Raw genomic sequence first — 144179 nt, 5'->3', positions numbered from 1 at the left:
TTTTATACTGTCTCCTTACTGTTCTTCCTCATTCCATGATTGCTACTCTTTAGAATATTCTTCACACAGCTATCAGAACAATCCTGTTACAACGAAAAAAGCACGTCTTTCCTCTCATCAGAAACCTCCAATGTTTGATGTCTTTACAAAAGCCTTCCATCCAGGTGCCTCAGAGACCTGATATCCTCCCACTCGTACCTTTGCTCACTCCCTCAGTCAATTTGTGTCCCGGGTAGCTTGTTGAATGTGACTGTTAAGCACTCGCCTCAAGATCTTTGGACTTTCTATCCCTTGTGCCTGGAATAGTTTTCCCCAAGCTATGTATACAGTTTACTTGCTGTAGTTATTTATTTATATATCACCTCCTCAGCAAAGCCTTTCTTGGAAACTTACTTGAATCTCACCTCCTCCTCTTCCCCCAAACATAATGCCTCAATATTTCCCTTCCTTATTTTGGTTTTCCTTAACACTTATCTCCATTTGTAATATATACACATATACACACACACATATATATACACACAAATATATTCCTACATGTATACATGAGATTTAACCTCTAACATATAATTAATATGTAATATAGTATATGTATATACTATATCTATAATTTGTTTATCATTTTTATTCATAGTCTACCCACATCAAATCTAAGTTACATGAGAGCAGACAGATTTTTGTCAGTGTTATTCACAGCCATATTCTTTTTTTTTTTTTTTTTTTGGTGAGGAAGAGCAGCCCTGAGCCAACATCTGTTGCCAATATTCCTCTTTTTGCTTGAGGAAGGTTGTCACTGAGATAACATCTGTGCCAGTCTTCCTCTATCTTGTATATGGGACGCTGCCACAGCATGGCTTGATGAGCAGTGTGTAGGTCTGTACCCAGGATCTGTACCTGCAAACCCCAGGCTACTGAAGCGGAGTGTGTGAAGTTAACCACTACACCACCAGGCTGGCCCCCACAGCCACACTCTTATCATACAGAACAGTGCCTGATACAAGATATATTTTCAATAAATATTTGTTGAATGAATGGAAGGATTTCCAATTAGACCAAATCCCCCACTAGATAACTTTATTTTGTAAACTACTTGATTAAAAACTATTGAGCAATATGGGCCCAGCACTATGGCCAAGTGGTTAAAATTCTGCACACTCTGCTTTGGCGGCCTGGGTTTGCAGGTTCAGATCCCAGGTGTACTCCACTCATCAGCCATGCTGTGGAGGTGACCCACATACAAAATAGAGGAGGATTGGCACAGATGTTAGCTCAGGGCTGGTCTTCCTGAAGCAAAAAGAAAAGAGGAGTATTGGCAATGAATGTTAGCTCACAGTGAATCTTCCTTAGCAAAAGAAACCCCCAAAAAACTACTGAGCAATAAAGAGGTTGTTTTTGAAAATTTTCCTTCACTAATCTGTGATTTCAGCCATTTTACCCTTTTCTTTGAAACGCTGTCCTTATGTTGGAAATAGTCTTTTTGTTAGCCCTTTTATGTCTGTGGGAGTGATTCATAGAAACTGTGCTCTGTCCCAGGCAGTGCTAAAAATGCGTCCTATTACTTTCTCCAAAATAGCTCTTTTCATATTCAAAATTCCATATTATGCCAAAGATTCTTATAAGACAAAAACAGTTTTTGCTAATTTTGATGAAAACCTTTAATTTTTGAACAAATTTCTTTAAATAAATATTAAGTTTAAAATTAATATAGTTATTGTAAATATCACTGTATGAAGGATTATTTTTCCCAGAATGTTATGTGAAATTAATAAATAGCTTAGAATCAAACATATTTTGATTAAAACTCTATCTTAGCTACTTAATCACTGTGTATTTTAGATATTTAAACTGAGTACTAGGTAATTTTATCTATTATGTGTATAGTTCACACGTACAGAAAACTGTTTATTTTATAACTTCACCATTCAAGATGTAGTGCATTACCATTATTCCAGGGGACTCCTGTCTCCCCTTTCAATATCTGCCCCATCAATTCTCAATGGTATCTGATATCCTTAAATCTACACCATAGATTGATTTTGCCTATATTTGAATTTTATAAAAGTTGAATCCTATGAAAAATACTGTAGATATTTTTTGGTCTGGATTCTTTTGCTCGGTATTATATTTGTGAGATTTATATATGTATTACTGTCTAGTTGCAGGTTGTTCACTGAATTGCTATACATAGCTTTCCATTGCGAGACTAGGTTACAATTTATTTAATCACTTTATTGTTGATAGCCATTTGGGTTATTTTCATTTTGGGTCTACTATAATAATTGTTGTCAGCACAGTTTTGTACATGACTCACAGGTGTATGCATTTCTCTTGGGTATATAACTAAGACTTATAGTGGGTTTTAGAATATGCGTGTATAGAGCTAAATATTAGAATACCAGTTGTTTTATCTACCCTTTTAACACTTGGCATTTTCAGACTTTTAGATTTTTCACCATTCTGTCATAAGTCTACTAGTATTAACTTGCATCTCCTTGATTAATAATGAGATATTTTCATATGGTATTGCTGTTTTGTGAAATGCCTGTCAGGTGGTTTGCCCATTTAAAATATTGAATTGTTGGTGTTCGTACTAATTTATAGGAGGTATTTATACACTTAGGATACCAATTCTTTGCTTGATAAATGCATTTCAAATATCTTCTTACACTCAGTGGCTTGTGTTTTCATAATCTTAACGTTGCCTTTTGATGAATGAACATTGTAAATTTCAATACAATTCAAAATTATTTTCTTTTATGATTAGCATTTTGTGTCCCCTTTACGAAATCTTTGTTAACTTTGAGATCACGAAGATTTGCTACTGTGATTTACTCTGGGAACTTCCATTTTGATTTTACTTATTTATTTATTTTTCTTTTTTACATTCAAATCAAAATGCACCTGGAGCTATTGTTTTATCTATGATGCGATGTACAATCAGGTGTGGTTTGTTCCACATAAGTGTTCAGTATGCTTAGAACAAATTATTGTGAAGATCTGAGTGTTACTGTTTCCATAAATCAGATGTCTATATAAGTGTGAGTCTGTTTTAGAACTCTCTCTTCTGTTCCACTGACCTGTCTATTTTTTTAACCAATGCCATGCTCTCTTAACAGCTATAACTTTAAAATAAATCAATATATCAGGAAGAATTTGTCCTCTTAATTATGTGTTGTTCTTCAGGAGTGTTTTGACCATTCCTGGCTATATCCATTTCCACATACATTTACACACTTTTTTCCTTTGAGTTTCAGGTGGCTGTAGGACATCCATGTACCGTGGTAAGTAGGGAGTAGTCTATTTCTCAGGATATAAACCTAGCCTTGTTTAGAGTAGGGGACATGAGCATATAGATACCAGTTGAAACCGTGAGACTGGAAGAATGAGATGTGTGGAGAGGGAAGAGAAGCAGGAGCGTATGAGAAGCTCTTGATTACTAACATTTAAGAGGCAGGAAGAAAATCCTCAATGTGCATCCAGAGAGGTGTGAGGAAAAGCAGGAGCCAGAATTGTCATACAAAGGAAGACAGAGAGCATTTGAAGGAGAGAATTGCCACAGTCTCATGTGATAAATATCATGTTCGATAAATATTGAAAGTGTAATTGGTGTCCTTAACAAGAGCAACGCCCACAGCTCCTGGATTCCAATGGGTTTGGCAGTAAGCGAGAGAGGATGGCCTGGAGTCAGTGACTGTGAACAAATGTAACCAAATATGGGAGCAGTTGGATTAGACACTCTGTGCTGAATAGACAGTGGTATTTGAAACATATATTTTTAGGATGTGTGAAAGGCGTAACCTTCGAAACATTTCTTTTTATAGCTTTTTAAAAAAAAATCTCTTAAATTTTATAGAGTAGCAGCCCCATCCAAAAATTCTTGAAGTTCAGTAAAATCTCCATTATCTGATGTTACTGCAACAGTAGCTAGCCAGTTATGAAAAGGTCAACTAAAACAGTAAAACACAAAAATGATACATATGTACATTAAACAATTTGTTTTAATTTGAAACATGTAAATATATATTGATTTGTCAATCTTTTGATATGAGGCTAGTCTTCTTTCAGTGTGGTTCTACTTATTCTCATTTCTGAGCTGTTGCTCTTGCATATACTACCAATGATTTACTAACTATGAGTATTAGTATCAGTTCCTTTAAAATGGAACAAGAATTTAGACACATATAAAGCAATCAGATGCAGAAAAATTTTAGTACTTTATGATATTCTCAGTCTTTTATTGGGATTTTTGTCCACATCTAATATGGTAGTAATGATTTTTGAGTTACTAACTCTGTTGAATTATTTCAAACCATTAAATTTAAGTTTTAAATATCCAACTCTAATTTCATATTAATGCAGTATCAGTATCATTAAACATTCAATTAAATTATGTAATTAGATAACCTGTAATACTGCCATAAGAAAGATAAAAAAAAAATACAACCCACTTTTAGTAAGCGTTCGGTAAGGGTGCCCAGACAAACAAGAAAATAGCCAACATTTGTGAACATGAAGGATGCCAAGAACATGAGGCAGTGTGTACAGAGAGCAGAGAACGCCCAATGATCCAGTAAGTCTATTACAAAGAGGTTTAGTAGAAAGATCATTTATTTAAAGTAATTAACATGCCCATCTTTATTATTTGACAGTACATTTTTTTTATTCTATTTATTAGAAAAAAAAGAGAACTTCAGTGTAGCAGACCGTAGGTGAGTTTAAAGAAACAAGGAAGAGAAAAAGAGTATTTCAGAGTTATGGGCACTAACTGCACAGTGTTTGGTGACTGAGTGTTAGGACCAACCCTAGAACAGAGTTAAGAAATAACCATTGATGTGCCAATGACACGCAAGTCTTTATTTTTTAGTTCTAACCTGTCTAGAACGCCCAATACATACATTCAACTATGTTTTTCACATTCTCTCTGCCTGAGCTCTAACAGGTATATCAAAACTAAAGAGATGAAACAGAACTGATTTCTCTTCTATCCCAAATATACTGTCTCATAGGGAGACCTATTGATTCATTTCTTTCCATACTTTTCCTATATCCGTTCCTTCACAAACCTCAATAACTCCATCTTCAAAATGTAAACCTATTCACTTCTCCTTATTTCCATTATTACCACGCTAGTTTAACCCACATCCTCTATAACCTAAATTACTGAAATTGGCTTCTAGTTAATCTTCTCATCTTCCACAATCTATTCTCCTGAGTAATAATCTAAAAATGTAAATGAGATCATATTATGTCCTTAAGTTGTCTAATGGATTCTTATCACAATAAAACCCAATTCCTTTCTAGACTTAAAGAACCTACATGAGCTGGCTCTTGGCTCTCTAACCACTTCTTTTCCTCCCTCCACTGGCCATTGTGCTTCAGCCACTTGGACTACATTATATGGATATTTTATTTATTGGATGAACAAGGCATTCATTTTCTACTGGTTAACTAGCAAGCCAAGTCGCTATCAAACCAATCATTAAATTCCTATTTATTATATAAGAGAAACTGGAACTGAGTGGGCACGATATTAGGATTGCCACAGTCTAAATTGTTCTCTTAGTCTCGATTTCAAAGGGAATATAGCTCTATAAGAGTCCATATTTTGTGAGCCATGGAAATAAAATAGTTTCTTCGACATAGAAGTCTAATGAGAGATATAAAATAAGAACCTACTGGGAGATATAAAATAGGAGATGTTCAAAGTCATACACAGGCAAAGGAAACCATCTATCATGGTCATCTTAACAAGGATACTTAGGATTGAAAGGAAGAACAATTAATAATCACACTGGTATAAACTAAGACTGTTACAGGCAGACTTGTGCTAGTTTGCAACCTAGAAGAGAGATGAATATTCCTCCATTGTTAGCAGCAGAAATAGTCCAAGTTGTAACTGCGTTATTCGTGCTATTTATTTGCTTTGTATTTTGCCTTTTATAAAATCTGTGTTTAGCCAGCTCATTGGAAGAATAAGGTGTGAATCCATATGACTTAGTCTCTGGTGGCCACAATAATCCAAACAAGAAAACCCCAAGGGGAATCTGAATTTCCAAAGAAACAGAGCAAAAGCTAATGGGGCAACTGACCTTACCCCCATAAGGACACTGTCTTTCCAGTGTTAAATATTTGAAAGTGAATTTATTTTTATAAATAAGAGTGATAACTCCTTCACAGGTTAATTGGGAATACTTGATGGGAACAAATCCACTATCAAAACTTAAATATCTGGAAATTAAATGCTAAGCCTTATGTTTTAGTGCAATTTCCATAACACCAAACAGTACCTGGAAAAAATCACTGTACAATTAGAAGGGAGTATTACATTATTTCTATACAAGTATGCAAATCAATGTATATGTAAACATAATCTGTGTCATCTACATGGGCAGAACACAAATTAAATTATATACCGATTTACCCTTTGAGGTCATTGTCTTAAGACTCAATGTACTACCGATGCTAGATGTACACAAGAAGAAAAGCTAGGAAAGGAGAAAAAGTCATTGGGATCTCAGGTATAAAGAGCAGTGCCTATATGATATTATAAGCTTGACAGTGCGTCTTCCTATCTATTTTAGTGTTTCTCAAAGTGCGGTTCAAATGGCATCCATTATAATCACACATGTACTCTTTAAAAATGCAGGTTCTCTGGTCCCATTCAGTTCTACTGTAACAGAATCTTCAGGGAGTAGATCTAGACATTCGCATTTTTAACAAGGTACCAAGATGATTTCTATGTAAAGGAAGTTCAACAATTTTGACCCAATCAGCCAGGTCCAGGGACCCGACACACTTTTATAATGCACAACACATTTTGGAAAAAAAGCATAGAAAGAGGTGGTTTTCTCAGTTAATGCAACTAGGAATGAAGAATATCTTCTCTCAATTATTTTTAATCTCTTCATTCTGTGATAAGCTAGCAAGACTCTTCATCCAACATGAGAAAGATATGACTTAACAGAGGCTTGCATGGAAGGACAGTAAGGGAAATTCACCCACTGAAAAGAATTTAAGCATTTAAAAAATAATGAAGTGTGATGGAGTGGAAAGATTTTAACTAAATATGCTAATGTATAAGTGAAATTATTTTGATGAACGAAACAATAGAGATATGATTTTAATTACAGTATACTGTTTTAGAGAACATCATAAAAATTAGAAAAATAAGAAAAAACAAATATTAGCACATTAAAATTTTTCTATTTACATCTTAGTTTTTGGCTTATACATTTTTTCTAACATGTATTTGAAGGAAACCAACTATTTGGGCTACAAAATTAAAAAAGGTAAAGAAGAAATTGTCATGAAAATAGGACAGAAGACTAATAATAGTAGGCCATGACGATTCTTGGAGAAGAGATTTTAAAGTTTTGGGAATGAACTAAAAAAAGCCAAGAAAAAGAATGTATCAACCAAATGTGAGAATTAATTTATATACACATGAGGCTTTATAGGGAAAAAAAGAATAGTAAAGAGACATATATTCATGTAAAAAATGTGGAAATTTTATAGTTTGCATTGTTTTAGTTTCTAAGGATACTATTCAGTATTAAGTTCCTAACTTATTGCCTTGAACTCTTCTAATACTAAAGAATAAAAACATACATTAGAGATTTTTACATCTCCATATCAAACTCCCAAAGTATTTGTTTAAGAAATATTTTTTAAAAGCACTGAAGTGACGAAAATGAACTCCATATGGTATGCATACATATGCTAAAAGCAAACTTTATTTTTCTAATCTAAGGGAACATCTGTACTTTATAACACATTTTTGGGTGTGTGTGATAGTCTGTTTTTCATACAAAATGGTTAGACCACCAATATGCTCTTTTTTCTTCAATGGCAGGAGTGCCTTCCCAACTATTTTGTTTTAATTAGTCTAAAATTGATAGCTTTGTTTTTTGTTCTTTTCGTGTTTATGCCTAATTTTTTTCCAATAATACCTGAACATCAGCATGCATTAATAGCTGCAGGGAAAAAGGAGGCTAGAGGAAATTAGCTGTCACCCACAGTTGAGGATTCCATGTTCTTATAAGCAAAAAGGGCCAAGCGTTCTTTTATGTTGATCATGCATGCAGATCATGCCATTTCTATTAAAAATTAGGCATGTTATGTATATTTTTCTGTGTTGATAAAGAAACCCAAATTAACATGCTTTTTAGCACTACACAAAACTTCCATTTTGTGCTATTTAAATGAGCAAATTATGATGAATTGTGAGGGAATCAAAGCACTGTCTTAACTAATTAGGAATTTTTTACCTAATTTTATTTTAGATAATTAGTCTTCCATTTTGGTAAATCTTTTCTAATTAGAAATATCATACATTGTGTTGTGCTAATGAGTATAGTGAGGCTCACAAATTTGGTCTAGTGTGTTACAAAAAAATTACCTGTGTTCCACCAAACAGAGTAGAACAGACTGATGCAAGGTGACTTCAAGCTTCTCTTGTCTTTTGTAGATATGATTGCTTTGCTTTTGCTTTTTGCTCCCACAGAGTTGTCTCTAGAAAGCATCTGATTACACGGCCACTGGTTGGTTCCTTAGAAAACGTATTGCTCACATTTTAATTTGGCTTTGTATATGCCCGTTTCAAAAAGAAACTGTGCTTCTAGGCATTTAAGCTTTCATCCATTGATCCAAAACTTGTAAAGACTGAAAACAGAACCAAATAGAATATGGAGATTGTGTGTGTGTGCACACGTATATGTGATATAAAGTTCATTGCTGCCAATATCTGTCTCTCTCTGTCACACACACACACACACACACACACTCACTTAAATCTCACAGATTTTGCTAGAGGATGGGAGCCAAGATGGCCAGGTATAATAAATGATTAAGTCTTTCCACTCATGTAGCAGGCCTCAATCACGTTATTACATTCTACCTGGAGGTTGTGGCACCCACTTCAGGTGTGATGAAAATATGCATTTATATTTAGCTAATTTTTGCAAGAGGAGAGGAAAGCACATTTTACATTTTTAAAAAAAGGCTATTTCCATGATACATTCATTCCTAAGTTATGAGTCACGGCAGTGCATTTAATTGTTTTCTTGACTTTGACGATAGAATACTGCAACCTTTTTCTTTTCCTGCTTATCACTTTAGTAGATTGCTAGATTGCTTTCCACTGATTAAAAATGGCTATTTCTTACACAACTTGCTTCTTATAGTGTCAGTTGATATTTAAAAGCAATAGGCAATCCATCTCCCTTTCGTAGTTTACATAATGCTTGAAAATTTTGCATTTTTTTAGGCAAAAATGCTCTTTCTTCACCATACCTTCTCGTTTCCAGCCTTCAATGTAGTACTCATCAGCTTTAAGAGAATAATGTGAGTTCTGCGGTAGCTCTTCCATCATCCATTCACCAGAGAAACTACTACCTGTACCGACACTTTTCTCCTTACTGTTTTTTTTTCCCCTCAGGTTTTAAGGTGACTTAATTGGATTCATGACCATGGCTAAGAAAGAACAATGATGCTACCCAGGACTATGGTCCTAGCAAATTTAGCATTAAAGACATCCCATATCAGTATTCCTTATTCCTCTGGTAAAAATAGATATATATGTTTTTCACTAAAGCCTTGATGTCAAAAGTACAACTGACATATAAAATACTATATGAATAATTATAATTTCAAAGCATGAGCATGACAAAACAATGAAAACTGATAATTATATTTGAAGAAGAAAATATGTGCATTTTTGAGAATTTTACTCCAAAAGGTACACATTTGCCAAGTCAATATTAAATATGATGGTCACCTTTTCCTATAAAACACATTTTGGGGATTTTGATGACAATAGTTACATGTGGATTCATGCAGTAAACACCAAGACACAAGCAAGAAATTCAAGGCTCCAAGACGGTGCAGGTTCAGAGAAGATGTATGTAAGTCTCAAAGAATCATTATTTATTAAATCACAATTCTTTGTGAAATCACTACATAAAAATTAATTAGCTTGAAAAGACACCAGTGTTAAGGAAAATCTGCAAACACATACCAAGTATGCATAGTTATGTGTGTGAATGCAGCACGATTAAGGGTAAAGTAAAAGAACTGTGCTTAGGATGAAACAGTGTGATATTTAGCATCTGAGAGCAAGGGCTCACAGAGGGAATCTCCAGAGCAAGATAAAAAGATATTGAGTATGGAACATATATGATTAGGGAACCTCTTTGGAATAAAAAAATATAGCCTAGGAATGTATCAAAACTGATTGAGACTTTTGCCACAGTGACTTAATTTGGGAGACTTTGCGAATGGGATCCATGAGTTTCCATTCGGTCCTCCAGGAAAGTCCCGAGGACATGTTTCCTAAGTGGTCATTTACGTGATCTTTATGGATGAGGTATCAACAGAGATGAACAATTCCCCCCAAATCCAGTAAAACCTTTCCATAATGGTCCCGTTGAGCAAACTAAGTGGTTCAGAAAAAGTTGGGTGATCCAAGAAAATTTTCTTAGACAGAGAAATTCCTACAAACATTAAAATCTTATAGAATGACTTATTTGCTTTTGATGAGATCACTGATTTTCTTGATGTTTAAGAGAATCATTAGAATGAAATTATTGTTATCATTACTGCTACTTGTGCATATTGCCGTGTACCTTACTACGAGTGTAAATAATATGCTAAGCACTGATATTTATTATTTTAGTTAATTCTCACAATAATCCTATAATTAATTGGAGTTATGAATTAGTGTTGATAGGAAAGATGAGAGGCCCAGTGAGGCATTCTGAGCAGAGTATAAGCAACAAAGCAACAGAGAAAACAGAGAGTAAGTAACAGCTTGAAACATTCAGAAAATTCTGAGAAATTCCGAATTGCTGGATCATAAAATAACAGGAGAGTGAGAGCAGGAAGGGGTGGTAAAAGCTAAGGGCAATGCTTTGGTCCCAGGGTTAAACCAAGAACATTGTAGCCACTATCTATTAACATAGCAGTTAATCACTATCCTCTACATAACATAAACTTCCTGAATAATTCTGAGTAAAACAGAAGCATGTTCATATTTACCTTTTATAGTGGTAAATACAATTGTAACACTCAAATGGTGTATAAGGAGAAATGGAAAGGTGGGAATAGAAGTAGACAGAACAACTAAAATATTATTAAAATATTGAGCTGACCCAATCCTGAATTAAGTTAGTGTTTATGGAGATGATAGAAGAGAAAAAAGAAGCATATCTTAAAAAATGGATTCTACAGGATTTGGCACATGATTAGATGTAACAAGACAGAGAAAAGATGAGGTCTAGGATGACTTCTAGATGTGAAGTAATTTGCAAAGACCAAAACCTGGTAAATATTATTAGAGCTAAATCGGAAACATCTAGAGAGACTTCTGAGTTTTATATAATATAAACTCCTATAATTAAAAAAAATTAGCCTGATTTTTCTCAGTGAGATGTACACCAAGTACAGGGAAAATGTTGGATAATCCTGAAACTCAAGTGTTTTCTCAGAATCCAAGGGTGTTTGCTTCTATTCTGTCTGCTGTGTTTCTGCTCTAGTGAGAGGGGCAGCCCTTAGCATTAATATGCTAAAGAATACCATTTGTAAATTATGCCAAATTAGAAGCAGTGAAAAAGATCATACCTTGGAAGACAACCAATGCAGCTTCCACCACAGCCAGTTTCCTCCTACATGTCATCACTTTGGTTTAGTAATTCCCTACTGGAGAGTGGAGAGTTGGAGAAGGAGTTGAAGAGACTCTTACCTTGGACTAGAAATCTGCTTTTATAATACTGGACACAGACACAGCTAGAATCATAGAACTGAGCCACTTTCTTGGAGCTAGCATCTCCTAGGAACAATTTACCTCTTCCAAGGAGAATGGAGCTAGAATGTTCCATTACGGGAGTCCTGCTTGCACACTAGACAATGCCTTTGGAATGGATGACTACAGGAGAAGTGTGTGCGTATGCTTATTAAGGACAAAAATTGAGTGTGTGTATACTGTCCTCCCTGGTATCTGCAAGGGATTGGTTCCAGGATTCCCCACTGATACCAAAATCCGAGGATGTTCAAGTCTCTTAGTCGGCCTTCCATACCTGTGGATGTGGGACCACAGGTACTGAGGGCCGACTGTATGTGTGTTCTGTGTTTTGCGTATGTGAATAAGAGGATTGTTCGAATTATTATAACAGCCTGTGTCAGACTGGAAATATAGTATTATCCACAGTCTTTTAAATGTTATTCCTATCTTAGAGGGTCACCTTTCAGTTTAACAATAAGCCAGGTTGTTCAATATTTAAATTATGACATAGCTAAATCAGTTTTTAAAATAAACTACTGGTGTTTTCTCTTGAAAATAGATTCTAAAAACCAGGAACATCTAAGGTTAAAATGCATAAATCTGGAACAATTTTCCACATCAATTATATTATTTTGGCCTGGCTTATAAATTATAAGGAGGTATAAAGATAAGAATGCAAATTCGTTAGTAGAATTGAAATAAGTCTAAAGTTGGAAGACTGGCCTTATGTGTATACTACCCTTAAATGTGCACGTATTAGAAAGGTTTTGCTGAAGCATAGGTCTGAACTGAATTAGATCTCAACTATAGCTTTTGGAATATGAGTATCAGTGATGGTACTATATATTTTACTGAAAGGTTGGAAGAATTCAACAAATCTGGGAATGATTAAGCTTGCTTCTAGAGCTCACATTTTAAGTTTTTGTTAGCTGAGAGAAAGCAAGCCTTTTAAGGGCAGGAACTGTCTTACACATATTTAACTCTCCAAATCTGGAGGTCTGGAGGCTGAAATGAAAAAATAGATGAATTAATGATTAAATGAGGAATATACATATCTGATTATAGAAGAAGAACACTCATTTATTGAGCTCCTATTGTGTTCGACGCATCATGCTAGACATTTTCATGTAATTACCAAATACTATGCATAGAATGTGTCCATCACTGTGTTGGGTGCTATAGGAGATATAGGTGTATTTTACAAGAGAAAACAAAGATATTATTTTTGATATCTTGTAGCTTACAAATATGTTGAACAAATGAAATGCACAATGATGGAGAAGCTAGGGGACAAAAATGTTTGTTAGAAAGCATTGACAGAAGAGAAGTAAATTATATATGGCAAAGACAGCTAATTGTCCACCACAATTAATATTTCCCTCTCCACTGAATTCAATTGTCATTGATGAACAGCTACACAGACTTGGAACTATACTTAATAGCAACTAATTTTTTCAATCCAATATGAACAGACGTGAATGCATGTCCATTCTGGGCCAAAAGGTTTAAATGTGAAAATGTCTTATTGACTCTCTTTTCCCCATATGGCTGGTTGGAATGCAGATGATCATCAGAGCCTAATTGTAAGGCCCAAGGTGAAGATATTAGACCTTCCAACAGCAAGGGTCCCTAATTGATTCTTTGGATAAGAACTGACCTGCAAACCTGGGCATTTATTCAATATAGTTACATGAATAGGGTGTAAACCTCTATTGAGTGTGATAAACTATACGATGTTGGGGCTATTTGTTGCAGCAGATAGACTGCCTTAACCAACATTTGACATTTGCCCAATAATTAGATCGATGGTGATAGTAGACAGAGGTGGGTGAACTCATAAAGAAATCCTTCTGAGACGAAGTGATGTTAGACAGTAAAGTATAGGAGGACATAGTCCATTAGGAAAAACAAGACAGCATGGTATTGAAATGGTAATAAGATTGGTGTGCGTGTGTGTGTGTGTGTGTGTGTGTGTGTAACTTTAGTTGGTGGAGGAAGGAGTTGCGCAGGTCCTTTCCATTGTGGTTCACTAGGAAAGGATTATGGAAGAATTTGAACATCACACTGGATGTTACATGTGCTAAAAAATAGAAAGCCATCATAGGCATTTGAGCAAAAGAATGAAGAAAACAATATTTTAGAAGGATTAATTTATTGATTTTATGAAAGAAGACTTAAAATGTGGCAAAGATAATTAAATGAAGAGACTAAACTTCCAACCATAAAGTAAACATCAACAAAATCACCTTTAAATCCAAGAGTAGCTGTGGCAAATTCTTTTAGTGCCCAGGCAGCTAATGCAATTGTATAGAATAGGGCAACAGTAGCTGAATAAAGAATAGTGGGAATTATCATTAACTGGGAGAATATTTGTTCTACCTAAAAATGATCTAATAAAATTAAGAAGAACCTGTCTGAAGGACCCGTAATCCACCAGTTTATACGTATTTATGAAAAGGACAGAGAGAGGGGAATCTACGTGTGCCAAGACCTAAAGAAAATGAAAGCATAAAAGAGATTAGACACATATATTATATGGTATATAAATGTACAATATGTATAATTATCTATTTTAAGCTCAATTTTCAGTGACAAAACTGAATATTTGAAAGACGAAAAGGCTTTCCTAAAGTTCAACAGTAAGTAAAGAGTAGATTTAGAAGTGAAATGAACAGCTCCTTTTTGAAGTCTACTACCTTTTGCATGATATCATGATGATGTTATGATTCATGCCAAACATATCATTGGCCATAGTGAGACGTGACTGAGCTTAACGTCAACAGACAGAGTAGCCTGCACTGGTGATGAGTTCATAGTACAGGTGGATGTAGGCAGGGGTGAACGGTTGAACCCAATTATGCAATCTACCACTGCATTTATTTAAAATTATTATTTATACTGTCAGTAATATTTTGTAGAAAATGTTTTTGAGAAAATTGATAGGAAAATTAATTTGTTTCTTGTAGACAGTTATAATACATATGTATTTAAACATTTGGAGATAAATCCTTTTATATTTTAATTTATGAAAAAGCTATGTCAAAGAGAAAAATATTCTCACTTCAATCCATTATCCTTCCTTCATTTCTTTTCTTCTTTCCACCCTCCATCCTTCTTTTCCTCTCTCCCCTCCCATAAAATTTTTGAACTCTTATTCCACGGTTAGTGGTTAAGAGTTTAGGCTATGGGATCAGATTACCCAGGTGAAAATTGTGCTGGACTACCCAGTTAAAAATTTTACCCAGTTAAGAATTGATGTAGAGCACATCATTTATTTTCTGTAAGCCGTGTTTCCCTCAGCTGTATAATAGGGATAAAAGACACCTCACAAAGTTGTTGCAAGGAATAAATGAGATAAAGAATGTAAATCATTTAGCAAAGTACCTAGCAGATAGTAGCACATTGCTCAACAAATGTTAATGATTATTGATCACAGAAAGAAAGGTTTTCAAAAATAAATGTAGTAAAAGTAGGCTCAGATTGCTTTTCCAGAAACAACATTTCCTTTGGTAAGAATCAAGTAATTGTCTATTTCTTAAGAGGGTTTTTGCTTTTTCCTCTTGTGATGTGAAAATGCATCTAGGCCAAAAAAGTCTCTATTTTTTCTACATAGTCAACTAAAATTGTTTTACATTTGTCATGAAAACTAATGCTGCTGCAATTATTACACAGGAAGGATTATTGTGCATAATTCTTTTTTCTGTTCGAAGATCAATTTTGCTATCACTTGAAATGATCTTCCATTTAAATGAGTCTGAGTATGACACACATAGTGCTTGAAATACTTTAGTTTGACTATTTATGACCTACTTGTATATACTTGAGGTTAAAAACATAACAGCACTTTTTAATCAAAACATCTTTAAGATTATGTTCTACAGTCATCTGTTTAAGAGCTATGCAAAGTCACAAAGATTCTATTGTCTATGTATAATATTTTATAAGGGGATGGGCTAAAAGCCTGAGAAATATGGGCTAGAAAGCAAAGTTCACAAATGTCCTTATTTTGTATTAAAAAACCATCTGTAACTAACTTTATTTTTCAGGTTCTTATTTAGAAAAGATAAAAACCAGTATTTCAGCAAGTTATTGCAAAGAGAAGATTTGGTAACATCAGAGATAACCCCAGAGAGAAAATAGGAAGACCTGTTGTACTGACCTATTTAACCATTTCCTCTAATAGTAAATTGACTACTAAAAGGATGTTAAAAATACTGAATTGGAGGGGTGTAATAAATATGTAACTGATGTTGATCAATTAAGTCACATAATTTAAAGTAAAAACTAGCACTTTCTCAAAGCCATATGAAAATGGCAACTGTGTAATAAGCAGCTAAGGAAAGGATAACATTCTTCTTAGAAAAGCATTACATTTTATTAAACTTAGGGAATTTTTATTTTCCCAACAGGGAGAATAGAGAATGAAAGACTAAATTCGTTATATAAAAAATGTTGTACAAGTGTGTAAGCAACAAAACTTTATATGGTGCCTCTAAAAATGTATGCATTACAAAGAGACGCTGATGGTGGCCACTCAATATTACATCTCAAGCAAAGTTCACTGAGCAAGCTCAGCTGTTACGTACTCAGAGTATCCTAACACTGTTCCCCACCACTCTTACCAGTCTCTTCCTGGCCATAAATACCTTTCTGCTTCTTGACCTTGTATTCCTCATTCTCCTTCTCCTCCTTCCTTTCTCCAAGGTTAGAATGTACAGACACAGACCCTCAGGTGGAGAAATAAATCACTGAGTTGTTGTCAAGATCCTACTCTATTGAGGACTGTGTTAAATGATGACAATTCAGAGACAACTAAAATTCAGTTTTCAATCTAACAGGGAGGATGACACTCTCAAGACAAAGAGATAAATGTCCATTCAGAGCTGAAAGGAAGGATCTTGGGGGTCAGGGAGGAAGCATAAGAGATGTGGCACATTATTTGGCCCTTGAAGAATGAATACTTGTTTACTAAGCAGACAAAGTGTCAAAAGGGTCTCCCAGGAAGGAAGAACTTTGTATGTAAACACACGACAGCTTTGTAACCATGAAAGCTTGAGGTGTATAATACTCAAGCCAGAGAGTAGAAGACAGACAGCCCAGGAACCTCTGGGGTCAATTCTCTCTTCAGATTTGCCCAGTATCAGGGGTCACTATATTTTAAATAGGTCCAACTTTTGTCATGATGATGGCTTATTCTGTTCCCCTTTGCAATTTGCTACTGAAACCCCACAACATTTGAGACACACTGGTCTTGAGGCCTGAGCCAAATGAGCCTGCTGAAAATTCCTGTCCCCACTGCACCATCGCAGGTCCCGGTTTTAGTATATCTGCTGCATATATAAGTACATGCATACTCTTTACTATCCAGAACGGTAATTCGTCTGAAATAAGTGGCTATGCCTGTGTGCATGTTGAGACTAAGGCAACATGAAAATGCAAATATTTGCCAAATTACTCCTAGCTGGAGGTAAAAGTGGAAGAGGTTTTTAGAAGGAGTGAAAGTAAAGCTTTAATATCTTTACCAAATGTCTACATCATACACACACATACAAAAAGGAGAAATATTTTATTTTTAAAGTTGCTCTGAGGGGCTGGCCCAGTGGTGCAGCAGTGAAGTTTGCACGTTCCGCTTTGGTGGCCCAGGGTTCCCCAGTTTGGATCCTGAGTGTGAACCTACACACTGCTCGTCAAGCCATGCTGCGGCAGGTGTCCCACATATAAAGTAGAGGAAGTTGGGCATGGATGCTAGCTCAGTGCCAGTCTTCCTCAGTAAAAAGAGGAAGATTGGCAGCAGACGTTAGCCCAGGGCTGATCTTCTTAAAAAATAATTAAATAAAATAAATTTAAAGTTGCTCTCATCCTGTCATTTTGTTTTATCCTTTTTTCTTAGGGTCCCTTGTTTTAAATATACCCCAGCCACTGGTCTGTACTAACACCATTCAGCCTTTTGCCACCTTGATAAATATCAACAGTCTATATAATACTTAAAATAAATTATTAAGTAATAATTAGTCAATCTCTGGTCTCACATTTCTTATCTTCTGAATTAATATGACATTTATAACTTTAGCAACACGTATCTTCACATCAGAACAGGTGCAATGAACAAGAAAAATGCCTTTACAAAATTCTAGTCTCTATCCTTAGAATCGTTCATAAATCAAAGAAATAAAACTTGAAGGGGTAGAGGAATTTTATTGGAGTTGTTTATGGGACCCAGAGTTCTCCTCAGGGTTTCTGGATTCTTCGGCTCTGCATTCCTAATTGCGCCAGGGGCAGAAGATGGAGCGCTCGAGGAGCCACAGAATGGCATTACCAGGAGAAGCGTGAGGAGACTGGGAGCAAAGAAAATAGGAGCTTACGTAGGGTAAGGGAGGGAAAGAACACACGCAACTCTGGAGGGCTGTGTTTAATATGGGGCTTGAACAATGAACAGTGTGTTGCCTAGTGCTCAGGGGTAGGAAAGGATGTCTAGAAGTCGGGAACAATATGAGTAAAGGGTCCAAGGCAGTGGTGTGCGGGTATGCTGAGAGAAGTCGTTTTTATTTGACTCCAATTTTTGCAGATATGTGCATTAAAATGCCGGCTTGAAAGAAATAAGTATCCTAGTGGAATCTTCTCTTCCCACTTCCTCTGCTCACTAGTCTTGCCTTCATATCTTTGCTTGTGCAACATGGGTGCCCTTTTATTTATTTATTTTTCTCTTGGTAAACTTTACCTTTTTAAATAATTTGGTCTGTGCCAAGAATAGAAATGACTGGCACAGCTATAATAATTGGTAATCGTCTCTTGAAAGTGCTGTGACATAAAAATTCAGTTCTCTTGTTTTATTGAGTTGAAACCAAGTGATAATGATTTTCTCATTTTATGAGTCAGCATTATTTTGGAACACACTAACCCACAAATTGCATGAATTTCTTGAAATTTTTTGTACTAGCCAATCAACGTTTGACCAATGTGTTAAGCTAAAAAGAACCTTGCCATATATTACTGCCAAGGCTTTTTCCTAAAGCAAAATTCAGTATAGCAAAATAAAAGCTGGAGTGAGGAACAAAAAACAGAAATAATTAGGGTAAAGTTTCTCATATAATCAGAAAAAGGAGATAAGCCTTCACTCCAAAACTTTTTCCAAAGTCAGAAGGGGGAGATTATAACATCATTGTATCATTTTATAATTGTATACTTCAGGAGCATTTACTATATAAATAATCCATTGTATCCAAATTCACTAACTATGGGGATGTCTGAGCTTTCTGTACCTTTAAAATTGTATGAATTATTAGAAATCAAATATTGAAATTTTATTTTAAAACTAAATTAAAAAAATCTTTGTCTCTACAGCGCTGTTTCTCTCTGCCACATTATTCTCTACAAAAGAGAGAATGGTTTGTTATTGCAACACATTGGACTGCATGGTACAGGATAAGTTTTATGTTCTATACACACTTAGGCTTTGCAGAACTATACTTTCCAATTTATAACAGGAAATCCAATTCTATAAAAATCTAATTATTTCATATGGTGGACTCAGCATGACTCTCCTCCACTCCTCCCCCCTTTATTTGGCTGGGTGATGAGTGTATTTCCTCTAGGGTTTATATTTTTTCAACCCAGCTACATTTTGAGAACACACACACAAAAAGGGATTTGGCACACGTCTTTTCCCATCTCCTTTCAGTAATTATAGTTAATGAAACTACGTGTTTTTTCACTTGTGTGGTCTTCTGGAAAATAAGAGTTTATTTTATCCCAAAAAATGTCATTTCAGTATTTTGGTTGGTTCAATATTATTATCTTTTTCAAGGGTAACAAGCAGATTCGTTCCAAAAATGTGTTAATAATTATGGTATTAACCAAGGAAGAAATTGTTACACTTCAAAATTAAAATTCATCTTCTGCTGCTCTGTTCTGTAATAACTAGGTCATCAGTTTGGGTGCGCCTGCTTAACATGCATTTACTATCCATATGTATTCCCTCACCTAGAGGCCTGATATTTTTAATGAGATTATATCAAAGGATGGGAAGGCTGGAGCGTAGTAACATCATTTTACTGGGTAATTCCCAGAACTCTGATCCATTTCAGTGAGGCAATTAAGACTGCTAACTACAATAAATGATACTAAGAGATTAGAGAGGTTTTTCCTGCATGAGTGCATAGTTTAAAAAATAATTTAGGTTTACTTAACATAAAAAACACTTCCGGGGGGAAAAACAGTGGGGTTTTTTTCCCTTTCATTTTTCAATTTAGCTGAATGCAAAGAAGCGATTTTCTCTTACTGTGCCTGCGTGGCACTTATGTATACTCCGGTGATAAATGATTTCTTTGAGGTGTACTGCTGAAAGAAGTAGATTTTAATTGTACGCTCTTCCTGCCTCTAACTAATACCTGTAATGTTCATTAGCACGAGATCCACTGTGTTGTTACCTGGGGAAGACTAACAAGCCTAAATATTATTTTCATAAAAAAGCTGCGTGCATTTAACCTCTTTCTACCACTTCAGCTTGTTATTGTCTTTGCCTACAAAGACAATAGGAGAGTTCCTAAAAACAAACACCGGGAAATCAAAGTTTGTTGTCTTGAAGAGTTAATTCCGACAGAGAGGTGACCTTTATCCCTACATACTCGCTCTTTTCTTATTTTATTTTATTTTTTTATCAAGCCTCTCCAAAGGGACTCATCATATGCAGGGCTCTATGAAGAGAAAAAGAAGAGCATTGTCCTTATCACCTCCTTCCAGAAAGGGGCAGAGTAATAGGACTTTGTAAGGCGAAATGAAGCCCAGTCTGATGGCTGCTGATTAAAAATTGACTCTGCCACATCAAAGAGGAGTTGAAGGTGAAAATGATGATCACTTCCCGCTCCCAGGGACCCTGCACCATTTCTTTTATTCAACCTTGAAAGGTTCTTTCTGAATAAGATAATATCCCTCGAGTCCATTCTGCCTTGGCAGCATGGAAAAATGTAGATCAGTATGCCTATTCTTTATGGAAAAAAACGGGATTTTGTTAATGACTTGGCACTTTAAAGTGATGGCTTGTATGTGGTAAATGCTGAGAAATTAATTATAAAATGCTTCTTAGACTGCAGATCAAATTAATTGCTGGTCCGCAGCTACTAAAAAGACCACTGTAAACCTGGACAGCCTTTACTGCTTTTTCCTGATTATTTGCACCCTTCGATTTAATATAGCTGCCTGTGCTCCCTTTTATTTTCACCGCATTCTAGAAACACTGAATTCTCAGAAAGGTTGTCATCTGTAATATAATATCCTTGTGCATAAAAGGAAAAGTATCTGGTTTTTTTGTCAACATGAATTGCAAGTCAGTCTTTCCTGAATGTTCTATGCTCCCCATTTGGAGACACCATCCCCAGAGGATCTAAATAGAACTATAGACACACACACAGATACAGGCTAACCAGACAAACACATGCATATAGACAGAGTTAAAATATCTGTAAAGGAAGATTTTATAAAACATTCATGTATTTATAAACAAATACAGAATATGAATCTACACAAAATCATCAAAGGCAGATGAAGAAAACATTTTATCCCACTTGGAAAAAACAAACAGTCTTACGGATAGAATTCATAAAGACTCGATGCTTAGGAAATGTTCTCAGACATTCACTTTAGATTTTCCTATTAACCCTCACTTGTCATTAGGGCAAACACAACATTCCCAAGTGGGCCATCCCTAGCTTCCTCAATTTTGCTGTAATGGTATAATTAGGAAATTTCTCATGGAATAGCATAGAAATCTAAAACATAGAGTAAACATTGAAGAGTAAAGTTTTTCACAATGCCATAAAATTCTTAATATACAAATTTAAACAAATAAAATGGAAGCCACATGTTTGGTTAAATGAAATATTTTGAAATATTAATTTCTGAATAATTTTCCTTGTGAAAAGATGGATCATCACTTACGTAACAGACCATATAGTTTATAGATCTCATACATCCATGGCTATGCATTGCACAATGTTTATGCACAGGAGATATTTTTAAATTTCAAAATGAATTCAGATATATAAAATGAACTCTGCATACGTAATCAAAAATCTATTATAATATTTCTGATATTATTTTCTTGTAACATTTAATTGAAAGTTTCAGTCTTACTAAAATAACTAGTGGGAAAAACCATCTTTTCCACATAGAAAAATTGAGATATATAATTATAATTATATCAAGAAACAGCAAGTAAACTATTGATGACATTAAAATTTAAGAAGAAAATCATTATTCTCATTGCTTCAATGCCAAGTTTAATGGGCTTATAATTGGAGGTGTGTTATTTGAATCAACTTTTACCTAGAATATTTGCTTATTTGTTGCTTTTTAATAAGTAGTTTCCAAAACTACTTAGGTTTAATTTTAATGCAAATCTCTGAAGACAATCCCTCCAAATTATAAAGTACACTATGAGAAAATGACCTTCAGAGAAAAATAGTGTTTAATATCATTTATCTCTGGTTTTCATTACACAGTAATATACTTCATATTAAAATGCGATAATAAATGCAGTCAAGATATTTAAAGTTTAACCCATTCTTATTTCAAAGCTTTATTATATTAACCATATTATGTTTCATGGAAGTTATAGGATTATTAATATAAAAATACGGACTTCTAAAAGTGTTCCTACTTTCCTAAAAAATAGTCTCAATCAAACAAAAATGAATTTTCTGTCTGATACTTATAGCTACAATCTAGTTTCACCTAAGGCAGGCATTCTTGTTTCAACAAAACATGAAATTAAAAGTGAAAGGTAAATTAATCTTGTTTTTTGTCGTTTGCTTTATTCAAATAATCCTTATTTTTCAGTTCCATTGGTCTCTAAGCTTTTTGAAAGCAAGGACTATTTTCTGATTTGTTTTTGTTTACCTAAAGTCTTGCTTAGCTAGTGCCTAGTACATAAACAATTTTCAAAAATAGTTTCCAATAAATATTTCTAATAAATACAAACAAAAAAATATAGATTCACAATTAAGTGAATTGAGAATTAAGTGAAAACATGTCAAAATAGACAAATTTGTGTGTTGTTAGTGGTTCTTTGGTGCTATCATAAACCTAGCTGAATTAAATTAATTTATCAAGGATCTTTGTTAGCATCTGCAAAAAAAGAGATACGATGATTTATATTGGTTACTAAAGTTCAGATATAACATATGAACAATTTTGTTCTAATTATATCTTCTATTTTGAGATGACAACTGAATCATTCCCCAAAACACCTAACTCATATTAGTGCCCTGAACTCACATTGCTGGTGGATCACTCTTCCGCATCTGGGTAAAAGTTCACATCCTGTTGCTTTAATCCAGAATTTCTCCACCTTGGTACAATTAACATTTGAGTCGTATCATTCTTTGTTGTGGGTGGCTGTCCTGCTCATTGTAGGAGAGTTAGCAGCATCCGGGGCCTCTACCTAGTTGATATGAGTAGCACTCCTCCCCTAACCTCAGGCCAGTTGTGAGAACTCTGAATATTTCCAGACATTACCAAATATCCCCTACGGGACACAGTTCCACCCATCCTGCCCCCATATTCGGCCACTGAGCACCACTTCATCCTACTGATCAAGAAGGATCTGGGACTGCTGTTTGAGAAGACCAAAAAGAAATTCTAGGATGATTCTGTGGCTTGAATTTGATAGGTTTCTGGAGTTTTTAATTAGGCTTCGTGTATGACAACTATGGAAAATCTGGTGGTATATCCTGTTCACATTCCTTATGATTCTGCCAACTAATTTCCAGTAGTATCTTCTAAATTATATGTAATTGTTTTCTCACCTGTTAACTAAATTGCGAGCATTATAACATAGACAGTGTCAATTTTCTATGCCACTTTAATCTCTACTTTCAACTATATTGGATCCCGTTTTTCCTCTGGGTGTGGATGTGATTACAAAGTTTTCACAATTGTTAAGCGACTAATATAATCGATTCCATTAATTGAAATTAATTCTAGTTTGTCAATGTTTCAGCATCAAACTCAATTAAAACTGTCCTTTGAACAACTATTGCTTGAATTGGATGAGGGTGGTATGTTGTGACTCTAAGAACCCCCCTCCCCACCCTTATTTTTTCACATGCATTCTCTTCAGGGATTAGGGATATGAAAGAAGAATAAATCAAGCATGGGTCTCCTTGTTTGAACGCCCTCTTGTCATTGGTAGGGTGGATTATTGACCTTGTTCGGGTTCAGTCTATTTTTCTTTTCCTGATGCTGTGAGCCTCTGCTAATTTGGTGGTTCCAAGTAAATAGTGAGTATGTGTTTGCAAAACTGTAGTCAGCACTCTTCAGCCTGTATATAATGAATCCTTCTAAAATGTACCATCTCTTGCCTTGACCCTGCCAGGAGTAGATGATCCCAATCCTTTTTGTAGGTTTTCTGTGCTCCTTACTTGATTTAGCAACCATTTGCAGAGCACCGTTAGTCCTGCCTCTTTTCTAGCCTACACATTGGTTCTTGTGGAACCATTAAAACCAGTGAGGTCTTCTTCTGCCTACTTATGGGCTGCAAAGTGGTGGACTAAAATGGTAGTTCCAGAGATCATGCTCCCAGATATATTACAACACAGTCTCTTCAGGCCTGCTGGGATGGGCTACCCTGCAGATTCCTCATCTTCAGCTCCCCGAAGACCAGAAGAAGGCTCGGTTCTATATTTAGAAGTGTCTTCAAATCTCAGAGAAAAATTTTAAATGGGCCTTTCTTCTTCATCATATTTGAGGAGTAGAAGTAAAAATAAATGCATGTTAATGATTTAGACTCCCAGAACAATCTTCAGAAAACTCTCTTCTCACATACTCTTGTGCCGGAAGTTCAGAGGGGGGTCAAGAGCACCACCCTGAGACGCAAGTGTCTACTTACAAATACCGCTAATCTTTAAGACTAACTCTCTCAGGGAACTCAACTGACTTGGATTCGAGGAGAGAACAATTCTGTCTTTAAAGACTCTACAATGGACTGACTACTTTCTCTTGCCAGTCTTCTTATTTGTGTACCGCTTTTAGACTCACAGCTCCCGGCAAGCCCTGTGGGAACTGGTTTGCCCCATCTGATGATTGCCTTCTTTGATGCCTATTATCCCCAGCTTAGGGCCTTGACCACATGTTTAGGACAAAGAGAAAAAACTCCTACTTGATATCTTGTTTTGTGTGCATCGCTGTTAAATGTTTGTTTTTCTCCTTTAGGTTATCTATTAGGGAGGAGTGACTTGTTCTTTAATTTGATGGTGGCAAGGAAGAAAAATTTGAATATTTGATCCTGTATTTTGGCTTCTATTTACATAATTGTGATGGTTATTTTTATACGTCAACTAGGAGGGTGTTTTGGGATGAGATTAACATTTAAATTGGTGAACTTTGGGTAAAGTGGCCTGCCCTCAATAATAGGAAGAGTCCTCATTTAGTCAGTGGAAGGACTGAAGAAAACAAAAAGACCAGCCTTCCTGAGGGGAGGAAGTTCTCCGGCAGCCTGCCTTCAGAATTCAGCTGTACAGTCAGGGTCTCCTGGGTCTCCGCCAACAGGCATTGAACTGGAACTGCACCATGAGCTCTCCTGGCCTCCACCACAGACACCAAGACTAACAGTCCATACCGCAGAGCTTGTACTTCCCAGCCTCCGCAATGATGTGAGCCAACTCCTTGCAATAAATCTCTTTATATATAAGTATATACATGTATCCTTTTGGTTCCGTTTCTCTGGAGAGTCCTGACTATTACAATAATTAAGAAAAAAAGGGCTCAACTATATTGCATCTTATATTCATTAAAATATACAAAGGGTCTAAATTAATTTTTCAGGTTAAAATTACTTTCCATTTCCGAACTATTCTATAATAGAGTGCTGAAATTCTAATTAGTGCTTCTCTTTAATTGGCAAGAGTGTCAGGGTGTAAGTTCAGTTTCTACGTCTGCCTTTGACACATGGTAACCTTGGACGGCAAATGTATCAAATGTTTTGTAAGGAGGGTATTCTAGCCCTCTTTGTGGAATATATGTAAATACATATATAAATTTATATGTATATATCACATATATAAATGTTTATAAATATCTCTATATAAATATACTTTATAAACATGTTCTTTAAAAAAATATATACACATATATATTCTAACCTCAAGATTAATTTCATATTAGCTCCATTCCAGCAAAAACCCTTCATAAAGACGTGCCTGTGCTTGGTTCTGTCTTTTGAAAATTCCATTTTCCTGTTGCAAGAATGAATGTATTAAATAGTTATCAGCGGTGAAAGTGTCATCTATGGGTTATGCTAAAAACTAGAGAAGTCTCATCACTATAGGAGCATCGTAATTGAGTTTACGTCTATATATTTCTCAATGTTCTTGTTGTTATTGCTATTATTTTTCAATTTTCTTTCCTTTCCAAATTGTTCCAGTAAACACCTTCACTGAAACTAGTATAGAATGCATTTAAATATAGTAATAGCCTAGTCTAAGACTTCCACTCTGAGTTGAGAGGTGAATTAATAATAAAGATTTCAACATTTATGATTTGCTATAGTGCTCAATAACTCTCAAGAAACAAATTTTTGACAATAAATATAATAACAGGGTGATATATTATTTTTCAGGATTTTATGTTTGGTGTTAGAGTAGGAATGAAGGGTGATCCCTCGCTGCTTATTGGTGATATATTCTAGATGAATATTTATTACAGTATAAAAAGTTAGGTAACTTTCTCTAAAGAAGGCATACAGGTGATTTTTAATTGGAATATAAATGGTTTTTAACTAAATTCCTAGTACTGAAGGTTTTGTGCTCAGGCTTAAGAAGATAAACCTGAATTGGAATGCGTTGAATTATGTCAATCAAAAATATATGTTCAAGTCCTAACCCCTGGTGCCTGTGAATGTGACCTCGTTTTGAAACAGGGTCTTTGCAGATACAGTTAAATTAAGACACGGTCATGTTGGATTAGGGTGGGCTATACTGATGTCCTTATCAGAAGAGGGAAATTTGGACACGGACATAGAGAGGAGAATGCCATGTTAAGACACATAAAGACACAGACACAGAGAGGAAAACCATGTGATGATGAAGACAGAGATTCGAGTGGTGCATCAGTGGGCCAGGAAACACGAAATAGTGCCAACAACCACCAAAATCTAAGAAGAGGCAAATAAAGACCCTCCCCTAGAAAGATCAGAGCCATACCAACACCTTGATTTTGGACTTCTAACCTCCAGAATTTTGAGAAGATCAATTTCTATTCTATTAAACCACGCAATTTATGATTATTTGTTATTGCAGTCCTAGGAAACACATACAGCATGTATTTAAGAAAAAAATGACCAAGATTTTTATGTATGGACCAGATGAACACAATGGGAATGTTTAGTCTGAAGAGAAGTAACTAAAGAGAGACATGGCACCTCTTCATTTCAAATTTACAAAAAAAGGTTAAGCATGTTCTAATGCATCCAATAAGTGGAACAAGGATCAATGAACTATAGCTATATGAAAAAAGATTATTGTTCAGTATCAGAATTTATGAATATTTAGGATTATCAAATCTGGAACGACTCTTCCTAGTGGAGATAAATTTCTAATCACGTGAACTTAGTAAGATTACTAAGTAAGAATTCTTAGTAAAGTGATAGGAGCCTGCCTGATGTTTCAAGTTCTTTCCATCCTTGCAATATTATAACTCAGAAAAGTGGAGTAACAAATGCATTATCTTAAATATGTAAGCAATCCTTTCATAATCTTGCTTTATCCTAAATTTTAATCATCCAGTTAGTAAACGTTTATTAAATGCCTACATTCAGTGTGCCTTTAGGTAAAGATGTGGGAAAGAAAAATAAATAGTTATGGAGCCTACTCACATGGAGCTTATAGTTAAGATGAAAAGACAGACATTTAAATAAACAATTACCATGCATCTTGATAAGTTTCATACTAGAGAAATATTTGTATAATCTTGGAAGCCCAAAGTGAAGAGAACTATTCTGTTTGTGGAACAAATCATCAAAAAAAGAGTTAGATTACATAACTAACTAGATGTGCATTAAGGCAATAAGAAGAAAAGAATACTCTAGGTCAAGAAAACAAAATTAAATAATATATAGAGTAAAGAAAGAATGTGATATAGTAAAAAGCCTGTATTACAGCATTTGGGAAGGTAATAGAAAAGGAAGTTGGAAAAAAAGATCATGAGTAGTCTGATTGGTGCTGTAAAGGGTATCTCAAAAAGAATAGCAAATATCAGTGGAATATGTGACACAACCCATTCCTTTCCAAGCCTCCCAGAAGAGAAATGTGCTGAGCATTATGGAAGCTCCACTGCAGTCAAGTGTGGCCAAGAAGATGAGGCTCGCTTTCTTATCAGCTCTCAGTCAAGGACTGGGGCATCTCAGTGGAAGAAGCAGGCCATCAGTATTTTTCATCTCCTCTCCTCCAGGTACTTTTTGCTGTGGCTAAACTTCAGGTTGGTGTAGCTGGGAGATTGGGAGTATACTCCTTCCACCCAACACCACTCCTAGATCAGAGGCTCTACCCTCAGCATGATGGGCTGAGAATTTTGGAGGAGTGATTGTCTTTGCCACAACTTGCTATAGGCTGGAGGCTCTATGCTTGGAGATGCAAGTAGAAGAGACCAGGTGCTACTGTGCACACCCAGAACCCTACTCATAAAGCATTGGTGCCAAACCAAGAGTGATGGGCACTATTACCACCCCTAGTTCTGGAGCATTAACTCAGAGATATATTTTCACGGTATATGAAGGCTATAAGAACAGAGATCTCTGAAGCTCTCCCTAAAGGAAATGACCTTATTTGAAACACAGGGTACAGAAATTCAAGTAGAAGAACACTTTCAAATGTAATGGAAATTTTGGTGCTAAACAATTAAGAGTAGATGGTAGCTCCATAAAAGCGATAAGTTAAACTGTAGGCCAGCTAGTTTACCAGAGAAAACTGGGAAACAGATATCTAACAAGAATTCTCCTGGAGTTAGAAGAAACCACAAAGACTCTCCTCAAAGAACTTTCCCCTAAATGGGCCAAAACGTAATTAGATCAGACTGTGGGTCAGTTAACGTTCCAGGTTAAAGTAGTTAAAGTACTACACTGGAAAATATTCACTGTGTAAGAGAAAGCAGTAAAGAATGGGTAGAGGAAGAGAGAAAACAAAAAAGTAAAATGACCTAAATCTAATGATATCAATAACATAAAATGTTAATGAATTAAACAAACAACTCAGAAGACTGAGATTGACAAATAGAATTTAAACAACAACAACAAAAGAAACAAGATACAACTGTATGCTGTCAATGGAAGACACACTGTAGAATCAAATACACAAATAATTCAAAAGCAAAAAGTTAGAAAAATATATATCATGCAAACAGCAACCATAAGAAAATTGCAGTGGCTGTACTAACATCAGACAAAACCGACATTGTCAAACATTGTAACTAGAGAAAAAGAAGCACATTTTTAATGATAAAAGTGTTGATTCATGAGGAAGACATAAAATAAAAGAACATGCATGTAACAACAGAGCCCCAAAATATATGAGGCAAAAACTGACAGAATTGAAAGAAGTAGACAATTCAATGATAGTTTTGGGAAATGTCAATGATCACTTTCATTAATGTATAAAAACAACTATGTAGAAGATCAACAGGCAATTAGAGGACTTGAACAACACTAAAAATTAACTAGAACTTACTGACATCTATAGAACTCTATACCCAACAACAGCAGAATACACCTTCTCTCAAATGTACGTGGAACATTGTCAAGGATAAAGAACGTCAGGCCACAAAACAAGTCTCAAATTTAAAAGGACTGGTATTATACCAAGTAGTTTCTCTGACCTCAGCGGAATGAAATTTGAAATAATTAGCAGAAAGAAATTTCAGAAACATGCAAATATGTGGACATTGAAAAACATACTTCTAAATAACCAGTGGGTCGAATAAAAAATCACAAGGGAAATTATAAAAGACTTTGGAATGAATGACAGTGAATAGAAAATATATCAAGATTTATGAGGTATAGCTAAATCAATGCTTAGAGGAAAAATGATAGTGATAAAACTCTACATTGAAAAAAGACAAGAGATCTCAAAACATGACCTACCTTGTACCTTAAGGCCTTGGAGAGAGAAACTACAACTTAAGAAAGCAAAAGGAAGAAAATAGTAAATATTAGAGTGGAAATTAATGAAATAGAGAACACAAAATAGAGAAAATCAAGAGAACCAAAAATCTGGTGTATGAAAAGATGAATAAAATTGACAAATTTAAACTAGAGTGACCAAAAAAATTAGAGAGGGCACTCAAAGTACTAAAATCAAGAATGAAAGATGGGATATTACTACCAAACTTATGGGGGAAAAAAGGATTATAAGGAGATACTCTGAGTAAAATGATACCAACAAATTAGATAACTTAGATCAAATGGACAAAAGCATAGAAAGATACAAAATAAAAAAGCTGATTCAATAAAGAATATACAGTGTGAGTGGATCCATAACAAGAAACACAATTGAATTAGTAATTTAAAAACTTTACACTAGTAAGTCTCAGGCCCAGTTGGAGTCGTAAATCTACCAAACATTTCACTAAGAATCAATATCAGTTCTTCACAAACACTTCCAAAAAAATAGAAAAGGAGGGAAGACTACACAACTCTTTCTGTGGGGCCTGTATTAACCTGAGAAGACAAAAAACAAACTATAGACCAATATATCATGAAAATAGATGCAAAAATCTTTAATAAAATACTAGCAAATGGAATCCAAAAACATATGAAAGGGATTATACACTATGATTAAATGAAATTTGTCCCAGGAATGCAAGATTGGACTTATATTAGAAAATCAATTAATGAAATGTACCTTATCAATAAACAAAGGACAAAACTGTATGATGATCTCAACAGACACAAAGTAAACATTTGACAAAATTCAATACACTTCATGAAAAAAGCACTAAACAAATTAGGAATACAGGGAAGTATCATTGACCTGTTAAAATGCATCAGAATATCCAGAGATAACATTATATTTAATAGCAAGGGATTGAGAGGTTTTCCCCTAAGATCAGGAACAAGACAAGTATTTCAAGTGTCTACATTTCTAGTCAATGTTGTACTAAAGGTTCTAGTCAGGGCAATTAGGGGGAAAAAAAGGAAAAATAAATGAATGTATTCAAATTGGAAAGAAAGAAAGAAAACTATCTATTCACAGATAGCCTCACGTTGTACGTAGAAAGTCCTAAAGATTCCATGAGAAATTACCAAAGCTAGTAAATAAGTTCAACTAGTTTGCAGGATACAAGATAAATACAAAAAACTAATTATATTTTTCATATAAAATACAAAAGAAAAACGTTATAAATAATATTCAAAAGCACAATTTCTGTAATTGCAATGCACAATCTGAAAACGTAAATTAAGAAGAAAATTTCATCTTTAGTAGCTTGAAAAAGAATAATATATTTAGTAAAAGAAATACAAAACATTCTTTGAAAACTACAAAATTTTGTAAGAAATTAGAGAAGACAAATAAATGCAAATATATCCATTTTATGAATTAGGGAATTTAATATTATTAAGATGGCAATGATATCCAAGTTTATTTACAAATTTGATGCTATCTTTATCAAAATGCAAGATTGCTTCTTTACAAAAGTTGACAAGCAGATCCTAAAATCCACGTGAAAATTAAGGAGCCAAAATATTCAAAAATCTTGAAAAAGAAGAACACAATTGGAAGGCTCACCCTTCCAACTTCAAAATCTACTAAAACACTACAGTGACCAAGAGAGTGTGTTACTGGCATAATGGTAGACAAGATCAATAGAATAGAATTGAAAGTCTAGAAATAAAGCATTCATATTCATTGTCAACTGATCTTTGAAAAGAGTGCCACGTCTATCAAATAAGGAAAGAATAGCCTCTTTAACAAACAGTGCTGGAACAACTAGATATTCACATGTAAAGGAATGTAGCTACCTCACATGATTTACAAAAATTAAAATAAAATTTGTAAAAATTAAATTTAATAGCAAAAATTTATAGAAGAAAACTAGGAATAAAGATTCGTGATCTTGGCTTAGGCAAGGATTTCCTAAATATGACAACAAATCACAAACAATAAAAGAAAAAATAGATATAATGGACTTCATAAAAATTTCAAAAGTTTCTTCTTCAAAAGACACCATCAAGAAAGTGAAGAGAAACCACAAAGTGGGAGAGTGTGTGTGCATATATTTTTTTTCTTACAACTCAATAATAAAATGTCAAATAACCTAATTTAGAAATAACCTGAATACACATTTCTCCAAAGATGATATGCAAGTATCCAATAGCACACAAAGATGTTCAACATCATCAGACATCAGGGTAACTGAAATCAATGAGATCTGCTTCTCGCACCCTAGGATGACTAAAAGTCAAATACAAACAACAAGTGTTGGTGAGGATGTGGGGAAATTGGGACCTTAATGCTTTGCCAGTAGAACAGAAAATGGTACAGCCAGTTTGGAAACAATTTGACAATTCCTCAAACATCTAAAAATAGTTATCCTATGACCCAGCAAGTTCACTCCTGGGAATGTACCCCTAAGAAATGAAACCTACGTTCACACAACAACTTGTATAAAAGAGTTAGAGCACAATCATTCATAATCGTCACAAAATGGAAATATTCCAAATGCTCACCAATGGATGAATGGATGCATTCAATACATTTATATTTAATATTTATTTAATATATTTAATAAGTATATCACATATAAATGTGGTAAATCCATACCATTGAATATTATTCAGCGCTAAAATAGAATGAAGTATTGTCATGCGCTACAATATGTATCTACTTGGAAAATTTTACGCCAAAATAAAAGACACCAATAACAAAAGACCACTTTTCGAATGATTGCATTTATAGGAGAGGTACAGAATAAGCATATTTATGGATACATATAGTAGATCCATGTTTGCCTAGGGGTGGGGTGAGGGGCAGTTGGAAGGAAATGGAGAGTGATTGCTACCAAGTATAGATTTCTTTGCTGTGGAGAAAATGTTCTGCAATTGATTATGGTGATGGTTGCATAGATTTGCAAATACAAGAAAAATCATTGAATTGTAAATTTTAAATGTCTGAATTGTATGCTTTGTAAATTATACATGAATAAAGCCGTAATATAAAAGAATGAAAGGTGTTTTTCATAAATATTTTCAGTGTAGAACCTAAAGGAACGTATTCTCAATTAAACTGAAGACTGTGGGTATAGAAAAAGTCTAGCATAGCTTCTGGTATAGAGTCATTCTCATAAACTGGAATAGAAACTTCAGAATAATAAATTGGGAGGAAGTTTACTATAAGATTCACCTGGGACATATTGAATGGAGGGAGTGTGAGAGGGTTTAACAAAAAGAGAGAGAGAGAGAATGCAACATCACCCGGAAGAAAGAAATAAGAAAGATCCAGAAACTTAAAGAAGTATAGCACAGCCAGGGTGTAGACATTAGATGATGGGAAATATGAAAATAAAGTGGTGATATGGTGTCTTGGAGATGGTGTTAAAGGCACTGATGAATTTTAAGAATGGGATTGATGTGGGAATTACATTTAGGAAGATCATTCTGGCTGCAAGTGAAGGATGGATGAGGTCATGAACAACGGAAGGTAGATCAATTAGCAGGTTGCTGCAACAACACACAAGAGATTATTGTGGCTTGAGTTAAAATACTCATGTGGAGCTGGAAAGAATAATAAATAGTAAAGAAATGTTTGTCAAGTTGAATCAAACCCTTGTGAAATCTGGCTGAAACACATAGGTTTCAGCCTTGTCACCAAGTGAATAGTGGACAAAATAAACTTGACAAAGAACACCTAAGAGGAGCAAATTTAGGGTTTGAGGTTAAAGGTTTCATTTGAATTTCTACCCTTTGAGTTTAAAATACCTGTCAGAAATTTAAGCAGAGATTACCTAGGACCTTGGATCAAAGCGTAATCCCACAGAATCAGGATCACCTGGGGGCTTGTTAGAAATACAGAATCTCAGCCCAAATTCCAGAACTACTGGGTCAGAATCTGCATTTTTGGAGAAAGCACCAGTGCTTTGTACACACGTTAAAGTTTGAGAGGTATTGCTCTAGTAGACTGTTGGATATTTAGGTCCAGAGTTCAGTAGGAAAGTTTGAGTTGGAGATAAGGGCGTGGAAATCAATATCATTATCATAAATTAAACAATAAGTAATGATGAAATTGTGTGTATCTTCAAAGAATGAAAAGTTGACCATCCATTCCATTATGGCCATAGATTGCATTTGATACTGAACATTTTCATTTTTGATATTTATAACTCCTAATTACCAACTAAAAACTGTAAAGTTATAAAAAGTCAATTTCATCAAAAGTAACTATAATTCCATTTTTCGATTATCGTATTTCTGCCCCCTACAATATATAAAACACTATCTAAGCATGCTTCACTACTGTAACTAAAAAATGGCAGCTCTATAGTATTATTTATCAGAAATGAAAAAAATGTATAGATACAGATATATTTTCTAGCTTCATCATCAAACAACTTAAACGAGCCAGTGTACTTATAAACTCTCTTTTCCTACAAATCCGATTTAGAGCAAATTTATGCCTGGCAGATAATTCACACGGAAAGTCAGGTTTGTAAAATTTGTGAACTTTAAAAGCATAACTTTTCTACAGCATAAATTATTCTCTTCTATAAATAATTTACTCCTGTGTGGTTTCACCCTTATACAGCCAATTTGTCAACCAAGACCCCATACTAGGCAGACAGTCAAAAAGCTGTGCCTAAACTTGTCTGCATTGTGCTTTTCAGCTTAGTTGGAACATTTCAACCCAGGATGCTCACTCTGCCCTGAACAGTGTGAGTGCATTTAATTATAATCTGACATGTGTATTCGGGAGAAACAAAAGGCTGTGAACTGAGGGTGATGATTAACAGCTCTGCTGGATAATTGCTTAAACTACTACTTATGTTATACTGCATTATCTCTCTTGAACAAAGTGATTATTGGCCTTTTGTGTGGCGATTATACAATGTAAGTGCAATCTTGCTGTTTTAACTCTTGTCAGAGTTTATGTTTAATGTGCTTTCATTAGAGTGAGGGGGTGCAACTTTAGGTATTCTGTCTTCAGTTGAGAAGCCACCTGGAATCAATCTCTTATGGTTTGATTTCCCTGCTTGGAATATGCAACATCTCCTGGTCTTCTAGGAGAAGGGAATTAAAAACATAATGATGCGGTATTCAGGAGGACGATAAGATGTACTCATACCTTTGTATGCATAGCCGTGAATGGCAAACACCTCCAATATTAGACACAAATCAGCAAGCTGGTGGGTTCCGAAAGACTGAGGACAAAACTGATGTTCAAAAAAAAATAAGTAGTGTACTTTTTACATAGACAGTACTTATAAGTCACAGACTTTATTCGCTTTTGTAAATATAGGAAAAGTATTCACAAGTAGTTATCTTGATGAATCCATATTTTTGTTATTAGAAAGAATTCAAAATCCCATTCTTTCAAAGCTTTAATCTACGGTTAGGTAATTTTCTGCCTCACAGAACGTTCCTCCTCTCCAAAATCGTCTCATCTTTCAAGATCATGTTTTCTCAGGAGAAAACTTTCATGATCCCATTGCATTTGGTTGATTTCAGTCTGCTCGAAGATTTGGCATAATTGTCATGAGAACTGCCTCTGATGAGATCAGAACACATTATTTTAATGTGTTCCTTGAGGTGTAGGCAACGTACGATAAACTGAACATATATAAAATGTAAAATTTTAAATAAGTGTACATCCCCGAAACACCACCACAATTAAGACGAACATATCCCTTATCTCCCGAGTTTCCATGTGTCTCAGTAATCTCTCCTTTTTGTTCTTCTCTGAAACCCTCCACTCCATTCCCACACAACCACTGCTCTGCTTTCTGACACAATAGATTAGATTGCATTTTGTATACAGTTAAATATAATGCAAAGGAAAAATGTGTACTCCATCTGGCTTCTTCCACTCAACAAAATTATTTGAGATTATACATGTGTACATCAATGGTTCCTTCCTTTTAGTGCTCATTAGTGTTCCATTGTATGGTTATAACACATTTGTGTCTACGTTACCTGTTGGAGGGGCATTTCTGTTGTTTCCAGTTTTATCTATTACAAATAAAGCTGCTATGAACATTTCTTCACAAGTTTCTATTGACACGTGATTCCTTTCCTCTTAGGTAAATACCTAAGACATAGATGGTTGGATCATATGGTAGATGTATAAGATTTTTTTTAATGAGGTGATAATAGTTTCTAACATTATGAAATTTCAGTTGTACATTATTATTTGTCAGTCACTACATATGTGCCCCTTTACCCCTTATGCCCACTCCCCGACCCCTTCCCCTCTGGTAACCACTAATCTGTTCTCTTTATCCATGCGTTTGTTTATCTTCCACATATGATCGAAATCATACAGTGTTTGTCTTTCTTGGTCTGGCTTACTTTACTTAACATAGTACCCTCAAGGTCCATCCATGTTATTGCAAATGGGACACCTTGGTCTTTTGTAAGTCTGAATAGTATTCCATTGTAGGTATATACCACATCTTCCTTATCCATTCATCAGTCAAATGGGCACTTGGCTTGCTTCCTCTTCTTGGCTATTGCAATAATGTTGCAAAGAACATTGGGCTGCATAAGTCTCTTTGAATTTTTGACTTCAAGTTCTTTGGTTAAATACGCAGTAGTGGGATAGCTGTGTTGCATGGTATTTCTATTTTAAATTTTTTGAGAAATCTCCATATTGTTTTCCATAGTGGCTGCACCAGTTTGCATTCCCACCGCCAGTGTATGAGGGTACCCTTTTCTTCACATAGTCTCCAACATTTGTTGTTTTTTGTCTTGGTTATTATAGCCATTTTAACAGGTGTAAGGCGATATCTCATTGTAGTTTTGATTTGCATTTTCCCAATTATTAGTGATGTTGAACGTCTTTTCATGTCCCTGTTGGCCATCCGTACATCTTCTTTGGAAAACTGTTCATCTCCTCTGCCCATTTTTTGATCTGGTTGAGTTTTGTTGTTCAGTTGCATGAGTTGTATATATATTTGGCAATTAAGCCCTTGTCAAATATATGGTTTGCAAGTATTTTCTCCCAGTTTGTGGCTTGACTTTTTGTTTTGTTCTTGATTTCCTTTGCCTTGCGGAGGCACTGTATGCTTCTATGTTTATTCTTCTATGTTTATACTTCCAGTCTGATGAGTTCCTATTTATTTTTTCCTTTTGTTTCCCTTGCCTGAGTAGACATGGTATTTGAAAATATCCCTCTAAGACCAATTTCAAAGAGTTTATTGCCTACATTTTCTTGTAGTTTATGTTTTCAGGTCTTACCTTCATGTCTTTAAACCATTTGAGTTAATTTTTTTGTATGGTCAAAGATAAAGGTCTACTTTCATTCTTTGGCATGTGGATGTCCAGTTTTGCCAATGCTATTTATTGAAGAGACTTTCATTTCTCCATTGTATGTTCCAGCTCCTTTGTTGAAGATTATGTGTCAGTAGGTGTGTGGTTTTATTTCCGGGATTTCAGTTCTGTTCCATTGATCTGTGTGTCTGTTTTTGTACCATTACCATGCAGTTTTGATTACTATAGCTTTGTAGTATATTTTGAAATGAGCAATTGTTACGCCTCCAGCTTTGTTCTTTTTCTCAAGTTTGATTTAGCTGTTTGGGGCATTTTGTTGCCCCATTTGAATTTCAGGATTTTTTTCTTCTATTTCCATGAAGAATGTCATTGGGATTCTGATTGGGATTGCATTGAATCTGTAGGTTGCTTTAGGTAGTATGGACATTTTATCTATATTTATTCTTCCAATCCATGTGCGTGGAATACCTTTCCATTTCTTTATGATATCATTGATTTCTTTCAATAATGTCTTATCATTTTCTTTATATAGGTCTTTCACCTCCTTGGTTAAATTTATTCCTAGATATTTTATTCTTTTTGTTGTGATTGTAAATGGGATTGTATTCCTGAGTTCTCTTTCTGTTAGTTCATTATTAGAGAATAGAAATGCAACTGATCTTTGCAAGTTGATTTTGTACCCTGCAACTTTGTTATAGCTTTTAATTATTTCTAATAGTTTTCTGAAGGATTCTTTAGGGTTTTCTATCTATATAATCATGCCATCTGCAAACAGCGAGAGTTTCACTTCTTCACTGACAATTTGCATACCTTTTATTTCTTTTGCTTGTCTAATTGCTCTGGCCCAAACCTCCAGTACTGTGTTGAATAAGAGTGGCAAGAGTGGATACCCTTGTCTTGTTCTTGTTCTCAGAGAGATGGCTTTCAGTTTTTCCCTGTGGAGTATGGTGTTGACTGTGGGTTTGTCAATATGGCCTTTATTATGTTGAGGTGCTTTCCTTCCATATCCATTTTATTGAGAGTTTTGATCATAAACAGGTGTTGGGTCTTGTGAAGAACATGTGATATTTATGCTTCATTTTGTTAACGTGGTGTATCACATTGATTGATTTCCAGATGTTGAACCATCCCCGTATCCCTAGTATAAATCACAATTGATCATAGTGTATGATCCTTTTAAGGTATTGCTGTAGTCAGTTTACCAATGTTTTGTTGAGGATTTTTGCATCTACGTTCATTAATGATATTGGCCTGTAATTTTCCTCTTTTGTGCTGTCCTTGTCTGGCTTTGGGATCAGGGTGACATTGGCCTCATAGAATGTGCTAGGATGTGTTTATCTTCTTAAACTTTTTGTAACAGTTTCAGAATGGTAGGTGTTAAATCTTCTTTGAATTTGTGGTAGAATTCTCCAGAGAAGCCATTTGATCTTGCACTTTTATTTTGTGCAAGGTTTTTGCTTACTGTTTCAATCTCTTGGACTATTTAGATTCTCTATTTCTTCTTGATTCAGTTTTGGGAGGATGTATGAGTCTAAGAATTTATCCATTTCTTCTAGATTGTCCAATATGTTGGCATATAGTTTTTCATAGTATTCTCTTGTACTCTTTTATATTTCTGGGCTATCCATTGTGATTTCACTTATTTTATTTATTTGGGACTTCTATGTCTTTTGCTTAGGGAGTCTGGCTAAGTGTTTGTCAATTTTGTTTATCTTCTCAGAGAACCAGCTCTTAGTTTCATTGATCCTTTCTACTGTTTTTTGGTTTCTATTTCATTTATTTCTACTCTATTTTTATTATTTCCCACCTTCTACTGTCTGTGGACTTTGTTCTTCTTTTCTAGTTCTGTTAGGTAAAGCTTAAGACTGCTTATTTGAGATGTTTCATGTTTGTTAGGGTGGGCCTGTATTGCTATGAATTTCCCTCTTACAGCTTCTTTTGCTGAATACCATATGAATTGGCATGATGTATTTTCATTTTCATTGGTCTTCAGATTTTTTTTTATTTCTCCTTTAATTTCTTTAGTGATCCATTGGTTGTTCAGTAGCATGTTGTTTAGTCTCCACATATTTGTGAATCTCCCAGCTTTTTTTCTTGTAGTTGATTTCTAGTGTCATAGCCTTACGGTCAGAAAAGATGCTTGATTATTTCAGTCTTCTTAAATTTATTAAAACTTGCCTTGTTTCCAACATATGGCCTATCTTTGAGAATGTCCCATGCCCACTTGCGAAAAATGTGTATTCTGCTGATTATGGATAGATTGTTCTATATATGTCTATTAAGTTCATTTCATCTAGTTTTTCCTTTAATTTCACTATTTCCTTGTTGACTTTCTGTCTAGATGATCTATCTATCGATGTCAGGTTCCCTAGTATTATTGTGTTGTTGTTAATATCTCCTTTAAGTTTGTTAATAGTTGCTTTATGTACTTTGGTCATCCTGCGTCAGTTGCATAGATATTTATAAGTGTTATGTTGTCTTGATGGAGTGTCCCTTTTATCATCATATACTGCCCCTCTTTGTTTCTCACTGTCTTTTTTATCTGTAAGTCTACGTTGTCTAATATAAGTATGGCAACATCTGCTTTATTTTGTTTGCCATTAGCATGGAGTATCATCTTCTGTCACATCACTCTGAGCTTGTGTTTGTCTTTCCTGGGGGAAATGTGTTTCCTGGGGGAAGCATATTTTTGTGTCTTTTTTGTTTGTTTGTTTTTTTGAGGAAGATTAGCCCTGAGCTAACTGCTGACCGTCCTCCTCTTTTTGCTGAGGAAGACTGGCCCTGAGCTAACATTCATGCGCAACTTCCTCCACTTTACATGTGGGACACCTACCATACCATGCCCTCACACGGGATCCGAACTGGTGAACCCCAGGCTGCTGAAGCTGAACATGCACACTTAACTGCTGTGCCACCAGGCCAGTCCCAGGGAAAGTTTTTATTTCTCCATCATTTCTGGAGGATAATTTTGCTGGATGGAGTATTCTTGGCTGAAAGTTTTTGTCTTTCAGAATTTTGAATATATCATTCTGCTTTCTCCTAACCTGTAAGGTTTCTGCTGAGAAATCTGCTGAAAGCCTGATAGGGATTCATTTGTAGGTTGTTTTCTTCTGCCTTGCTGCCCTTAATATTTTTCTTTTTCATCAACTTTAGCAAGTTTTACTATTATGTGCCTTGGAGAAGGTCCTTTACATTGATGTCATAAGGAGTTCTATCAACTTCATTTACTTGTAATTCTAGCTCCTTACCCAGAATCAGGAAATCCTCAGCTATTATTTCTTTGAACAAGCTCTCTGCTCTTTTCTCCCTCCTCTCTCCCTCCGGAATACCTATAATCTTTATGTTGCATTTTCTATTTGAGTCAAATATGTCTTGGAGAATTTCTTCATTTCTTTTTTAGTCTTAGTTCTCTCTCCTCCTCAATCTGAAGCATTTCTATATTTCCATCTTCTAAATTGCTAATTCTGTCATCCATTATATCAGCTCTGTTATTTAAAGACTCCAGATTTTTCTTTACCCCATTCGTTGTGTTCTTCATCTCAAAAGTTTCAGATTTTTTAATAGTTTCAATCTCTTTTGTGAAGAATTCCCTCTGTGCATTAATTTCATTCCCGATTTCATTGAACTGTCTTTCTGAGTTTTCTTGTAACTCGTTGAGTTTTTTTTACGATAGCTGTTTTGAATTCTCTGTCATCTAGATTGTAAATTTCTGTGACTTCAGGATTGATTTCTGGGTACTTGTCATTTTCCTTCTGGCATAGAGTGTTAATATACCTCTTGATGCTATTTGATGGCATGAATTTTGCCATCACATAGTGGTAATGTCTTGCCACAGATTCCACTGGCCTCCACTGAGGTGGGGAGGATCTGTGTATTCTGTACTTGCCATGATCCCTGACAGCTGAACCTGTCCTTTGGTTCCTTTGCTAGTGAATCTAACAGTTTATCAATTGCTAGTGAAGAGATTATCAACATTTCTGTGGATTGGCTAATTTACCCAATAATGTGCAAAGTAAATTTTTGTAAAAAAGTTTCTGGATTCAGCCCATAAGTTTTTTTTGAAAGACTAAACACAGAAAATTTCATTCTAAAATTAAAGCAATAATTTATTTTCCAAATCAATGGAAGGTCTTCACAATTATAGTGTTTTTTTGCCATTGTGATGTGAAGAAAATTGGGTAGGATTACATAAGAATTTTTGTTTGCTAATCTCTGTTTTTCTTCCCAATTACTACACTTTCCCTAAGACATTGCAAATACCTGATTCGATTTTAGATATTTCTAATTACATTTCAGCTGAATCGCAAAATTGCATGAAGACAAAATGGTTGGCCAAGAACTAGGAGACTTAGGTTCTAGTCTCAACTCTCACTATGGAGTGTATGACAGATCTTTACCATTTAACCCCTCCAGGGTTCAATAATTTAATCTTCAACATTATGATTAGTACAAATTATATTCAAGATTCTTTACGACTCCAAAATTACTAGACAATAAGAGTTTAAACAAAATTTTCAGTATTCTAATGGGTGTGAGACTGTGTTTATATCATTTCCTTGCCTTTTCCATATTTGGAGACCAATTCCCATTATAGTTTACTACTTCACTGGGTCATAAAAATACCCACCAATTATTTTTCCACACTATATTTTGTACTGAAGAAACTTTACAATTTATCATCTTCTATATTGCTGAGAAATTATTTTCAAATCAAGTAGTACCTCAAACAGTATTTTTTCTGACTTTTATTCTGTTGCTGTGAACTTCATTATTATAATGCTTTCTTAATCAGTAAATATTGGGCTTCAACTCAGCCATAGAAAATGTGCAAGCAGAATCTGATTTGCCTATTTCATATCCTGTCTTCTGGTTGAGGCCTAAAACTGCATTTTTGAAAAGTTTTAGTGAAACTTAACTTTTTAAAAATTATTTCTTTTATATTTTCTAGGCAAATTAAAATTGTTTCCATAAGTCTTTGTGCTTATATCATTCTAAAAATATCAATTTTATCTCAAAATATTGCCACTTTCAATCACCCTAATGAAGTTAAATGAATAAATAATAGCTATTTCCCAATATACTTGTGACATATTGAACAGATGATGCTAATTTTCATTTAGCAAATAGATAAAATTTAAGAATGGAGTGAAACATTTACCTGTCACTAGATGCTATTTCTTATATCCCTATAGAAATTGATACCCCTACACACTTTGTCCATGCAGCCAGTTAGCGTAAGCATCCTGGTTCATGATTCAGAGAACTAATTTCCCAGACACTAAAAATGCTCCTTTGGAGCAAAGTATATCTATGCTTCAATTCTGGCTTTATCACTTATGAACTCTTTGACTTAGGAAAGATTTAAAGTTGCTAAACCTCAATTATCTCATCTGTTAAATAGGAACAATAGTAGGAAGTATCTAATAATAATGTAAGAATTAAATATCCTCTACAGATTACTTAGCACACTAATTGGCCCATTAATTTTTCAACGTGTTACCTATTTTATTCAACAATTTTGATGATCATTGGGCATAAAAATACCCCAAGCTTGCTCTGATTTATTAAACCAGTGAAAGAGATGTGGAGATTTGGTAGCACCCATTGATTTTTACCCAAAATTCCAAAGCCAACAGTTCCTTCATAAATTCTACACCTTATAAACCTTTGCATCATCTCTTAAAGGGTTGCTGTATATCCAGACTAATTATCTGTTCCATCTTAACTGACCACTAAATTATGATTTCTTGCATCACAAAGGTTAAGAAAAATTTTCCATTTAGAAGACGTAATGCAAGTTTTTCTCCATCAGTTGTAACTTAAGGGGGATTTTCTCTGCAGAGCATCTCTTGGAGGTCCTCTCTTCTGTGTTGGGGAGTGATGGTGGGCAACACATAAGGAAGGAAGCAGGTTTTAACTGGCACTTGCAAAAATGGCAGAGAGGGCAGGACGCTGTCTTATGTGTCGGTTACAATTATCTGATATTTGTTTTCAGTAAAAGTTCTGCAGTGGATATAATGCCTTTGATTCAACCTACTTGGAAAACCATGTCTTGACTCTTATACTCAAGTCACTGGCAGAACTTTTCTTCAATTATTTACTCCTTTTAAAAAAAAATCCGATAGATTTTTGCTGAGTCAGTCTTAGGGGTGTGCAAAATTAGTGGGTATCTGACAGAATCAAGGAGCAATAGCTTATTATCCTCTCACTTAGAACATAATTTTTATGGACAGGGACTCTGAAAATAGACATATCTATGTTTGAGTTCTGATTTCAAAACTCACTATGTTCTTATCTCTGGGTAGGGTAGTTTATACTCCTCACCTTAGTTTATTCATTTGTATAATCTGAGTAATAAAATTTTATTTTGACGAGGTTTTTATTTTTACAAAGTTTACAAAAATATAAATTTTCATTTTCACAAGGTTGTTGGAAGTAATAAATTAAATAGTGAATGTAAAGCTTGGTGGGTATTAAGAACTCAAAAAATGGTAGCTGGCCTATTACGTCAGAGAAGAATAATAAAGGCGGGTTATAAGAGAGAACAGACAGGGTAGAGGAGAAAGCAAAAAAAAAAAGTCAGAATCAGGGAAAAGATGGTTCTAACAGGGTTTTCTAAGATTGTCCAGCCTCTGCAAGGTGAGCAGAATAGGGTCATTATGCATTCAGTAAGGCATAAAAAAACCCAGATGACTTGGCATTACTACAATTCAGGACGACATAGGTAGAATTCTTATATTCTCCCTGACTACTCCCCGGTGCTAAATTTCCGCTTATCACTGACACTCCTCTCTTGTCCTCCACTTATCAAAGCATTGATCTTTCAGTCATTGATTCATAGAAATCCTTTGCAACTCATTTGCAATCAATCAGCCAAAACGGCTTTTTATATTTTCTGGTGCTGCATATCTCCCCATGATCTTTGCCTAGTTCTTAGAAGCACCACTAGGCAGGGAATCGTGAGAGCTGGATTCAAACCTTAACTAGCAGTAACTTGGATTGAAGAATGTCTGCTTCTTACCTATTAAATGGGCGTAGTAATCAAGAGAGCTCAATCTCATGGAGTAGTGTGGGCATTAGACGTGATTAGAGATTGGAAAGTCCTGTAAGTGTCAGGCCTTGCCATTATCATCATCACTACAGTGAATTTTTTGTTCCTGGTAACTCTGCCTCAATTTCTTCAGGCCTTGATGTCTTCATCTGAAAAAAAAAAAAAAAAAAAAGCTGTAAAACCCGCCCTTTGCACTATCCTAAGTCTCAAAAGCAATAAGGCATGCATGAAGAAATGTTTCCTAAATTGTAAAGCATTTTATGTAAGTAAGCAATGCTAGTTTCTTCAGAACTTTAATCATATGCCATAGATATTGAAAAAAATGAAGAACTATTTTGGATGACAAATTGTTCCTAATGCACGAAGCTTATATAGTCACCCTAGTCATGCACACATGTGTGAGTGAATGTGTATGTGCATATATTTGCCCACCGAAATGTCTGGTTAGAGTTATTTATGATAAACTTAAATTTTTATTTTTTCCTTGACACTGCAAATAAATCCATAGAATCTTTTTCTTTTTATCTATGAAAAATGTGTGAATATGTTGTTGGAAGCATGTTGGGAAGCACTGTGTTGTACAGGCTTAATCCTGACTCCCTAGGTTTGGGTGTTCAATTTATTTCAATGGCCCTACTTTTAGACCAAACTACAGCCAAAGACCATTTGCTATTTCAGACAGTAGAAGTTTGCCCTGACTTAGCCCATTATTAGAGACTCCGTAATCAGAAACTTTGAGTTTAGAATTGGATTGTATACAAAATTAACATAATGTGACAGACTAAAAATTAGTTCCTATAAATCGGCACATGTGGATATTTAAATATAAATTAGAATTAAAATGAAATTAAATAAAAATTGAGTTCCTTGGTCGTACAGGGCATATTTCTCATGCACAGTAGCCACAAGAGGCTAGTGATTACCACATTGGAGAGCACAAATAGAGAATTTTCCATCAATGCTAAAAATTTTACTAAAGAATGATACTATAGAAAGATATTTGAAATGATATTGGGCAAATATCCAGGAAGTTTATTGTATTTGCACATCCCCCCCAATCCTCAAGTTTGAGAAAAGAATGAGGAGACTTTGTATATAATTTTTAGCTGTACTGGAAATTTGTCAAATTTAGTTTTCTATAAGAAAGATGTGATGTCATCTGCCTCCTTCTTAATTCTTGCTTGTATAGTGTATAAAAATGATAAAAGACATTTGAAATCGTAAAATTGCATATTTGTATAAATCTTGCTTTTAACATTTAATTTTATCTTGCAGAGATATTTAAAACATTCCATGCATTCAATATTTAGATGCTGGTCAAATTATCATGTATCACTTTGATGTTAGACAGATTAGAAGAACATTTATTTATTAGTCATTTCTACACATCAGATAACTAACAAAATTAAAGATAGTAACATACTAAGCACTGCATTTTTATGATCAATATTTCCTGGGAAAAAAGCATCAAATGCCAATGAAATGCTCCACTGGACATTTTAACCTACTTTTATATCTTTAGAAACATTTAATTCATTGAGTTGTTCACCTGACATTTTTACAGATTGCTTTGATTGTAAAAACGTCATTTTAAAATGACGTTTTTACACTGTCTCGGTCTTAAAAACATCAAATGGGGGATAATTCTTCATTTGAAGTTATTAAACATGGCTATAATCATAAAAATGTCATTTTAAGATAATTCTTCATTTGACCTTTTTTACACTTAGCTGCTCTTTTCTTTTCTTCCTTAAAAATTTGATATTAGAAATGAAAGTTAATAGAATTTGAAGGCTGTACTTAAAAATTTAAATCAGGATTTTACTGCTAATGTTGCCATGATCCTCAGGGAATGCTCTTACTACTGATCCCCTACTCATTACAATTCTGGTTGTTATTGGTGGAACATGTACATGCAATGCATACATGTGTGTGTGTACATGCATGCCTATGTGTGTGTGCACGCACAGGAGCAAACCAATAATGATATCAAACCATACTGTGTCTTCTCACAAATAATCTATGACTGTTTACAACTTTCAGTTCCATTATTACACCTTCGTAGTATATTACTCTCTATAGAAACATCACACAATAGCCATTTTCTTTCAGTTATGGCGACCACGAATATGGCTTTAAAGTCATGTAATTGTGACAACTACTTGGCTACAGGACAGACTTTTATGCTAACTCTATGCATTGCTGCACTTTAAATAATTTTTATTTTGTTTATATACATCCTTGTACAGAAAGCACAGAAAGAATGGTGTTTGATATTTGTTTTTATTCAATGCCTTTTTAGTGCGTAATAAATATGCTCATATGTTGAGTGAATAGAATAATAACGACAATAATAACAATAACATTCTGAGCATATATTTTATGCTAGGCACTGATGTGAAAATTTACACTTGCATAGATTAATTATCATAACAATCCTGCGTGGTATACATTATTGACTTACACCTAAGGACAGTGGATCCCACAAGGAATGGAACCAGAATTTGAAAACAGGCAGGCATAAATGCTAAGATAAATTAGCTCTCAGGGTTTTTCTCAAATGCTAGTTGTCTTTGTACAGCACGACATGCAGAATTTATGGCAGGAGATTGGCTTCAGAAATGGAGATTCTAAGAAGGCATCTAAAAGCATCTATGTTCTCCTTCTCTTATTTTATCTACAAACCATTCTCCTCTTGTAAGCCAAGCGCACACTGAGACAGGTAGCTAGGACATAAAAAACACAAGAGGGATATGATTTAGGGTTTTCTCTGCTCTGGGACCTCTAAGTTTCTGCAAGCCACTGAAAAGGAACCCAAAGGTAAGGATCTTTCTAGGGTAAATCTGGTGAGGATTTAGCCAATGGACACCATTGGATCCTGCAAAGAAAGGATAATATATAGTGTCTTACTCTTCACTTCCCAGGGTATCAAGGAGGTTTGGAATAGATGAGTTGAGTCTTTTTTAGCCTTTAATCTGAGAGAAGCCCAGAAGCCTCTTCCTGGTATCTAAAGAGGGGACTACTGACCTACCTTCTATTATTTCCCCAGCCCATAAACTGTAGGCCAGCTTGGCTCCCCCATCTTCGACAGAGATTTTACTGAGCATTACCTAGCAGCTGGATCTGAGACTCATCAAACCAACAGGGATAAATAACAACTCAAAAAAAGAGGTCCATACGCTAGAAAGAGGAAGAACAAATAAAAATTAGGAGAGTTCCAGAAAAAGTAGACCTGCTAGAAGAGGCAAATGTAAACCTAAGCAACAAAAATGATACTAGTATTTAACAAGATTCAAGTCTAGCAAACATAAGAAAAAAAATCTTCGTGGAACTGAAAAAAAGGATTTTCAAGTTAAAGCTTTTTAGAGAAAATTGAAAAAAAAAAAGGGTTATCATTGAGATTCAAATTAGTGTCATGGAAGATCAATTTAAAGAGGAAGACAATGAGAAAAATCACCCTAAATTAAGGAAAGTACTCAATCTATATGCTGAATAATATTAACAAACATACATTTTGATGAGAAAACACACATTTAGGCATTTAATAGTAAAATGTCTGAAACCCAAAACCAAGGAAAAAACTCTCACAAGCTTTCAGACTAAAATAAAAATTACTTATTAAGAAAAAGAATTAGATTACCATAGACATTCCGGTTGCAACTGTTTAGCCGTGAAGATGGTGAGATAACATCTTTAGACTGTTGACAGGATGTTTGTTAAGCCCAAAATAATGAGATCACTCACCTATCAGGAAATTATAAGCAGATATGCGTTAAGTAAGAGTATATATTAACTAGTGAGAAAAATGGATTTACCAAAATGTTCTACCAAACAACAAATGATCAGAATAAAGACCACAAGATACAGAAAACAGAAAAAGAGAGAAAACGAATGAACCATGAAATGTTTTATTTTTAATATCCTTCCATTGCAGTTCCTCTATTCTTTGCTCTTACTCTTTTCTAAGCACCTATATATAGTTAAACCAAAGACAAATGGAAGAGAATGAAATGCATACAATGAATATTAATATAGATCCTTGCAACTGCAGGGCCAAAATGCAAAGAAAATTATAAGGATCAGAAGTGAAAATATTAAACTAAAACAGTTAATACAAAGAAAGAAGAAAACTGTGGGCAGCAAGATAGGGGGAAATGCAAGCAAGATAGAGGAGGCAAGCATTAGGGAAACAAGTTTTGATGGAGAAAAAATATTTAATTTTCCCAGAATATTTGAGACCAGTGTTTGATTATAAGCACAAAAATACAGGAAAACTAATGCAATAGAAAAATACAGCAGAATTTACAAATTATAAACTGGAAAGTAGATAACAAAAATCATTATATTCAATACAAAAATATAACAAAAATGAAAAAGAGAAATAAAAATAAATTTTAAAAATAAAAAAATTGGAAAAAGATACAATCAAACTGAATGCTCCCACTAAAATAAATATGTTGTCAAATTCAATTAAGCACAAAATTCCATTATATGTTTGCTGTAGATTGTAAAAACGTTTCAAATTCTTTACTCCTTCCTATGTCCACACCACAGGGACAGAGTAATTTCCCCATTGCTTGAATATATAACTTCATTTAGAAGTATCAGTGTACCAAGGTCTGAGGCGAGGTCTCAAAAGGCATTGCATGTTGCCCCTTGATTGCTATTGCACCTCTGCTATGGCCAAGATAACGTGCTTGGAATAGCCTGCTGCAGGATGAGACACATGACACAACCTGAGTTGCTCTAATTTGTCCCCATAGTCACATCCTAGAACAGCCAACAGACAGTAGACCTCTAGGTAAGTGAGAGAAAGCAGACAAAATCTGAAGAACTCCCACTCAAATGCAGTCAACTACAGACACATAAACAAATCCAGCTGAGATCAGCCAACCATAGGCCAGAACAGATGAATTCTGCCACAAAATTAGTGAGCTATGAATAAACGATTATTGTTGTAAAGCTCTGAGGTTTTGTGGTTCTTATTATGGCACACTATGCAAATAGAAAGCAGAAAAATGTTTATAAGAGAATAAAACAATCTATATATTTATATCTATACACATATATATATATGTATATATACGATAGAGAAAGGATTGGGCAGGGAGACACTAAAGAAATGCAATCAAAGAGAAAGCAGGGAGATGAATATAATATTTAAAAAGTAGAATATAAAGTTAAAAGCATTTATCAAGACAGAGAGGAACACTGTATAAAAATGGCAGGCATAATTTATGAAGAAAATGCTATAATCATTAACTTGTATTCACCAAAGTAGCTCATAAATTACCATTAGAACTGCAAATAGAGGGCTGGCGCTGTGGCCTAGTGGTTAAGTTCGACTCACTCTGCTTCACTGGCCCAGGTTTGGTTCCCAGGCACAGACCTACACCAATTTTGGCAGCCACACTGTGGAAGCAACCCACATAAAAAATAAAGGAAGATTGACACAGATAGCTCAGGGAAAATCTTCCTCAAGTAAAAAGAGGAGGATTGGCAACAGATGTTAGCTCAGGGCAAATCTCTCTCAAGTGAAAAGAGGAGGATTGGCAACAGATGTTAGGTCAGGGTGAATCTTCCTCAGGGGAAAAAAAGAAAGAACTGCAAAGAAAATTTGATTTCATATATGATAGTAATAGAATATTTCTATATGCTTTGTTCCAAATCTAAAAGCATCTAAAGAAAAAAAAAGGAAAAATGTAGAATATTTAATTCAATCAACAAACTTAGTTTATTGATATGTAGATTCTTAAAATTCCATTTAATACTCTTTTTCTTAAAGCCTTGAACATTAAAAAAAATATATACTGATACTTCCAGTTTCTGGTTCCACATATAAGGAGTTTGAACATAGCATCCCTGTCGTAACAAAAAGAAAAAAGCTGAAGACTGAAAAGTCAACTCTTCTTGGATCTGTAAGAGAGGTGAGGACATGGGGGCAAACCACCGTCCTCAAGACTGCAGAGACAGATAGGTGAATACAGAGTGTCATGTCTTGTTGGAGCAGAGATTCAGGAGCAGAAAATGCCACAGGAAGTAGTGCCAGGGTAGGAAAACCTCATTGTAATTGATGAATTGCTAGAGGCTTAGTGTGGACAACTCTGAGAGTTAAAAACTCCAGGAAGGCCCAGTCAAAGGGGACCCACATACTTTTGCGAGCTTAGTACCAGGAGCACTACCCGGTTCTCCCTATAAATATTGAAGAAATGCCACCTTGTGCTTCTGGTGGGGAAGGGAAAAATAACCATTTAAATTACACCTTTTTCTTAACAAGCCCTGCTTATAGAGGAAACTAGTTACCCAAACTTAAACTGTTGGGGTATTATCATAGCCTAAATGATTTGGGGGAAGGGAAATACACAACTCCAGTCAGCTGGAGCCACCCACCTGGGAGAAGGAAAATATCCAACTCCAGTCCACCGTACCTATCCTGTGCAACCTGAGAAGGGAGGAAAAACTGGGAAACACTTCTGAAGTTCACAGAACAGAGGCACAATTTCACCAAAAGACAGAAAACGAATCATAGAACAAAAGAATGGTTTCTCTCCCCCTATAACACAGCACCACATTACTGAAGGCTTATTTACAGCAATTCCTTTTACCCAGTACATATGTAAGGCTGTCAAGAAAAAATTACAAGGCATGCCAAAAGCCAAAAAACACAATTTGAAGAGGGGAATAAACAACAGAACCAGACACAGCAGGGCTATTGGAAGAATCTGACCAGAAATTTAAAATAACTGTCACTAATATGCTAGGGGTTCTAATGGATAAGGTAGACAGCATGCAAGAATAACTGGGCAATGTAAGTAGAGAGATGGAAATTCTAAGAATGATCCAAAAAGAAATGCTAGCAATCAAAAACATTGAAACAGAAATGAAGAATATCTTTGATGGGCTTATTAGTAGACTGGACACAGCTGAGGAAAGAAGTTCTGAGCTAGAGAATATCTCAACAAAAAGCTCAAAAACTGAAAAGCAAGGAGAATGAAGACTGAAAAAAATGGCACAAAATATTCAAGAACTGTGAGATACCTTCAAAAGGTTTAATATGCAACTAATGGAAATACCAGAAGGCAATGGAAGAGAGAGAAAGGAACAAAAGAACTCTTTGAAAAAATGACTGAGATTTTTCCCTAAATTAATGTCAGACACCAAACCACAGATACAGGAAGCTCAAAAAACACCAAGCAGAATAAATGCCCCCCCAAAACTAAACAAACAAACCGAAAAAATTATACCTAGACATATCATTTTCAAACTACAGAAAATCAAAATAAATAAAAAGTCCTGAAAGAAGCTAGAGGGAAAAAAACTTTATCTATAGAGAAACAAAGATATGAATTACATCCGAATTTTCCTTAGAAGTCATACAAGCAAGAAGAGAGTGGAGTGAAATATTTTAAATGTTGAAAGAAAAAAAAATACCTCAGCCTAGAATTCTGTACCCTTCAAAATTATTCTTCAAAAGTGAAAGAGAAATAAAACCTCTCAGAAAAACAAAATTTGAGGGAATTTGTTACCAATAGACCTGCCATGGGAGAATCCTTGTAACATTGCTGTCATTCATTTCATTTATACATAAGCACACACAAAAATATATGTATATGTAATCAAATGCATCATTGCTATTATCATTTGAACAAAGAGTTATTTGTTAGATAAATTAAGATTAAGAAAATTAAAAATTTTTATTTTATCTTCCATTACTCCATCTTTGATGGTCTTCCTTTCTTTATGTAGATCCAAGTTTCTGACCTGTATTGTTTTCCTTCTCTCTAGAGAACTTCTTTTAATATTTTTTTGTATGGCAGGTCTATTGGGAAGAATTAGTATTATTTTGTATTATAAAGTACTCATACTACCCATGAAACATATAGTGTTATTTAAAGATGGACTTGAATTTGTTATAAGTGTATATTGCAAACTTTAGGGCAACCACTAAAAAATGTTAAAAAGAAATATAATTGATATGCTAAGAAAGGAGAGAAATTGGAATAATATAAAATGCTTAATTAAAATTGTAAAAGGAAGGAAAAGAGCTGATGACAAATATAGGAACAAATAACAAGGGCAACAAATAGAAAACAGTGACAAATGTGGTAGATATTAATCTAACTATATCAATATTCACTTTGAATGTCAACAATCTAAATGCACCAATAAAAGGCAGAGATTGTCAGAGTTCATCAAAAAACAATAATCAACTATATGTTGAATACAAGAAATTATTTTAAATATGAAGACACATACAGATTAAAAGTAAATGGATGCAGAAAAATACACCATGATAACACTAATCAAAAGAAACCAGAAGTAGCTATATTAGTTTCAATCAGAACAGACTTCAAAAGCAAGGAAAGTTATGAGTGTTAAATAAGGGCATTACATAGTGATAAAAGGACTAGTTCTCCAAGAAGACATAACTATCCTTAATGTATATGTGCCTAACAACAGAGCATTAAATTATATAAGGCAAAAGCTAATAGAACTGCAAGGAGAAATAGATGAATACATTATCATGTTTGGAGACTTCAACAACCTTCTATCAAAAATGGACAGATCCAGCATACAGATAATCAGTCAGGACAGAGTTGAACTCGACAACACCACTAGTCAACTGGATATAACAGATATCTATAAACTACTTCATCCAAAAACAGCAAAATACACCTTTTTATCAAGCTCTTAAGAAGCATTAACCCAGATAAATCACTTTCTGGGACATAAAATGCACATTAATAAATTTAAAATAATGGAAATTGTACAATGTCTACTCTCAGACCACAATGGAATTAAACTAGAAATAGCAACAGAAAAACAACAGGAAAATCCCCAAATACGTGGAGATTAAACAACATATTTCTCAAAAAATACATGAGTCAAAAAAGAAGACTCAAGAGATTAAAAAAATATTTTGAACTAAATGAAAATGAAAATGAAAACACACAAAATATTTGTGAGATTCAGTAAAAGCAGTACTTAGAGGGAAATTTATATCACTGAATGCATATATTAGAAAAGAAGAGAGATCTAAAGTCAATAAGTTTCCACTTTAGGAAACTAGAAAAAGAAGAGCAAATTACATCCAAAGCAGACAGAAGGAAAGACATAATAAAAATTAAAGCAGAAATCAATGACATGGAAATCAATAGAAAAAAATCAACAAAATGAAAACCTGGTTCCTAGAAAGATGATAAAATCAATACACTCATAACCAGGGTAATTAAAAAAGAGAGAGAGAGAGGACACAAACTACTAATATCAGTAATGTAAGTGGGGGCATCACTACACATCCCATGGACATTAAAAAAGATAATAAAGAAAATTATGAACAAATGCTATTCCCATGAACTTGATAACATAGATGAAATGGATCAGTTCCTTGAAAAATACAATTTTCCAAAATTCACAAGGAAGAAATAGACAATCTGATTAGGCCTATACTTATTAAAGAAATTGAATCAATATTTACTATCCTTGCAAAACAGGAAGCACTAGACTCAAATGGGTTCACTGGTGAATTCCATCAAAAATTTAAGGAAGGAATAATACCAATTCTCCACAATCTCTTTCAGAGGATAGGAGCATATAGAGTGCTTCTTAACTCATTCTATAAGGCCAGCATTACCCTAGTATCAAAACCAGGCAAATAAATAACATGAAAAGAAAACTGTAGACAAATGTCTCTTATGAACATAGATGCAAATTTTTCAACAAAATATTAGCAAATCAAATGCAATAACAAATAAAAAGAATAGTATATCATGACCAAATAGGATTTCTCCCAGGTGTGAAAGGCTGACTAAACATTTGAAAATCAATTAATGTGTCCGTGACATCAATAGGTTAAAAAAGAAAACTCGTATGATCATTTAATTGATGCAGAAGAAATTGACAAAATCCAACATCTGTTCATGATAAAATCACTTGGTAAACTAGGAATAAATGGAAACTTCTCAACCTGATTATTCAGAAAAAACTTAAAGCTAACATTATACTTTATGATGAGAAACTTGAAGCTTTCTCACTAAGATCAAGCACAAGGCAAAGACGTCTCCTCTCACCATTCCTTTTCAACATCACACTGGATGTCTAGACAATACAGTAAGACAAGAAAATGAAATAAAAAGTATACATATTGGGAAGGAAGAAATAAAACTGTCTTAGTTTGCAAATGACGTGATCACCTATGTAAGATATCTGAAAGAATCAACAAGAAAACACCTGTAACTAATAAGTGATTATAACAAAGCTGCAGAATACAATGTTAATATACAAAAACCACTTTTCTATATACCAGCAATGTACAAGTGGAACTTAAATTAAAAATAAATACATTTTAAAAATGCTTAAATACATACCACATGAGCCTGTTTATGAAAAAAAGATTAAAACATTAAAATATATAATATTAACAATGAGATAGGAGACAAAAGCACATCTAAAATATGAGTAAATTAAGGAAATGTGTGCTACTCTATGGAAATAAATCAAAAACCTAGAGGAAACATACTTTCCAGATATTTTGAGATTTTCCATATATATATATATAAATATATTTTCAATATAAATATCATAACCAAAAAAGAAGTAAAAATATCAATATAGCAATTATCATAGAAGAGAAAATGTGATTAAATATCTACTAATGAAAAGATAATCAGGACTAGATCATTCCACAGTCAGATTCTACCTCATTTCTAAAGAATCCATTTCAGATTGTTTAAAGATGCAGTGGTTTAAAATTCATTTTTCTGAATCCAACATAATTTTAAAACCAAATCACAAACATCATACCTGATAGTGAAATATTGAAAGCTTTTCCTTTGAGATTGGGAACAAGAACACCCACTTTTATTTAACGTAGTAGTGGGAGTCTTAGCCAGAGTAATTAGGCAAGAAAAAGAAATAAATGGCATCCAAATTGGGAAGGAAGAAATAAAATTTTCTCTGGTATGAAAAAAAGCCAGGTGATAGCCAGACAACTTAAGGCAAAATGGGCAAAGAACAGGAACAAGCAATTCATGAGCCTCAATTTTAACAACCACAGGAAGATATATTCAAGCTCACTTGGTAGATAGGGTCATAAAAATTAAAACGACAAGGAGATAGCATTTTCTAACCATTATCTTGGTAGAGGAAAAATTATATTATACTGACAGGAATTTAGGAAACAAGGTAATCTTATACATTGCCTGTAGAAAAGTAAATTGTTACAGACACTATCTATTAAATTAAAACATACGTATATAAATTTGCTCAGGAAATCTACTCCCAATGCAAGTGGTTCTGCAAAAAATTAAAAAATTAATTATATAAACATATACATTATAGAATTGTGCATGGAGCTAAAGAAATGGAAACAGATCAAATGTCCATTAATAAGAGAATGTTGAATAATTTACGGTACATCCATATCATGGAAAACTGTACAGCCATTACAAAGAATTACTCTTGCAAATTTCTTAGAGTGACTTGTATGTGGTATTGTTAGGTGAGAATGTTGAGATGCAAAAATGGAATAAGTTCTCATTTTTAAAACAAAGGCAGGAAATTTTCTCTGCATGTGTATAATTGTATTTTAATATGAATTATACTCACGGTGAAAAGTATGGAAGGATACATGGTAGGTTGTTAACTAGGTTTGGGGTGATGGTCTGTATGACAAAGAGAATGTGGCAGAAAGCAAAGGGGAGAAAGAAGTAAGAAAAGTAAACAAAAAATAAATATTGAAAGACCAAGTTGAAATTAATTACATAAATGCCTTCTGGCATCAAAACACCTTCAAAGTAGCCCGAGCATGAAGCGATGGCAGTGCAAACAAGGGCATTAGTAGTGACAATGGAGAGGCAATGACTGAAATCTTCTGTGGCAACTAGGTGTTCTCAAGTCATATTATTGATTGAGTGTTTGAGGGAATTCAATAAAGAATACTTCTTTTTTCCCACCTTGGTTCTGAACTAATTGACGAAGAAGAAAGCAGAAAGTCAAGGACTGAACTTTTATTTGATCTTTATTAGGAGCAAAAAGGAGGTAAAAGCAAATGGCAATATCAGAAGCCAAGGAAAAACTTTTGCAAAAAGAAGAGAATGTATGGTATATTGTGAAGTGTGAATGTGTGTGTGTGCTGTATGTGTGTGACATATATGTATTATACATAGTACATGTATGAGTGATAGAAAAAATAGAGAGAGAGAGGGAGATGCTACAAAAACACCAAGGAGAATGATAACAGATTTAAAAAATCGAAGTCTGGCACGAAACTGGTCACTAGATATCTTAATGAACAATGGTTTTAGTAGAATGGTGGTGGAGGGGAGTAGAAGAGCTCGTCAGATGAAGAGTAAATGAAAGAAGTGACTGCAGTCCACATCTCTGGGTGTGTGTCAATACATGAAAGAAAAATGGCAGCAGAAAGAGGCCACAGGTGGATCTTGGCTGTGGGTATCAGAAACCAATACATAACGTAAAAAGACAAATCAAAAAGCCAGTATTTGGAATCAAAGTTGAAAAAATGTTAGCTAATTATTAATGGAAACCCTAGAATGCTTTCTGTATACTTGGCCAAAGAAATTTAACTAAGACCTTAACTTTCATGTGAGGAGCAAAGTAATCCTCATGATTGTAACTTTTTGGGGGATAAAGCAAACATGGAGATGATAAGTGAGAAATTAGATTAAGAATTTGGTCTGAGTATACTTACATGCATACACATACTCAAAGAGACAGAGAAAGGAACACACACACACACACACAGATACTTACACGTGCCCGGGAACAAGAGAAGTATCAAATTGAAAATAGCCTGGACAAATTAGTCTGAGGTCATAGATTTTAACTAGATCACATAGATAAAATGTCTCAAAAGAAATAATCTGACACAGCTCTATTCTGGTAAATAGGACTGATATTATGATCCGTGTTAGAAAGATGAAAAAACCGAAACCTAGTGCTGTTAATCAAACTGCCCACACTCACGTAGCTGTAGCCAGCAGATGGGGAAGACAGGCCTGCAGTCATCTTTTGCATCTCTGTAACACCAGGCTGAACTCCATAAAACTTACAACCTAAACTAGACATCGTCTTCTGTATGTAGCTGTAATTGCGCATCCCAGTACTGGTTATATGACCTCACAGTATTTACCTGGGCGATTGCAAAACAGTGACAGCTGTCTTCAAGAAATCTCCCTAGAGATGGAACACTACTGCAAGGGCGGCTATTTCCCTGAGGTATTTAAAATTCAGAGGATCTCTGAATATTGGTGAGGCAAGGACCATCTGATGAGATGAACTTCCTGAAATTAGCATTAATTTTGAGGACCTTGGGTTTAAGATTCTCCAATAATCCCTGAGTGTTGGACATACGGGTTAATTGGGCCACCTTCCACATTTGGCAATTATTTCCTATACATGAAAACTGCAAGTGATCAAAATGGAAACTTAAATTCACGGCTTTCCTTGCTTCATTTCTGTGTGTAACTTATTGGCTCATATTTGCACAGTAGTATTAATTACTGCTCTGGGAAATTATGATGGGATTCGTGTGAAATTACATTTTACATCTACATGAATACCAAAACAATTCAGTATGATTCATATTCTAACAATGAGTACCACAGGAATCAATAGTGACTGTGTCACTTACTATAGCATGTTGCCAAACAATTATTACGTGCAGTTGATGAACATTTGAATAAACGCCATCATACTCTGTACTCAATTAAGACAACAGCACTAATAACTAATACCACCATTATTCATATCAAGTAATGGCTGTGGGTGTTGTGTGTTCTAGGAAATGACTAGATTTTCATCTTGATTCCATTTATATCTTGCTCTGAAGTGTTAAAATGTAATCTGCATAAAATACATGCGTCATTCTCAACGCAGGTGTAACTCTGGAAGCCACTGTCCCATTCTGCTGGATGATTGAGAAAAGGAATGGTTTGTTAAAAATAAATGCTAAAAGTGCATAGATGAAGACACGTGCCTCGTTTTTTATGGTTGTTTTGTCAAGAAAGCATTTAATATTTGTTTACTGAAAGAGAAACGCGATTTTTTGTCAGTTAGAATGAGGAGTTGAACAATTCACAAAAAAATAGACTATTGAGTAAAATAGATCTATCCACTGTCTGAAATAAAAATTTTAAATTACTTAAATTAAATAATCTGAGATCCTGGAAATTATCATTTGGGAGATATAAACATTAAACTGCTTTAGCCATTAATGTATTAATAAACCAAATTACAGTGTTATGGGAGTTCCTACTTTAAGGATGTGAGACACAGTACGGGCGTGTTTTGATGATGAGGCGGGAAGAAACAGTATATTTCTATAAACAAACGTAGCATACACTCTACAAGCCAAAGATATGTTTAATTTTATCTACTCTTGCCACCAAAAAGATGCCACAGAATTGAAAGCTTTAAAGATGGCCAGACACATAACTCTGCTGCCTGTAGTGTCTGTGAGAAATCTAACTATAACTTGCATCAGTTTACTACCTTCGAACTCAGAGGGGCACCAACTAGCTGCTTTTTTGGCAACATCTCAACTTCCTTGTAATATCCTACCTATAATGGAGGCCGTCTGAGTTTTAAAGTATAACAGAATATTACATGCCACAATATAAAACAGGTTTAGTGGCAGAGTAAGAGTGGAAAACACTAACACACCCATTACTGCATGACTAAAGCCAAAAATAAACTCACTGGAACTTTAGCCTAGTGTGGAGGAAGGAATTATAAATAGCTGCCCCGTGAAATATTCGTCTCCTGATTCCTGAGAGGGCGCTTCTGTGAAAAGAAAGAAGGCAGATAACTGGATTCCTTGTAAACATGCTGAAAACTGACCTTTTGGTATATAGACTAAAGGTATGTTCTAGGAGAGTCCTGATACGTGGAATGCTTTTTGCAGGATGACGCTGGTTTGGGATTGCTTAAAATAAACAAGTCCATGATCTATGGACTTACGAGGCATGGCTCTCTGGAGAATGTCATGTAGGTTATAGAGATTTCTGGGGTATGAAATGGAGATATTTCATAACGGACTGCTTTGGAACGTACAAACCCAATGTATGTTCAGTCAGAGAGCATAAGATCCTTGCAGGAAAAAAAGATGCTAAGAGCCACATGGGGTGCTCTACACCTCTTCCTACTCTATCCGTATTTCTTGGTTGTGTGCATCCTGTATAAGATATATGATTTAGGGGCCGACCCGTGGCACAGCGGTTAAGTGCACACATTCCACTTCTCAGTGGCCCAGGGTTTGCCGGTTCGGATCCTGGGTGCGCACATGGCACCACTTGGCAAAAGCCATGCTGTGGTAGGTGTCCCACGTATAAAGAAGAGGAAGATGGGCATGGATGTTAGCTCAGGGCTGGTCTTCCTCCACAAAAAGCGGAGGATTGGCAGTAGTTAGCTCAGGGCTAATCTTCCTCAAAAAAATATAAAATGTGATTTATATAAACACTGACCTTTCTCTTACCTCTCCTACATCTAAACTTCTTTGTCCAGAAGTCAAGGATTGGGTACAGGGTATTGACCTCTTTTTCAAACTGTCACATAATTCTCATGTAACCACATAGTCTCATAGGACAAGACTGAGTCCAAATTCCTCTAAGTTTTTTTCCTCAATGTCTAGTGTCACTATCACTGACCACTAATAATTATTTATAAATTCCTTATTGTTTTGCTCAAATGTATATGTCTCGTATTCCTCTGGAGAAAGTTTTCCACTAGTTACTGACAGACCAAAGAAAATCAAATACCAAAGAATTTAAACTATCAGAGTCTATTTTTTTTCTTTAATTTTAAAATTTAATTTCTCTGTTTTTCTTTCTGGTCCCATCAAACAGTGAGTTCTACTCTTTACTTTTTGTCCACTCAAAGCAAATTCATCACTCTCCACTCAAAAGTCCATTCAAAAGAGCATTAGTTTATGCTCTATTCAAAAAAAATCTTTTCCCTTTCTGGATCCTCTTTGGTAGTAGAATTGTATAAAAGTATAATTAATACTTGGAGTTTTACTTTGATGGTCTCAATTCTGGCTTAGAAGAATTTCCGCAGGAAGCTCTGAACCTACAGTAGCCATGCTCCGCTCACATTCCATCTCCAAAGGTCTCCAAGGTCTCAGAGGAGACCCTATAATGCAGAAAATTTCCATGAGGTGATTGTGATAATCATACTTCTCTATACACATACCGACACACCCACACAAACATACATACTCATTAGGAATAATTGTTCAGAGATGATTCATCTTCACTTTGTAGTATTTGTGATATGGCCCTCTAAGGCCAGGATTCCATTTCAGGGCCAAGAAATCTAATGAGAAAAGCTATGATCCAAAACTCAGGTCTCCTTATCACTTTGTTTTAATCAGTTGAGCTGATTGACTCTTACAAGAGAATGAGAGCTATCAGAATGTAATAAAATGGTGAAATGAGTAGATCTATTTATAGGCATGTTTTATTTCATGGACAGAGATCCTGAATTTAGTACATTTATAAGTGGGATGAAAAATGTGTCTTGAACTGGATATACAATGAAATGTGACTCAAAATCAAAAAGATGTATTTGAATCCTCAATTCATTCTTTAACAATATGTTTGGTACACCATTATCTTTGGGGGAGTCTTTAGTTATTCAGTATGAAGGCTCATTTTCTCAGCCAAAGGTTGGAGTAATAGCATTTATTTGAAATGTAAATGAAGACTTCCACTAAGGAATGTATGTTTCATTTTGCATTTGTCTCTAATCAGAATGTCGTATGAATAATGTAGTTTGGCACCAATGTCCTCATTAAGCAAGTTTCCTATTATTGCATTTCTGATTATAATCTCCTTGTTAAAGTTCCTTTACCATTCCTGCTGATGATCATTCATCCGCTTAGGTCTTCGATATTAATCTGAATACATACACACTCACATACACACTCACACAGATAGCCTCCTGTAGATGAGAATCAAATTATATTGATGACCAGATGTCCTTTAAATAAAGGATTGCTATCCATTGTATGTCCAAGAAATGGCATCGAGTTGAATTGTCAGAGTGGGCTAAAAGAGAAAATGAGTTTCAAACTAGTCTCAATTTATATCCGTCCACAAGGCAATTTCACAATTATGCTTGATTGACAGCAATGGCCAAGAAAGAAGCAGAATGGCAAAAGAAATGGGACTAACTAGAATAGTTTTTTGTTGTTGTTGTTTTCTCATTTTTTTCTTTCGCTTTTAGTTAAAGAATGGCAGAATTATACAGTATTAGAATTTGCAAAGGACTTTGAGATCCATATTTAAACCAAATAAGGCCTCGAAAGAAGTTTCAGAACCAGCGTACAGATTTCACCTGTATAATTCTATAAAACAATACAGGTCTTCAGACGTTTTAGAAAGGAAATTCACATTTTTTTTTCTTGAAACCTTGACAAGATTAAAGAAGAGGGGGCTGACTTAAGGAGTGATGATAAGGAAGTGTCAAAATCAAGCTGGAAAGACAGTTCTCATTCCTAGACATATGCTTTCCTTCCTGAGGTTCCTACAAACCATTTTGAACCATATTCAAGATCTGAGGAAAGAATTTATTAATCAGAGATCATTTTCCTGTGTGCTTTTACTTGTATATTTCAACTATTCCTCAATGGAAAGAAAGATGCTTATCATGCCCTGTATAAAAAGAAATCATATACATTTAACATGGATGTGTTAAAGGCATAGGAAAGATATGAAATATACTCAAAAACTTTAACAGTGGTTACCTCTGGGGAAGGGACTGAAAAGATGAAAGAGGACTTTCATAATTTAGTATAAATATTTCTGTATTATTTAATTGTTTTGTAATCACTTCAATGAATTTGTAATTATAGAAGCCATACATTATTTTCTCTAAACTTTCATACTCTTAAAGGTTTTTATCAGCTGGCCTTTTATCTAAATTAGCACAGATTTCCGAAATTTTCTAACAGACACAATTTTCCACATAAATCGTATTAAATCATTTGGATGCTCTTCTTGAAATCTTTCCAAGATTTTTATGTTGTGTTTTATTAACGTTGTCCAGAATTAGACACGGTCCTTTTGTAAGCATTGCACTAATATTGAATTAATAAGAAGATTATGTGTCTCTATGTGGACTTTCATTTTTTATAAGGAAATTGATATATATTTAGGGCAGATTTTCAAAGGAATGAAGTTGAGGAGATAGTTTTTCCATAGAACTTGTTTGGTTTAATATAAGTTTTAAAAACCACCTGCCAACATTAAGCAAAATCTGGTTTGGGTAATGTAAGCACTATTCCATGATTAGAGCGTAGAGTGCCCCATATTTCCAGATTTTACATTTCTAAAGCGGTTTCTATTGAAAAACACCAGGGCATACCCAGTGTTTGCCTTGCTATTATCTTTTTCTTCAGAGGTTTGAAATTCAGTATCATTGTAGAAACTTACTATTAATATCCTGACTCATGAAAAGTATTGGAAGGTCTTCAGTATGTCATGTCAAAAACGTGCAATGAGCACCTACTTTATTCAAACATCAGGCTTAGGGATATAAGGAGACAAAAAGGTATTCCTTCAGTAATAAAAGTCCTCACCACTTATAGAACCCATGTGCTAGGAGTTATGCTGAACTATTGTATTGAATTATTTAATCTTTATAATGCTGCTCTAAAATAAGTTGTTGCGTTTATGGTGGAGGGAGGAAATTTGGGCTTGGTGAGGTTAAGTGACTTGCTCACTTAAAATGGGAGAGTTGAAATTTGCAATCAGATCTTTCTGACTCCAAAACCCATTTTTAAGTTACAATGGACACATAACATACGTTTTCATAGGTACATTAATTTGGAGGTAGGAAATTACATCTTAGAGATATTCACCCAAATTCTTAATCCATAGAGCACTGCTCCCATAGCCCCAAAGTAGACAAAACAGAAATAATACAAAATAGAATATGTTAATGGTCATATTCATGATGCAAGTGTTTTTAAGAGCATAGAAAGGGAGTTCTTCTTGGACAACATACGTGGTCTTCACCAAGAGTTAAGACTAAAATTACTCTTTGAAGTAAAATTGGTACCTGGAGAAGCAGAAAAGAAAGGAAGAGATTACAGCAAAAGAAAATCCTATGAACAATTACATGAGGGCAGGAAAACAGATGAGAACTCTGATCGAGAGAGCTAGTCTAGTAGACATTTCTGAGTGGTGCTGGGTGATATCTTAGAATTGACTGCACATGCTTTTTTGATGGTAGGTGAGAAATTTGCTTAGGGGACAGAAACAAGTAAAACATGAATGATGCAAGAAGTTAATTTCCCAGAAACAGATTTTATCTTAGTCCCTGTAGGTTGCTGTAACAAAATACCACAGACCGGGTAGCTGCTAAATATCAAACATTTCTTTCTCACAATTCTGGAGGCTGGGAAGTCCAAAGTTACAGTGCTAGCAAATTCAGTGTGGTGGCTTGTGAGGGCCCACCTCCTGTTTCAGACAAAGGCATCTTCTTTCTATGTCCTCGCAGGGCAGAAGGGATGAAGGATCTCTCTGGAGCCTCTTTTATAAGGGTGAATTCCATTCATGAGGGCTCCACTCTCATGACCTAATTATTCCCCAAAGGCCCCACCTCCTAATACCATCACATCATGCATTAGGATTTCCATACATGAATGTTGAGGCAATCCAAGCAGTCAGATCGTTGTAGATTTCAGGATGGAGATTTGCATGCAGGAGGTTTAGTGGGGAGGATGTCCTTAGCAAACATACCACTAAAGCACTGAGGAAGGGAGGAGTGGGCAGAAGGAGAAAATGAACTGTGACGCCATTGCTACTGATACCCCAACCAAGACCACATATTGCACTGAAGTTGGGATGACCCTTTAAAGTTATCCCAAAATGACACAAGGGACCAGGCCTTGAACACAGGCATTGACTAGTCACTTGATGCAAGCTGCTCCTGAGGAAGAGGAATAACATTTGTGAGGCAGCCCTTTAGGCTGAGGGTAACGTCAAGAGAGGAAGCCAGCTGGAGCTATCAGCAGTCAGCACTCCCAGTCACTGGAAGAGTGAACGCCTTAGTGCTGACGGGGCATCTCAGCGTGTACCATAGCATTCGCTATGGTTTACCCCACGTGCCACTGGGATCCATGTGCTTTTTGACGTAAGTTTGTCCTATCTGAGAAAGCTCCTCCAGTTTATGGTCAGGCTTTTCTTGGAGAAAATTAGAGGAGGAAGTTTAGTAAAAAAACTAAGCCCCTAATCACCACGCTCTTTTCAAGCCATAGCTGCTGAACTTGTCTATTTATCACTAAATTGAGCAGGGGAATGCCAAGGAATATACCAGTAGATCACCTGGGTGCCAAATATATTCTTCCTCCATATGCCCGAAATGTTCATCTCCATCCATAAACCCATATGCATTCTTACTTCAGACCACTTTTCTTCCCACGCAACGTGGGAAGTCAGGGCCATGCAATATGGATTGCCTGTTGGGGGGATATCCTTTCACCACTGCCTTTGAAAGCAACCTTTAGTTTAGTTGCAGTGATTTTTCAGCTTCAACCCAAAAATCAAGCCAAGGCACTCATGGACGAGATTGGTCTGTTTCCTTTTCTGTCAGCTGGTCATCAGGAACACAACGCTGTGATGACAAAGGAGTGATCTCAGGTAGAGGCACCAATGTAATGATAATAGTGGATTGCCTGGGGATCTAGGCTACCTGTTCATGCAATTTACATGTACTCCTTGACCCTATTCTTGTCCAATCCAAGAAGCACCACTTCTATTGTGTGATGGATTTCTGGTAGGCCTGCCTGAACTTATGACTTGGTGCATGTGACATAAACCAGCTTATGATGAGAAGCTCTGGCCACATGATTATGCTCATATGATCTAACTCTAGTAAGATTCAGTAGCACCTCAGAAACTGTTTTTCAAATGGGATAAAATTCTCTGATGCAGATGGCATGGCTTTGTCACAGAACTCTGGGGTCTATGGTGTATGTCGTAATTTTCCTACAGAGGCTTGCCCTAAACTCCATATAGTGTCCTTCCCACTGCAAAATCTCTAATTCCACAGGTTTTATGAGTTATTTCCAAAGCGACAGTGCTGCTAGCACCACAGTTTGGACCTGCTAAGAGTTCTTTCTGGTGCCGGGCTCACCCACAGTTGGCAGCCTTCCTTGTTATTCTATGGAGTATCAGGGCTGTATTCCCACTTGTGGAATGTGTTGCCTTCAGCGCCTGAAGAAGCCTTCTAGATGTTGAGCTTCTTCATTAGTGGTGGAGCATGAAAGACACAATAACATCACTTTTTGGAGGGAAATTCCTGTCATGCATCAGATCACTGAATGTATAACAAAACTGCATCGATGTAGCAAGACTCTGAATCTTCATATAATTGTTTTTCCTACTGTCTATAACATAGGTGCCTTATCAAGGCCTCAAAGTAATTGCCATAGCTTGTTCTCTAGTTGGATTAACATAATATCTTTGATATAGTGGACCAAAGTGGTATTCTACAGAATATCCAGATGGCCCAAATCTTTTAAAACTATATTATAGCAGAAGGCTAGAAGTTCATCTAGTTTTGAGCCAAAACCGTAATAGTATTCTGTGGCCTATGTCCTATGAATGTGAGCTACTTCTTGCTGCTTGTCTGATAGAGATGGAAAAGTAAGCTTTCACGCGCTCAATAGCCACATGCCATGTACTTAAAGTGATGTTAATTTTCTCTGGCAAAGATTCCTCACTTGGCACAATAGCTGAAGATAAGACTTCGCTTTGGTTCAATTTGTGGTAGCCAGCTGACACCTTCTAGAGTGCATATGGTTTTACCTTCCTTAATATAATGATCCTTCTATGCAGGGAAGGTGACTAATGTGGAGCTTTCTTCTAACTACCAAGTATAAATATTTAATTTATACTGAAAATGATAACTGGTGTATCTGTGAACCCACTGTACTCACTGTGAGCCAGACTTGGGCCAGGACTCTATTTATTACTTGGTGCACATCTGTACTTCTCTAACAGGAGATCCGTGATAACACTTTGGGTCCCTGGGAAAATGTAAACCTTTTCCCAGTGTATAGCTACTTAAGTAAATGGCCTTTGAGCATGGCTTGGGGTAATTGTTGTATATACTTGCTGTGCTATTGCATAATCTTTCCTTTTGTTGATACAGTTTCTTCTTAAATTAATGGGTTCTAGATTGAAAAAAACTCAGGTTCTGACACTGGGCAGGAGTTCATGATTTTTTAATTGAAGTCATTTCTACACTTGATTTCTTTTGATTGAATATATTTGGCAATACCCTCAATGGCTTCCCATCTGTTTTGCCTTTGTGGATCATGTGTTCTAACAACTGACTCTTAGCTCTATAAAAGTCAAACCCCTTTTCTATAGACTGAAAATTTGACTCCCCCTCAAAATACACATGTTGAAACTTGACTCCTAATTGGGCATTTGGAGGGAGGGCCTTCAGGAGGTGATTAGGTCATGAGGGTAGAGCCCTCATGAATGGGATTATTTCCTTATAAAAGAGACCTGGAGAGCTTTCTCATCCATCCTGACATGTGAGGATACAACTGGAAAACAGCATCTGCGGACCAGTAGGTGGGTCCTTACCAGACACTGAATCTGCCAGTGTCTTGATCTTGGATTTCCCAGCTTCCAGAACTTCAGAAATAAATTTCTGTTGTGTATAAAACACCCAGTCTGTGATATTCTGTTATAGCAGCGAAAATGGACTAAGAAACCTTTGAGCTGACACTTTGTCTTTGTTGCTCATTGCAATAATTTCCCCACCTTACTTTTGACAGGTAAGCACTGCTTAATTGTTTTCAGGAACTTTTCATCTCCGTTGCCCTAAGGGAAGGCAGTTCTATAACTGAGTCTCTTACTTTCAGCCCTGCCCTGTACAAGACAGTCAGGACTGGGATTCACATTGATGCTTGAACCTCCTTATGAGAGCACAGTCATGTGCCATATAACAATGTTTCCATCAACTATGGACCACATATACAATGATGTTCCCATGAGATTAGCACCATATAGCCTGGGTGTGTTGTAGGCTACACCGTCTAGGTTTGTGTAAGTACATTCTATGATGTTCACACAGAAACAAAATTGACTAACAACACATTTCTTAGAACACATCCCTGTCATTAAGTGACGCAGGAATGTATGCATTATCACTTTGGTAAACGCAACCTCCTCCATGTCCTTCTAGAGATCATAGTTATTGGCGTGTTTCTCAGCTTGACATCGTTTATTCATTCTAGTATGCCTTTTCTCTTCTTCCACCATTTGCCATGGCAGTTCTGGCATGTCTATTTCACTTGATGTGAACACCATTTCTTCAAACATCCAAGAACCGCCTTACACAAGCATGTTAGCAATGGTGCTTGGAAGCCTTGCATAGGGATGTTAAATCATGCATTATGTGAGACTGTTTCCATATTGATAATCTCAACCTTTTAATCTTTTGTCTACCTCCATTCCCATAATCAGGCATCCTTAAGATACTGCCCCATATATACTTTCCTGGATCCTGCTAGTACATGTGGGGTAGATCATAATGTTCCTTCTGTGTATAATCCCTTTCCTTCTTAAGCAAGCTCAACACTTCCCCAAACAGCTTATGTTATGACTGACTGACCTTGGTTATTAATCTGCCCATGGAAGGGGTGTAGCCATAGATCCTGAAGGGGGTGCATTTTTCTTGCAAAGCAGATGTCAAGCAAAGAGCAAGCCTAGGATTTAACAGGGAATAGTAAGCACTTCTTCAGTCCCAGAGGGCTTAGAGGAATTTGGGGTTACAAGATTCTTGAGTATATGGTCACAGAGATTCTCATCAAAAGCCCCAGAGTCGCACTTATTCCAAAGTACGGCCTTGATCTTGTTATAGCAGAATTGCTGGGCTCAGAAGTCAAACATTTTGAAGCTCTGCTACTCTTAAAACTAAGTCTGCCATTGATCTTTTGCTTTTTCTGCCCTCAGCTTGAAGGAGTTGAAAATCTCTTTATATGTTCTCAAGGAGGCCCACTAAGTTTTACACTCTGCCTTAAATTGATGATTAATCACCCAAGGCTTTTGACTTTCCTCCATGTCTTGATAACACCCAGAAATAGCACCTGATTCTGGTGTCCTTATAATTTCTACATTTTTGAAACTTTCAAAGGCTGAAGATATTGCATCAGTCAGTGTACTCTCTTCCACTGGTATCCCATCCAGTCTACCACTGAACTATTAAAAATTTTAATAACTGCACTGCTATAGGATGCCAGAGGTTACCAATCTTCTGCTCCAAAATCTACTTAGGGGCCTATCGTTTAGGACGTCTTCTGACATCAAATGTCATAATTTAGGCTCCTCAGAAATACACTTTGAGAGAGATTTGCAGGTCGGAGGTAAATTAGATTAGCCAACGTGAGAATTTGAACTGCAATGCAGTTGCAACAGAGGCCTCCACCAACCCCATGTGGAGCTTTGTAGCTAGAATAGCCCTTTTGAGATGTTCTGTATTAGGCAAGGAGGCCAGATCCTTTACCTTTGCATCAATCAGGTATTAGGAGTTTATTGTCCCAGGGAGGGGACATTCCTTTGTCTGAAGCAGTTCCCTCTGGTCAGTGAAATTTCTACAGAGGAGCTAAGCTATTAGTTGTTGGCAATCTTAAAGAGTCCAAGTCTTGAAAGGGATATGGCTGGCATAATACACAGCATCTGAAACATGGGATAACATCATTAGGGAACCAAAGAGAGAGCTGGAACATATTTGTTAGCTGGGCCTGAGCAAGAAAGGGAAGACATCTTAAACTCTACACTTTCAATCAAGGTATATATGGGCAAGGACCCAAAGGAACACTATTCCTTCAGATAAATGTCTTTATTTACTCATGTAAAAGAGTGTACCCATTATACCCCCACTCACCCTTCCACTGCAGACCATGGTAGAGGTGGTGTGGTTAATAGTGAGACTTAGGAAGTAACCACAAGGAAATACATTTGGAGAATCCAATTGAGCCTTTTCCATGTTGTAGTGAATCAAGAAGTTATCTTTTTTCCACCAAAAGCTACTGTAGTCATTGTAACTTCCTTTATCAGCGCCCTGACACAGATAGAACAGTTATGCTGAGCAGCAACCTGTCAAATTTGTCAGCGTTGTATTGGAGGATAATGAATTTCCTTAAGTTTCCTAGTTGTAAGGATCAGTAATGTTTCAATTTAGAGAAATGCTATCCTGTTCCTCTTTCATGAAGTCTGGCTAAAGATAGAGACAAAGGGACTTTGTTATTCACAGCATGGCAAGAAGCATGGGACTCGTGTCTGTGTCAGTTCTCTTGCCCCACAAAACCCACAGGATGATATGCAGGTGCTCAGGTAGATGGTGTGCCCACAGAGAGTTCACATCACAGCACGGAAACACAATTTGAGGAAACCACAGTTTTATAGCAGGCAATATGCAAACTTGCCCTTTGTTCCAGGGAGAAACATTACTTTGCCCCTCTAGTTTTCTCTACAAAAACAGTCCTGAGAAATGGTCGAGGAAAGACCAGTCAGGGCCTTGCATCATTGGCATACCCAGCAAGACATAAAGGAGCACACGAGACCCGTGGTGGGGGCGGGAGGGGAGTTGCCCAACAAGGATATGATGGGGAAGCAAATATGCTAACTAATAACTGAAATCAGCCGTAATACATCTTATAACACAGCTACTTAAACAGCAAAATTAATAAAACCTTCTACTTAAAGTCTAAGTTTTTAAAGAAATGTATAAAGACTGAGGATTCCATGCATTTAGTGTATCAGACTTAATTCAAAGAAATACTCCGAGCATTAGGAATAATGTTTCTCCAGAAACATCACCTTTGTGTCTAAATGAAGCAATGGATGACACAAAAACACGCAAAAATTACTCATATTGTCCTTAACAATGCTTGGCCCAACTTCACTAATTATTTTAGAAAATAAAGATTATAAATTAACAGCAAAATCTTACTGCAGTAATATTTTTGTAGACCTTTAGTATATAATTATTATAATATATACAACACATTCTATATGTTTATTTTTTCTCAAAAGACGCCTTTTGCTGTCACCATTAAGGTACAAAGTTACCATAATTCCTTTAGAATTGAGTTACTACTCAATTGATAATTGTATAGTAAAATTTACTTGTGCAGGGAGGGCAGAAAAGGTAAAAATTCACCCTTAAAGAATGGTATCTATATCAAGGAACTATGGGTCAAAGATATATAGTTACTGCACAAGTTACCTATGAACAGATAAAGGAAATTTGGTCTAAGGCCATAAGGAAAATAAGACTGACATTTTTGTGCGTATCCCTGGCCTCTTCATGTTGCTAACCTCTCCTACCCACTTTAGGACCTAATGCTGTCTTCTTTTCTATCTTCCTTTTCAAAACAGGGAAACATCTGTCATTGATTTCACACTACTTATCTCTCGTAGCAGCATTTGCATTTTAAACTTGTGTCCGAAATGATAGAATGAAAGCCTTTGTGTCCTGCTTTAGGAATTTCATGCATCAGCGAAGTATTTAAGGTAGGATTGGACAGGGGTAATTGATACAATGCTGCTTAAATCTCATGGAAACCCAGAAATGAAAGTTACTGAGTCGTTGTAGGGCACCTGAGAGTGAGGTTAGCTCAGAAGAGATAGCATTCAGTTGCACGCTCTATAAACATAACAGGATCATAAACTGCTGTTATCGTAGTGCTGCCGCTGCTGCTGCCACTTCTGGGGTTGCTATTATTCGATTGCAAGAGGATCATGTCCAAGATCTATGAGCACCTCCTTGGTCCTCTAACCTCAAAGCCTGGAGAGTGCCTGGTCTTAGCAGAACCTGCCTCCTGCTGGTCATGGTAACATATACTCCTGTTCTTTGTGCTCTTACTGTTTCTTACACTTAAACTTTATCTTATGGTCTGAAATCTACTTATTTTTAAAGTCAGAGTGAAATTTCATTCACTTTGGAATAAGGTAGACCTGAATTTGCATGCTGATGGAGCAACGTGAATAATAGTTGGGTGAAACTGAGCAATTACTTGTTTCTAAAACTTGAAATACTGACCTATAAAATAAAATTTGAAAAATATGTCTTGGAAAATGTTTGCACAGATTACAGATAAGAAAGATACGGGCCGGCCCCATGGCTGAGCGGTTAAGTTCGTGCACTCCACTCCAGCGGCCCCAGGTTTTGCCAGTTCGGATCCTGGGCGCGGACACAGCACTGCTCATCAAGCCATGCTGAGGTGGCGTCCCACATGCCACAACCAGAAGGACCTACAACTACAATATACAACTCTTTACTAGGGAGCTTTGTGGAGAAGAACAAAAGAAAAAAAAAAGAAGAAGATTGGCAACAGTTGTTAGCTCAGGTGCCAATCTTCAAAAAAATAATAATGAAAGATAAAGACTGTGGCACATAGCAGATTTTCAATAAATGGTAGCTCTTTAGATCCAATTCAGGTTCTAACTCCTACAATGATGTGGTCACTGTTCAATCTTCTACTTTTTATGAACTTCCTTTGAATTAATAGTCAATGTGACACAATTTAGTAGTTAATTGTTGTATAATTGTCTCTTGTAGATTATATTTGTCTCGTCAATTTGAACGTGTGTTTAACTGTCAGGTACCATTAATATTTCTGAAAATAAAAAAACAGCATTGCAAGTTCTGGAAGTAAATACTGAGGAGACTGTCAGAGGATGAGTTCCAGGGTAGTTCTTTAGGCCTAGGAAGAACTAGAAATCATTATGAGTGAACTGAAACCGTCTTTAGGGTGGTAAGGATGGGAGAATAGAAGTTACAGTTATCAGTGTATATGGTCAGAGAACAAAAGCATTTTACCAACATCTGACTACAAGTTCACAGTGAGGTTATGACACGACCAACCTGATTGTGAACCCCCAATCTAGTGATAGGAGTTGATTCCTATCAAGTATAGGAATGAACGAATGATCCCAGATTTGAAGGCCAAGTTAAGCGCATGTGAATTTGTTGAAAGGTGTGACCTGTGCAGTTGACAGGAGGTAAACACAGGCAACTAGGCAGACTAAAAGGTAAAAGCAGCTTAAGCATAGGTTTCAGAAACAGTAGATTCCTATGAGAATGGACTACATTCTAGGAGCAATGCTCAGTATTTATCAAAAAGTTTAATGAATGATATCAGGAAATAAAATGAGCAGTTGGAAATTAATGAACATAGAGAGGTGATAAGCTTAAAAAAGCAGGTCAAAGGAGTTTAGAGAAGAACATTTTATGTAATTAGAAATTTATAAGTAGGATGGAAAGGGTGAAAGTGGTTTAAAGAGTGAAGATCTTTAAGACTTGTGCTATAGCAAGGAGAGGGTCCAAATTTTAGAGAAAGGACACGGAAAAAATACCAAAAGATTGTGGAGATGGAAACGAAAAAGAAAAAAATGTCACCTTCAGAAGATCCAATTAAACTATGAATATTCTTATCAGCCCACTGAAAAAAATTTATTTTCAATGTAATATGCTAATCAAAATAATGGCAAAATAAAGACATTTTCAATGATTCAAAGATACAGAAAGACATAATTTGTTATGAAATATCTTAAGGATGTACTCTGGCTGAGGGATGATATTCATCAAGAAAGACAAAGGCAGGCCAGCCCAGTGGTGCAGTGATTAAGTTCTCATGTTCTGCTTTGGCAACCCTGAGTTCACCAGTTTGGATCCTAGGTGTGGACCTATGGACTGCTTGTCAAGCCATGTTGTGGCAGGTGTCCCACATATAAAGCAGAGGAAGATGGGCACAGATGTTAGCTCAGGGCCAGTCTTCCTCAGCAAAAAGAGGAGGATTGGCAGCAGATGTTAGCTCAGGGCTAATCTTCCTCAAAAAGCAAAAAAAAAAAAAAAAGGCATTGAATCCAGGAAGCAATGGAACCAAAACTAAAAACTTGAGGAGCAATATTCCTGACTAGTAGCCATATAGCAGATTTAGACATCAAATAGTCTAGATGAAACAAGAGGAAGAAAGACTCCAGAAGGAGGATTATCAGGGAAAGGAAGATGTCATAGAATAGTATAATAAAGTTAATGGAAAAACTTCGGGATAAAATGAACACACATAATGGATTAAATTTACAAAAGCAATTTTATTTCCTGGTGGAGCAACGGAAAGAAACCTTTACCAAGGTCATGGCTCAAATGTGAAATACAGTCGGGCTATTATCTGGGGATACTATTTTCACCTCTAAAATCACTCATTCCTAGTCAATCCTTGGATTTCCCCAACAATTATATAATTTTCACTCATTGCTTCAGAAAAAAGCTGGATGCAGTTGCAATTGTAGGATTCATTGCCCTAGATTGTGTCTCAAATCAGATCTTTATTTTAGAAAATCCTTTTGAATGTCAATCTTTTTCAAGGCAGAAGACAGCTTTCTAAATTCAAAATCTTCAAGGAGAAACACTTCTGGAATGGCAGCATGAAGAGTTCTGTGACCCTCTCCCTAATAAAATAATCATAATTGTTTAAAATTATTTTATTTACTAACCGTTTAACATTTCCTAAGGGCATACAGCAAATGAAAGACAATTATTTCAGAAAATTTACTGAAACTGGATAAGAACAGCAAGCTCTTGTGGCGTTTGAGCCATAACCTATTCCCTTTCCCTGTGCCAGTTCTTTGAGACAGAATCTTTACTCCTGGAGGGTGCAGCTGAGAAAACAGGGCTCCCCTCGAACCTCAGGTTAGTGCTATGGAATCTTCCCCAGAAGGGGCGAGCTGCTACCATATGAACCCCCATCTCTACCTTGAAGAAACTCTATTCCAAGAGAGGCTGAGAGGTCTTTGACTCCTTTCCTCAACCCAGTCCTCACTCACATGAAGGGTCACATATCCAAGCTTAAAGTTATAATCTGTATGTGGAAATTGAAACTTTGCTTTTGATATGTAAAGAGATAAATTTGCATTTTTATCTGGTCTATTGAGAAGCCATTCCCATTCCATATAATCCATCTATTTAAAAGGCAGGTTCATATAAAGATGTTAAGACTTGAGGAGGAAGTCAGGATAGTCTTATCTAAATTGCGCACTTCTCCAGGCTATCTCATCAGTTCAAATCCCTAGCACCATTAGTAGGACAGTGGTTTTCTTTTTACCTGGTTTCATTTCCCTGCAGATTGGTATCACCCAGGACATAATATGACCAGAAACAATAGATCTGGATTCTGAGGAAATTTACGTGTCACTAAATATTTTTTTCTATGCATGTATTTTTATATACAAACATATTTGCAGAGGAAAAAATTTCTTTGTTATATGTCTAATATGAAAGGTATTTTTCGTGTATCCAAACTGGATTTCAATTTTGCTGCCAAGTTGACTATTCTTATTATCAAACTTTAACAAGATTTTATTTCATATTTCTAATATTCTACCCTGCATTTCAAATTGCTAGAAATATCAAAGCTAAAGGAATTGTTATAAAGCACTCATTTGCATCGTTTGATTTAATCTGAATATAACTAAATTTCTCTTAGGCTAGACAATTCAAATCATTTGGCAGTTTAAAATATATTAACATGTATTTCCTTTAAAATTTCTCACCTACTGGAGAGATGAGAAACATATCGTGTCATATATAATTTTCACAGTTTATAGTCAAGAGCTTACATTTACATATATTTATGTGGTTGGAGACTATGAAATTATATTTATCATATATATCATATATGTGTTTTTGCTAGACTGTTGTGATTACACAAATGGAAACTAATTAAAAGGTAAGTATCAGCAATCTAGGAATTATGGACAAGAATAAAGCATTAGCTATGATAGACCTTAAAACTGACTCTTTTTTATTTAAAAAATGTTTGATATTTCCTTTTATACTTTGCATCTTTTAAAATGTATGTTATTATTAAACTCCCATCTCCAGAGGCTTATTCAGCAGCCATCTCCTATTTACCTCTGTCTACCAGTGACGCCAAGGCTTTCTCTCGCCCCCTCACGTCTTGCTTTTCCTCTTCTGTTGCCTACTCTGCTCTTCTCTCTTATTGCTATTCCTTGAGGAAAGTCTTTTGTTGTGAAATTTGCTTAAAAAGATTAATTAAATAATTATTTACACAATCCACAATAGAGAATTATTATGTTTTTAAATTTCCAGTTAAGCCATTTAGACAAGTTACAACAATACCTTCAATGCTGTCTTTGAAACTATATTGATGCCTAGTTGAAGAATTTCTCCTTTTACTACCAACCTTTAACAACTATCAAATCCTCTTGCAATGAAACACTAACCAGATGTTTGCAATTTGCTCTCAAGCCAAGCCTAGAAGACACATGCTAAAATTCAGCAAAGAGGCATTAAATTTAAACACATCGAACAAGAGGGTGGTTGGCCAAGTCCTTTTTTGCAAGCTCTTTTTTAGCTCGAGTAACCTGGAGAAGTTTATGCTAGGACTATACTCTTAAGGGATGAGTGGCATTGTTGTTCCAATACTTTCAATCCCCATTTCTGAATGGCATGAGCTATTTGAAGGTAGAGGTGACTGAAGGCTGCAGGGGAAATACAGGGAAGGGCAGCTCTTGCCTGTAGTCATGTGTGACCATGTAAGGCACCTAAACAGTCATGCATTGCTTAATGACAGATGTATTCTGAGAAATGCACCATTAGGCGATTTTGTCATTGTGCAAACACCCTAGAGTGGACTTACACAAACTTAGGTGGTATAACCTACTTCACACCTAGGCTATATGACACTAACCTTATGGGACCACTGTTGCATATGTGATTCATTGTTGACTGAAACATTGTTATCCAGTGTATGACTGTATCCTGCCTTATTTTATTTTATTTTATTTTGTTGAGATCATAATAAGTTGCAAATTTTGTGAAATATGAGTTGTACATTATTATGTGTCAGTTACCAGGCATATGTATCCCTTTACCCCTTAGGTCCACCTCCCAACCCCCTTCCCCTCTGGTAACCACTAATCGGTTCTCTTTGTCCGTATGTTTATCTTCCACATATAAGTGAAATTGTGTGATATTTATCTTTCTCTGTCTGGCTTATTTTGCTTAACATAATACCCCCGAGGTCCAGCCATGTTTTTGCTAATGAGATGATTTTTGACATTTTTTATGGCTGAGTAGTATTTCATGTATATATATATATATATATATATATATATATATATATATATATATACCACATCTTCTTTATTCATTCATCAGTCAATGGGCACTTGTGTTGCTCCCACCTTTCGGCTATTGTGAACAATGCAGCAATGAACATAGGGGTGCATAAGTCTTGTTGAACTGTTGATTTCAAGTTCTTGATTAAATACTCAGTAATGAGATAGCTGGGTCATATGGTATTTCTATTTTCAATTTTTGAGAAATTTCCACACTGTTTTCCATAGTGGCTGCACCAGTTTGCATTCCTGCCAGCAGTGTATGAGGGTTCCATTTTCTCCACATCCTCTCCAACATTTGTTGTCTTTTGTCTTGGTTATTATATTCATTCTAACAGGTGTAAGGTGGCATCTCATTGTAGTTTTGATTTGCATTTCTCTGATGATTAGTGGTGTTGAAATTCTTTGAAAAAATGTCTGTTCATACCCTCTACCCATTTTTTGATTAGATTGTTTGCTTTTTGTTGTTGAGTTGTACAAGATTTTTATATATTTTGGAGATTAACCCCTTGTCGAATATATAGTTTGCAAATATTTTCTCCCAGTTGGTGAATTGTCTTTTCATTTTGTTCCTGTGTTGGTTTGCCTTGCAGAAGCTCTTTAGTCTGATAAAGTCCCATTTGTTTATTTTTTCTTTTGTTTCTCTTGCCCAAGTAGACATGGTATTCGAAAGATCCTTCTAAAACCAATGCCAAAGAGTATATTGCATATATTTTCTTCTAGGAGTTTTATGGTTTCACGACCTACCTTCAAATATTTAAACCATTTTTAGTTAATTTCATGTATTGTAAAAGATAATGGTGTACTTTCATTCTTTTACATGTGGTTGTCCAGTTTTCCCAACATCATTTGTTGAAGAGACTTCCCTTCCTCCATTATATGTTTTTAGCTCCTTTTTTGAAGATTAGCTGTCCACACATGTGTGCTTTTATTTCTGGGCTTTCAATCCCATTCCATTGAGGTGTGTGTGTCTGTTTTTGTACCAGTACCATTCTGTTTTCATACTATACCTTTGTAGTATATCTTGAATTCAGGATTTGTTCTTTTTTCTCAGGATTGCTTTAGCTATTTTGAGTCTTTCATTGCCCCATATGAACTTTAGGATTCTTTGTTCTATTTCCATGAAAAATGTCATTGGGATTCTGATTGAGATTGCATTGAATTTGTAGATTGCTTTAGGTAGTATGGGCATTTTAACTATGTTTATTCTTTCAATCCAGGTGCACGAAATATCTTTCCATTTCTTTATGTCATCATCGATTTCTTTCAATAACATCTTATAGTTTTCATTGTATAGGTCTTTCACCTCCTTGGTTAAATTTGTTCCTAGATATTTCATTCTTTTTGTTGCAGTTGTAAATGGGATTGTATTCTTGAGTTCTCTTTCTGTTAGTTCCTTATTAAAGTATAGAAATGCAACTGATTTTTATAAGTTGAATTTGTACCCCGCAACTTTGCTGTTGTTGATAATTTCTAACAGTTTTCCAAAGGAATCTTTGGGCTTTTCTATCTATATAATCATGCCGTCTCCAAACAGTGAGAGTTTCGCTTCTTCATTGCCAGTTTAAATCCTTTTACTTCTTTTACTTGCCTAATTGCTCTGGACCAACCTCCAGTACTGTGTTGAATAAGAGTGGTGAGAATGAGCACCCTTCTCTTGTTCCTATTCTCAAAGGGACGGCTTTCAGTTTTTCCCTGTTGAGTATGAAGTTGGCTGTGGATCTGTCATAAATGGCCTTTATCACGTCAAGGTAATTTCCTTCTATACCAATTTTATGGAGTCTTTTTTTTTCTATCATAAACAGGTACTGGATCTTGTCAAATGTTTTCTCTGCATCTATCGAGATGAACATGTGGTTTTTATTCCTCATTTTGTGAAAGTGGTGTATCACATTGATTGATTTGCAGAGGTTGGACCATCCCTGTCTCCCTGGTATAAATCCCACTTGATCATGGTGTATGGTTGCTTAACATATTGCTGTATTCAGTATGCCAACATTTTGTTGAGGATTTTTGCATCTATGTTCATCAATGATATTGACCTATAATTTTCCTTCTTTCTGTTGTCTTTGCCTGGCTTTGGGATCTTACAATGTGTTAGGAAGTGTTCCATCTTCTTCAAATTTTGGAATAGTTTGAGAAAGATAGGTATTAAATCTTCTTTGAATGTTTGGTAGAATTCTCCAGGGAGGCCATCTGCTTCTGGACTTTTATTTTTTGTGAGGTTTTTGACTACTGTTTCAATCTCTTTAAATTCCATTGGTCTGTTTGGATTTTCTATTTCTTCTTGTTTCAGTTTTGGGAGGTTGTATGAATCTAAGAATTTATCCATTTCTTCTAGATTGTCCAATTTGCTGGCATGTAGTTTTTCAGTTTTCTCTTCTAATCTTTTGTATTTCTGTAGCATCTGTTGTAATTTCTCATCTTTCAATTCTCATTTTATTTATTTGAGCCTTCTCTCTTTTCTCATAGTGAATCTGGCTAAGGGTTTGCCAATTTTGTTGATCTTCTCAAAGAACCAGATCTCAGTTTCATTGATCCTTTCTATTGTTTTTTGGTTTCAATTTCATCTCAAATTTTTATTATTTCCCTCTTTCTACTGATTTGGACTTTGTTCTCCTTTTTCTAGTTCTGTTAGGTATAGTTTAAGATTTTTTATTTGAGATTTTTCCTGTTTGATAACATGGGCCTGAATTGTTATGAATTTCCCTTGTAGAACTGCTTTTGCTGCATCCTGTATGCATTGGTATGGTGTATTTTCATTTTCATTTGTCTCCAGATATTTTTTCGTTTGGGGAAGATTAGCCCTGAGCTAGCATCTGCTTCCCATCCTCCTCTTTTTGCTGAGGAACACTGGCCCTGAGCTAACATCCATGCCCATCTTCCTCTACTTTATATGTGGGACGCCTCCCACAGCATGGCTTGCCAAGCAGTGCCGTGTCCGCATCCGGGATCTGAACCAGTGAACCCCGTGCTGCCGAAGTGGAACATGAGCACTTTCCTGCTGTGCCACTGGGCTGGCCCCCTCCAGATATTTTTTGATTCCTCCTTTAATTTCTTCTGCTCCAGTGGTTCTTCACTAGCATGTTGTTTAGTTTCCACATATTTCTGACTTTCCTAGCTTTTTTCTTGTAGTTGTTTTCTAGTTTCATAGACTTATGGTTGGAAAATATGCTTGATATGATTTCAACCTTAAATTTATTGAGGCTTGCCTTCTTTTCCAACATATGGTCTATCTTTGAAAACGTTCCATGTGCACTTAAGAGGAATATGTATTCTCCTGTTTTTGGATACAGTGTTCAATAAATATCTATCAAATACATCTAGTCTAGTTTTTTGTTTAATTCCACTATTTCTTTGTTCACTTTCTGTCTGGATGATCTATCTATTGATGACAGTGGGGTTTTAAGGTCCCCTGCTATTATTGTGTTGCTGTTAATATCTCCTTTGAGGTCTGTTAACAGTTATTTTATGTACTTTGGTGCTCCTATATTAGGTGCATATATATTCAAAATTGCTATGTCCTCTTTGTGGAGTGTCACTTTTATCACTATATATTGCCCTTCTTTGTTTGTCACTCTCTTTTTTATCTTTAAGTCTACTTTGATATAAGTATAACACATGCTTTCTTCGGTTTGCCATTAGCTTGAGTATTGTCTTCTATCCCTTCACTTTGAGCTTGTGCTTGTCTTTAGGGCTGAGATGTGTTTCCTGGAGGCAGCATATTGTTGGGTCTTATTTTTTAATCCATCCAGCAACTCTGTGTCTTTTGTTTGGAGAATTCAATCCATTTATATTTAGAGTAATTATTGATATATTGAGGGTTCAATACTGACATTTTATCATTTCTTTTCTGGTTGTTCTGTATTTCCCTTGATTCTGATCCCATGTATTTCCAACTGCCAATTCAGTTTGATGGTTCTTTATGACGGTTTTCTCAGTTTTCTCTTTATTTAGCATTTGTATCTCTGTTCTAATTTTTTGTTAAGTGGTTACAGTGAGGATTGTATGAAGATCTTGGAGATGAGATAGTTCATTTTCTGATAGCCTCTTATCTCCTTAGTCTAAGCAGCTTCTATTCCCTTTCTCATCCTCATTTAAGTTGACAACTGAATAAGTTGTCACAACTTATTCCATTTTGTACTGTGTTTGTGATTAAAAAGAAGTGATTATAGTTATTTTTGATGTTTTCCTTCCCTTTAGTATTATAATTGAGTCTTAGCTGATCTGTTTGATAGAGTGCGGCAATTTTCTAATTTTATCTGCCAATTTATCTCCTTGCTCAAGGCTTTGTAAACACTTTCTCTTTTTTTTTTTCATGTATGAGGGCCTTATTGATTATTTCTTGTATGAAGTGCGGCAGGCGGGTCTTGTGGCAAAGAACTCTCTCAGCTTTAGTTTATCTGGGAAAGATTTTAATACTCCATCATATTTGAAGGATATTTTCACTAGATAGACTATTCTTAGATGAAGGTTTGTGTCTTTCAGAATTTTAAATATATTCTCCCACTCTCCCTTAGCCTGTAAGGTTTCTGGTGAGAAATCTGCTCACAGCCTGATAGAGGTTCATTTGTAGGTTATTTTCTTCTGCCTTGTTGCCCTTAATATTTTTTCTTTGTTGTTGACTTTTGCCACTTTTACTAGTATATACCTTGGAGAAGGTCTTTTTACATTGATGTAATTAGGAATTCTGTCAGCTTCTTTTACTTGTAATTCCAGTTCCTTCCCCAGGTTTGGGAAATTCTCTGCTATTATTTCTTTGAACCAGGTTTTGCTCTTTTCTCACTCTCTTCTCCCTCTGGAATACCTATAATCCTTGTGTTTCATTTCCTAACTGAGTCAGATATTTCTTGGAGAATTTCTTCACTCCATTTTAGTCTTAGTTCTCTCTCCTCCTCCATCTGAATCATTCTTGTATTTCTCTCCTCTAAAGTGCTAATACTGTCCTCTGTAATATCGGCTCAGTTATTTAAAGACTCTAGATTTTTCTTTGTCTCATTCATTGTGTTTTCATCTCCAAAATTTCTGATTTTTTTTCATGGTTTCAGTCTCTTTTGTGAAGAATTCCCTCTGCTTATTAATTTTATTCCTGATTTCGTGAACTGTCATTCTGAGTTTTCTTTGTAACTCATTGAGTTTTTTTTATGATAGTTGTTTTGAATTCTCTGACATTTAGATTGTAAATTTCTGTGCCTTCAGGACTGATTTCTAGTTTCTTGTAATTTTCCTCCTTGTCTAGAGTATTAATATACTTCCTCATACTATTTGATTGGGTGGAAATGTGCCATCGCCTAGTGGTAGTATCTGGTCAAAGATTCCACCTGCTGCCACTTGGGGGAGGGGGAGAAGCTGTGTATTCTGGGCCCACTGCAATTCCTGGTAGCTATACCTGTCCTTTGGAAGCTTAGTTGACATGGTGCATCTGTGTTTGCATGCTCACCACAGCTGCTTTACAAACATATGTGAAGGTGATCCTTTGCTCTGGCTGATTGACCCAGCTGGTGTACCAGGTGGGGGCAGCAGCATTTTCTTTCACGTGCAGGATGCCAGGGGCACTCCTACTCTGCACTCTCTCTCTGTCCTCCTGAGGTGCTGGGCTTGGTGAAGACACCCATGAGATTGCTTAGCTTCTTTGGTATGGAGCTTTCCCACAGACTGGGAGGCAATTATGAGAGTGAAGGCATTCCCATGGAGGGTTGACCCCTATCTCCTCTCCTCTCAGAGCCACACACAATCCCACACTCTAGGTTGCTGCCATTGGGAGAGAGAGAAGAGATCCCCTTACTTTCTTCCACTGCCTCCTGAGGGGCCCAGCACCTCCACCTTCAGAGTATTGCTGTGTGGGTCTCTCAAATATCTATTGTGTGGTGTGAATGTCCTCTGTTGATTTATGAGTATCTTTTTCATTATATCTTAGTGAGGAGAGTCTAAGGGAGGAGGCCACTCCACCACGATGGTGATGTCACTCCCTACATTAGTTTTAAAGGCCAGCAAGGAAGCGTGAGGCCTGTGTGCACATGTGTGCACATTCGTAAGTTTTAGAGAAAGTTAGAAAACTGGTGGTGCTAAAGAATGATTCTGATTCTGATGTAGAAATTCCGGTATGAAATTCTGAAACCCCCTAGCAGAAAATGTGTAGTCTCCTCCTCTTCCTTTCACACTACTCCCCACAGGAGAAGTCCAGATTCAGATATCATTATTAAAAGACAAAATAAAAATATTTTATAGAAGCAAAGCGCCCAATCCTTTTGCAAGCAAATGTAGGAATAATTCCAAGAATTGAGTGAACTGAGTTAGAAAATTAGGCAAGTTAACTACTTAAGTTTAGTCACAGGTTTAAGCAACTTTTCAATCAACTTCAGACATTAGCAGGTTATTGAAGGGGAAATAAAGATATTGTGCCCAAGTCCTGGGACATATAGATTATCCTTCCACCAAACCTCAGACACTTGCTTTAATCTTTTCATGAACATTTTCTCCTTCAGTGTTTCAAATTTTGACCTGTTTGCTTCCTTGCTTAAAGCTATAACTAGTTACTCAGTTTTTTTCCCCTGGTTTCTTCTTCCTGCAATAATGACTCCAATATTGGATATAATTTCCCTGTATTTTTAAAAAATTTTGTTTGTTTTAACTTTTTTAAACTGCCTTTAAATACTTTATATTTAAAGGAGTTTATTGCTAAACAATGTGAAAGCAAAGAAAAAAATCACAAAACTAACAAACACAAGAAGTCAAAAAGAATCCAGGGATAGTGGAAGATAGACGAAAAAGTCTTCGATTTTCAAGTTTAGGGCTCTTTCCCAGAACTGTTGGTTAACTGGCTATTATAAACATCTACATATGAAAAAAATGACAATCTGGTATAATTTACAACAGAGAGAAAATAAGGAAATGCATGCAAAAGACATTACAAAATCCTTAATGCAAATGTTGTCTTACAAAAACTTGCCAACAATATATTAATTCTCAGATAAATAAAAACTGACTAGCAAAAAGATTAATATATTTCATATATATGTGTGAGAAAATGTGCTATCATGATTTATAATAAATAGATATTTGATCTTCTTCCCTGTTTTTGGCCCAGAGTTCCTAAAACCTTGGGATTTACTAAGAGAGTCACACATGTGTCTTTTGTTATGTTAAATGAGATTACTTTGAGATCTCACCTAAGGATGGGGGCTAGTGGCCAAGAGAATCAACCATGTGATTAGAGATTAGAACTTTTAATTCCACCCTTCTGACCTCTCGGAAGGGGAGAGAAGCCAGAGGTGGAATCGATCACCAATGGCCAATGATTTAATCAATCATCCCTATTTAATAAAGCCCCCATAAAAATCCAAAAGGACTGGGTTTGGAGACCTTCCAGATTTGGTGAACAGTGGAAATCTGGTGAGAAAGGCATGCTCATAGAGGGTGTAGAAGCTCCATGCCCATTCTCACATACTTTGCCCTATGTATCTCTTTCATCTGATTGTTTCTGAGTTATATCCTTTTATAATAAACTGGTAATCTAGTAAGTAAAATGTTTCTCTGAGTTCTGTGAGTCTCTCTAGCAACTTAATAGAACCCAAGGAGATGTTCATAGAAACTTCTGATTTACAATCTTTTAGTCCAAAGCACTGATGACAACTTGAACCTGCAATTGGCATCTGAAGCAAAGGGTAGTCTTGTGAGACTGAACTCTTAACATGTGGAATCTGATGCTATCTCTGATTAGAAGGTGTCAGAAGTGAATTGAATGATAAGACACCCAGCTGGAATCTTGGAGAATTCCTTGGATGTGTGAGGAAACCCTCCCCACGTATGAGGATTTTTAGGCTGCTTAATTTTAAAATGGTTTATGATGAGGACTTTTAGGCTGGTTAGTTTTAAAACTCCAGATGAGATTCAGGCTCCAAGGAGTGGAATTTGTTTACCCCTTTGTTGGGAAACATGTAACTGACACCCCCCCCCCCCCCAAATCCTCCTTTGTCTTTAGATTCTTATCTAAAAGTTGTGGGACCGCCAAATGGCCAGACCATACAGGCACTGATACCATTTTAACTTTTTTACATATTCTTTGTCTTGTAAAGAGATAACTCACATACCTATGCCTTAAATTTAGCCTTACTCTCCACCCAACTTTGCGGCAGCAGCAGCAGGAGCTCTGACTGCCCGTGGGTCTTGTCCCCACTCACCAGCTCTGCCTGCCCATGGGTCCTGTCCCCATGCCAGCGGGGCAGCAGCAGCAGCAGCAGAAACTCTGACTGTCCATGGGTCCTGTCCGCATGCTATTCTACTCTCTAAATAAAAGAGCACTACTGACAGATCTTAAGAGTCTAAGAAATCTTTCTTTCGACTCCTCGGCTCACCGACCCCGCATCACCCACCACCACACACAAACACATGCTGGAAACTGGTAACCGGAATCATTAGAAAGGAAAGATGAACAAACAGGTAAAAGTTGGGATGATGGGATATGTTAACATATTTATAAATTAATCATGTTCTTAGGTAAGTCTCATAACGATATAAACTGCATCCTTACTATGTTCAATTTCTGGTGTTGAGACATTATTATCACCTCTACAGTAAAGAAAAAAACCAAAGTTTCAGACAAAGAGTAAAATATTTGACCAGCATCTGTTGCTATTCCTAAATACCTACCCTTGAAATGATATAATTTTACTATTAAAGTTATAGAGTTCTACCAATAAGCTGATACAAGGTAATTTCTTGGATAAAAATAGGACATTTGAACCTGATGCTCAAAAACATATCTATTAACATAAATGGCAGGATTCTAACTTTTAGTTTAAACTAAACATACTTTTATTTTTCTACCTATATCATAACATATTTGTTAGGACAGCTTTAATAGTTATCACTATTGAGAATTAAGTTTTAAGTTTATTGTTTTTCCCTTTGATTATAATAAACACATATTTTTATGGTAGGAGAAAATGTAAATTAAATAACATAAAATCTTGAGTGGTAATTATCATCTTTATTGGTTTCCATTATTTTTAAAATACATTTGGGATCATAGAATAAATAAAATTTTCCATTCAAGTTGTTTTACAAGTTAAAGTTAACACTGTTTTTTCATTCTTCCAAATTAATAAGTAGCCTTCAATAACAAGTTAGTGGCTTCCTAAAGTAATGATTCATTGAAGTATCATAAATTGCTTAACCATCCACTGACAATTACATGGTTTAGTTACAGTTCATAATTTTATTATAAATAACACTATGATAAGCATCTGTCTTTTCAAATCTATGTTCCACTATCTCTTAATTTCCTAATATGTACTGACAGAAAATGAGTTATTGACACTTAATTACTTTTTATTATTTCAGGTAAATGCTAGAAAATTGTTACTGGAAATGGCATACCACTAAAATTACCAATATGGCAAATGAGAAATATAGATTAAAAAAATCTTCCTTACAAAAAAATGGAAAAGCAAATACAGGTATAATTCATTTTACTGCATTTCACTTTATTGCACTACACAGATATTCTGAATTTTATAAGACCCTCCACCAGCAAAAAGATCATGCCTTGCTGAAGGCTCAGATAATGGCTAGCATTTTTTAGCAATAAAGTATTTTTTAATTAAGATATGCACATTATTTTTTCAGACGTAATGCTATTGTACACTTAATAGACTATAGTATAGTGTAAACATAACTTTTAAATGTACTGGTAAACCAAAATATTTATGTGTGACTCACTTTATTGTGATATTCACTTTATTGTGGTGGTCTGGAACTGAACCTGCAATATCTCCAAGTTATGCCTGTACACACACCCATGCACACAGACGTTCTACACACATTGTGCATTCTTTAAAATTCATATCTGAGCCAACAAAATTTCTAAATATTTAAATGAATAAATAAATATTTAAACAAACAAATTCACAAGTAAATGGAGTTAGTAAGAGCAAGTCTATATACTGCAAATGAAGGGGAGCTAAAGAACTGAGCAATAAGCTATAAGCTGATATTGAACAACCAGGAGTTAGTGGGAAATGAAGAGCATGCATTTGTTTTCGTAATCCTCATATTTAAATTTAATTTGCACATTGGTAATCTGAGAATGGAGCCATGTTCCTGTAGGGCATTATGAAATCAGAAATCTGAATAAAAATATGGACTAGGAAATACACGGACCTACTAACACAGGAAAGGTAACTTTCTCGTCTTCCCTGAGAAACTGGGAAGTATCAGATACTATTAACAACAGGATTAGTTATCCTGAAACTTAATATCATTGCTAAGTAAGATATACATCATAAAATAAATGTTAACAATGATTAAAGATACTAAAGTGAGGAATTAAAATATGAAGCATGAGAACACACTATCAAACGCTAATAGAACAAATTTAAAAATGTACAAATAACTACATAAGTTAAATTTTTCACATAAACACTAGACAATAGTGAACTGGAAAATGGATATGAGAAAAGAATCTGGACTTCTACACAGGGTTACAGCATTTGGAAACAGATGAGAAGATAGAACAAGAAGGACTGACATATAACTTATGCACATTGCAAGTGGAGACAATTGAGACAATGGAAGAAAAGCAATATTCAAAGAGGTGGCTGACATGGCTAATAATTTTAAACATGTAGTGAAAGACGTGATTCAGATTAGGAAGCACACTATGCCTTGAGAAGAATAAGTATAAATGTATTTACATGTAGATATATGGTTGTGAAACTCAGAATAATGAGTACAAAGAGATGATACTAAAAGTAGTCAGAGAGAACAAATTCACCATCCAAATAATAATAAGTAGACTAAGAGAAGACTTCTAAACAGCAGCACGATGTGCCAGAAATAAGGAATACTAATACAAATAATAGCTTCCACATGGTGAATATAAATGCCAAATTTTCTATCCAAGCATTATCAATCAAGAGTGAGGACAATTTAAAATATATACACATAAGGTTTTAGAAGGTTTCTGACTAACAAATCTTGTTGAATAAATTTCAAGAGGATATAACTCAGGGAAAAAAATTCAACCCAAAAGGAAGAAATAAAGTAAAAGAAGTGATAGTGAACAAAAGAACTGATACACACATGGTTAAATCTAAACCAATACTGACCACCCTAAAGATAATAAAAAATCCCTTAGTTTCTGAATACTCAAACAAGATGGATATAATATAAGGAAGAAAGAAAATGTAAAAAGAGGCTTGTAGGAAAGTTTATAATATTGAATGCATACATTAGAAAAAACAAAAGATCTAAATTCAATAATCAATGCTTCCACCTTAAGAAACCAGAAGAAGAAGATTAAATTAAATTCAAAGTAACTGGAAGAAAAGAAATAATGAAAATTAGAGCAGAAATCAGTCAAATTCAAAACAGAAAACCTACCAAAAAATCAACAAGATCAAAAGTTGGTTGTTTGAAATGACCAATTAAATTGATAAGCCTCTAGCCAAACTAACTAGGGAAAAAAGGGAGATGCTACAAATTACTACTATCAGTAATGATTGAAGGGCGATCACTACAGATCCCATGGATGTTGAAAAGATAGAAAAGGAATATTATGAAAAACTCTATGCCCACAAATTTCAAAACGTAGGAATAGATCTATTCCTTGAAAGACACAAACTGCCAAATTCACAAAAGAAGAAATAGATAATCTGAATAGGCCTATATCTGTAAATGAAATTAATAAGCTTCCAAAATAGAAAGTACCAGGCCCAGATGAGTTCAATGATGAATGAATACTGCCAAATATTGAAGGAAGAAATTGTCCCAATTCTCTATGATTTCTTTCAGAAGATAGAAACATAGGGAATACTTCTTTTTATGAATCCAGCCTAATACCAAAACCAGATAAAGACTTTACAAGAAAAGTTAACTACAGAACACTATCTCTCATGAACATATGGACCAAAATCTTCAACAACATATTAGCAAATTCAATCCCACAACGTGTGAGAATTATACAACAGGATCAAGTGAGATTTATGCCAAATCTGTAAGTAAGGTGCAACATTTGAAAGTGAAAGAATATAATTCACTGCATTAAAAGACTAAAGAAGAAAAATCACATGATTATATCAACAGATGCGAAGAAGTGTTTGGCAAAATCTAACACTCGTTCAAGAGAAGAACTCTCAGCAAACTAGAAGTACAGGGGAACTTCCTCTAATCAATGGAAAACGCCTACATAAATCCTACAGATAACATCATGCTTAAGGGTGAGAAACTAGAAGGCTTCCTGCTTATATCAAAAAGAAGGCAAGCTTGTGTCCTCTTACTACTGCTTTTCAAAATCACACTGGAAGCCTCATTAACACAATAAGACAAGAAAAGGAAATAAAAGTTATACAGATTGTGAAGGAAGAAACAAAACTGCCTTTGTTTACAGATGACGTAAGTGTCTATGTAGAAAGTGTGAAACAATCAACAGAAAAATTATTTGAGCTAATAAGCAATTATAGCAAAATTACAGGATACAAGGTTAATATACAAAAGTTAATCACGTTCCTATAAACTGGCAATTAACAATTGAAATTTGGAATTAAAAATACAGTACTATGATTTTTGTTTTTGTTTTTAATTTCACTGACAAAGATTTGCCCTGAGCTAACATCTATGCCAATCTTCCTCTATTTTGTATGTGGGTCACTGCCACAGCATGGCTACTGACAAGTGGTGTAGGTCTGCACCTGGGAACTGAACCCAGGCCACTGAAGCAGAGCATGACAAACTTAATCACTATGCCTTGGGACTTGCCACTACAGTACCGTTTATATTGTTGTCATTGCATGTCATCAAGTCAGCTCAGGCTCAGATTCCTGGTGACCCTTTGAATGAGTGATGTCCACAATGGCCTGTCCTCAACAGCCCTACTCAGTTCCTGTAGATTCATGCCTGTAGTTTCCTTTATGGAGTCAATCCATCTCATACTTGGTCTTCTTCTTGCCTGCTGCCTTCTACTTTTCCCAGCATTACTGTCTTTTTCAAAGAATACACCTTCTCATGATGTGTGCAAAGGAGGGTAGCAGTAATTTCATTATTTTTGCCACTAGTGATTATTCAGGTTTAATTTGCTCAAGGACTTACTTTTGTACATTTCCAGCAGTCCAGGGTTTCCATAGGGCTCTCCTCCAACACCATATTTCAAACGAATTCGTTTTTTTCTCTTCAGCTTTCTTCACTCTCCAGCTTTTGCACCTGTACATAGTAATTGAGAATATAAGGATATTAATAATCTTTGCCATGGTCTCTAATGACACTTCCTTACACTTGATCATCTTTCCTGATTCTTTCATTAATGCCCTTCTGAGTCTTAGTCTTCTTTTGATTTCTTGGCCACAGTCTAAATCTAACAAAATATGAACAAGGTCTCTAAAAGAACACTACAAAACTCATGAAAGATATGAAAGAAACTAAATTAATGGAGAAATATTCTGCATTTATAGATAGCAGACTCAATCTTGTCAAGATGTTAGTTCTTCCCAACTAGATCTATAGATTCAACGTAATCCCAATCAAAATCCCATCAAGTTATTATGTGGATATCAGCAAATTGATCCTAAAGTTTATATGGAGAGACAAAAGACCTAGAATAGCCAAGATTATGTTTAAGGAAAGGAAAAAGACAGAGGATTGACGCTGCCCAACTTCAAGACTTTCTCTACCATACAGTACATAAGACAATGTAGTATTGACAAAAGAATAGACAAATAGATCAATGGAACAGAATAGAGAGACCAGAAATAGACCCACACAAATATAGTCAACTCATCTTTGAGATGGAGAAAAGCTAGAAAATCTAAATGACCTTGTTTTTGACAATAACTTTTTAGATACAAAATACTATTGGTACAATGCATGAAGGAAATAACTAAGTTGGACTTCATTAAAATTAATAGCATTTTGTGCAAAAAACACTGTCAAAACAATGAGAAGTAAAGTCACGGACTCTAAGAAAATGTTTGCAAAAAACGTATCTCATTAAGGACTGTTATGCACAATATACAAAGAATCCTTAAAACTCAACAATAGGAAACTAACTACCTGATTTAAAGTTGGGCACAAAATCTGAAAAGATACCTCATCAAACAAGATGAATGTGTGGCAAATACGTGTATAAAAATATGCTCCACATAATATGCCATTAAGAGTCATAAATTAAAACAATGAGATACCACTACACACCTAATAGAATGGCCAAAATTTGAAAACACTGACAACACCCAATGCTTATGAAGATGTGGAAGAACAGAAACTCTGTCATTGCTGGTGGGAATGCAAAATGTGAATGCCACTTTGGAAGAGTTTGGCAGTTTCTTACAGAGCTAAACTTATTCCTACCATAGGATCCAGCAGTCATGCTCCGTGGTATTTACCCAAACGAATTGAAATATTATGTCCTCGAAAAAACCTGAACACAGGTCTTTATAGAAGCTTCATTCATAATTTCTAAAACATGGGAATAACCAAGAGGTTCTTCAGTAGGTGAAGGTAAATAAACTGGGATACTTCCACACAATGGAGTATTATTCATCACTGAGAAGAAGTGAGCTATCAAGCCATGAAAAGACAGGCAGGAACATTGACTGCATATTATCAAGTAAAAGAAGCAAATCTCAAAAGCCTACATACTGCGCCATTCCAACCATATGACATTCTGGAAAAGGCACAACTATGGGGACAGTGAAAAGATCACTGGTTGTCAAGCGTTAAGGAGGAGGGGGTATGAATAGACAGAGCACAGAGGATTTTTAGGGTAAATTCTGTATGATACTACAACAGAGAATGCATGTCATTATAAATTTTTCCAAACCAATAGAATGTGCAACACTGAGTGAACTGTAATGTAAACTATGTGCTTTGGGTGATGCTGCGTCAATGTAGGTTCATTAATTGTAACAGATGTAACACTGTGGTGCAGGATGCAGCTAGTAAGAGAAATTGTGCCTTGTGGGGATGGGGGTATGTGGGAACTCTATGTACTCAATTTAGCTATGAACTTAAAGCTGCTCTAAAAAATAATCTGTTAAAAAACAGAGGGAGACAATTAAATATTGTCAAAGAATGAATGCTAAGCAATTTGTCATTTAAAACTGCATTCAACTGAATTTCTCCATTTCTTTCTTTTAACACTAGTTTAGAAATCATATTTTGTACTTCTTTAGCATGCCTACTTGACTTTACAATGTCTGAATTTTATCATTCTCTACCTTCTTTGAAAAAATACAGAGATAATTAGATTTGGTTTTTTTAATCAAAGTAATCAAGGTATATTTTGTATAAGCCCATTCCTGTAAGTATACAAAAACATTAAAAATAAAAGGAAGAAAGCTACACTAGAAAAATAAAGAGAACTATTATAGTTTATTTTGACTCATATCAATGTAACTTTAACGTAAAAATAATTCTTAGGGAAAAAACAGGTATAATGCATAATGACAACAATTTTGAGTTTGTTTGCCCTTATGATATAGTTTAAAATATGTAAAGCAATATTGACATAATTACAAGCAGACATTTTCAACTCTATAATCATAGTGAGATATCTTAATATATTTTAGTAATTCATAGAGAAAGTAGACAAAACATTAGTAAGGTTATAAAAGAATTCCATTGGGCGCATCAGGATTAACTTGGGAGGAACGAGCTAGGTGTAAGTGTTGATGATTTTTGTATTTAAATTGTGTTCTAAACAGAGCATAGACACTACTGCATAAAAACCTCCTGTAACTAATCTCTCCAGTGAAAACATTTAGAGTATCAATTCTCTTTTTATCACAGGACATCTCTGCATAACTATTCATGAACACTTAATTGAAATATATGATAAATGTTTGGTTTATTATAGTAAAACATTATAAGGTAATTATTTTTAATAGCTCTCTATAAAATAGTAGTTCACCATTTATAACTAGCACTTAATAATTTTAAAGATGGGCTAATTAAAAATGCATTCCTATGGCATACAATGATTTGTTATAATTAAAAATATGTCCATTTATATAAATATCTATGGAAAATGCCTTATAACATACACAAAAGTAGCTCTTTGAATAAAATTTCACCTGGAAAAATCAGGGACATTGTTTCTTTCTGTAAATCTGGACAGCCTGTTTCACACTCTACTGTAAGTGGATAGATGATGTATCATAAAATTTTAATGTAATGAAACTATTTTAGGAAAAGGAGAAAATAGTGGATATATTACATGAATCATGTAATACTTAACTTGCATAATATATTTAATCTGAGATCATTATTTGTTTTGGTTTTCATGTTTATTCTGTGTCCTGTAGAAGAAACTTAAATCCAAATATAGTAAGTTATAGAATTTTTTTAAAAAACAAGCTTGTTCGATCATGAATTTGAAACAAAAGTCTTCTTACCAGATCATTCTGTGTTTTAAAAGACCTTTAGCTGATTTATGCAGAACTTATCCCCAAAGAACTGTATTGTATTACTTCATTTTTTTTTTCATTTAAAGGTTCGATCCTACAGTATTGATGCTTCAATATATTAAAAATTAAAGAGATTTCTACTCAAGGAATTTATGAAAAACAAATATTATATTCTTTCCTAGTCTTAAAGGCTTAGAATTATTAGGTTTGCAGTACAACCTGAAGCAAGCCAAAAGAGTACCTGAAATATTTTGAAAATTAAAAGAGAATAAAATTTTTTAAAGCAAACTCTTGAAATCTAAATTGTTTTAATTTTGTAGAAAAGCGTCGGTCAAGAACCAAAATTAAGTACTAGCCCAGGATATTCAAAGTAAAATAGGTGGTGATATTTCCTTTATTAAAAAGAAGCATTTTCTTGTTAATGTTGAGTATTCTGAGATAGACAATAGAATATTTGTCCATTATGTTAGAGTCTCAAAAATATAAAGGAACCCTCCCATCTATTTTCTGAATTAGTATCCTCTATTAAAGGGTATTTTATTGTTGATTTGAAGCCTCATATATGCACATTCTACATATTTTCATAGTGGCAACAATGCTCTTGTACCTAAAACCCAAATTGTTATGGAAGGTTGTTTGTTTTAATTTTAAAATTATCTGTAATAAAAATGAGCAAAAGTTTGCTAAGCATTCGTCCTCCGGAAGAACTATGGGCGGAATCAAGTGTAACTGTTAATCTCAGAGTAAGAAGCTATTTATGAATACTTATACTCCACATTATTGCGGCTGTCAGACAGAGTACAACTGCTGAAAAGATGTGATTCTTGTATTTAAGGATTATACGACCTATTTAAGAGGAAGCATACGAAATAGTGAGGGACAAAGATATGTGTCATTATATTTGCATATTTACAATTACATTAAGTCGCTGGATGCTAGTTCTGAACCTGGGCTACTAGACAAATTTTAGCTCTTAATTATATCCTACCACTCTGCACCTCTATTTAACTAGGCTCAGCCACTCCGCATTTACAGGTCCTATGACCCACCAAGAAGATTTGTACGTTCTCTGTCTTTCATAGCCCAGGACTGAGAGCTCTTGTCAACTCACACTTAACTTTGCTCAGACACAACAGAACAATAGGCGACAGGACTATCCTTATCCACTGGCAAATTCAAGATCAGTGTGTGTTAAGTACACAGGAGAAATATTAGATTCTATTATAAATAATATTCTATTGTCTATTATGAATAATAATATTGGCAGGAAAAATTATAAGTATAGGAGTTTAAATTTCTGCATTCTATAATGAAGAGAGGCATTTTCGTGTACGATCACCCTAAAACTTTAAAACACATTGAAAAAAATGTATTTTTAGGGGGTAAACAGTGGGAGAAGATAAAAAGTATTTTTATTCTTCACTATTTTTTAAGATCTTATCTATTCCGTGAGCTAAAGAAAGCCTAAAGATATTATAAGATGAAGAAAAGTGTTATTTCCTTTCCAATTTGTTTCCCTCCCACTGCTTTAGAGAGAGTGTGAATTCCTCCCAATTTCTAAAGCACAATGATTGTCAGTCTTAGCTTATGTTGTTGTGAGTTTCTACCATTATCTTTGCCTCATTGGTATTTTACTGAGAGGTAGTAAGAAATGGTAATAACAGCTGCTAGTCAAACACAACTTTAATCATGTTATAAATCATCATAACGACGCTTCAAAAGACTTATTAGATCCTAAAATATATGTGTAGATAAATAAAAAGGTGAAATTCAGATGAACTGATTTGAGCACTAATGCTCGTTACGTAACTTCCCTCACTGCTGTAACATTGTGCCAGTGGCGTAAGAGTAAATATAATTTGGGGAACAAACCTCAACTTTGGAAGAACTTCAGTTTATTAGGTGGCAACTTATATGTTTTATTTTTAAATTTTATTTTCTGAAAATTATATAATGACTGTTGGCTTGTGAATCATCAACAAAATGTTCATTCAACAACTTATTAAAAAAATGTTCCATGGATACCTACTATGTACTTATTGGTACATTTATTCACTTATAATGATTTATTGCTTATCTAGTCTTTAGAAGGCATTATCCTGGTTACTGAGCATCTACATCAAACAAGAGAAAGAGAGATTATTCTTGCTTTTATCAAATTTATGGTCTACAGAGACTCCATGGAAGTAATTACCCAAGTCAACATTTATTCGCTCTTGTTGGACAATGAATATACACATTCTATCTCCAGGAAACACATAATTTAATCACATGGATAAAACATTCATACACAAAAGTTAACTATGTAAATCAACATTATAAGTGGAATGCTGTGGTGGACACAAAGAAGCACTGCCCAAATTGTCCTTTCCCATGCAAGGGCTTGCTGCCCCAGCCATCAATCAAGCCTCCCTTTGTCAGTGTTTTCATGATTTGGCGCAGCTATTGAAAGCCATGTCATGCAAGGGCATGCTCTTCCTGTGATGACCCAAATCTAATAACTGATCAAGGCAGGGGTGAGAAAGCCCAGTCCCACCTTGAATTGAGGGACAATTCTAGCAGGTCATAAATGCTTCCTGACTCCATATGAGCTTAGTTAAAGCTTGTTCTTTGCAGTTTGACTCCTCCCTCTGATCAATCCTTCATCTATCCACCTCTCTTTTACAGTTGTTATCTCCTAGTAAATACCCTGCACACCAAACTCCACCTTACCATCTGGTCTACTTTTGAAGAAACTGAACTGTGATATTTGGTATTGGGAGTCCTCCTAGAAAGGAGGTGATAATGTGAGATTTGGGGAGCTATATCCCACATTGCCTAGCTGGCAATGAAGACCCTAAAACTGCCAATAGGTAGAGCACAGACAGCTCCTAGCATAAAATGGTGATCCAATGTTTAGAACTCTCACTTGTTGTGAATTGTGATGATTTACTCATAGAAGGGAATGCACTAAAGGCTGTGATTTATCAGGCAGCCAAGGAGTTTGGAAGGAAATAGTAAGTCTAAGGATAATGTGATTGGCTATCGCTAAGTGCCATGGATATCCTATAGAAATACAAGTACAAGATGTCAGTGATTAACAGACAGTTGAAAAGTATGTATGAAAACCACAACCTCCCTAGAAATTTACAAGGAAGCTCTCCTATTATGCATCAGGAAAGCAGAAGGCAGAGAAAGAGGAAGATCAGGCCCAGAGATTAATAATTGGACCATTCCAAAGAACTCCAGAGAAAGTTAAATGCCAACCAAGCAGATATGTTATTCCAAGGCCAGGGCCATGGCTGAAAATAAACAGGTTCTTAACAGGTGAGATGGGGACATCTGGGTGAATACTTATGAAAATTTTGAACCCACAGACTTTTATGAAACCTTTGAGTATGCAAAAATGGCACATCTCTTTCTCTTAAGAATTAATACTGCAAACTTACTTGGAAAAAATATAGATGCCTTATTGAGCAAAACAATATCTGCCTCCCCTTTTCTCCTTCAATTTGGCCTACAACTAGAGTTAAGTCATGGAATAAATTAATGGGAGGTGTGCTTTGTCTAATAAGGAAAAAAGCCAGGAATATATCCCCCTAAAGTGACAAGACCTAGGCAACACATACCAGCAGGAGCCAGGGGAAAATGTATGGGACTAGATCTTCAGGGTACTTAATCTAAGGGCCTGGAAGATAAAACTGGCTCAGGGAGCACTTATTCATTTGGGATCATTTTTCTAAAACATAGATTTAAATGCTCTAGCAATGACCATGAGGTGTGGAAGACTAAATACTAGCATGGCTTCTAGGGGTGGGGAAAAAGCAGTGGCCCATGAGAATTGAAATTAAAATCCAAGAATTGCATGGCACTGTGGAAAATAAGCTTAAACGACTCAGCAATATGAACATGCTGGAGTGAATAAACCATGTAAGGCAGGAGTACTCACCATCGAGGACACAGAGGAGATGCTATTACCAAGGCCTTTAGGAATGTACTGCAGAGACACCAGCAGTATTGAAAAGTTTGGTGGTGGCTCCCCGCTGTAAGGAGGGCTGACAGTAGGAGGGACTCGCTATAGCAATGACAATGATAGGATCCTGGAACAATCAAGGCCAGGCAGCTGGGATAAATATTAGACAATAGGAGGATGCAGTTATCATAGTGAGCTGCAGGGTCAGAATGACAGCCTAGGGTTCTTCACCCACAGAGTCATAGAGATTGCGAATAGAACACAGCATCCCTGCAAGCAAACTAGGTGGGCAACTGACAAAGGTCCTATTCAACTTGTACCATCCAGAAGAAATCAAGGATGGGTGGCAGGATGTGGGCACTCATTCCAGGAAGAGTCACTATCCTTTCCCCAGTTTCCAGACTTGAGCCAGTTTTCAGATCTCCACCCATAGTCTTATTTTCTCAGCTGTGTCTAATCTATTGATGGGCCCATGAAAAACATTCTTCATCGCTGTCAGTATTTTTTGATTTCTAGCATTTCCTTTCTTAGAGTTTCCATCTCGCTGTTTATATTACCCATCTGTTCTTGCATGTTGTCCACCTTTTCTATTAGAGCCCTTAGCATACTAATCATAATTGTTTTAAGTTCCCAGTTTGATAATTCCAAGATTTCTACGATCTCTGAATTGGGTTCTGATGCTTGCTCTGTCTCTTCAAACTGTGATTTTTGTCTTTTAGTATGCCTTTTAATGTTTGGTTGAAACCAGGACGTGATGTACTAGGTAAAAAGAATTGAGGTAAATAGGTGTTTAGTGTGACGTTTTATGTTTATCTGACTAGGGGCTGGGCTGTATTTACTATTTGATGTAGCTGTAGGTGTCAGGGGCTAAAATTTATTCCAGTATTCTTGTTTTTGTCTTCTCTGTTGTGTTTGGGTTTCCCTAGAGATTTCTTCTTAAATGAGGTCTGAGTCTTGCAGCTGTTTTGCCTGTAACCCCTGTTGTTATTAGGAGCTTTATTGATGTGGTACTAAGGTATGGGGAAAGGAAGGGAAGCATTTCATAATCTTATGATTTGGTCTCAGTCTTTTAGTGAGCCTGTGTCCCCAGGCTGTGACCTTCACATTGTTTCTCAGGCTATCTCCTTGCCCCCTTCAGGTGAGACAGAAAGGCTAGATAGGGCTGGGGTTGTGCATTTCCCTTCCCTCAGGTCAGTTAAGCTCTGGTTACACCCAACTCAGCTAAACTCTGCTAAAATAGTTTCTCTTGAAAGCAGACATTTTTAAGAAGAACAGAATTCTCTAGGTGTGTTGTCAAATGACAACTTTTCCCTTTCCCCTATCAGAAACTTTAGGGGTTTTTCTCCAATCTTCACTGTGAAAACCTTGTAGGATTCTTGGAGATGAACAATTAAACAATTTTGGAGACCCTTTAAGTCTGGGCACCTCTGGGGTTTTTATGTCTCAAATTTGTCCACAATGAGCATCCAGCAATTTGTAAATTAGCTTAGGTTTTCCTACCACAGCACTGGCTCCTATGAAAGTTCTGCTCCTGGGCTCTGCCCTGGTAATTTGATTCCCGTAAGTTGGTAAGATTCTCTGTATCTGCCTGTCTGTGTCTCCAGTTTGGGGGTCAGTGGTTTGTTTTGTGACCTTGATTCTCTGAGGTAGCTAAGAAAAGATGTTAGTTTTCAGTTTGGTCAGCATTTAGCTTGCTGCAAGATTGGGAGTGATGACTTTGCAGCCTGATTGTACAGGAATTTGGAGATCAAATACTGGATTTGTGTTTGAAGCAGTTCCTACAACGGCTGGTGTCACAGTAACGGGTTGGTCAGGTAAGATTATTATTTCTCCACGTCCTCAAAAAGTGTCAGTGATTATCTACCATGGTAGTTATTTTTATAGATGCTAAAAAGTTATTTGATTGAATTTAACCTTCACTTGTTATACAACTATTAGAATAAGAATAGGCTAAGTTTCTAACATGATAAAGGATATCTATATAAAATATTAGCAAATATTATTCACAATAGTAAAATAGTAAGAGTGACTCCATTATAATGAGTTCAAAAACAATGATATCTACTCCTGTGTTCATAATTTAATCCTGTTTTAAAAGTTTTTTAAAGGAATCAAAAGATAAAATATGAGTTATAAATATTGGAAAGGAAGAAAATAAATTTTCTTTAGTTGCATCTTCTCTTGGGAAGGAAAACAAGAGAAGCAACTTTAAAAATATTAAAATCCTCATGAGAATTCAGAAAATATGTTCTTTATTAAATAAATATGCAGAATTAAATTGAATTACCTAATATCTGCAAAAATCAAGCTGAAAACAATGTAAGGATATAATTTACAATAAAAATAACAATAAAACACCTTAGCACAAACAATAAGACTTATTTTCCTTTTTAAAATAGATAAAAATTTATAGGTGAGTAGAAAAGAAAATATGGATAAATGAAGATTCATAGGATGTTTCTAGATGTAAAACTATACTACTATAAAGATGTTCAGTCTTTCCTTGGTAATCTATAAAATTAATCTAATTTAAATCAAAATTTTAGTTTTCACATATTGGATAATTAAAGCCATCAAAATATTAATCTTTTTATGCATTCTCTGAAAGCCATTTAATCCAATAAGAAGAGCATATCAAATTCATTGTATCCCAAAGGAACAAAAACACTAAAAATTTCAATAACACGTATGTAGGAAAATAAACATTCTAAAACCATTACAGCCAGTTCTAGAGTACACAATGGAGCTGAGAATCAGGCAAATATATTGGGAGGGAGAGGGCAGTGACATAATACCCGTACCTGAAGAGAGGCAAAATTACATCTAGCAAAAAAAAAAAAAAAAAGAACTCTACCCTTGTGGGAAAATGCTTAAAATAAATCTGAGACTGGTTCCATCAGAAAATTGCATTGATGGGGAAACAATGGAAAATCTTGAGAGCTCATAGGAACAGGCGTGCCAGTCTCGAGTGGTATCAGAAACTAGGAGGGGAGTGGTTAACTTAGAACAGAGAAATGCCTGTTAGATACTTGGAAGAAAAAGGGAAGAAAGTAACAGAAATTCATGATTCTAAAGAAACAAGATGATCATAAAAGCAGAAGACACAACCATCTCCCACAAAAAAACGCTATTCATTACTAAAACTGTAATTCACTATGTGGGAGGCAATTCTCCATGGGTTTTTTAATGTTTCTACTTATATTTGGGGAAGAACACTATTAGCCTGTTTTCTGGCCCATCTTTTTAAAGACAGTTGAATAGCAAGCAATTGGGAAGGTAGAGAAAATACTTTCCTCTGGACAAGGTTTGTTTGAAGCTCATTTAAAAAGATTTGGAATTGGGCTCAGCCTGGTGGCATCATAGTTAAGTTTATGTGCTCGACTTTAGTGACATGGGGTTCTCAGGTTCAGATCCCAGGCACGGACCTAGCACCACTTGTCAAGCTAGATGCTTTGGTGGCATCCCATATAAAATAGAGGAAGATTGGCACAGATGTTAGCTCAGCAACAATCTTCCTCACAATAAAAAAAAAAAAAAAAGATTTGGGATTACTAAGATCTGTGCTCCACAGGTGCGATACAAACCCACTGAATGCAAAGCACCCCCAAGACCATTCCATGTTACCCACATGGGACTTTAGGAGCAAGTGAAATTGACGTGAGCATGAAGCACGCAACAATTGCTGTGTTGTGAGTAGTAAAGACTTTTGTTTCTGTCTTCTGCTAACGTCTATAAAGCGATGGCAGGCTCAGTGGCTGACTTAATGAGCATTGTAAAATCTCTGATTCTTTACAGTACTTAACTCACTATACATAGCAGTAGGGAGGTTTTGAACTAAGAATGTACCTCTTGATATTACTGGTCCTGAAAAATTGAGACATTTGAAAAAGAGCTGAAAAAGGAAAGCAATATCTGTACAATTGATGGACATACTCACTGCTAAACAAGCACAAATCAAGACAACATTGTAAAGCAGAACTCCTTATGAAAAAATGCAGTTTCAGAAATTTAAAAACTCATAATGGAAATAGTCAAAATATAGATGAGGGAGCTGGCTCTGTGGCCTAGTAGTAATGTTCAGTGTGCTCCACATTGGCAGCCCGGGTTTGGTTCCCAGACATGGAGTTACACCACTCATTGATGGCCATGCTGTGGTGGCAACCCACATACAAAATAGAGGAAGATTGGCATCAGATATTAGCTCAGGGCAAATCTTCCTCAGCAAAAAAAAAAAAAAAAAAAAAAGGTGAACCTTAGAAAATGAATAAAAACACAAAATCATTACCAAACAAATCTTAAATGAAAGGTGCTAATAGGATTATAAATTTGTTTGAAAAGTTTAAAGGAGTTGAGAAAAGGAATGGAAATTGCCAAGAAAATGAAAATTAAAAGAAAGAGTTAGAGGGGACATGTTCCACCTCTTGGCAGCCTGGGGTTCTCAGGTTTGGATCCCAGGTGCGGACATGTCACCACTTGGCAAAAGCCATGCTGTGGCAGGCGTCCCACGTATAAAGTAGAGGAAGATGGGCATGGATGTTAGCTCAGGGTCAGTCTTCCTCAGCAAAGAGGAGGATTGGCAGTAGTTAGCTCAGCGTTAATCTTCCTCAAAAAAGAAAAAAAGTTAAAAACATTAGAGAAAAGAGAAAATTACGTACATATATGAGATAATCAACCCTGAATTGTAAAGAGCTAACTACACTAAAACTGGTATTCTGTGACTGACTTAAATTTAACTTATATTTTCCAGTCAAAAAAAAATGTGTGAAACATTTTGAGTTAATCAATTACCCGTCATAGGTTGTGTTCTCCAGGAACCAGATTCTGAGAGAGAGTTTAGATAGATATGAATGTGCAGACTGTTTACTAGGGAGTATCTTTGGGGACAACACCTGTGGAAGGGAGGAGAGCGTGTTGGATTGGAAATGGCCTGGCAAGGTTGTCCCAGTTTGGGCCAAAATGGCTTGAACTCCATCTGCTCCACCTCCATCAGTCACTGGATTGCCTGAGGAATAGCATGACCTTGGATGAGGAAGTTCTATGCAGCTGAGGCCAGTCTTAAGGGGCTGAGAGCTGAAAGCTGTTGCATTCCAGGAAATTATGTTCTAAGCAAGTGGAAAAACAAGCCTTTTGTCGAGTGCAGGTCAGGGTGGTGTATCACTGTGACTACTACTACCAACAAAATGTTTATTATCGAAATGAAAGTTTTTTCCAAGCATTTTTTAATAAAGTTCTTCAAATATATGGCACAATTGGAAGAATTTTAGTTATCGATATCTCCACCATACAAATTTTGTCATTTACATTTTATTATGCTGCTATATCACATATATATCAATCCATCTCTCTATCCATCTCTCATCAGTATGCTTCCACCAAAACATTTCAGATGCATATCATTAACTATGACATAATTATTTGTTTAAAGTTTTATGTAAAAATTGCATAAAATTAAATGCACAAATCTTGAGTGTATGTTTGCTGAGTTTTGACGAATTCGTACATCTACAAAACCCAAACCTCTATCAAAACGTAGATTGCTTGCTATCATCCCTGAGAGTGCCTTCATTTTTCTTCCCAGTTAATCCTCACACCCACCAAGAAGAAACCACTGCCCTGATATTGTTCGACCATAGTTGAGTTTTTCCTGTTCTAGAATTTCATGTTAATGAAATCTTATAGCTTATGTAAGGCTTTTGGTCCCTTGGTACAATGTTTTTACGTTTCATTGGTGTTGGATGGTTATCAGTTGTCTGTCACTTTTGTATAGCAGACTACTATTCTACTGCTGGGTCAAGTGTGTTAATAATTTTCCTACTGATAAACATGTGGGTTGTTTCCAGTTTTCAGCTTTATGAATAAAGCTGCTAAGAACATTCACATATAAATCTTTTTGTAAATATCTTTTCATTTCCCTTGGATAAATACCTATGAGTGGAATTTCAGGATCATAGGAGAAGTTTATGTTTAATTTTATAAGAAATAGCCAGGTGTTTTTCCAAAGTAATTGTACCATTTTATATTCTGATAGTATTTGAGAGTTTTGTTTCCTCTACATGCTTGTCAACATTTGTAGTTGTCAGTCTTTATAATTTTAGGCATTCTGGTGCCAGTGTAGTGTTATCCCATAGTGCTTTAATTTAAATATTCATGATAACTAATGTTGTTGAGCACTCTTCCATGTGCTTATTGATTCTTGGTGTATCTTCTTTTGTGAGGTAATTATTCAAATATTTATCCAATTTTTATTGGGTTACATTCTTACTGTTGCATTATAAGAATTATTGATATATCCTCGGTACCCAACCTTTGTTATATACGTATTTTGTGAATATTTTAACTAGTCTGTGGTCTGCCTATTTATTTTCTAAGTGTAGTCTTGGATAAACAAAAGTTTTTAATTTTGGTGATTTTCATTATCAATTTTTTTGTGATTATTGATGATTTATGTGATGCATCCAAGAAAATCTTTTTTACACTTAAGTTGTGAAAATATTCTCTAATGAATTCTAAAAATATTAAATGGAAAATTTTAGAAATAATTCATGTTTTAAATTACCTGCCATTCTCAGAAGCATGGTGAAATTTCTCACCGTCCTGCTGGGTTGTGAATCATCCTTTTGTCCAGTGTATCCAGCTGTGTAGGCCACCTGCCTGCTAGTCACTCAGTAGTCATCTCAATTATCAGATCGACAATCGCGGCATCACAGTGCTTGTGTTCAAGTCACCCTTATTTTACTTAATAACGGCCCCAAATTATCAACAATTTGGATAGGCCAAAGAGAAGCTTTAAAGTGCTTCCTTTAAGTGAAAAGGTTTAAGTTCTCAACTTAATAAGGAAAGAAAGAAAATTGTACGCTGAGGTTGTTAAGATCTGCAATAACTTATATTGCAGTATATTGTTACGATTGTTCTATTTTATTATTAGTTATTGTAACCTGTTACTGTGCCTGATTTATAAATTAAACTTTATTATAAGTATGTATGTATAGGAAAAAACATAGTATATATAAGGTTCAGCACTCTCCGTGGTTTCAGGCATCCACTGGGGGTCTTGGAATATATCCCCCACAAACAGGGGGGACTACTGTATACTTCTTTGCATTATTGGCTCTTCTAGAGATTACGTTATACATCTTTCATTTTTCACCCTTTATTTAGAGTTAATATTGTATCACTTCACTTTGTTTTAAGATTCGACATCATTCTCCTCCATTAAGGTCAGAAAAGATAGAACAATGACAATGGTGGAGTAGCAGTTTTCAACCTTTTTTTGCATAAGTTTGAAATGTTCTTTCAAATAAAACCTTGTGAAGCTCACTCTAAAAAACAGATTAACTCGCGGCATCTTACTGAAGTGGAAACAGATGCTAGGCTCCCTCGAGCGCTCTGGAGAAGCACTTAGGGGATTCTTCGAACCATTTGAGATTCACTAATGTAGAGATTGGATTTAGTAACCTAGAAGAACCCCTTTCAGTTCTAAATTATTTCATGTTATCCTTTGCGTGTGTAGAGACTGACATGGTGATGCACAAGTTTTGGGAGCAGGAGTATGGAAACTGGGAGGTCGTGGTGGAGTTGGTCCTGTAATCCTGCTATCGGTCCCTTCAGAATTATTGCTCTTATCAGTGCCCAGGGGCCATCAGGCTCACAGATGTGCATACCATGCTTAAGACATCCATGGCTCTCAATTTATTAATTTCCAGTGAGGCATCATTGCCATGGAAACTGTAAAACTTGACGTTTAAGTGATTAAAGACATTCTCTCCTATTAACGGAGATGAACAGGAGCCAAATTGTAATCTGACAATTTACTACTCTACTGAGTGCAGAATTAAAGTAAAAGAGATATAAACCTTCTAACGAAAAGTCCTCAGGCTGAGATTGCCTGAGACTCTGTTTCCTAATACAGTGAAAATCTTTTCAGGGAAATAGAATTTTTGAAATTGGAGTCAGGCTCCCAGGTGGTCAGTGCTCAATGCGCCCTAACCAATTTCTGCCTTTAATCTTCAAGGTTGTGTCATCTTTAGGTGATAAGTTTATTTTTTTCCTCTATATTTACATGTGCTGTATTAATTTCCGAGGGCTGCTGGAACAATTATCATAAACTTGGTGAGTTAAAGCAATAGTAATTTAATTCTCTCACAGTTATGGAGGCCAGAACTCCAACATTAAGGTGTTGGCTGAGTTGTGCTCTCTCTGAAGGCTCCCGGAAGACTCCTCTCTTCTTCTTCCTAGATTGTGGTGATTGCTAACAATCCTTGGCATTCCTTGGCTTGGAGCTTCATCACTCCAATTGCTGCCTCCATCTTCATGTGATGCTCTTCCTTGTGTGTGCCTCTGCGTCTTCAAATAGGCTTCTCCTCCCAATGTTTGTATCTCTGCATCCCAATTTCCCTCTTCTTATAAAGACACCAATCATTTTGGATTTAGGACCCACCCTAATCCAGTATGATCTCATTGGAACTCGATTACATTTACAAATAATCTATTTCCAAATAAGGTAGTTCTAAGTGGACGTGAATTTGGGGCTGACATGATCCAAGCCAGTACATACACCCGTCACATTGTCTAGTCAAACTTTAATGCATGTACGCATCATCTTATCTTACCCTATTCTATACTCTGATTCAAGGCAACTTTTCAGCCACTAATTTGCAAGTTATTTTGAGAGTGTATATCCTCCACTGTCCATTCTCTTCTTTTCATGTGCTACCTCATTGTTGGCATCCTTCCTCCACACTCTAACCTTGTGCCCTCATGCTTCTTTCTACCTGTCCTGTTTCTCAAACGCAGTATCTCCACCACATCTGACCTCTAAAGTTTCTCATCCTGCCTGCGACATATTTCTCTCCTCTGTCTGCCCTCAACTTCCTCCCAGAGGGGTGCTAATTTATTTTTAATGTTTCATTTAAATTATAATTGGTTTCAAATCCTCAAGTGGAGAAGGATGGGTACCAGGCATAAAGCAAGGAGATGGTCCTGCAAGAGGTCAAGTACGTATTTCCAGAAGTTTAGATAATTTGGAAAAGCATGTTTTAAAATAACTATTATTTTGATTTGCCTTTCAGTAGTCGTGTGGTATAATTTATTATAAGATTTCAAATTAATATAACGATAAATATGAAAAATGCCTGTTTATCAAAAGTCAGCATGGATTTAAAAACATTGAGAAACACTAACAAGATATTGTTCTCTTCAAATATATTTTCCACTGAAACAGATGTTGAATTTCTTGCTTAAATTATAACCTTAAAAAACTTTAGGAAGTGACTGAAATAAAAACACTGACTACAAAATCTATGATACTCTTAAAGAAATGTGTGAGAGTTATCCAAATCAAATAAGTCACCTTAACTATAACTACTTCAGGTCAAAAGTTGTTTCTTGATATCTATACATACCGAATAATGTGCTCATATTCTTAACAAAGAAGTACAGTAGCTTACTGTAACGGGGTGGTGAATGGCTGAGATGATCGGCCCATGGCGCACTTCACACGCTACTCTATATATTCAGTCACAGGAACTCATTCTGTGATTCACTGAGGCTGAGCAGTAGTGGCCTGAGACTCTAGTTTTTCAGCTGGTCTTTAACTGGTCTAACAAAGAGTCAAAAAGCTGTTGGCATTTGTGGTTTGACATTAGTGATTTCAACTCTTTGAGGATATAGGTGCAGCGTAAACTTTAATTGCATCCTCCTTAGCCCAGGCTAAGTTTCTTCGCTAATAAAAAGAACTAGAGAGCTGCCCAGCATTCACATATGAATATGGCTCTGTTATTCTCCACTCATTATCTCAAAGGCATAATTGTCATTATATGTCTGAAGCAGTTACATAACATGTCCCTATTTTCCTTTATTTAATCTTATAAAATGAATAATATACTTTTATAGCATTCATGATATAGAGAATTGATAAAGGTCTCAAAATTATGCCTTGAGAAGGTCAAATATCAATGCTCTCTGCCTATGTTTATTTCACAGTAAGAAAATAGACTTTTTGGTTGGACTACTACAGATTACTCTGCCAGGAATCTACCTCACCTCCAGGCTCACTTACCCTCTGCCAAGACTCACCAGATTCTAACTGAGAGCAATCCAAAACAGCAGAGTATGTAGCATCGTGGCTAGGATTAGTCATTGTTAGACGATTTGAGCTTGAATCAGGGTTAGTAGACTGCTTTCTAGGCTATCTTGGGCAAGATTCCTGGCTTCTCGAAGCCTCAGTTTCTGTAGCTCTATACCAGGTATAACCATAATGACATTTCATAGGCTTATATTCAAAATAAAAATGAAGTAGTGCATTCATATCTTTTAGCACCCTCAAGAAAAGTTAGCTATTATTTAAAATTTCTCTCTTTTTTAGAAAATCTTCTTCTCTACTTATGATAAATAAAATTCGAAAGGCTCATGAGCAAATATTGGAGAAAAAGGGATTCTACTTACACTTATGCTAGATTATGTTGTGATACATAATAAAAATGACATAGCAAAAATTTAAGTGTAGTCACAGATACCACGTATCAAGAGCAGCCCAGTGGATCAACAAAGAATTAAGCATTTCTTTGATGACACAAAAGTTGTTTATAATAGATGACAATGATGGTGGTAGTGGTGGTAGTGGTAGGGATGATGATGTGAGCATATAAAAAGAGCAAATTAAACAATTTATCTGAACAGAATTGCATCTCCAAGTAAAGTCTAGAGAGATTTTAATGAGACACAGCAAACATTCCTGGAACTTAATGAGGGAATACCTTATTTTGAGAGTTTAGCCAAGCTACACCCTTGTATTGCTGCCTTGGTATCCATTTTGTTTGGCCAAGTGGCCTTTAGGGGCCTTCAACTGACACGAGTCCCTTCAGGCAACCACATGGTCAGCCTCGGTAACAGCCAGCAAAGTCACAAGCAAATGTAAATTCGTGATAGGACTTCCCCAACAGCCCTTGTGATCAACAGTGCCTTCCACCTCCCAAGGCCTTTCCCTTGTGTGTCCCTTAGGTAAAATCCCCGTGTAGCTTACCAAAATCCTGCTCTTTTTGGTTTGAATTGACTAATCCGGACTTAGCCCGGGAATCCCAAAGCGCTCCACCCACGGCCCCTAATAAAGGGGACCTGTGCCCCAGGTCCTGCCTTTTTCTCTGCCTGCACTCTGCCTTGACCTTCCTGTATGACCCACTCTTCCTCCAGGACCTGTGAGTAATAAACTTCCGTGTTTTAATTTTTCTTGTGGTTTTTGTTGAACTGTGGCTCACCATCCAGCCTACTGGGCTCCACTTAACAAACGTTAATTTAACAAAGTCATGACACCTTAACAAACTCTTAATGCTACACGGTTTGCTATAAAGGAATGGGAAGAACAAAAACTTGAAGCGGAAAACCATACAGCATCAGAATTGGCTTCCAAAAATGGCAGACATAGGTTTATGGATGAGAATGTGACAATTTTTAAAGTGTTTTCTCTTGATTATGTAGGAATTATTCGGTATTATCTGAATCTCAACACATTTTCTAAATTGAATGTTCCCATTTTAAAGATAAGATAGCTGAGAAACACAAGATATCCTGATTTAACTAAAAAGTCACTTCTATATTTGAGACAGTAACTGCTTTTCCTCTGGTTTCTCTTGGGTATTATGCATAACATTACAATATGAACAATAAAGACAATTGGAATGAGGAAGAGCCAAATAACTGCTAGCAAACAACTAAAGGAGAAAATAACAGGGGGAAAAGACAGAGATTCTTCAGAGGTGACACTATATAAGAAAACAAGTTGCAGGGCTTTTCAGAAGAAGGTAGTTTTGAGTTTTAATGCTTTTGCCATGAAACTAACTTCCCCTAAGACACTATTCTTATCCTATTGATATTAAAGCAATATAATACTTAGCTTAAAATTACTCAGCTGGGTCCTGTACTCCCTCTATATCTTGAAAGGGATAAACACTTCCTTTGTTGAATAGAAATAAAAATATGGAATACAATTCAGGCCACAAGGTACTGTCTTATAGTTGAAGCATCTGTTTTTCTTCATTCAGTAAAAACATTTCTCCCCAGCTACAATTTGTGACATAGGTTACAATGATTTTTAAAATTATGTTCAAAGGTGCTCTTATGCCATTCAGAATAACAGGAGCCCTTCTTCAATTTACCCAAGTACTGATAAGGTATCGCGGAGGGGAAGGGTTCCATAGTCCTATGAAGAGGACTCAGTCTTTTGGTGAGCCTGTATCCCTGGACCGTGACCTTCATTAGTGCTTCTCAATTATCTCTCCAGCCCCCTCCTGCTTAGATGAGATAGGATGGCTAGAGGGGGCTGGAGTTGGGTATTTCCCTCCCACTAGGTAGGTTGTGCTCTGATAACACCCATGCAGGTTAGGCTCTGGTTAGACAGTTTCTCCTGAGGGCAGGCCTTATTAAGAACACAAGGCTCTGAAGTATTTCAAAATGGTTCCTTTCCCCCTCCCTCTGCCAGAAGCATGAGAAAAATTTTTGTCTGATATTCCCTGTGAGGACCTAGTAGAACTCCTGGATATAAAACTTACAAAAGTGTGGGGGCCCCTCTCTGATAGGGTCCTCCTGGAGGTTTTACCTCTCAGACTTGTCCACACTGAGCCTCCAGCAACTCGTCAATTACAGTTTGCATTGCCCGCCCCTGGCACTTGTTCTTGAGGAGGTTTCTGCTCTTAGGTTTCTGCTCCCGTACGTTATGATTCTTTGTGTCTCCTGGTCTGTCTCTCCAGCTTTTGGGGCTACAGTTTGCCATGTGATCACATTTCTCGGAGGGATCTAAGAAGAGTTGTTGGTTTTTCATTTTTTTCAGCTTTTTATTTGTTGTTAAGACAGAGTGGTGACTTCTAAAGTTCTCACATGCTGGGCCGGAAGCTCGCTGGAAGAATTTTGAGGCTCATAATAGAGAAAGCCTAAATTGCCTCAACTTGACTGTTAGTAAAAATCAAGCCTTTATGACATTGCTGGTGAGGGCTCAAAAGGACGTGAAGAAAATGTTATTGGAAAGTGGAAGAAAAGAAATGGTCGTCAGGTAGTAACAAATAACTTAGAAAAATTTCCTCTTGCAGTTAGGTTGAAAACAGACCTTGTAAATGATGAACTTGGCCATGTAATGAAGGAGAATTCCAAGCAAAATGTTACAGAGTCTGCCTGGTTTCTTCTTCCTGCTTATAGGGATGCTTTTTAGAGCCTATGACAAGACTAAATAGGTAAATGAGAGCACATACCCTTAGAATATTGGAGCAAAATTGCAGATTCTCTGTAGACAACTACTCTCCCTTTAGAAACAGCTTTTGCCTTGTGCCTGGGCCTTAGGAGAGACTAGTTGCTTGTCCATAGACCCTGTAAACTGAACTGCCTGTCATGAACTGGATGTTGTCTCACCCACGAGGTCATAAGACTGGGAGAGCACAGCAGCACTCCATCATCAAATATAAGTGGTATACACCAGATCAGACTCAAACAAACCCTGAATGCACAAGTTAAGTTACACGAGGAAGTGGCCTTTCATGGCCCCCACTCCTGATACATTACTTTTCTTTCTCTCAGTCAACACCTATGGTCTCATGAGAAGTTCCCTAAGACTAGTTTACTGAGGAAATAAAAACTTGAGTTTGTTCAACTGATGGTGCAGGCACCACCTGAGAGTCAACAGTTGCAATACTTCAGCCCCACTCTGAGACAGCTCTGAATAACAGTGGTGAAGGGAAATCATCAAAGTGGGAAAATCTTCAAACGACCCTTTGGTTATTCATTTTCCCTGGATAGATAGATGGACAGTGGCACAAACCTATATCAATTCATAAGCTGTGGCTAATCGTTTGGCTGGTTAGTTAGGGACTTAGAACACAACCAGAAAACTGATGGCAAGGAGGTCTGGGTAAGACATATGAGAACAGACCTCTCTAAATGTGTATAGAATGTCAAGATATTTGCGTCGCATGTGAATGCTCACCAAAAGATGACCTAAAAAGTAAAGAATTTAAGTAATCAGGGAGTTAGGATGACTCAGTCTGTGGATGCCAGTCTGTCTTTCTCAAGCTTCTGTTGTCATTGCCCAACAGGTTCATCAACAAACTGGCCATAGCGGCAGGGATAGAGGTTAGGCCTGGGCTCAGCAACACAGTCTTTCACTCACTAAGGCTGACCTAGATACAGTCACAGGTGAGTGCCGATCTGCCAGAATCGGAGGTCAACACTGAGTACTATTCCCCAGCATGGTCAGCCAGCCACTTGGTGTCATGTTGATTACATTGGACAACTTCCACTATGGAAGGGGCAGCACAGTGTTCTTCCTGGAATAGATATTAACTCTGGATATGGAGTTGTATTTCCCACCTGTGATGATTCTCCCAAAACTACCATCCATAGACTAATTGGATGTCATGTCCACTATTACGGTACTCCATGGAGTACTGCTTATGACCAAGAAATTCATTTCACAGCAAATAAAGTGTGACAATGGGCCCATGCTCGTGGAGTTCACTGATCTTAGCATGTTCCACCATTCTAAAGCAACTGGCTTGATAGAAAGGTGGAATAGCCTTTTGAAGCCTCAGTTACAGTGCTAGATATGTGACAATACCTTACAGGGGTGGGGCACTGTCCTCAAGGATGTGATATATGCTCTAAACATGTGTCTAGTATATTGTTCTGTTTCTCCCATAGTCAGGAATGATGTAGTGGAACTAGGAGTGGTTTCCCTATTACTTCTAATGATCTACTGCAAAACATTTCCTCCTGTCCCCATGACTTTAGGCTCTGCTAGTCTAGAGGTCTTAGTTCCAATGGGAAGAATACTTCCACCAGGACATGGCAATGGTTCTATTAAACTGGATGTTTAGACTGACACCTGGACATGTTAGTCTTCTCATGCCTCTGAATCATCAGGCAAAGAAAGGAGTTAACTGTACTGCCTGGGGTGATTGATCCTGACTGTGAAGGGGAAATTGAGTTGCTATTAAACAAGGGGAGGAAAGAGGAGTACATCTGGAATACAGGTGATATTCTGTCCTGGATGAAAGTAAATGGAAAACTGAAGCCCACTTTAAGCAAGGCTATGAGCAATACCCTTCAAAAATGACAATGTGGATCACCCCCCTAGGCAAAGAACCATGATCGGACGGAGTATTTACTGAGGCCAAAGGGAATGCAGAATGGGTAGTGGAAAAAGTAGTTATAAATGCTAGCTGTGATCATATGCCAGTTGCAGAAACAAGACTTATGTAATAGTTGTAATTATATGTTTTTGATTTTGATTTGATCTGTATACATATATGTGTACACATACCAGGTTGACAAAAGGTGGATTCTAATGGTTTAGTAATGTGTCCCCATGGGCAAGCTGAACTACATTCTCAAGAATTTCCTTTATGGTAGGTTTCCAGTTAGGGTGAAATATAAGGATGTTCCTTTAGTGAAAATTGAAGAATGTAGGGAGAAAACAGCCACTTTTGGCATATATGCACCTTCTCAAAGTTATTCCATCAAACATTAATCTATGTGTTGTTGTAAGGGAATTTTGCAGATGCAATTATAGTCCCCACTTAGTTGATTTTCAATTAACCAAAAAGAGAGATTATCCTGGTTGGGCCTGAATAAATGCGGTGTGAGCCTTTTAAAGAGGAAATAGGCCCTTCCTGAAAATTAGGGACTCTAAGCCACAGCTGGGACTGTCATTTCTCTCTCTTGGGTCCTCTGGACCTGCCCATCCTGACTGCTTGCTTGTGGCTTTGGGTTTGCTTAGCTTTCAACCCTGTAATAAGTACACACACACACACACACACATATGTATATACACATGCACGTATATCTCTTACTGGTTCTGCTCCTCTGGTTAAGCTGTAACTGATATATTATATACTCATTTTTTTCAGGCTTCATTGCAAATCCTTCATATGGGCATGATAGGAAGGATCAGCCATCCATGCCACCTGCATCAGAGCATTGATGGAAAGAAACAGATACAGGGTGATCCTTCTCTGGCAAGGACACTAGCAACGCGGTTTTAGCGGTTTCAGAGCACAAATCTAGCATCCAGTGTTCTTTGAACTGATGATGTGACCTGCAGCATCAAGGGTCTAGTGGGGATAACAGTGAGTCCTCAGTGGAATATCTCTGTGGTGGGATTATGTCTGCATGATCTTCTTAGTTCTTGACCATTTTCCACCCCAGTCCTCCAGTATTCCCAAGTCGTCTGTGAATTGTGTGATAAACTTTCAACACATCTCCGATTAAATAAGCCACAAGTTTCTGTTGCTTGCAGATAAAGACCCTGACTGGTATACTTGCCACCTAGACTCTACTCCCTAAAATCAGGAACTGTTTATTCTGATCCTTTCCTATCCCTTTCTTGTGTTATCTGAGAAATTCTTCTTGACTGCGTCCATGAATATATGAAGGTGGATCTTGCAATTGTTGCTATGTTCCCAACTGATTTGGGTTAATTGTTTGCCAATCCTTTTGTTCTGTTCTTGCTGTTTGTTTTGTTTTCTTCATTCTTCCCTATTTTTTTTAGTAGAGTGGTTAAATGTAAAGTCTCTCAAGTCCAACTAAATGGATTTGAATATTGGTTCTAAATTTTATTAGCTTTGTGACCTTAGGCACAGCACCAAATGTCCATATGGCTAAGATTGTTCATATTAAAGACTGGCATGATTGTAGTATCTAACACAAAAGGTAACTGGCTGTTAAATTTTAATCAAATACTACAAATAAATGACTTATTTGCTATTTTTGTTGCTATTCTAACAATCATTTATTGAGCACCTGCTAGTTTTTTGTATTCTTATATTTTCATAATAAAAATTTTATAAGGGAAGTTTTATAATGTAATTACCTTAGACCAAAATGTCCAATATGCTGTAATATATCCATAAGGCAAATCTTGTTTATATAGCATTTTTAAATCCTAAAAGTAAACACACTTGTGTGAAATTTGTAAATAGGAGAGTATTTCACTTCTTTCCTTGGGGTGAAATTTTTCCTATTTGAGAGCAGTATGTTACAATTATGCGGAGACACTTGTTAGTAGATTTAATGGTGTTGTTACGTAAGTTTGTCTTCACCACTGTTTGCAGGGGTTGTTCAGAGGTTTAAGGATTGAGTTTATCCACCGAACGTATTGATGGGAAGCAATAAAATAATTCATGCAAACAAATAGAACATTTGCAGAAAGCCTAAAATTAAATATGGCCACTGCTAAAAATATGTAATGCAGAAGCATAAAATATGTATGAAATTATGTAAATAGGCTGGAAAAAGTATTCCAGCTAAACTTGACTACTAGTTTTCTGAAGGCTTGCCAAACTCTAAATAAAAGCTGTATTGAGTAGAATGTTTAGACATCTGGATACTTTTTCTTTAAATTCCGGAAAAATATTCTGCATGTAGTTTGAAATGTGGCTACCTAAGTCGCTATTTCCACTACAGTCAAAATAGTTATTCTTTGTAATTTCCTGTTTGTCATATTACTTCTTTTCAACCAGCTGATGATCAAAGATACTCACAATATTTTTTTAAACTGTTTTTCCTGCCTAATTTTCTAGTTAGTGTTTTAACAGGCTTGCATTGGCAAGCCAACTTTTCCTTTGACCTATTCAGGCTTTCAATCTTTAGACCTCTCTCTGCTGCCAGAGCTATGCAATTTATTAAAATTAAATTGAACACTGCAAAAAATATTAACAAAGTTCAGCAGTTCACCAAATTTAATGTTGAAAATTATTTTTCCAGTCATGTTCATGTCGCAGGAAATTCTTTGAATACTGAATCTATCTTGGGCAATTTCAATCTATAATAAAACCAGGAAGTAGGCCTTATACTATTATGTGGCTTTCTTCTTCAAAATCCTGTACGTTAACCTCTGGAAAACGAAATGTGTTTAGTTTAGTTCTGTTACATAAACCACATTTGGTGTCCTTATTATTTCACTAAGAATCTCCCCGTCTGAGCCCTAGCTCAGTCAACATTTGCTTAATCACATATTAATAAAATGCAGACAGTTAGAGTGGTATTCGAGACATGGCTTTACACAGTTAATCCAACTTCTGAATAAAGAAATTGGAATTCACACAAGTTAAACATATGTTCAGTGGAAAATAATGTGTTTTCACGACGTGTTCAATCTACTTCAATGTTCTCACTTGCTTCTAAATGACAATCAACATGTGCACAAAAACAACATGGTAGATATAAAAGAATGCTCCATCTGAAAATAGAAATATTTTTTGCTCACCTAAAAATCTATTCAAATCTTGGACTTACAAATTATCTATGTCTGGAGGCACAGAAAGAGTGTGTTATCCTTTATTACATTACATAGTGTTTTTGGAGTGTAGTCTCTGTGGAAAATATTAAGCCTCATACATTGCTTTTTGTCACAGTAACATGTCATCATACATTATCATCAAAGAATTGAACTTTCTTTTTTGTTTATGGGTATATAGAAACCATAATCCTTTGAGGTGTTTGTTATTATGGCAGAGAACTAGTTTTATATTTAAGCAGAGATAAGTATATCTATCAAGTAAATGACATAAACAGAAACGTACCCAAACCGAATCTGCGGATACTCTTGCCATAGAAATGTCTTCCTTGTTCCTTACAAGATATGTCTCTTTTAATGTTATTTAAATTAATTTGTTTTCCATATATAGGAAGAAAATAATTGGAATAAAGAATTTTCATAAAATGTCAATAATCAAAGGATGGTGTTTGATATAGATAGACTGTAGTATTATAAAAAAGTATATGTTACATTAAAACCTTTCAATGATTTCCTTTTTGGGGGAGGAAGATCGGCCCTGAGCTAACATTTGTTGCCAATCTTCCTCTTTCTGCTTGAGGAAGATTGTCCCTGAGCTAACATCTGTGCCGATCTTCCTCTATTTTGCATGTGGGATGCCACCACGGCATGGCTTGAGGAACAGTGTAGATCCATGCACAGGATCCGAACTCGTGAACCCCAGGCTGCCAAAGCAGAGCATGCAAACCCAACCACCACACCATCAGGCCAGCCCCTCCATTAATATTTTATCAGATAGTTTATTATGACCATAATCTGTAAAAATTAAGCTTACATAGGTAATCATCGGCTTACCTCAAATTTGAAGACTTTTAAATTAATAATCTCTTTATTATTTTAAGCTATGAATGCTAAGGAAAACTTCTAAAATCTACATAAATAGATATCTCCTTCTGAAAAAATATTAGTAGACTATGTTCTGTATAAAATCTTAGAATATTTTTAAAATCTAATAATTCAAAGTCAACAGAATGATCATTGTAGCCCAGTTTTAATACATATCTCTGTCTTCTCTGTCTTACAATTAGTCACACATGTGATTGTGTCCCCCTTAGAGGGTCTCTATATTCCACTCTGTCAAATAAAACTCAATTAAAACCCGAATTTAGGGTCAGCCCTGTGGCATAGTGGTTAAGTTTTCGAGCTCTGCTTTGGTGGCCCAGGGTCTTTGGGTTTGGATTCTGGACATGGAGCTACACACTGCTCATCAAGCCATTCTGTGGAGGCATCCCACATACAAAATAGAGAAAGAGTGACACAGATGTTAGCTCAGGGACAATCTTCTTCAAGCAGAAAGAGGAAGATTAGCAACAGATGTTAGCTCAGAGACAATCTTCCTCACAAAAAAATAAAATGAAAAATATAAAGCAAACTTGTTCTCTGTGCATAATGCCAATGCCAATCTATTGAGGGATCTGTGAAGTAATTAGCGGACTTGTTCTAAAATTTCTTTATTTATAATAATAGCCAGTAAAAGGACTTCAGTTAAATACAAGACAGGAAGGGCTTTAAAATGTGGGCCAGAAGTATATAGTGATTTTATCTTCAGTGTAAGTAAATTAACCTTAAGTTAGAATCCATTAGTCACAAACGAGTTAACAGTTCTCGATGATTTCTTTAATAATTAAATATTTAAGCATCAATTCCATGGACTGGAGATGGAATATGGTTAAAGAAAGCAGAATAATAGTTATATATTTATTTGATGCAGAATCTTTTAAATTAGGGGTTGGGAAAAAGATAATTATTATAAAACTAGATAAATTGCTCACCTGAACGTGAGGTCTGTTTTTAGTTTGTTGTCAGTTCTATAAATTTCTACTACCACAATAGAAATTAATGTTTCTCCTTCGTAAACTATTGTTTTCTGGAGACGTTTGATTTAGGCTATGGAGTATTTATCCTGTAACAGACCAGTGCTCCAGTCAAGAATATGTAGAAAATCCAGGTACAATATTTTTTAAAAAATATGTTTGAAGATATCGGTGAGCTGCCAAATCAATCAGAACTTGAAGGGATAAGACCTTGGAAAGTAGGAAATGTAGGAAAAAGAGAACTTGTGCTTCAGAAGCCAATTTTCTCCTGGGAGAGTTGCTGATTATGGATATGATGCTGGATCTCAACAAGTGAGACAGAAGCCCACAAGAAAGGGGTCAACAAAGCTTTTAAGAAAAGCAGAAATTTGGGCAATTATCTAGGGCTGCAGAAGCAGAAAACAGAGTCAGAGCTGTCAAAGCAACCAAGAATCAAATGTTGATTCAAAAGTGAAGTTCAAGGACGTGAACTTGATATTCAACAATTTTGCTCCTTGGCGCTAGACAAAATCTTAAACTTCGTGGTAAAAGAGGCCCAAAATCTAAGTAAAATATTCTGAAGAGCAAAGGGAAACTTTATACAATCTCATACTCCTGAAGAGAAAAAACTGAGTCCAGGACCTGCTAAAAGAGAAGGTCCTCAGTAAGTACAGCAGCCTCTCATTTGGGATCCCTGTAGAACGCGTTCTAAAAACCAGAGCAAACCAGAGATGAGCGGAACCTTAGAAAATGTTTAATCCAACCTTTAATCAGATGATTACCCAATGAATTAAAGTAATTTTCTCCTAACTCTATGAGCCTTTCAGAGGAAATGATAAATTCTCTCTGGAGGAAGATCACATCATTGAAAACCTCTTCTTTACCCTGAGCTATCATCCATGCCAATCTTCCTCTATTATTTAGGGTGTGGGCCACCAGTGCAGCATGGCCCATAATAGAGCAGTGTAGGTCCACACCTGAGAACTGAACTGGGGCCGCTGAAGTGGAGCGTGCTGAATTTAACCACTAGGCCACCAGAGCTGCCCCAAAACCTTTATTATTTATCATACAGAAAACATGACATTCAACCAAAAATTACTAGGTATATCAAGATACAGCCATGCACACACACATACACACACCACACACCACACACACACACATAGCACAAATACAAACCAGTAACAACAACAAAAATTAAACAATAGAAATAGGCTTAGCTCTAGCAGTCTTGGAATTTAAAATAGCTTTGATAAATGTTAAAAACACAGATGAGGGGCTGGCCCCATGGCCGAGTGGTTAAGTTTGCACGCTCCGCTGCAGGCGGCCCAGTGTTTCGTTGGTTCGAATCCTGGGTGCAGACATGGCACTGCTCATCAAACCACGCTGAGGCAGCGTCCCACATGCCACAACCAGAAGGACTCACAACAAAGAATATACAACTATGTACTGGGGGGCTTTGGGGAGAAAAAGGAAAAAACAAAATCTTAAAAAAAAAATGAAATAGTAGATGAAAATTTCACCAAAGAATTAAAATTTATTAAAAAATAATTAAATGAAGCATCTATAAATTAAAATAAATTTATAAAATTAAGACAGATTTGGTAGAAGGTTGGACATAGCAGAAAAGAAAATTAGTGAACTAAAAGATAGATGGGGTGAAAGTACCCAGGATGATGCACAGAGAGCACAAAGAAAAGAAAATACACAAAAGAGCATAAAAAACAATTTATAAATGGAAACTTAGAAGAGAAAGAGAGAGAAACTAAGGCAGAAACTATATCTGAACAGATACTGGCAGAGCATTTGCAGAATGATGAAAATACGCAGCCGTATATTCAAAATCTGTATGAACCTAAAAAACAAAATCAAAGAACAAATTTTAAAAAGCAGATGGGGGATAAAATCACATTACCATTAATGCAGCAGCACTAAGACAAGTAGCTGACCACTTAAGAGTCATAACGTAGAAGAGTACACAGTATAGTGTTAACCTTTTAAATGCTGAAAGAAAATAACTGACCGCTTAGAATCATAGGTTCAGTAAAACTTTCTCTCAAAATTAAACAAAAGATTAAAAAGAAATCCATTATAGCAAACCTGAGAGGCAAACGACACCAAAAAGAATAATAAAGACGGTGCTTCAGCTGGAAGGAAAATGATCCTAGTTGGAAACATGAAAACTTTGAAAGGAATGAAGAGCAGAGGAGATGGTAAATATATGGATCAATCTAAATGAATATTGAATACACTATATAATAGTAAGAGTGGATATATATAATAATAGTAATAATTTGGGTATAAAATGTAGAATTAAAATAAGTGGCTATAGCACAAAAGGCAGAAAAGAAAAATCATGTAATTAAAATGGTTATGAAGCAGTAGATTATAATATAGTAAGGATGCGTTTTGTAATCTCCAGAGGAATGTAAAAGAATGGTAAAAGAAAGTGTAACTTATAAGTCAGTAGAAGTGGAAAATAAGCTGATATAAAAAGTGAGTAACAGAAAATAAATGATAAGATGAGATATATATATATATACCCATACATGTCACTAGTTATATTAAATATAAATGGACTAAATGTTCCAATTAAAACAGCAGCAGAATGGATAAAAACAAAATTAAATGCTTCTTACAAGAGATGCAGCTTAAATACTAGGGCACAGAAAGTTGCAAATAAGAAGAAACAGAAAAAAATAAAGACGTATGAAAACACTAAGCAAATAAACCTAGCATAGTTTAATCCATATTAGACAATATGGATATAAGGGGCTTGATGCATAATGCCTGATATCTGGGGGAACAAAATTAAATTATTGCTTTCAGAAAATGTAATTGGTCTTCAAATCTAAATCAAATTGGTCAGAATTGAATAACACTGAAAATAACTTGTTAAACTGAAAGAATTTGATCCAGTTTTGAGTGAGCATGGTGGTGGATGTCTAGAAGGTAGTACTTAAGAACTGATACATGGGAAATACTGAGAAATTTAGAATGATATTTTCATTTTTCTTGGTTCTTAAAATTATGGAGTAAATTTTTTAAATAACAAGACTGTATAAATTGTTAATTCTGTACAGAAAATAGATAAGAACACAAATTGTGCAATTAGATTCAGATTTAGAATCCAGACCCCTATTTGTTTTGTTACCTTAGCAAATTAATTATCTGCTGAAAGTCGCAGATAATTTCAGGGATCCAAGTTGTCTAGAAGTGGATTCTGACCTCTGGGTAAGCATGTCCCATTAGCTGGCTAACACTTTGCCCCCATAGGGTGAGGTGATGCTAGAGAACACAACAGAAGTTTTCTCTAAAGGCAGTGTCTTCGCAGGTCTGAGATGCTGTTAGTTTAAAGTATGTAATGTTTTGGTATTTAATGTTTACCATATTTATCATCTCTCTTTCATTTCTCGTAGCCTGAGGACAATTAAGGACCATTTATGAATTATTACACTGGCACTAACAAGGAACAGATAAAGATAAAGCTGAATTTCTGAGATGCTAAGAAAATGATTTTCATATCTTTAGATTTACTTCAAGCGCTGCTGTCATATCATCTCTTTAAAAATTTAATTTGATTGTTTAAGGCCCTGGGGAAATAATTGCAAAAGTGGTAATAATAGCAAAGTCATATATACCTGTTTTACCACTGTACTATTTGTACCAGAATCAGCACCTGCCCTTTAGTAGACATTCGTGCACACAGAGAGTTCCCTTTAATTAATCCAGGATGATGACAGATTTAAAATTCTAGGAGGTTTTTAGGCTAAAGAAATATGACATTAACATAAGATAACATACTAAGAAATATTTTATTCAAACCTAAATGGAAATGATAGGATTGCTTTGTCAGGTCTTTAGTTTGGCAGCATTTGGTTCTACAGTCAACACTTGATTATCTGTAGGTCACTTTTCATCATTTCAGTTGATCTGAACTACATCTTGTCTTCACTTTCTTTTTATCATTGTTATTGAATTTCATTGCGATCCTTTGTTGACTGTCCTCAACTTTTATTAATGACCATTTTTAACCTCTACACTGAGGAAATGCTGTTCTTCCTCTCACCTCACTGAAGATAGATGTGAAGGAGAAACAGGAATCTTAGGGAGAGGTGAAACAGAGCTTTCACTCCTTTTGGAAGCTGACAATGGAGAAAGAAAGAGTGGAACAAATAAATAGTAAAAAGAAACTACGTAACTTTTCCCATCTTTCTGATTCAATCCTTTCAAATGTGGTCTATTATAGCGTCTCTTGGAGGCCAGTGCATAGTAGGTGCTTGATATTTTGTATGTTGTTCTATATCTGTAATTGTATCTCTGTATCTATATCCATATCTGAAATCAAACTCCCAATAGTGGCAGTTTTTGCTAGTTTTCATTGCTATTGCTTCAGCTCTTTTCAACAAATTTCAAAACACTTGTTACACCCCAGTAGCCAGTGCAGTAAATTGGAGAAATGAGATGTCAATGAGACATAAAACACTAAAAGGCATGTTTAATTGCAATGACAAGGTTGCCTGAGTAGTTGATGATTTAGCGAAATGAAATCCCTGTCTCAAGAATACAGATTATGTTGTTTTGTGTTATGGGCATTTGGCCAATCTAAAAACATTGAAGGAAAGTACTAACTATAATTTTAATCCCATAAATATCATATAATAGTACAATATGAATGGGCCTTGTCTATCAATCTATCTATTTTATCCATCTCTATAGATATAGATACATGTATCTATATCTACATAAATATATATTCACTTGTTTATATGCATATACATGTATATTTACTTATGTATATGCATATATACATGTGTGTATGTGTGTGTATATAGATTCAGGAGAGTAATAAGACATTCGGAATTAAAAGGATGAGATCAATTGAAAGGACCATGGTTTCTTAACAGAAACTATTTAGTTTTTGAGGCTTCTGAAACACTTTGTAGAAGACAAGGATTTGTAATTAACAAAATTTGACAAAGAAAGGGACTGGGTTTGGGTAAATAAAGCCTGCTAAATTAAAAAATAATTTAATAAAAACTGGTAAAAATTCAGAAACCTCAGAAAGAGTTTAAGAAAAACAAAATAAATTATATAGATATCATTTGCCTTTTGTTATAAACAACGAATTTTACTCAACTGAATATACTTACGTTGCTGTGTCTTAATATTTCAATTCTATATTAAGAATACTAAACTCACATACTTTTTCTTTAAGTTAATTCAAAATAGATTGAGCTACAAACTGAACTGTACCATAATTGATCTTTTAAAAAGAAAGCAAAAATGTCTGTCTTAGAATCAGGTAATGAATAAGCAACAGGACGAAACATTCATTCAGCAAACCGTCTTGTTCCCTTGCTTCTGGAAGTACTATTTTTCTTCTCTGTGTGGAGGCATTTTTTTTCTGTTTTAAATTAGAATTTGTGATTATACAAACAAAATATGCCGTAGAAATCAACTGAAACGAATGGAAATTGTATGATTACTTTTGTTATTATAGCTGCAGTCTGATAAATTAACTTCATCTAGTCTCTAGGAAACCACTTACCATGATAGAAGAGGTTACTTGTACATAAGACCCATCGCTCCTAAGGAGTTAATCTAGTCCCCATGGTGAAGCACTTTGTTCTCAGAAAGCTCTTTCTCTTTACTCCTGTTCACCATAGGAACAGGCCAATTGATAATAATATACATCTCTGAAACTGCTGTGATGAATAAACATCTCTCCAAATTACTCAAATTAATTTCAGCAGGTTGCAAAATTTTCTACCATGGATTTGTTTTCTTAGTCTATCTTTGTTCAAATAAGAGATTTTCACAGACAAAACAGTTCTTTAGACTTGCATGCCAAAACCTGGATAAATGTGGAAAACTATGGCATTTAAATATCATGAAATGGGCCAATAAGCCTGCACAAATATCTTGTCTAGTAGTCTTCAGCTACAGCCTCCAATATTAAGCATTCCTATTTCCATCCTAACCTTTGTTCACAAGTGTCATAATTAAATACCACTGATTTGTTCTTCCTATTGATCTTTTTTTTTTTTTTTTGAGAAAGATTAGCCCTGAGCTAACATCTGCTGCCAATCCTCCTCTTTTTGCTGAGGAAGACTGGCCCTGAGCTATCATTCGTGCCCATGTTCCTCTACTTTATATGTGTGACGCCTACCACAGCATGCCTTGCCAAGTGGTACCATGTCCACACCCAGGATCTGAACCAGTGAACCCTGGGCTGCCTAAGCGGAACATGCACACTTAACTACTGCACCACAGGGTTGGTCCCTTCCTATTGATCTTTGATGCACGTAAGATGCTCTTTGTAAGGAAGGCATTTTTTGTAATTCTGAGAGCCTTTATTGTTATTGTTACTTTTTAAAAATGTTTCAACGTTCTACAACTTCCCTAAAATGATATCTTATGTTTATATAGATATTTTCCTCTAAGGATCTCACAGTATTAAGAATAAGGCATCTCCGCCAGCCACAGTGTGAAGGTAGAAATGGAACTTTTCCTTCTAGATGACAAGATGGGTAGAAATTTTATACCAAGAGTTCCTACATGCACTCTCACCAACTGAATTAAAGATGTAAAGTAATGATCAGAATTGAGGAAGAAAAATAATTCACGTTTTAAAAAGTACTCAGTGATTGTGTTTAATAGTACAAATCATTTCCCTAGTTTATTCTGAAGTTTTATGCTTGTAATATAAAGTTCACTTTTATTCATACCCTTAAAGAAATAAAGATACGCCTAAGAACCTTAAGATGTGACTCATAGAAAATGCTGCACTGGGCTCTCTTCTGTTTAAAGTTGTGAGTTTCCGTGGGATACTTAGTTTCAGAGAAACTCAGATATTTGTGTTCTTCTAATGTATTCAATGGGGAGATTAACATGCCTGTAAATTGTGGAGATTGGCATTTTAAAGGGAACTAAAACATAAGTTTAATACGTCCTAAAACTCTTTGTATGGTTGCCTAACTGTGTTCTTTCTGTGAGCAATCACAAACTTCAGAATGCAAAGTTACCACACATTTTCAATGTAGTATTCCTTCTCTTTGATTTCACTAAATGTCACTTGATGCTAAAGGCATCAATACCTTGAAACACATATGCAGCCATATTGTTCTTAGAGCCTGCGATAGTGATATGAGTGTGACACCTGCAATAAAGACAATGGCAATATTCTATAGGACAGTCTTTCATTTTCTTATTCATTCTAGGTGCTGGTTACATAATAGTGAGCAACACAGAGGAGATCCTTGAAACTGGAGGTACATTCTATACTGCTGGAGTATCAGAAACACAGATCTAAGTAAAGAAAAAAAACATAGTAGAAGGAATAAGTGAAGATAAAATAAAAACTTTTAGTTTCTTACTCTTAATTGCTCTAACAGATAATAGTTTGTTCAAAATAATGATAACAACACTATTACTGACTATGTATGCTTGTGTGTGTGCACATTTATATATATTTGTATGTATAGGCTGATGTATGCTCATGTACAATTGAAATTAATGACAGCAATGATACAAGGCACAAGAGGGACTCATTAGGAATATTTTGTTATTACAAGTTACTTACATTGCCCATGAGTGGTATAGTGTCATTTGAAGTAAACTTGGATTTCTTGTAAATGTGTATTGCAAACTCTAAGGCAACTCCTAAAAAGAGTAAAAAAAGAAGTATAATTAATATGCTAAAAAGGAGAGGGAATTAAATCATGTAAAATGCTCACTGAAATCACAAAAGGCAGGAAAAAAGTGAAATACAAAAAGAGAAACAGAACAGGGGCAGCAAATAGAAAAGAGTAACAAATATGGTAGATATTAATCCAAATATATCAATAATCACTTTAAAGACAGATTGTCAAAGTGAATCAAAAAGCAGTAATCAACTATATGCTGTCTATAAGAAACCCACTTTAAATATAAAGACATATATAGATTAAAAGCAAATGTATGGAAAACAGATATACCATGCTAATACTAATAAAAAGAAAGCAGTAGTAGCTATATTAATTTCAGAAAGAACAGACTTCAGACTAAGAAAAGTTATCAGGGATAAAGAGTGCCAGTACCTAATGATACAGGTGTCAATTCTCCAAGAAGACATAATGATTCTTAATGTGTATGCACCTAAGAACAGAGCATCAAATACATGAGGCAAAACTGATACAACTATAAGAAGAAATAGATGAATCTGCTGTTATAGTTGGAGACTTCAACATCCCTCTATCAAAAATGGACAGAATCAGCAGAGAGAAAATCAGTAAAGATGGAGTTGAAATCAATGACACCATCAATCAACTTGATCTAATGGACATCTATAGATTACATCACCCAAGAACAGAAGAAAACATATTCTTCCTAAGCTAATATGGAATATTCACTAAGATAGATCATATTTGTAAGAAACTTTCACAATATTAAAATAATAGAAATGATACGTCTTCTCTCAGAAACAAATAACAGAAAGACAGCTGGAAAATCCTCAAATACTTGGAGATTGAAAAACAAACTTCTTTTTTTTTTTTTTTTTTTAAAGATTTTATTTTTTCCTTTTTCTCCCCAAAGCCCCCCGGTACATACTTGTGTATTCTTCGTTGTGGGTTCTTCTAGTTGTGGCATGTGGGACGCTGCCTCAGCGTGGTCTGATGAGCAGTGCCATGTCCGCGCCCAGGATTCGAACTAACGAAACACTGGGCCGCCTGCAGCGGAGCGCGCGAACTTAACCACTCGGCCACGGGGCCAGCCCCTGAAAAACAAACTTCTAAGTACCACATAGATCAAGAGAAATCTCAAGAAAAATTTAAAAATATTTTGAGCTGAATGAAAATGAAAACACCACTTATGAAAATTTGTAGGACATACAAAAGCAGTGCTTAGAGGGAAATTAATAGCATTGATTCCATATATTTGAAAAGAAGAAAGGTCTAAAATCAATAACCTCAGTTTCCACGATAGGAAACTAGAAAAAGAAGGGCAAATTAAATCCAAAGTAAGCAGAAGAAAAAGAAATAATAAAAATTAGGGCAGAAATAAATGAAATTGAAAATAGGAAATCAATAGAGAAAATCAACTAACAAAAAGCTAACTCTTTGAAAAGATGAGTAAAATTGATAAGGCTTTATCTAGGCTGACTAAGAAAAAAGAGGGAAAATACTAATTACTAATACCAGAAATGAAAGAGGGTACATCACTACAGATCCTATGGACATTAAAAGGATAATAAAGCAATACTATGAACAACTCAATGCCTACAAATATTATAACCTAGGTGAAACAGACCAATTCCTTGAAAGATATAATCTGCCAAAACCTACCCAAGAAGAAATAGGCAATGTGAATGGGCCTGTATCTATTAAAGAAATTCAATGAACCATTAATAACTCACCAAAAGAGAAAGATCAGGCCCAGATAGGTTCACTGGTGAATTCTACCAACGATTTATAGAAGAAATTATACCCAATCTCTTCAGAAGATAGAAAGTCTTTCATAGCACATTCTATTAGGCCAGAGTTACCCTCTACCTAAATCAGGCAAAGATAATACAAGAAAAGAAAGCTACAGACCAGCATGTCTCATGAGCACAGATGCAAAAATCCTCAACAGAATATTACTAGATCCAACTCAACAATGTATACAAAAAACATATATACACCGTGACCAATTGGGATTTATCCCAGGTATTCAACCTGGCTCAACATTTGAAAATCAGTTAATTTAATACATGACATCAATAGGTTTTAAAAAAATATGTGATCATATCAACAGATGTGGAAGAAGTATTTGACAAAATCCAATGCAGTTTCATGATAAAAAAGTTTCAATAAAATAGGAGTAGAGGGAAACTTCCTCAACTTGATAAAGAATATCTACAAAAACCCTACAGCTAATATCACACTTAACAATGAGAAGCTCTAAACTTTCTCATTAATATCAGGAATAAGACAAGTTTATCTCCTCTTATCACTATTTTCAGCATTGTAATGGGAGTCTTAGCTAATGTAATAAACAGGAAAAGGAAATAAAAGGTATACAGATTGGGGAGGAAGAAATAAAACAGCATTTTTTGTTTGTTCTTTAAAGATCGGCCCTGAGCCAAAATCTGTTGCCAACCTTTTTTTTTTACTTCTTCTTCTCCCTAAAGCCCCCCAATACATAGTTGTATATTCTAGTTGCAGGTCCTTCTGGCTCTGCTATATGGGATGCCACCTCAGCATGACTTGATGAATGGTGCTAGGTCCATATCCAGGATCCAAACTGGGGAAACCGTGGGACACTGAAGGGGAGCAGGCAAACTTAAACACTAGGCCATGGGGCCAGTCCCTAAAACTGCTTTTGTTTACAGATGACGTGATGGTCTACATAGAAAATCTAAAAGAATGAACAACAGCAACAAAAACTCCTAGAACTAATACGTGATTATAGCAAGTTTGCAAGATACAATTTTAAAATACAAAAGTCACTTTCCTATAGATCAGCAATGAGCACATGGAATTTGATATTAAAAACACAGTACCACTTACATTAGCACCAGAAAAGATGCAATAATTAGTATACACCTAAGAAAATATGTACAGACTTACATAAGGAAAACTATGAAAATCTGATGAGAGATATCAAGCAGAATTAAATAAATGGAGAGATATTCCATGTTCATGGATAGGAAGACTCAATATTATCAAGATGTCAGTTCTTCCCAACTTGATCAATAGATTCACGCACTTCCAATCAAAATCCCAAGAAGCTATTTGGTGAATATTGGCAAACTGATTCTAAACTTACATAGAAAGGAAGGAGTGATGTCAGCATCATGGCAGAGTGAGCTCTTCCCTCAGACTCTCCCTTCTAAAATACAACTAGAGGGACATTCAAATACCAACAGAGGACACACACACAACACAGGAGACATCTGGGAGACCCAAGCAGCCATATGCCTGAAGGTGATGGTGAGGCTGGATCCTCTGGAAGATGGTGAAGTTGCTTGGCAGGAGCTCCATGGAGAGAAAAGACCCACGGCTAGGAAAGGATCACAGTTGGGGAGAGGTGCTCTGTTCCTTCCTGGCACTCCAGCCCCAGGCTCCAGCCCCACATTCGCCTGGAGAGTGGAGCGATGAGAGAGGGGCTGGTTAGATGAGCAGCTCATCTGGAGAGGGGCAATCTGTTCCCATCCATTGCTCCTGTGCTTGGCTCCAGCCCCACAGTGGCTGGGAGAGTGACATGGTGAGAGAGGGGATAGTTAGAAAAGCTGCTCAGCTGGGAAGAGGCTCTATAGTCCTGTCCAGTGCTCCAGCCCTGCACTCCAGTCACACGATTATGCGGAACACCATATGGAGAGAGAAGCAGTGGCAGTTGGAGCCCCATGAGTGCCCAGAGCACCACACAGAGACGGAGGCATCAGTTGGGGGAGGCATGCAGGTATAAGAAAGTGCTCCTTACCCCACCTGGCACTCCAGTCCTGTTATCACCTAGAGCTCCACACAGAGTAAAAAGTTGAGGCTGAGGGGAGCACAGAGGAAGGAGAGCACACCTCCCTCTGCCCAGTCCTCCAGATCTGTCAATGACCAGAGCAGTGAGAAAAGCAGCAAGGGGCCTGAGCTGGGGAGCCCTGGATCATGCTGGACTCAGAATACACAGTGCCTGATCCTCACCCAGTGAAGGCATGTGGCAGCAGTGAGCAGATAATAACACCATGCAGAGGCAAAAATCCACACCATCAAGTATATTAAATCTCCAGACCAGAAGGAAGATGACAAGTACCCAGAAGCCAGACCCGAAGACACAGAAATCCATAACCTAAATGACAAAGAATTCAAAATAGTTATCATAAAAAAACTCAGCGAGTTACAAGAAAACACAGGAAGATGAATTAATCAATTCAGGAGCTTCTTCACAAAAGAGATTGAAACGTTAAAGAGGAACCAAACAGAATTGTTGGAAATGAAAAACACAATGGATGAGATTTAAAAAATCTGGACTTCCTAAACAACAAAACTGACAATATGGAATACAAAATTAGCAATTTAAAATACAGTACTATAGAAATGTTTCAGAGGGAGGAGAAGAGAGAAGTAAGACTAAAAAGAAATGAAGAGGCTCTCAGAGAAATGTCTGACTCAATTAGGAAATGCAGCATAAGGATTATAGGTATTCTAGAGGGGGAAGAAAAGGTGAATGGAGCAGAAAGCTTGTTTAAAGAAATAATAGCAGAGAATTTTCCAAACCTTGGAAAGGAGGTGGAAATCTACATAAAAGAGGCTACCAGAACTCTCAGCTATGTTAACATAAAAAGATCTACTGCAAGGCAAGTAAAGCTAGCAAAAGTAAATGACAAAGAAAAAATATTAAGGGCAGCAAGGCAGAAGAAAACAACTTACAAAGGAACCTCTATCAGCCTTTCAGCATATTTGTCAGCAGAAACCCTACAAGCTGGGAGAGAATGGAATGATATATTCAAAATCCTAAAGGCAAAAATTTCCAGCCAAGAATTCTCTATCTAGTGAAAATCTCCATGAGATATGACAGAGAAATAAAAACTTTCCCAGATAAACAAAAGCTAAGGGAGTTCATCCCCACAAGACCCTCCACTACAAGAAATCCTCAAGAAGGCGCTCATACCTGAAAAGGAAAAAACGAAAACAGGAAAAGGACTGCAAAGTTAAACTATACCTAACAGAATTAGAAAAAGAACAACAAACAAAGCCCAGACTCAATAGAAGGAGGGACATAATAAAAATTAGAGCAGAAATCAATGAAATTGAAACAAAAAAGACTGTAAAAAGGGTCAATGAAAAAAAGTAGCTGGTTCTCTGAGAAGATAAACATAATTGACAAACCCTTAGCTGGACTCACTAAGAAAAAAAGAGAAAAGGCTCAAATAAATAAAATTAGAAATGAAAGAGGAGAAATTACAACAGATACCACTGAAATGCAAAAGATTCTAAGAGAATATTATGAAAAAATGTATGCCAACAAACTGGACAATCTAGAAGAAATGGATAAATTCTTAGACTCTTACAACCTTCCAAGACTGAATAAAGAAGAAATAGAGAATCTGAATAGACCAATCACAAGGAAAGAGATTGAAATAGTTATCAAAAACCTCTCCAAAAATAAAATTCCAGGACCAGATGGCTTCTCAGGGGAATTCTACAGAAAATTCAAAGAAGATTAATACCTATTCTTCTCAAACTATTCTAAAAACTTGAGGAAGATGGAAATATTCCTAACACATTCTACAAGGTCAACATCACCCTGATACCAAAGCCATATAAGGACAACACAAAGAAGGAAAATTACAGACCAATATAGTGGATGAATATAGATGCAAAACTCCTGAACAAAATATTGGCAAACTGAATACATCAATACGTTACAAAGATCATACACCATGATCAAGTGAGATTCGTACCAGGGACACAAGGATGATTCAACATTCACAAATCCATCAATGTGATTTACCACATTAAAAAAAATGAGGAAGAAAAACCACAAAATAATCTCCATAGATGCAGGGAAAGCATTTGACAAGATCCAATATCCATTCATGATAAAAATGCTCAATAAAATGCATATAGAAGGAAAGTACCTGCACATGATAAAGGCCATATATGACAAACCCACAACCAACATCATACTCAATGGGGGAAAACCTGAAAGCCATCCCTCTGAGAACAGGAACGAGACAAGTGTGCCCACTCTCACCACTCTTATTCAGCATAGTACTGGAGGTTTTGGCCACAGCAATTAGGCAAGAAAAAGAAATAAAAGGAATCCAAATAGGCAATGAGGAAGTGAAACTCTCACTGTTTACAGATTATATGATTTTATATATGGAAAATCCTAAAGAATTCATCAGAAAACTATTAGAATTAATCAACAACTACAGCAAAGTTGCTGGGTACAAAGTCAACTTACAAAAATCAGTAGCACTTCTATACTCAAATAACAAACTAATAGAACAAGAACTCAAGAATACAATTCCATTTACAATTGCAACGAAAAGAATAAAATGTCTAGGAATACATTTAACCAAGGAGGTGAAATACCTATACAAAGAAAACTATAAGACATTACTGAAAGAAATCCATAATGACATAAAGAAATGGAAAGATCTTCCATGGACATGGATTGGATGAATAAACATAGTTAAAATGTCCATACTAGATAAAGCAATCTACAGATTCAATGCAATCCCAATCAGAATCCCAATGACATTCTTCACAGAAATAGAACAAAGAATCTTAAAATTCACCTGGGGTAATAAAAGACCCCGAATAGCCAAAGCAAGACTGAAAAACAAGAACAAAGCTGGTGGCATTGCAATCCCTAACTTCAAAATGTATTACAAAGCTATAGTAATCACAACAGCATGTTATTGGTACAACAACAAACACACAGAGCAACGGAGCAGAATTGAAAGCCCAGAAATAAAACCACACATCTATGGACAGCTAATCTTTGACAAAGGAACCAAGACCATACACTGGAGTAAGGAAATCCTCTTCACTAAATGATGCTGGGAAAATTGGACAGCCACATGCCAAAGAGTGAGAGTACACCATCGTCTTTCCCCATGCACAAAAATAGATTCAAAATGGACACAAGACTTGAAGGCAAGACCTGAAACCATAAACCTTCCGGAAGAGAATAGAGGCAGTACACTCTTTGACAGCAGACTTAAAAGGATCTTTTAGAATACCAGGTCTACTCATACAAGGGAAACAAAGGAAAAAATAAACAAGCGGGACTTCATGAGACTAAAGAACTTCTGGAAGGCAAAGGAAACCAAAATCAAAATGAAAAAACAACCCACCAACCGGGAGAAAATATTTGCAAATCGTATATTTGATAAGGGGTTAATCTCCATAATATATAAAAAGCTCGCACAAATGGACTACAAAAAAACAAACAACTCAATCAAAAAGTGGGTAAAAGATGTATGAACAGACATTTTTCCAAAGAAGATATACAGATGGCCAATAGGCACATGAAAAGATGCTCAACATCACTAATCATTAGGAAAATGCAAATCAAAACTACACTTAGATACCATCTTACACCCATTAGAATGGCTATAATCATTAAGACAAAAAAGTACAAATGTTTGAGATGTTGTGGAGAAAAGGGAACCCTCATCCACTGCTGGTGGGAATGCAAACTGGTGCAGCCACTGTGGAAAACAGTATGGAGATTTCTCAAAAAGTTAAAAATAGAAATACCATATGACCCAGCTATCTCACTACTGGGTATTTACCCAAAGAAGTGGAAATCAATTCAAAGAGACTTATGCACCCTTATGTTCATTGCAGCATTATTCACAATAGCCAAGATGTGGAAGCAACCCAAGTGCCCATCGATGGATGACTGGGTAAAGAAGATGCGGTGTATATATAAACAACGGAATACTACTCAGCCATAAAAAAGACAAAATTGTCCCATTCGTAACAACACTGATGGATCTTGAGGGCATCAGGTTAAGTGAAATAAGCCAGGCAGAGAAAGACAAACACCATATGATTTCACTTATATGTGGAATATAAACCAACTTATGGACAAAGAGAATAAATTAGTGGTTACGGGGGGCAAGGGGGTGGAGGGTGGACACAAGGGGTGAATGGGCATACTTACATGGTGTATGACAAACAATAATGTACAACTGAAATCTCACTATGTTATAAACTATTATGACCACAATAAAAAACATTAATAAGGAAACAATAAAGAAAGGCAAAAGACCCAGAAGCCAACCTTATGATGAAGGAGAAGAACAAAGCTATAAGACTGACACTAGCTGACTCAGGACTTACTATAAAACTACAGTGATCAAGACAATGTGGTACTGTAAGAAAAGATAAATAGACCAATGGCACAGAGTAGAGAGCCCAGAAACAGACCCACATAAATATAGTCAACTGGTCTTTGACAAAAGATCCAAATTTCACTGCAAATGCAATGAAACGGAGCAAACATAAACTTTTCATCAAATGCTCCTGGAACAACTGAACATTGATGTGGAAAAAAATAAATCTAGACACAGACTTCACACTCTTCATGCAAATTAATTCAAAATGAGTCACAGACCCTATGTTATGCAAGACTACAAATTCCTAGAAGGTAGCATAGGAGAAAACCAAGTTGATCTTGGGTATGGTGATGACTTTTTTGACAGAACACTAAAAACCTGATTCCTGAAAGAAATAATTGATAAGCTGGATTTCATTAAAATTATAAACTTTGGCTTTGCAAAAGAAAACATCAAGAGCATGTTAAGACAAGCCACAGCCGGGGAAAAAATACTAGCATAATGCACATCTAATAAAGGACCGCTATCCAAAATATACAAAGAGCTCTTAAAACTCCACAATAAGAAAGCAAACAACCCAATTAGAAAATGGACCAAAGGCCTTAACAGACACCTCACAAAAGGAGATATGTAGATAACAAGTAAGCACATGAAAAGATGCTCCACATCGTATGTCATCAGGGACATGCAAATTAAAACAACAATAAGAAGCATTACGCACCTATTAGAATAGCAAAATTCCAGGACACTGACAACACAAAATGCTGGAAGAGCAGCAGCTTGCATTCATTGCTAGTGGACATGCAAAATACTATGGCCAATTTGGAAGGTAGTTTGGCAGTTTCTTACAAAACTAAACATGCTCTTACCATGCAATTCAGCATTTGTGCTCCTTGGTATTTACCCCAAGAAATTAAAAATTTGTGTTCTCACAAAAATCTGCACACAAATGTTTGTAGCGGCTTTATTCATAATTGCCAAAACTTGAAATCAGCCAGGATGTCTTTCAGTAGGTGAATTTATGAATAAACTGTGGTACATCTAGACAATGGAATGTCATTCAGTGCTATAAAGCCATGAAGAGACATGTAGGAAACTTAAATCCATGTTGCTAAATGAAGGAAACCAACCTGAAAAGGCTACTACCTGTATGACATACATACTGGATGACATTCTGGAAAAAGAAAACTCAAAGAGATAGAAAAGAGATCAGTGGTCTTTTTAAGTGCTAAGGGAGAGGGGTAGATGACTATGCAGAGTTCAGAGGATTTTTAGTGTGTGAAACTGCTCTGCATGACTATAATGATGGATACATGTGATTACACATTTGCAAAACTGATATATACCACACCAAGAATTAAGTTTAATGTGAATTATGGTCTTTGGGTGATTATGATGGATCAATGTAGGTTTATCAATTGTAAGAAATGTACCACTCTGGCAGGGGGTGTTGATAATGAGGGATGCTATGCATGTGTGGGGCAGAGGGTATATGGGAAATCTCTGTCTCTTCTGCTCAGTATTGCTGTGTTTTTAAAACTGCTATAAGAGAAAAATCCTATTCAAAAATAAAACACAAAAAGAACTCTATAGATTTAGAAAAAACAGAGACTCAACAAATACTAAGAAATATCAAAAAAAAATAGGAAAAAAGTATTAGAGACCAGAATCAAACATAAAATAAAATGTTTTTGCTGAGGAAAATTTGCAATATGAAAGAGCTCACCCTCTTCCATGCAAATGGTACCCTGGGACAACATTTGTACTGAAGCATGAAGTCACTACAGACTTGGCATTCTTTAAAAAGTGCTTACTTCACTGCAGACAAGCAGATGTTTGCTACCTCATAGACAAGAAGCAGTGGTCTGATTGTAGAGTACTGTTCTAGTGTTCATCAGCAACACTTCACAACAGCAAAGAGCCGTGGCAGGAATAGCAGTTGAAGAATGGTGTGAACCAGAGCCCAACTCTTCTAGCCATTCAAGAAGAGAGAGTCTTTCTCACTCTAGTGAGATAGTTCTTCTGGCTGGACTTTGTACGTGCCTGTGATTGCCGGGATGAAACAAGGTAAAAGGATGAAGGGTAATGTGGAGAGAAGAGAGTGAAACTGCCTGTATGGCAAGTATGCATTTGAACAGATATAAATTTAATTTGAAGACTCCAAAAAGATGTAATCCTTCTCGAAACATGATTATAATGGAACAGTCCACAACAATCCATAATATTAGAGTGATGTGAAATCAGGCCCTTGCTTTTTGTTTTGTTTTGTTATTGACTTTTAGATATATGACAGTTTAAATATGTTCTATGTACACAGAAAGGTAATTGCCAGAAGGTAGAGCTACTAATCATATTTTCAATGCAATTCAGAAAGCAAAAACTAAACAAATAAAATCCAGAAAACAAGGAAATATCAAGAAGTCACTTAAAGTGCAGACATAGAACAAAAGCATAAAAGATGAGAGAGATGCAGCCAAATCCATTATGTATGGCAATAAATATCAATCCAAATATATGCTGATTTAAGCTGTATGTAAAATAAAATAAAATAAGATGTCTTACAAGGGTTAAAAATCACAGTGATAAGTGATATGTCAGACAAATGTAAACAAAATGAAAGCAAGATTGAAACTAATAGGACTGTAAAATTTCAGGTCAGAAAGATTACTGGAGCAAGAAGGTTTTTTTCCATTGATAAAGATTTAATCCATATAATTTACTTACAATATAACAGTATTAAACTTATATGTGCTAAATACCTCTGAATCACTATTACAAAATAAAGAAATATTAGGAGAAATTAGCATTAGTAAAAATTTTACAGGAGAATTTTAACATCATACATGCATGCTCCAGTAGATTTACTTGACAAAACATAACTAAAGACATAGATGTGAATGATGTGATAATTAAGACATAATACATATATATAAAACTTTTGTATTGCTAAACCTTGATTCTAAGTGTTCATAAGCTTTTACAAAACCAGTCACACACTAGACTATAGAGAAAATTTCAATTAACTCAAAAGTTATAAATGGCAAGTTTCACATTTTCTGCAAAAAACCCCACACAACTCACTAAGATTTATTTAATCTCTAAGTTTTTTTAAAAAGGGAGTACCCTTGGTATACATTAACATATGCAGCTAGTCTCATTTGGGAGACTAGCTCAAAAAGTTTCAAATTGAAAAACAGTCATCACATTTACTAAATACCTGAAAGTCAAATCCTCACGGTTAAATCCTGTACTTTTGTTTTTATGTGTTTGTGCTTATCAAACATAGTGGTTAGTACCTGTCCTTATTTGTTTCCAATGCTTGTTTTCTAGCATAATGTCTGTTCTCTCCCATCCCAGATAATTAAACTTATAGTCATATTGTCAGGACTGTTTCATATCTGTTGTCCATATATCCCTGTCTAGATTTATTCACCAAACAAGTACTGAGTGCCCATTTCTATCAGGCACAGTGCTAAATATTTTGTTAAAGAAATCCATAAAACATGGGCTAGTGCAAGAGATGCATAGCGGAATGCACAACTGGAATATCATCTGGAAAATATTATAACAGAAGCATATGCACTGAGTCTTGTGGGATTTGGGTGGTGGTCTAAGTATTGTGAACCACTGGTCATGGGCTTGGGGAGGTAAGGGAGATGCCAACAAAGAGACGATGCAGGGACTGAGTATCGCAAAGCAAGAAGGAATCACGGAGCTTGGGGAAAGAAGTCAGACACAGAGGGAATTGTATGTTCAAAAGCAGGGATGCTGGATAAAATTATAGCATTGCTACACTCAGGCATGGGCATCTGTAGGGGGTCTGCAATAGAAGAAACCCGATTGAAACACTTTGACAACACTCATATTTACACTCCATCTAGCATACTTTTGGGTATAAAGTAGACACCTAATGAATTCTTTTTTTTTTTTAACTTGCTATATGGTTAGATAATTATAGGCTCTTTTGTTTTTAATATTAGTAATAATTTTTAACATCATTCAATATTTATCAGGATTCCAAGTACAGTTTTGGCTTTTTATTTTACCTTTTTGCAATTGCATGTTCAAATTTCTATGTTCACCCATTTGTGTAGTTATTCATTTACTCATTCATTTGTTAAACTATATATGAAGCATTTCCCATAGGACAAGAATTGAGCTAGGCTTTGATTTTTGAAGATGAATACAAAATGATGCTTCTCCAGCATTTTCTTTATCTTTTTAGTCATCATTTATTGTCTCATGCTTTCAAAATAATTACAAGCACTGCACAGTTAGGAGCAAATCAAATAACTTCTGTATAATTAGGGAAAAAATAAATTCTAAATAAAACATTCTTCAGGCATGTGAGGAAAAACACAGCTGAATTTTTCATATCTCTTTCTGGTTTGGGGATCACTAGATTGGGCCTAAATTACCAAGTTAATAAAATGTCTTTCTTTTCTTCATATTAGTTTTTAGATATCATTATTGTCCAAAGACTATGTTAACTCACATTATTTAAGCAACAGGATGTATTTAGGTTAAATAACAATTTGGGTGTGGCTTCGGAGGCAATACATTCAAATGCTCCCCAAATCCTAACCCACCCAGTGCATTCATCTCTTATGACACATAGGGTAGCATCTGAGCAAAGCCTTCTCACATCCGGAGAAGCATAGAGATAATAGCTTCTTCAGAAGACAGACTTCAATATATTGAGAAGACAAAGGACCACGGCTCAAGAAAAGCTTTTATTCCACCACCACAATAATACATATGAGGAAGCTAGCAGTAATCTCATCATAAGCAAAACAGCAAACATATTTAGTATTTCATTTTGTAGTGCTCATAAGCATCAGCTTGCATCCCCAAACAAACCAAGTTCTTAGAACTTAGACTACCTCAACACTTTTCCACAATCATTATTTTCAGATATGTGTTTAGCTTTATGAGGCAATCAGAATTATCTTTCATCTTCAATATCCTGTCTTCTAACGTTCTAGAAAAAAAAAAGCCACCACTTTTCTGTGTCTTACTCAGAGAAGGTTTGCCCCGTGATTAATTGTAGGTGCAATACACTGAAATTGCTTCGCCAGATGACTAACCCCCTCTGCTTTCCATTTGAAGGGTACACATGCAGATGTGGTTAAACTTTGTCCATGGCACATGGCATTGCAAATTGTAAACCCACCCCCCCAAAATATTGAAGCCCAATTTATAGTTAAGCCTTAAAGAATACTGTTGTTTATTTGCTCTCCCTTCCTCTATATTTTTCATAAGTGTTTTAAAGATTAAAATGCTCAATATTTTCCCAAGGGGTGTCAAAGGAAGGTGTATTTCTTATCAGGGGTGCTATATCATACAGGGGCCAAAGAGTGCTCCTCCTTCTGGGGAAGAATACTTTTCTCTAAGAGGTAGCCAGTGTGCTGCACGTTTACCAATAACGGAGCTGAAAATCCCACTCTCAAGGGGAGGTGAGGGAGAGAGGGAGAGAATACATCATTGCCAAGCAAACATTTTTAAATTTGTCTACCTTGGGCTTGTTAAGACTATGCTACAATGACCAGTTAGATATAAAAATCATCTTTACCGTACTTTGTATCTTAGAGTTTAGTAGTTTCTAAACCATCATTTTTTGTTGTTGTTACACTGTCAAATGTCCATTCATGACTAAGATGGCACTCAGAAGTTGCAGATAGTCAAGTAAAATGTAAATGTAAATTGAAGGTAAAAATATTCAAATCAAGTCTGGGTTTTGGAAAATGGCTTTATCTGAGTATGTGCGGCCAATTTCACTGAACTGTAACACTACTGTACAACTCTGATTAACATTTCCTAAAAATTTAATTCCATCAGAAATCTTGGGGCAGGGGGAGCTTAATTATCTCCTGAAGGTCTGGTACCTTTCACCTGCACATAAGGCTGCCCTCATGATTTTCTTTTAAAACAGCCAGAGGAAAAGAAAAAGAAAATCAGCCAGAAGTATTTGTCGGCAAGATTCCTTAATGTCCGCTTCGAAAGTCACAGATTACAGTTTAAAATGGAAGTCCCCTTTTGAACAAAGACGGAAAGGTTATGAGAAAATACAGTTTGCCATTATTGATGTACAAAGCCAGCTCTGATTGCCTCTGTCCTGTAGCTCCCCCACATGCACCACTTGGATATTGCCTAAATCTGTGGAAATGAGAGAGAGGAGCTTCACTCAGTCATAGCTCTTCCCGCTGCTGCTGTAGGACCCAGCTTGACAAGCATCACATCCAACCTGTTTTTCTCATTTAACATGCTTTATGGCTTGCTTGTCAGGTGGTCTCTATGTGGTTTGCTCAGCTAATCCCAGAAACATGTAAAAGTCATACAAATTATAATTTAAGAAAAGGAAATAAAGTCAATTGACCATTGATTGTTCTTTCCTCTTATCCCGGTACCTGGTAAGAGCGTCCAAGTGTAATGATCGTGAACTCAAAGAATTTCTGTTTCACTGCACTTTATCTTTGCTGTTAATGAACTTAGTGTTTTCAACTTTAGTCTCTCCCTCTCTCTCTCTCTTTCTCTCTCTCTCTCTCCAGAGGCCACTTCCACGAGAGACAGGTAGTAATTATACTGTGTTAGCACGACCGTCTGCCTTCCTTCAGTCCTTATTCCTTACTAACAAGGGAAAGAACTAGAGAAATAGAAGCAGATTACTTATAGAGCAAAATCTATAGTTTTATTTGAAAATGTGCCAATATAAAGAACATAGTAGACCTGAGTTTTATAAAATAATCGTTTCCTGATTAGCTATTGCTAATAACAGAGCAGTGTTTATATTTTACATTCTAGTTTTTCCCATCGACAATTTAACTCATTCCTACACCCATACCCTTCTCTGTTTGGGTAGCAGAATAATATTAACTTGTTTGAAATTTCTTGCTCTTAGATTGTTAAAGGAGATGACAAGCTTCCACCAGTATTCTGTGCTGGACACTAGCACTGATTGCTTGGAAAACCTTTCATTTATACAGAGTTCTCCACCCCCTTTTTCTGTATGTCACTATTCATTCCTAAGCATATTTATCTACATTTTGTTAATTGTAATTTAAAATTCTATCTTAAAAGATGTACATTTATACTATAGTAATTTTGAAGGCGAGCATTATTTCATTGGGTTGTCACTCTTTTCAGACATCAAACCTTCTCTGTCACATATAAATAGATTGCTTGATATACATGCAATATCCTGTCGGTGTCATGCGCTCTTTTCTTTAATCTGACTGACACGGCGCATAATAAAATGCTCACTTCAATATATGTCTGTTGCATTTTGCTTAATTCTGGGCTTAGTTTAATATTAGTCATGAATATTTCCTCCAACTAGACACGAATTTGAATATATATAAGGCACAGTTTATGTTCATCCTAAAGCACAAGCTTCAACCTTATTTTTTATTGCTTATCCTGTTTCTGATGAATTAAGTCATCTCAAGGAAAGAACTGAAAGCAACAGGGACCAGAACTGTTATCTTTATCCACAAGTCAGGTAGTGTGTGAGTGGGGGAAATCCGACTGCTGCGCTTTACTTTCCCTGAGCATTAGAGCTGGGAGTTGGAGAGGTCTGCTCGGTGGGAGCAAAATAGGAATAGATGAAACCATGTTACATCTCTGGGTTTCTTTTAGGCTAAAAAACCACAGTGGTTTCTAACGCTCCAATGACGTTATGTTTATTTTATATTCCTTTTTATCATAGGTAGGGATGAGTTCATTATCATTTCTTCTTATTTTTATTTTAAATACCTTCAAATTAAATTAATAAGAGAAGAAAAAGTGATTAGTGTGATATGTATGTGACAGTATATATGAATGTACATATGTACACCCTCCCAAACATGCACATACACATGTTTGTGTATTTATACATACGTGGGTGCGTACATAATTTTATAAATCCAACTCCTAATAACTTGAGCACATTTTTCTTCTGGATTAAAATAATGGTAAAATATTTGAGGAATTTACTTGACCCACTCAAATTTAACAAAGAACAATAATCCATGTACCTTTTCTCTGTTACCTTTGGTCAAAATGTGTAGCACATTTTAACAACTATAATAGTGGATGAGCGCTTCTTGTTTTTATGCATTCTACAAGGTCTTGTATTTCAAGATGGTGATGCCCCAATGTCAGATTCAAAATGAGAATCCACATGTTGACTGGCTTGCATATGTTGCTGGCACATTCTTACCCAGCGATCTAAATAGAAACATATCCAGTAATAATCTCATTATAAAGTGACTTTCTATCCTATGAGTTTAAAAATCTCACGGGACAAAACATGTTCCTCATGAACATTGTAATATATATTAAATATATCTCTGCAAATAATAAAGATTAAAAATATTGCTATTCACCACCCCCTGGTATTGTGGACTCTTTTGTTTGTGTCAATATAGCTGATATTTGTGTGTGTGTGCACGTGTATCTGTCTTGTTTTTGGACACCTCTTTTCTCCTTAGAGATTTTTCTGTGGTATATTTATTTCATGTGACTATGTGAAATATTTTATTTCATATTTCACTTTTGAAGCAAATTTTTATACCATTTCTACAAAGAAATAGAGCACATATTGTTTCTATGATGGGTAGCGTGAACTCCCAATGGATGTAGACAACGGATAAAATGAACTACTGGCTAAAACAGATTAGATGCCAAACTCAGTTAGTCCTTGCCTAATTCTATAAAAGTATGTCATTTAGGGACTTACTTGACTTAAGGAAAAAACAAATCTCGAAACAATATCCAAACTGATTACTTATTCAAATTGATTATGCTGCAGCCACTGCTCTGTCGGAACAAAATACAGTCGTATCAACTTAGTCCGTTCCCTTGGCCAGCCTGCATAGAGAAACTGCCATTACAAGGTATTTTATTCAATGACACCAGCAACATTGAGGAGGTTAATTACAAAACAGAACAGTGAAACAGAAATCACCTCCCCGTTGCACACGTTTCTGTAGGAGTTTTACATTGTTCTTGTTGAATGATGCCAATGCGCTTGAAGAGTTTCATGACGCAATTGTTCTGAAAATCTTGGGATCATCTATAGCTATTAGCTTAATACCATGGGTTTTATTAGATAGTTATTTATGACACCTAAGTGCTAGGAGAACTAACTTAGCAGAACTAACAAGTCAAATATTTTGAAGAAAATGGAAAACATATATCCACCAATCTGAGTAGCTAAACCCTTGTGCAAGAAACCATTGGACACGCATGCTGGAATCACTGTTCTGTGGGTAGATGCTATAGCACTCAGATTAGACTATCCGAAGGGGATGAGAAAAGAATTTAGAATTGGAAACAGTACTTCAAAAAATGATGCCGGGTCAAGTAGTATACGAGTACTAACGTGAGTATGGAGTATAATATAGCAACTTGTGTTTTGAAAAGTCGGACACAGTCTCAGGGAAGCCTATTGTTCCCCAAAGGCCATTCGCAGTTACTGTTAACACACTTGCCTGCTTTCACCCGAGCCTTCAGGAGCTGTGACAGTGCTTGCAAATGTGATGCTCATGACAAGTCTGTCTGCTTCTAAAGCAGGTCAGGAAAGCTGAACACTATTAATAATACTAATGGAGAGATTATCTTTAGCTCCGATTTTTTTCTCCTTTGAAAATAAAAGGAGGAGGATTGTTTTAACACCCTGCCCTTTTCATAAAGGTTGCAGGAAGCAATTGAGCCTCTCTGAGACCAGAAGCTTCCCTTTTCAAGTTTTCTGCTTAATTAAAACACTGCATTTCCTTGGTTAAAAGCGAACACTTCACTAGTATATTTTAAAGATATAAAACACAATAGTAATGAAATTAGCGGTAGTCCTTTGTCAGAAGAAGAGCATATTTGTTAGACTGTACCGACAAAGGGACAATTCTATACTTTTAAAGTACCCATTAAAGAGGCAACACTGTGTCAGAGCTTCCTTATTACAGCTGTCTCTTCTGCAAGGGAGCTGTCTCCTCTTCTACCATAAAGGCTGTGTCGTAACCAATTAGGTAGAATTAATGTACAAACTTCTGCAGAAAGATATGTAAGCAAAATATTTAAAGACCATTAAAGAATGGAAAAACTAAAATTTTGAAAACAAAATAAATGTGCTGTAGCTTGGATGTGCCAGTATGTGCTGCTTCTAAGCTGATAGGCGGTGTTGAACACAAAAGTGCTTAATAAGTGACAAAAAAGATGCTCAAATTAAGGTCCTTTGAAAAATGAGTTCCCAGAGTGCTCCATACCAATTTCAACGAGCTCTCCAAAATGGAAATATTTTTCGTATTTTCACCAATTATGACATTACGCAGAATACATAGTTTAAGAATTTCATAACTCTTTGGCAGAACTCTCTTGCTGAGAATGTACAATGAGACTCACATTCCCCATTGCACAATGAGAGCCATTCTATGTTCTTTCTCTCTTTTATGCTTTTTAAAGCTAAAAGTTAAACAAATCATTTTATAAGACAAAAGCAGAAAGGTCAAATTGTTTTCCTTTATCTGGAATGGTTACTGAACCCTGGGGTTTGTCTTCTCTACACGTTGGCCTTCTGCCTGCCTCTCTCTTTTGTCATGGATTTCAGCTATAAAGTGTGTTTGTCTTTAAAACTAAGCCTCACTGTGTCATATGTTCAACCCTGCTCCATACAACCCAACACAACTTATCACGCTCTGACAGCTAATATTTAAAAGAGAACACACACGTATTTTGAGGTTTGATAACTGCTATCAATCTCGATAATGGGTATCCAATCCAAAATTGTGACAGATATCTGGCGGATTGAGCATCTAGCATGAGCAGCTAATGCTGAAGTAAATGAATCAGGGGGCAGCTACTTCACACCTATAATTAAAAATAAAAGAAATAAGTGCCACACAAATAATGGAAGCCTGAGAAATCTATGTCATAGCTGCACCGAAAGATGAAACTTACAGACACTGGTTTCTAATTATCTTTCTTCTTCCTTGGACTTTTTTTTAATAGAAGATTGTGAGATTTTTCCTAAAGATTTTTTTTTAATGGTTAAAATTTCAGGATTTCCAGTTTAATTTGTCATTGCACCCTGTTTTCACAGGAGCTGCCAGCAGGGATATAGTGGGGCCTGAAACAGCATGGCTTTGATGCTTGGAAAATGCTCTCTTTTAACAAAGTAAATCAAGGTACAGTGACCTCCAAAAGCCAAATTGCAGAACAGAGCATAATGGGTAATGCAATGTAAATTGCCATGCATGCAATTGGGATGTTATTACAGCAAGACCAAATGGTGGTAGCTAATGACCTCGACATTTGATTTCTAGGTGCATTTTATTTTTTCCTGATTTGAAAATATATCTATCTGAGACAGTAGCTTTACCACACTAATGAGCCTGAATAAAAGCGTGAATTTCTCTATAGTGACTATTGTATCCTAAATCAACCAAATTTGCATACAGCAGCTG

Source organism: Equus przewalskii, chromosome 8 (assembly GCF_037783145.1).
Source record: "Equus przewalskii isolate Varuska chromosome 8, EquPr2, whole genome shotgun sequence".
NCBI classification, from domain to species: domain Eukaryota; kingdom Metazoa; phylum Chordata; class Mammalia; order Perissodactyla; family Equidae; genus Equus; species Equus przewalskii.
The sequence above is the reverse complement of the archived record's forward strand: the minus strand, read 5'-3'. Positions refer to the sequence as shown.